The 144,179-nt window shown below is 45.7% G+C and overlaps 1 protein-coding gene and 1 long non-coding RNA gene across 2 annotated transcripts; one reads left to right on the top strand and one right to left on the bottom strand.

Annotated features, from left to right (window-relative positions):
• Positions 1-711: 711 nt before the first annotated feature.
• On the top strand, positions 712-2,318 carry LOC146194889 (uncharacterized). The gene is made up of 3 exons (XR_014705505.1): positions 712-782; positions 1,227-1,291; positions 2,190-2,318. It is a non-coding gene; the product is annotated as an uncharacterized LOC146194889 (long non-coding RNA).
• Positions 2,319-63,204: 60,886 nt separating this feature from the next.
• On the bottom strand, positions 63,205-128,417 carry LOC146194888 (signal peptide peptidase-like 2A). The gene is made up of 15 exons (XM_084596659.1): positions 128,355-128,417; positions 127,730-127,861; positions 125,659-125,838; positions 124,570-124,650; positions 121,335-121,486; positions 118,611-118,706; positions 115,326-115,498; positions 114,146-114,242; positions 112,675-112,873; positions 78,524-78,598; positions 73,524-73,680; positions 70,602-70,679; positions 68,343-68,497; positions 66,687-66,882; positions 63,205-64,623 (listed from the first exon to the last, which is right to left on the bottom strand). The coding sequence occupies exons 1-15, from the start codon at positions 128,415-128,417 to the stop codon at positions 64,241-64,243; spliced, it is 2,217 nt and encodes a 738-aa protein (XP_084452785.1). The 3' UTR covers positions 63,205-64,240.
• Between the last annotated feature and the right edge of the window lie 15,762 nt (positions 128,418-144,179).

The raw sequence follows: 144,179 nt of genomic DNA, 5'->3' as shown, positions 1-144,179 counted from the left end.
GAGCCGGCGACACTAGCGACCAGCTATCGGCCTATCGCTAGAAACAGCGACGAGAAGCGGCAGACATTTTACAAACAAAACATAAAACAAGTTTCACGCCACATACGGCAAGTTATTCCTCCTCACTTCTTTCAGCTGGCGCATGCGCAGAAGCGACGGAGCATTCCAATAAAGAAGGTTTGGTGTGAGCCCACTACCCAATTCTAGCTCACTTTATCGCTGGGGCCGTATTACACACCGCTCTCAAACGGATCGCTTTCAAAATCGCTCTCAAAGGCCTATGTCCTATTGGTCAGTTCTGACCGGTCAGTTCTGCGTCACCGGTGGGCGTCATCAGACGTCATGAACACGAAAGAAATGATGACGTTGGGCACTTCAATATGGCCGCCAATTGAGAGCGTTTTTTTTACCTGAACTTGCAGAGAGCCGGCTCCGTGAACTGCGCATGCGCGCCCAGGACCAAAGTTTAAAGGAGGATATGTTGCTCTTCTGGACGGATGTGACGTCAAATAGCTTTTAGTGCTTGTTTTTTCTAGAAATAAGCCTCAAACCCACCCAGATGTTCACTGAGCCGCCCAAAGTATGGCCCAAACAAGGAAGGCTGGCGCGCTTCTCAGACAACGAGCATTTGCGCTTTGCGAGCCCTAGGCACCCTAGGTTGTCTTTCATGCGTCGGTCTGCTGCAGTTTGCGGGCCATCATCTCGGTGAAATGCGGATTCAGTTCGTGGATTATAGCCTTAAATTCAAGGGCGCAGCCCTCGGTGCAGTCCTACTGACTGCGGTGTGTCGTACATACATGCCCGCGAACTCTAAGTAAAGTATTTGTCGTCTTTCTGCCATCGCCTTCCTTGCAGCTTTTTTAACGAGTTTTTGCACGGCAGCGCAAGCATGCGTTATCCTCAATTATTGACGCGGCGTAATCGCGCTATCGCGTGACAGTCTCCAGAAGAAGGCGTGAGGAGACGACGAGACTGCGTAATGGCGTCCACGATCTCGTTTCATTGCACTTGGAACAACTTCCATACCTGCGGCTGTGCACCGATCGGTCGCCGGTTGCTGTTGTCTTCCGGATGCACTGGAGTATTGGGACATATGAGGCGACTAAAAGATAACGTAAAACTATTTCTGAGTTCGCTTATATTTGTTTGGGCAGTACAAGGCATTTTTGCGTGCGCCAGCGTGAACGCGCTGGTTTATAATTAGGGTTTTATTGCCTTCCTCGCAGCTTCAACCGATGGAGCGGCTCGGCCCATAGAAAATGTCGGGCTTCTTTCGGAAAACTGTTGGAAGGTAAGTGGCACTCATCTGTACAGACCATACGTGTTAGTGCTGCAATACATGAGTAATATCTGCGGACTGCTAAAAGGGGGTTGCTGGCCAGCTGAGATAGTTTAAACGTAAGTAGGCTCTGTGCGGACTGAGCCTCGAAGTGCAACAAGCCTACTGCACAGCATGAAATGGCTACAAAAGTATGGTTATATACATGACCGAATTCATGTGCTTATTTTCTCAGACCTTCCACTGTCAAGTACTCACACTTATTTCGGTGTATGCAGCAATGAGGGTGACTTCATTACTCCTCAGCTAGCATAGGTTCATGCCTGTGACAATACGTGTCCTTTTACTGCCGAAATAACTGCATTGGTGGAACTCACTGAGCTTGTTTATATAGATTTAACACTTTGGATGCATGTTGCTACCGCAGAGTTCCCTAATATATATATCTTTTGCCTGCTCCAACATAAATAGTTGGCAGTGCTTGGCTTCAAGCTGCTGCCAAGGCCATTGACAGCTTATTTGAAAAGAGAGCAATAATTAATCTGAGCTGGCATGTTTTGTGGGAGAGTGAGGCACCATTGCGAGTACCTCGTAATCCTGTCAAAGTGCTTGGCAGTTGCTGCTATAAGCACTCTCCATTGCAGTTCCATGCAAGCCGCAGCATATTGGGCACTTACTGCTCAAGTGATTTAACTTAGATTCTCTTTGTTGCTATTTCAGTGCTTTGTAAGTGTGCTAAATATTTGTATTTGTGCTATCATTGACAGCCAGTCTCGTTGCTACCTTTTTCCTTCTGCAGCAGGCACTCTCACTTGCTTTACTCGAACCAAATTCTATTGTGAGTGAGTTTGCTGAATTTATGCAAACTAAATGTAATTGCAGTATTACTCTCATTTATTTACATCTGCAGAGGCAAGGAATTCTTGGTGGCGACGAACGAGTTCCCTCCGCCAGTTCGATTACACCGCCACCTCAGTAGTTCAGTGAGCTGCGACTGGTGTGACCAAATGGATACTATCACTGCTTCCACGGGTTTAGAGCGTGCTCCCAGTTAAGTTTAAAACACCTTGCTTGCAATGTATTTAATCTTGTGTAATATTGTCACTCTTGCTGATATGCTATTATTTGAAAATCATTCTGGGTGGTTTGGAACACATGATTTGCAATGGGGGGAGGTGGGAAGCACAAATGTGTGACTGCAATTTTTTGCCAGTCTAGCTTCTAGCCTTGCGAATTAATGTAACAGATTAATACCTGAACACGCCGGACATTTATTGGAGAGTTTGTCATATAGAAGAAAACTTGATCCGGTGTGGAGGTAACACAGCTGTGGTTCGCCAAGAAAATGTTATCCATGTGTGATGGTGTCTAAAACATGGCATTGTCTTAGGTAACTTGGCATGGAATCGGCCACTTCTTGTACTCTCTTGACAGCATCTGTTGTACTATGTGCTAGGTGATATGCCTTCAGGGATAAGAGTAGATGGAGAATACCTCAGTAATCTGCAATTTGCTGATGACATTGCCCTGAAGCAGTCACAGCAGCAGCTGAAGCAGTCAGGATGACGGGCAGTAATGTGAGCAGGTTGTACGTGATGCTGGTCATGGAGGAAGTAAAAAAGCCTTAGAAGCAATGTAAAGGGTTCCGGAAATCGGCTGGTATGGATAGGCAGCTGCAGATCTTTGAAGAGTGGTAGGGAGATTGTGCTAGAAAAACTGCTTGCTTTGTGTGTGTAGTGCCTCACGACCTCAAGCGTATTAAAATCTTGGAAGGATCCTAACAGTACCCTAATCTATAAGAAAGGGGCTGTCAAGCACTTGCAAACTTAAACTGATCGGGTTACTGTCCATTGCCTACAAGATAATAGAATTGGGAAAATCTTGGAATTTCTATCAGCTGAAAGAGCAGCTGGCTTTTGTAAGGGCTGCCATGTTTTTTAATGTGTCTGCCCTGCCGCTGTTGTGTGCTGGATTGTAGCCTACATCCACATCGGATAGGAGGCTGTGCAAGCAAACTGCTCTTTACAGAAGGGACATAATTTGAACTGCCCATATCATACAATGCAGCAGCAGTAGTGAAAAGTGCTTCACAAGAAGTGACTTATTGTAGAATGGTTGCTTTATTGCGGTAGCGTAAAAGGCGTCACCCTTGAGAAAAATCACAACCATACCTTTGGCAGGTGACATGGCCATGCACTGATTGGTTGTCTGGTTCTGCGATGTCATGAAGCCACATGATATGGCCGAACTGGCTGGAGCTCATATTGTGGAAAAGCGCAAAAGAGACAAAGACTCGAGAAAAGAGAGGACGACGCTATCTGGAGCTGCTAACTCAGGCAGCTCCTTTGAGGTGAGAGGGTGAGGTGGAATAGAACCCTCTGAGACCCTTGGATCCAGTATCGGACATGCTACTCCACATTCATACAGCTTGGTTAAAACAGAGCTTTATACCCATGTTGGGTGGTCTTAGGCACAATGTGGTAGATTATGGTTGTATGCTGATGATTATGTGTGAGATAATACCGGCACAAATTAAGGGATTAGGGCTTATACCTTTCAGGACTGCTTTAAGCCAATCGTTCATATATGAATGATGGTTCTCACACACTGGCAGATGTAAATTTTCGTGTTTGGAACGTGTAGCCCCATTTAGGCAGATAGTACGACAAAAGTAATTATAGTAACTAGTTCACAGGGATGGAAAGGCACAGAATCTGTCACTTGTTTCTGTGGGCACCTGAACTGTGCCATAAGTGAAGGGAGGAGGGAGTCAAAGTGGAAAGACAGCAATGGGTGCCATAGTGGAGGTCTACAGAGTAATTTTGACCACCTAGGAATCTTTAATGCGCGCTGTCATCACATAGCACACGGGTGCCACTTCGTTTGCATAGAAAGCAGCCACCAGCGGTCGGGTTCGGACATGGGTACTCCGGCACAGTAATCTAGCATCTTAACCACTGCACTACCGCAGTGGGGCTATTGTGACAACCATAGTTTCTGTTTGTGTGCAGCTTGTTTATTTTTTATTTTATTTTTTGTTCTTTCTGTCACAGTGTGACATTTAAAAAATTATTCGAAATAAAGAGGTCTTTGGCGCCATTCACACGATTCTGCTGCTTCTACTATAGTTTTCTTTTTATGAGAGCAGTAGCGAAGTCTCTTGAAGACAATTTTACTAGCTCTCAGTTCAGCTCAGATGATGAATCAGTCAAATGTCAGCCTCGGACTTCAGCTAGTGGCCAAGAAAAGCTTAGTTTCAATCTCTAATCACTCTTGGTCAGTTACACGTGCTCATTTTGTGTTCCCACTGTTCTGTTTTCATTCGCTGGGTTTCAGCAGCAATGAAAGCTTGGTACTGCTTGATATGGCTTCTCCAGAACTTCAAGTGTGGAACTTCTTCAAGCAAATTGAGTGGAGTTTGAACACCGAGCTCCTATTGCAGATTTTCAAATTTGATGGCAAACTCTCCCACCTTGTGGAAAACATATCACCAAATAATCCAGTCATAAATCCTGAAAGGTTTGGAAATGCCAATGCTATAAACTGTAAAATGAGTAGAGGAAGGACGAGCTTAAAAATGGGTGTTTTCAGCAACTTAGCTATATTTCTGAGAGTACAGCACACCTTCAAAATGAACTTCAGAACGTAAATTATTACTTCCTTGGCAGTTGGGCTTCGCTGCATTTTGTTAGTGTGATTTGGAGAATAGGTACATGAGACTCTCAACAACTGCTGCAGGAAATCAAGAATGACCACTGCTTCCGAACAGCACTACGAAAAAAAGAAATCTGCCGATAGGTGCACCATATCTTTACTAGTAATAAAAGAGGCAGTGTAGCATATTTTTAGTATTCTGAATTATTTTTCTTGCTGTCTTATTTTAATATTCATGCCCCCTTTCTTTCACTTTTTGGATTTTTTCTGCAAATTTTGGAGACAAAGTTTTTTATGTTATCTATAAAGCCAAAACAAAAACATGGGCATTTATTTGTTTGAGCATCTAAATACCTGCATTTTAGTATTATCTAATAGCAAGATTGTGTAAATATTTCATTTAATAAACAAATTACATGGTGCTGAAGGAGTTGAGGCAAAAAAAAGCTTCATTTGCAAGCTGTAGTTTAAGAAATGAGCATTTTTCTGCCTTTTGTATATCCTCAAGATTTTATTACAATTTCTTGTTTTTATATTCATGTTTGACAATACTTTGTGAATATTTTACCCAGTGCTGAGAATTTATCTTGAGTATTATGCTTATATTCATAATATTCATGTGTTTAGAGGGCATTTAAATAGCTGTATTTTAATTGGCTCATGTGCGTCATGTACAAAAAGTGTGATCAGAAATTGTCATCAAGAAACGTCCTTCATACTGGAACTTGCGTGTGAAGAGCTCTGGCAGGTGCGTGCTCTCTTGCCGCGTTGCAGAGAGGAGGAAAGGAGGCATCCTGGCTGTGCAAACCGCCGCGGAGAGGTGACAAAGAGGGTAATGGCAACCCCATGCATACTCGGGCCACTTATGCGCTTATTCACAGGACCTCGGAGGATGGGCGTGTGGTATTCGATCTGTCATTTGACGTAACTAGAAGGCTGCATTCCCTGCACCGTACCTATTAGTCACATATTCTAATTCTGGTGCCGGGTTGTGTTCGCCTTAGCGATCTTAGAGCTCTTAAGCACTTCCTACATTTTTTTTGTAGGTTGCAGCAAAGTTCTTTAAACACTTCATTTATAAAATAGCAAGGTGCATGTATGCGATCAGGGATCCACAAGGGAAGCTGCAGACGGGAGCTGTTGACGCTACCATGCTATACTCTTAAAGACAGATCTCAAGTGTCTCCTAAATTTTTATAACAAAACGAACATCCGCACAGTGTTTGCTGGAGATGCTTACGACCCTGCTGTCCTGTCCGAAGACAAGGGTACATGCATTACTGCCCGCCATATGCAAGGCCAGCCACAATTAAACATTCGTTACCAGAGTAACATGATTGCCTGGCTTTTTTGTGTGTTCACTTCCTTAGCATACTGTAGCATAGTCATAGCAGTGTGCACCTTTCCAATAAGTGGTGATGGGGTGTCACCATATTACCTGCTGGACTGCTTTGTGCATTTGGTGCTAGCACCGTGGAAGCAGAGCCGGTTTGCAGCAGTCCAGAGAGGAGGAGCGAACAATATGGTGGCACCGAGTAAATCTTAATGAAAAGGTGTATGTAGACTGCTTGTTCCTGCAAGATACGAGTTAAACCGCTCTCATACGAACAATTTCAATCCTCATTGAACTGGATCTACATTCAACTCATTGTAGATCGAGGTTGTCACACGGCAACTGTCAAGTGCAGTTGAGCTCGAGTCTGCTTGACTCAAGGTTGCTTCCTCAATCGCTCTCGAGATTTCAAGCACACTCAAAAGCGTTCATTGACACCCTCGTCATCAACGAGCTCTAAAACTTGAAAAACGAATACATGCAATAGAACTGCACATAATAACACATAAATGTATTAAAAGGCATGATAGAACATTCGTAGAACGGCTAATTTATAATATTGACATCGTACTCTACTGCCAGTGGAAGCTAAGGTGGCGTTCTCTTCGACTGCGTCAGCGTGGAAACTGTGGAGCGGAAGAGAAACTGCACTGTAGCACTTGACCGCTGGGAAGATAGGTTAGGTGACCTGAGGCGCCAAAAGCGGAATGCTGCTGTGCACACTGAAATCGTGCAATCATTACCCCAATCTTAAATTTTCTTTTGAGACTCATTGCGACTGACGCAGACGACGGACCACGTAGGAAATTTCTCAATGCTGACTGAAAACGCCCGTGTAGCACCGGATCCTTCTTGAAAGCCTGTATGCAGATTGAGTTCAATGACGATCGGAAGTGTTTGTGTGACAGAGGGATTAGTGTAGCGCAGCTAAAGCTTTGTGTTAGCTGGTGTGCACAAGTTGGGTGGCCAAGCTGTGTTAAATGGTATTACAATGCATATTTAGAAAACAAAACAGGGCACCACAAACGGTTTATTCAACTCCTCAGATTATTTGGCATTACACACATTGTCTTGAAAGCAGTCCACAATATGGCCAGCACAACTTATGTCCTTGCTTATTTCAGATTGTTCATTTAAGAGAGCTAATATATTCAAGGGCTACTGACCAGGCTGACATTTTAACCAAGCCCGATAAGGCGTTGGACATGGTCTCTGCGAAATACTGCAGTGATGCACACACTGGAAAGCAACAAAATGCAAACCAAAGCTCTCGTGGTCCTTTTAAAACAGCCAAACCTCCTCATCCTTTGCGCTGGCCATCGAACTTTGTCGATGAGGTACCAACAGATACTGCATCCATTGGTTTCTCTATGACTGATGGGCGAGGGGTGTCACTTGGTCTGCTGATGTCACGCACTTTTTTGCCTTGCATTTCGTTTTCACTCATGCATACACTCACACAAGAAAGAATGCTTTTAGTTTCTTGCCCTTGTGTATGCATGCTTCAGCGTGTTCTGTGCACTGTGCTATTCATACACCAACGGCTGGACTCAAGTGGCAGCGGCGCACACTTTCATAGAGCCTGCGCATTCGCCGCAGATATAATGGCAGCTCTTCTTCCCCGTGAAGTTAGTGCAGGATTTACCCAACCCTGGCCACTCGCTTCTGTGGCGGCGCCCGGTGCGCACCTGCGTTCGCGCCTTCAAGCGTTCAAGTGTTCAGTTTACGGAGTGAGCGAAATACTTAGAGAAATTATGTAGTCTCAATTTTGTGTGCGCAAAAGCGGTGCAGTGTAGGCTCAGGCAACAGTATTATTTAGCACATTTTGATCGTAGTAATACTTACTTTGTCTTATTTCTTACAGTGCGCAATATGTGCTAATTACCATCTGAATACAACAGTGATTTGGGTTATCAGTCTACAGTAAGGCAAGTAGCAGCATACTATTGTAAGGTCAGTCTCATTATGCTTCACAAAACCTGATTTTTTTCTTCCTGCTGTAACTTTGTTTCCTTCATGATATGAGGGGAACTGTCAAAAATGCATTGACATGGCTACAGAAGCACAGAATTTATCACATGAACGTTTTTGGCCTCTCGGGCCTGTTCTGCCAGGCCTGTTACAATTAGTGGCCGAGCAAGGAGGAGTACCTGTTTTGCCTACATGCATTATTTCAAATGATATGCCAGTGTGGCGGCATCTTTTCGCTTTTGTGCAGATTTCTGCCTGTTTCTGCACATGTACCAAAATTTCGGGCGCCTTCACGTGTCTGCAAGTGAAGGCGCCTGTTGACCTGTTTTAAGTTGTTAGTGCAAATTAAAAAAAAAAGGTAACCTGCTCTTATTGCACTTTTTGTGCACTTTGAACAGCGCATTCACTGTAACTGCTTTTCCTGTTCTGAGGCGTGCGCAACATCACCTCGAAATAACAGGAGACATTCATCACCATCCTCATATAAGGATAGTAGGAAAGCCTTCCGACCCTTGTCTTTGCCTGCCCCCTATGTTGCTAAACTCTGCGGCTAGTTTGTAACGAAGCTAACTTCATGACAATAGTTTAGCTTTTCGGCCGCAGTGTGATTTTAGTATTTCCTTCGGTCCGGACCCATGCGTATGTTTTCTGCCACGCATTTGAACTTTATTTCCTCTTAACGACGTGCCCACGCCTGCAAGTTTGAAAAACTTGCGGTGTTTCCTTTCATCAATTTCCGAGTGATGGAGAACTCTGTTCCAATAATTAAGCTATATTTTATGCGCGTTTTTCTCTGGTTTTGGCTCTTCGGCAAGATGCTGATACACAGCCAGAGCCTGTAAGAATGGCTCACGGCCGGCACACCTATCATCTATAACTCTCAGTACAGCGGCAAAAATCACTGCAGGTCGCTCTGAACGCTCATGTTTATGACATCTCGTTGGCAAGAATCACAACCGGGTGAAAGTGCAGGCTTGCAGCCGCAGGCTTGGCCAGCCTCCGCTTTTTTTTTCCAGCTTGTTGCACACCAAAGGACGGCATCACTGAGTAGACGCGTCAATGCCACACAGTGCCACGATTTCGCAGCTGTAGCAGACAGGAAGCACCCTCCATGCGTAGGTCGTAAAGAGCGCACCGTCGCCACTCGAATCCAGCCATGAATACAGAAAACACAGAACATCCATGCATGCACAGGCTTGGTTTCCTAAGAAAGGCCAGAGGCCCCGCACCTATGCTTCGGCCACCCATTCAGCTCAGCCCCTCCCCCTCCTCCTCGTTATTGGCATTGTAGCTGGATGAGCCAAAGCTCACTTCTCAACCTTCAGACAAAGGTCACTGGTGGTGCTGGTAGCAGAAAGCAAGAAAAAAAAAGCTGCGGCGGTAGCGTTATGATGGAAGGCAAAAAGCAAGGCACCCGTGTTTGTGCAGTGTCAGTGCACCTTAAAGAAAGAACTCCAGGTGGTCGGAATTATCGGGGCCCTTCACTATGGCGTCTCTCATACCTGAGTCTCTTTTGGACGTCAAACCCCACAAACCAACCAGCAAGAAAAAAAAAGAATGCCTGTAAAAGTCGGGGCCATAATGACTGCATTTGATGCGTTCTTGTAGCTGTTTTTACCCAGCACAGGGCAGCGTTTTCATCTTGTTGACCGAACCAACATGGCGGGCATAGTTTCTCAAAGCACTAAGAGATGGCGCTCCACATTTCGCGTATTTAGGGAGCTTACATGTACCAGCCCTACGCGTATTGTCTCTTGTGGAGGCTAGTCAACCAGGGAGGAGGGAGAGACCCTTTGGTGATGGAAGGGAAGCAGAGAAACATACCGGCTTTGATGGTTGTAGCTCTGTTATTAACGAGTCTGCTGCAAAAGTATTTTTGGCCATCGCGCATTCTGAAGGCGCTCCCTCATAGACAGCAGGTTTGAACACATTTTCGAATCTAGGGTGGTTTATAAACAAGTTCAGTTTATGGAATCGCACCTGAAAACGAAAGGAATGATTGAAGCAGGAGAAATGATAGCACCTTAAAATAGAAACAAAAGGTGGATGGGTTTTAAGATGCTTTGCAGCTGTTTTCCACTTGCCCAAAGGCAGTGCAGAGTTTTGGCCGGTGTGCAATGAGCAGTTGGGCGCATGGTTTTGCTGATGGCATGGCAGCTGCGTGCTGGTTGGTGACATTTTATACACAAGGTCTTGTAGACTTTGTGTCTAGTTGGAAAAAAAGAGGATTGTAGCAAATGAGCATTTATGCTGAAATAATTTTGTGAGTAGCTTCAAAGAGCAGCCTTTTTTAAAAAATGGCTGCTTTCCATGAAAACATGGCATTAGATTTTTGCTTTTCTAGATGGGGTTTTAAATTTTGTTTTGATGGTTTCTTGCAATCTTTTGCTTGTTCTTCACAACAAATGTATTTACTTCATAGCTTGCAATAAAATGCTTCCATTGCGAATAAGCATTCCTTGTGTGTCGTGCTCTTTGGTCTCATTATTTTCAACTGTAGTAGCCATGACAATCGGAAAACATTTGGGAGAACAGCATTGCATCATGTCTACATTATATTCCTGTAGAAAAAGAGAACGGGCATTGCAGTTGATGTCGATGAGACTGAAATCGACATTTGTTTCAGCTAAACTGTTTCCTCGATTCCGAATCTGGTTTGGGCTATTGCATGTCTAAGGCCACAGCCAAATATTGCCCACTGCCTCAATAACAGCACATGATCAAGGACCTAAAGCAACTACAAGATGAAAGTTTATTTTTCAACCCTTTGTGATGAGAGCAACTTTACAACAGGTAGAGGTACTGACATGGCACACAGGGATCGGGAATGCCAAAACCTAATGCGGTCTATGAAAGACGGCAAGCATGGAAAAGAGCTAATTAATTTTGACTGCTTGGTGTCCTTTTTATATGCACTGACATTGCATAGCCCACAGGTGTCTTTACATATTGCCTCTGCCAAAATGTAGCCATGTATTTAATCTTAAAACCTTAGGATAAGCAGTCGAATGCATAGCCACAAAGTCACTGCTACACACAGGTAGGAAGGTTTTGGACGTAGGAAGGGAGTAATGGTTTTAAGCCAGGTAGTCACTCTGAATCTGAACCATGAGAAACATTTCCCCAAGAGCAAAAAGAGGTGAATGTAAATTTGGAAGGTGCTGTACATATAATGTAATAAAAGGCAGCTTGCTATCATGTGATCATTTGAAAGGCTGAAAAGTGGATAATAAAACATTAGTTTAATATACCTAAGCAAAGGACTGCAGCTGGTTATAGAAAGTACAATAATTTGGAAAACCTTCACAAACACAGATGTGGATTAAAGCACAGTTTCAAGGTAATCATAACAAGGAAGTAGTAATCAGCTATTATTGAAATGAGCAGGCCCTATTTGCCCTGGGCAGGTGGCGTCCTTGGTCCAAAAAGGTGAGGGCATAAGCAGGTCCTCATCTGATGGTTTCTGTGGGTGGTACTTCTATGCTGCCGCAACACCATACCATATGACGCAGAGTGCTGGGCATCTTGCAGCAGAGTACCTGCAGTTGAGATTGCAGCACATGGTGCACATCTTTGAGTATGAAGATGCAGAAAACTGAAAAGAAGCATTAGAGTGGGACATGTAATCCAGGAAATAGGGCTTTTCAGCTAATTGATTAGGTTTCGAGGGAGTGAAACAAGCAAGGGATACCAGACATTGGGATGAAGAGATAATGTCAGCAAATGAGCCAAGGTTGGCGGCTGCAGCTAACGCATGAAGCAGCGATGATTGCAGACCATTAATTCCCTTCAGCATACCTAGTGCAGGCAGTGATGATGATGAATCAAAACTCTGTTACCAATTTATGAAATAACTATAGATATGTAACTGCACTGTGGGAAGCCCACTTAGCCACTTGATTTTTCTTCCAAGTTTTTTGTTATGAATGGACAGAGTGAAAATGCGCAAAGGAAATAAATGCCAGACTAGGAATAAGTGTAGTCCTTCATTGAATGGCTCTAGTGTCGCATTGCTGAACTGTGGTTTAAAAGTTACTTGTGGCGAGATAAATGAGTCATACAGCCTCTGGGAGGCTTGCAGAGAGAGCTGAACTGAGAAGAGAGAACTCGAGAGAACAGCAGAGACTTGTGCGAGCACCGTACAACCAGCCGGTTCAAATGGCGCGCCGTTGCAACGGTTGAGTGACAGCGCTGCAGGTGGCGAAAATGTCCAATACCAACAAAAATTATTCAGTAAAAGGAAACCTTTAGATCATTAAAATTCGCACTTGTAGTTTATGCGTCACCACCTCCTTTGTTTAACTGAAACTGTATAGTTTCATTTGCAACAATTCCAGATACGATGGTGTGTGCGTCATTATCATCATCATCGCCCCCTCCGCTAAATTATTTGAGTGGAAATCAGTTAATATATTGATTTGTGGAACATTAACGTACTCGAGTGCCATGTTGGTAAGCATGGTGCCTGCGCTAGAACCGCGATTCTTCCGCGAATCGCTGTGTGAAATTAGCTGGGAACGATTTGTTTCGGGACGTTTAACTGTGTATAACTTGCCCAACATTGCAGCAAGGTTACTTTCTTGCTGCACTTGAGGTTGTCTGAGCGAAGTTCTGAGCTTGCCTGCGCAGAACTAAATAAAGCGCTCCGTTGATAGTGTTTAGGCATTGTGACTACAGAGACATCGAAGGCTTACGTCTTTGGCAGAAGTGCTTTGAATTAATTTTTAGTGTGACTGTGAGGCATGTAGCTTTCCCTAGCAGTCGTAAGATCATCGAGGCAAACGTCAGTTTTGCACTTGCATCGGACGCGCCTTTTCAGCACATGCTGCATGTATGCGCCTGTTTTTGCTTTTATGTATGATGACTGTGGTAATGGTTTGCAGACTAACTTAATACAGAACTGTGTTTCATTGTGTGTTGACCGCTTCTTAATAGTGTGTAATCTTGATTTACTAGAAATTAAGCTTAGTTTTTTTTTTGGCAATTGATAAGGGCCCGTCAGTCCCGAGACGAGTGGTACGCTGTACAGCAAAGTAAATGTACTTCATTACCGAACGGGGTCACGTACTCGTTAGCTATGATTTTTATTTTTATAACTGTAGTGCACAACGTAGATGTAATGTGGGATCGCTTGGTTCTTTCCTAGTGTATTCTTGTAAAACAAATAAACTGGTCAGAACAGCATAGAGATGTGGCTTTAGGGAATGCATCGAAACAGGCTTGCCAAATGGCTTGCCTCTGTTTTCATTCTTGCTCAGATCCAAAGGCAGTACATTTCATTTATCAACTTAATTTTTTTGTAAGTTCAGTGTTTGACTTTACAGTAGTTGTCTGCATGTTAGGTAATCTGCCCAAGTATAGATGACTTGCAGCACTGTCACATTGTTGGTGGACCAGAGCCATGAACGAACCCTGTTTGCCTGCCTAGCCTGCTACTAGCTACCTGCCCCATGGAAGATACCTATACCTGATTTACTATCATGGAGTATGTGCGACAGCCACCTGATAGCTCGCAGCTGCAGCCATGTTTTTATGTTATACACCTGTGCACTGCAGTGTAACGCTCTATCACGCATTTTAAAAAGGACAGTATTTAATGGCTACATTTTCAACTACAATAATCTGTCACGGTTCCATCCACCAAGGCTGCACGACATTCATAGGTGCCCTAGTGAGGCTCAGAGGAGTTTTGAAAATTCTTGTGCAGTATTGTTGAATTATTACTTACAAAATATTGTCCAGTGAACCAGTTTTAACTGTGAATGTATTTATTTTTTCTAAATTACTACCCACGCAATGTTGTTATTACGGCGTTGTGAATGCACAAGATTGTTAGTCTGCTAGAGTTTCCAGTTTGTACAACCCATAGCCATTTAAACAAGCATTGCAATGGTGGCACTGTATGGCAGCACTTATCTGCGAGATGGCTGATGCATTGTGAGGGCACCAGACATTCCCCTCATCATCTGCGGCGACTGTCATCGATACTACGAAATCACAGTGGTTGCCAGTGTTCACGTGCGAACTGCTCGGGGTCGCAGTCGTCAACAATTTCAAGCCATTACAAAAAGTGTTAATTGCATTGATTACATCTTTGCATGACAGCCGATGTAACCAGCATGAACTATGTTACTACAGGTACCATATGCCGTTACTTGCTGTACTGTACGACAGCGCAAAGCACATGTGTGATTAGTGGGGTAAATAAAATAAATAAATACTGTCTCCACTGGGAATCAAACCTCCATCCCTTGTATTCCTCACATACTGTACTTTGTTTATGGCAACAGAACATGAGTCAGCACAGATGCATTCTTGCAGTGGAATTATCTAGGCATAGCACTGCTAATTTTTGTTCTAATGTGGCACCTTTTATGGAGTTCCCAGATTTTTTTTTGCATCGTTAATATAATAAACACATAAAAACCTTGCAGCACTATGAGAATTTGCCCGGAGCATTCAACTCGTGCTACAGTATGTGCAGTAAAGCTACCTTTGTCTTTGTGTGCAAAATGAAATTTTTTACGAAAGATTTACATTTTGCATGTTGATTTGATCAGAATATATTGGTTTTGAACATGATTGGAAGAGGCTTTTCAATACCCGAGCTGTTTCATGTGCATGGTTGTTAACTACCATATTGAACTTTGTAGTCAAGTACAATATGTGCATAGTGCCTTTATGCATACAATATATGCATAGAGGCAGGTAGAGTGATTGTTTAGGTGTACTGTAATTATCAGGCTGTGCTAGTATCGTTACAGCTATGATATAAAAATTCGCATCAGGTTTGTAGAACTTGTATTGTGAACAGTGGTTATATGTCTGTGTATTTTATTTTAGCATAGCAGTGATATTGGTGCAAGTTCTGTCAAGTTTGGTTTTGTTTTGATTTTAACTTTGCTTATTGCCAGTTGTGGACAGCCTTATCACACAGCGCTATTCAGGTTCTACTAGTGTCGAAGATCATTGATTTCACTTTCTTTAATAGACACTGAGGGTCCACTGACACATACGCTACCAAATTTTTTTGTTTCAACTGCTTCAATTGTTTTCCTTCCCAGTGGTGTTGTACATTTTCACAAAAATTTGCTTTCAAAGTGAAGTTGTCGACTTTCTTCCAAGTTGTGTGATATGCTGTGAAAAATGGCATGCGTGTCATGAAACTTGTTCCAGATTTTTTGATCGCATTCTGCATGTACGAGTTTTTTCAACCTTCTATGAATGCTTTGTCTCAAAAATATTAAGTATTCAGGCTAACGTAGGATTAGGTTGCATTCTGTGTTCTGTTGTTCCGGGTAGCAGCTCAGCAGTCAGATTCTTTTACTGGACTTGCCTGAGAGTACGAGTTGTGTGAAGCCTGCACACAGACCCATATCATGCCATTTGATGCAATTTTTACGCTCGACCGCCATCAGTTCAGAAAAGGACTGTATTGGGTTACTACGACAAACATTACCCCAGCTTGTTTTAGGCGGAAAAAAAAAGTTTGTGCCATGGTCGCCATCTTGCATGTTCTCATACACTTTAATTTCAAATTTGTAAAATTTGCTGTTCTCATCGTTGTTGTTCCAACAATATCCCATGTTTTCCAGAAGTAAAGGAACCCAAGAAAATTGTTTGGAGATTAGAGAATGAGCCATGCCAGAATAAAATTCTCAAGTTTAGAAAATTTGCTTTTTGCAGCATTTACAGCTGTAAAATACAGTAAGGTGGTTCTAGTAAATGTATGACCTGTATTAAGAAAAAAGTACCACTCGGTGGCATTTATTTTGGGAAGTTAATTCACAGCACTCAGTTCCTTGCTCGCATACAGCCGCCCAAACCTTCAACTAGACTGCACAACGGCCACTTTCAACAGTGATGCTGTTTAAGCTGGAGGTTGTTTCATCTATTGTGTGCAGCTTAATATGTTCGCAGTAATGTCACCATGACTGGATGTGACATCATCATGACGTCACATCCAGTCATGTCTAATAACCAGAACTGAGATCACCACATGACATCATGTGCGGTCATGACCGATGACTTCACCGTGCGATTCACGCATATATGAAGCTAACCTTGCCAGGCATCCAATCCAGGCATCCGTGCTGCGCCTTTCATTTGTCGCTTCCTCAAACGCCGTACCACACCGCAATCAGCGGTGTTTTAAATTGGTTTACAGGAAAGAAAAGGCATAATATCTGTTACACTTGTCCGCTGACAACAGATAGCCACGATGAGTCTCGAAGTATAATCACGGATAACTTGAGGCAAACAGAAACAGCATCATTGTGTCATCAGTCTTGTACACGACTGTAATCTGCCTTAATTTTTTTCTGTACCCCTGCGCCTTGGCACGGATCGACCTTGCAGAGAGGTAAAAATAAGGCAAGGCCTTGGTGAGCCTCTGGTTAGACTTAATCTTTTCGCAAGTTAGCTCTTTTTCAATGTGCAGAAGAGAAAAGGCGGCCATCGTGCACATTAGTAAAGAGTTCGGCAGCTGTACATGCACTCTCCTAATCACTAATCCCTTGCTTTGTACAATCTTTGCCAACAGTAACCAGGCTGCATGTTTAGCTTTTCGCTTGTATCCTAAGGTCAACATGAATTTCTAGAGGATCACAACTTGTTGAGAAGTGAGGACTGCAGCTTGCCTTTACTACTTTGCACAGATTTACAGTTTCAGAAGTGGTACGAATTATCTGCTACTTGGCTGAAAAGCGGAGCGCGCAGCCTGGCTATTTTTGGCAATGGTGGTACTTCCATTATCTTATACATACTCTTTAGCATAGAGTCATGAACTACCACATTATGAGAAAGACTGCCTGACACAAATATAAAGCCTCCCTTAACCTAGCCGTACGAAGTGCCTTTGTGGCCTACGGGTAGCATGTCTGACTTGAAATGCAAGAGTCCTGGAGGGTTCGATTCATTTCACCTACCCATCTGATTCGAGAAGCTTGAGTTGGCAGCTCCTGCCAAATCTGCCATATCATATGATCAAGTGACTTTGCACAACCCTGCCACCAATCAATTCCCGGCTATCACCCACAATTTTTCATTCACAACCCTGATACCAAATTTTATGGTGAATGGCAGCCTTTAACGCTGTCATATCAACATGTAACCAAAATTTGGTTTCCTTCAAGTGGTGGCTTTAGACAGCTTGTGTTGTTCGTCCCTTTGAGACCTTGATTGGCAGGTGGCAAAGTAGAGACAAGAGGGATGATGAAGAGAAGGTAGGAGGCACAGGGTGGAGAACGGGTACAATGTGTCGCAGTGTGATTTGTAGATTAGGTGGCACAACCTGCTTGCATGGTCGTAACCCATCAGCAGCATTGAGAACAGCAAAGCTAACTCCTAGCTCATACTCCCCTGCACAGATCGTGTTCATTGTCTATACTTTTTCTTGAACAAGTTTTTCTGAATATCTCTTAGGAGGTCACTGTTAAGATTTTTCCACGGCCCCTGAAGGCTAGGTATTGCTGCAAAGCACCTTCTCCAGAAAACGGAAACATAGAATGACCAGCTTGTTCAGCTTGTTTCTGCAATGGGCACAAAACTGGACTTCATTCCACTCGTGAAATATGGAGGAGTCTCTATGACCGGTTATCATTGTACAGTAGAACCCTGCTATAGTAAAGTGAAACTGAAGTCCCATCATGCTTTTGGTAAAACTAGGTTATAATAAACAACGTCTGGCCATGGCGTCGACTTATCACGAAATGGCATTGCTGCACACGCATTACATAGAATCGCGAGGAAATTTTTTCTTAAAAAAATAAATAAGTAGTGCTTTTTTTATGGTTTTACCGCTAGGCTCATCAGCACTGAGAAGAAGCCGACTTAAGGGCCTTGGAGCCGTGAGGGAAAGCATGCAGCGTGTAGGGGGAAAAATGTAAAGCTGACTACAAACACAAAGAGAAAACGGCCGGTCACTTAAAAATAAAGTAAAAGTGCAGCAAGAAAAAGGGAAGCGAAGAAACGGCCGAACATTCACACAACACTGTTCAGCACGAAGGAGTAGTGGCAAGAATTGGAGGCGTGGCTTGTGTGGTTTTGCAGTGCTGGACTGTCGCGCATTTTTCATCTATTGCCTCTTAAAAGATGGAAACAGTGGAAGATGATACCGCGCTCGCGCAATGCTTTGGTTCTCAGCTGAAATCAAGCTCGGCTGTATTTGTATCCATGTTGCATTCATGCTCCTACAAGCTGTAAAAAAAAAAAAAAGAGGAAATGGCACAGAGATGATAAGAGAGATGGAAGGCATTTTAGAGCGTTCTTTTCTTAAAGCAACAAGATGTGCTTAGTAAGCAGACTTTAATTACGAGATAGTATCTTCAGGACCATGTCATCACTAACAACTGATATAGTAAGATTTTGGCCGGTCCGGGTGTGACTTTAATATGATGGGGTTCTACTGTACTTATCAGTTCGCAAAGAGCACTTCCTGGCAGAAGGGCAGCTCAACGCTGTTAATGTGGAAAAGCACTCACCACTCTGCTTGTGCTCAAAATGAAACCGACATCTGAATTTGATTATGCTTCCTGCAGGAACGACCTTCAGGCTGCATCTCAAGTGAGCATGCGGGGTATCTTGATGCTTATTTTTATTTTTTGTAACCGCAACCTCGAGCAGACTAATTCGCCAAAGCTGGCAGCACTGGTTATGCATACGTTTGCCGCTGGCGCAAGCCTGCACTGCAGTGAAGTGCAGGCACAGAGCAACGCTAGAGAAGAGCATGGGCGTGCAAATTGCGAAACTTTTCTGCCCGAGTTAAGAAGAATTCCATTTAAGCTTCCGAGAAAAAAGAAAAAAAAATGCTACAGTGGCCCTGCGCAATATAATACCAGCTAGTACCACATCACTACTCTCTACAGCGACTTTCTGTTAGCTAGTGCCAAGTTATTGTATATCTGGCAGAACCACATGGAATGGTTTGTGGGGTTTAATGTCCCAAAGCGACTCGGGCTATGAGAGACGCTGTAGTGGAGGACTCCGTAAATTTCGACCATTTGATTGATTGAAAACATCTTTATTTCTTCAGTATTCTCAGAACATGTGGGTGGGCCGCCTAGTCCGGTAGTCCATTGGCTGCTGCTGCTGCGCTGGCCCTCCCCACCAGCCAGTGCTGACGGTCAGGATCATCGCTGAGCAGAATAGCCTCCCACTGCTCCTCCGAGGGGTTGGGAATGGGGTCAACTAAGGGATTAAATTGGCATGCCCACACCATATGGTAGAGGTTAGCTACCTCTCCACAGTGTGGGCACTGCGGAGAGTATAGTGTAGGGTACCACAGGTGTAATTTAGCTGGTGTTGGGTATGTGTTGGTTTGTAATCTCCTAAGGATGTTCTCTTCTAACTTATTGAGGGATTTGTGTGGTGTTGGGTACTCCTTTCTGGCTGTTCTGTATGGCGCGAGATTGTCAGCATACACTGCTAAACCTATCAGGTCACGGCACACTTGGGGTTCTTTAACGTACACTGACATTCCACAGCACACGGTCGCCTTGCCTTTCGCCTCCATTCGAAAAGCGGTCGCCGAGGCCAGGATTTGATCCCGCATCCTTAGGAAGCGCCCTAACCACTGCGCCACCCCGGCGGGGTAACACATGAATGTGTCATGACAAACACAAAATAACATAAAAGGAACAGCCAAGATCGCAATGAGCGACTGCAGGTGACAAATGCATCGGTCCCTGGTACTCGTGCTTTTTTAACATCACACTATGCAGCACTGAATGCTCACACGAGCTAAAAGTAAAAACTCTAGGGGCACTTTGGACCACTAAAGAGCAATGAGGTGAAAGCCTTTATTGCACGGTGGTCTGATGCCCTCCACTATGGCACCTCCTTCCTTGTTTTCCTTATGGCTCGATTCAGGTGTTCGCGGAGAAGTGCGAGATACTACGCCTTTTCTTTCCTGTAAACCAATTTGAAATGCTGCTGATGTTTGCTGCACTGCGTCTGCTTTTGTATGCTGTGTCATGTGGCGTTTGAGCAAACGCCAAATGAACGGCGCTGCGCTGACGACTGGATCGGGTTAACCTTCACATGTGCTCGAGTCGCCTGGTAACTTCATGACATCATTGTAATCTCTGTCATTATCATCACTGTCACTATCATTATCAATCAGTATCATCATTAAGTTCTTCACTGACAGATTTAAAGGTAAACAGCACAACCATACAACTGCTCGCAAGACTCCAATGACAGCTCTCGCATGTTGGAATGGGGACGGAGGAAAGCAGTGGCAATGTGAGTGGCAAGTATATATTTCCTGGGGCGGCTGTGCTGGGCAGAATGAGCGGGAACATACGTGAAGACACAGGTGCCTTCACGGCCAGTCAAGCTCAAGCAGTGGTGGCATGACTTCACAATTTCCCAGGCGAGGTGTCTCTGGCCACCCTCCTCACACCTCTCATAACCATGTTGCGCGAACTGCAGCGAGAGATGGTGGAGGCTGCTGCCACAGTTGCCCTATCAGTGCAATTGCAAAATGTTTTTTCCCAAGTTTATGACTACGAGAAATGGGGGTTTGCTGTAAACATTCCCACGGTGATTTCACTTATATGTACTCCTTATTTTGGTTTCCACTCTTCTTCACGAAAAAATTTCACAGAACCAAGAAATAAAACTGCAGACCTGTCTTAGTTAGGTTATAACTGGGTTTAAATGTATTCAATGAGGTAATCACCGATAGATTAAGAGGAAACCTAGACTTTAGTGAACAAAAAGGCCAGGCTGGATTTCAGGCACACCACTTGACCACAGCCGATGTTCACGGCATCAATCAGATGAAAGAGGAACCACAGAATATACCGTATTTACAGGTAAACAATTCCGTAATGAATATATGATGCGAGGGAAGAGTTTGTGTCGAGAATATAAAGAAAACAATTCTGTCACGATTCCAACACAAGCTCATGATTATAACATGAAATCGTAACATTAAGGGCAACCATAGCTGGGGATGTGACAATAAAGGAGACTGCATTTAAAAATCCAAAAGAAAAGTATCCGAGTGGTTTATTCACTGTCACTACTCAGCTCCTTATCGCTGTTCATGAACATGCCCCCACTCGTTTCCCCCCTCTTGATTAGACACGATTGACATGCTTTCTTCTCTCGCTTAGAATCCCCCAACGCTCCCTGCATGTTTTGCCCATTGGCCATGATCTAATGATATTAAACAGGAGAGTTCGAACCCTCAATAACTACACCTTTTTATTATTTTCTTTTTCACTTCCACCTTCTGTCTTTCTGCATGGTTACCTTTTTTTAACCTTGCCTCATTTTACAGCCTCGAAGTTGCCAGAAATTTGCCTTCTCCTCGCAACTGGCTTGCCTGGTGGTAAAGCTATCTTGATGACCAGCAAAAAAAGAAAAGTGTTAAATTCAGATATTGCTTCTGAACATAGCATGAAGTGCTGTTTCAGTGATGCAATTTCTAAAAAAGTAACTCGTGCTATAATCATACAAATACAGTACGCAACCCCTACATACAACCTGCTTATATTACAAGCATTTGATTCAGTCTAAGCATCAATCATGCATGGATTACATAACCATGGCATAGGAAAGGCATATGTAGAAACGCTGTTAATAGTGTATGAAAACCGCACAGCAGCCACAAGTCTTCTGCAGAAAAAGCTAACCCTGATCAGGAATGGTGGTAGTTCCCCCCACCCCCCATGGTTCATCCCTGTGTTTTGTGTACCCCTAATCCCACGAATTTAGCGGTGAGGGGGAGGGCAGAAGAGTTCAGGATTTCGTTACAGAATAGGTATTCAGCTCTAACCGAGGATGGCGACATTACCCTAGAAGCAAGGAAAAATAATTTCAGAGATATCATTACTGAGTGCGCGGCAGAAGTAGGCGGTAGGATAGTTAGAGAGGATACCGGTAAGCTGTCTAAGGAGACGAAAGATTTGATTAAGAAACGCCAGAGTATGAAAGCTTCCAATCCAACAGACCAGATCGAAATGGCTGAGATATCAAGCTAATCAATAAGCGCAAGGTGGCCGATATAAGGAAGTATAACATGGAGAAAATTAAGCATGCTGTAAAGAATGGAGGAAGCCTTGCAACAGTGGAAAAGAAATTAGGCATAGGCAAAAATTCGATGTATGCGCTAAGGGACAAGGCGGGCAACGTCATATGGACAAGATAGTCAAAGTAGCCGAGGCGTTCCATACCGATCCCTACAGTAGCCAAAGTAGTCGGGACCGTAATGAGATTGGCGGCAGGGGAAAACAGTCAAACGTTCCACCAGTGACGAAGGACGAGGTGAAGAAAGCAATAGAAACTATGCAAAGGGAGAAAGCAGCTGGAGAGGATCAAATAACTATAGATTTGTTGGAGACGGGCGGGATATCGTGCTAGAAAAACTGGCTACCCTGTATACGCAGTGCCTGGTGTCATCGACAGTACCGGAACTATGGAAGAACGCAAACATTATCCTCATTCATAAGAAAGGGGATGCTAAGAACCTTAAAAATTACAGAGCAATCAGCTTACTGTCTGTTACGTATAAGGTGTTTACTAAGGTAATCGCTAATACAATCAGGGCAACCTTAGACTGCAATCAAGCAAAGGATCAAGCAGGGCTTCGGAAACGGTACTCTGCTATCGATCATATCCATACCATCAATCAGGTGATAGAAAAATGCTCGGAATATAACCAGCCCTTATACATAGCATTCATTGATTACGAAAAAGCATTTGACTCAGTTGAAACCTCGGCGGTGATGCAGGCATTGCGAAATCAGGGGGTAGACGAGCCGTACGTTGAAGTGCTGGAAGATATATATAGTGGCTGCAGAGCAACCATAGTTCTGCATAAAGAAAGTAACAAAATTCCGATAAAGAAAGGTGTTAGGCAAGGAGACACAATCTCCCCAGTACTATTCACAGCTTGCTTAGAGGAAGTATTCAGAGACTTGGAATGGGAGCAGTGAGGGATAAGGGTAGATGGAGAATACCTCAGTAATCTGCGATTTGCTGATGACATTGCCTTGCTAAGCAACTCGGGGGATGAACTGCAAATAATGATTGATGACCTAGACAGCAAAAGTAGAAAGGTAGGCTTGAAAATCAATATGCAGAAGACTAAGGTAATGTTCAACAGCCTCAGAAAGGAACAGCAGTTTACATTAGGTAGCGAAGTACTGGAAGTAGTAGGCAAATATGTCTACTTAGGACAGGTAGTACCCGCAGATCCAGACCATGAAATGGAAATAACAAGAAGAACAAGATTGGGATGAAGCGCATTTGGCAAGCACTCGCAGATTATGACTAGCAGCTTACCGGTATCGCTCAAGAGGAAAGTATACAACAGTTGCATCTTACCTGTACTCACCTATGGGGCTGAAACGTGGAGGCTAACCAAGAGAGTTCTACTTAAGTTGAGGACAACCCAGAGGCTATGGAACGAAAAATGGTAGAGGTAGCATTAAGAGACAGGAAGCGTGCACAGTGGGTCAGAGAAATAACTCAAGTTACCGACATTCTAGTGGAAATTAAGAAGAAGAAATGGACATGGGCCGGACATGTAGTGCGAAGAGAGGATAACCGATGGTCGCTGAGGGTAACAAACTAGATTCCAAGGGAAGGAAAGCGTAGCAGGGGGCGGCAGAAAGTTAGATGGGCGGATTAAGAAGTTCGCAGGGGTGAAGCGGATGCAACTAGCACAGAACCGGGTTAAGTGGAGAAATATGGGAGAGGCCTTCGCCCTGCAATGGGTATAGTCAGGCTGATGATGATGAATCCCACAGACTTTCGGTAGAAGCAATGTTAGGTAACCCAAGGGCCGCCTTATACGCCAGCCTAATCATAGCGTCCACCTTGTTTTCCTCCGTCACATCCATATTCATACAAGGCGTCGCATAAACTGTTCTACTGATCACGAATGCCTGTACCAAATGACTTGACTCCTTTTCCTGCAATCCTCTCTTTAGATTGGCGATTCTTTCAGTGAGCCTCATAGCGGCGTTTACCGTATTCTTTAGCTTTCCTAAGGCCTCCTTATTTTTCCTGTTAGTCTGCAAATACATGTCCTGTTGTAGCGTATCCTCCTCCTCCAATTTTCTGTCTCTACCCCTGGTGACACAGAGTAACATCGTACCAAGTGGTGACACACAAGCGATCTGTATCTGAAGAATGGTGGCAGCTTAGATGGAGAAATGTTCATATCAGGCCGCACAACAAAAAACACTGAAATTGTGTGATTCAGCAACTTCAGCTACAGATTTTTTTTATCGCACTAGCAGCAAAGAAGCCAGAAGAGTCTGTCAGAAGAAGCTCTGATTTCAGCTTTTAGCGATTCAGGTACTACAACCACCTGTAATGCCAACTAGTGGCCAAAGTTGCACATGTTTTCCGTACCCACTTGCTTTTGAGTATGTACACATGATCGCTGCATGTTCTCAGTTTTATCTCTGTTTAGGAGGGTTTCCACAATCGTTAGCAACGATCTGCTGACACTGGCACACAAGCGTGTAGTTTTCACGTAGATAGGAACCTAGTGTATACTTGAGTGAAGGCTCTCCGGCTTGATACGAACTATTTGTAAAAATAAAAATAAATATGATTGTACAGGGATTTTGGGGAAACCAACAGGTTGCTTGTTTTGACGGATGTTTGGAAGAAATGACTAAGTGAAATGCTCAAGTTCATAGGCCTCTTGTTTGTCCAACACGGGCACTGTGAAACTTCACTGGCTGAAGCTGCACTGGAATGAGGACAACATCTACAGTGGTTTGCCTCCACCAGGAACAATGCTGTGAATCTGCTTCATAGCAGTGCTGGTGCTCCTCAAAGTGGCAGTCCTGTACAATGTAGACCAGCTGCCACAAGTAATGCACCGGTACATCAATCAAGTGCGAAGCCCTCACAGCCACATTAGGCAGGATTTGCATGTAGCTTCCCGAGAAGAGTTCAATAAACAGATATTTAACCTTCGTGGCACACCAGCTCAAATTTTGTCACCCTCTGCAAAATGTGCCAACCATAAACCTCAAAAAGTTGACAAATGCACGAAATGAGTTGTGCTATGAGCAAAAGAAGACCGGGCTTAAAAATAATGTTTCTAGCAATTTGGCAAAGTTACGAGAATGGCAAGCCTTCACAATGAACCACATAACACATTGGTTCCTGGCATTTGGCTTCACTGCATTTTATTTGTGTAGTCGGGAGAATAGGAATTTCCAACTCGCAACAACCACCCCATCTTGATACATCAAGGCAACTGCTGCAGACATACAACAGATCCGAAGGCATGTCGCCTAGCACACATTACAATAGATGCTGTCAAGAGAGTGCTAGAAGTGGCCAATTCCATGCCAAGTTACTTAAGACAATGCCATGTTTCGGACATCATCACATACAGAGAACTTTTGCTCAGACAACCACAGCTGTGTTACCCCCGCAAGGGTCAGGTGTTGTTGTATATGACAAACTCCTTAATCCATGCCAGGCCTGTTCACATATCAATCTGTTGCTTTAATTCTAAAGGCTGAAAACTAGAGAGGCAAAAAATTGCATTCACACATCTGTGCTTCTCCACCTCCCGCCACTGCAAATCATGCGTCCAAAATCACTCTGAATGCTTTCCAAGTAATAACATATCAGCAAATGCAAGGGTGACAATATTCCACAACAAAATTAAATAGCTTGCAAGCAAGATATTTTAAACTTAACTAGGAGCACGCTCTAAACCAGTAGAAGGAGTGAGAGCGTCCATTTGGTCACACCAGTTACAGCTCACTGCACTACTGAGGTAGCGGCGGAATCCAACTGGTGGAGGAAACTCGTACGTCGGCCCCGAGTATTCCTTGCCTCTGTAAATGTAAATAAATGAGAGTAATACAGCAATTACATTTAGTTTGCATAAATTCAGCAAACTCACTCACAGTAGAATTTGATTTGAGTAAAGCAAGTGAGAGTGCCTGCCGCAGAAGGAAAAAGGCAGTAACGAGACTGGCAGTCAATGCTAGCACAAATACAAATATTTAGCACACTTGCAAAACACTGAAATAGCAAACAATGAGACTAAGTTAAATCACGTGTGCAGTAAGTGCGGAATATGCTGCGGCTTGCATGGAATTGTAATGAAGAGTGCTTATAGCAGCAACTGCCAAGCTCTTTGACAGGATTACGAGGTACAGTCTTTGTCAAAAGTGTAGAGCCCAGGGGATCTGCTTCTGGGCCAGTTCCTGCGGCTTGTAATGAATTTCCGGTATTTCAACTTTGTTGATGGCAAGAAGATTTTTTGTCCTACCCCCTTCAGTGGGAAAGGCCTCAACTAATTCTACATCAGTGCCACTATTCGGCTCAGAAGCGGACCCCCCGGGATCTACACTTTTGACAAAGGCTGTACATGCAACGGTGCCTCACTCCCCTCAACAAAACGTACCACCTCAGGTTAATCATTGCTTTGTTTTCAAATAAGTTGTCAATGGCCTTGACAGCAGCTTGAAGCCAAGCACTGCCCACTATTTATGGAGGCATTGTTTCTGCTATCATTCCCAGTTTTCTCAAAGTGATGACGCTGTTGGAGCAGGCAAAAGATATATATTAGGGAACTCTGCGGTAGCGACATGCATCTGAAGTGTTAAATCTATATAAATAAGCTCAGTGAGTTCTACCAATTCAGTTATTTTCGTAATAAAAGGGCAGATACTCTCATGGGCAAGAACCTATGATAGCCGAAGAGTCACCCTCATTGCTGCATGCACCGATGTGAGTGCTCGAGTATATGCTCACACGTGTAACGTGTGAGCATATAAGCACAATAAATTTGTGCGGGTATACGCCCGTATCTTGTAGCAATTTTATGCTGAGCAGTAGGCTCGTTTCACTCTGGGGCTCATTTCGCACTGGGCCAGTTTACATTTATACTATCTCTCAGCTAGCCAGCAACTCCCCTTCTTTAGCACTTCGTCGACACTGTAAAGAAGCTGACCTCTTGCACTGCAGCACCACGTATGGGCCGCATAAATAAATACCTTACGACAGTTTTTTGACAGAAGCACGACCGTTTCTATGGGCCCAGCCACTCTATCTGCTGAAGCTGCGAGGAAGGCAATAAAACCTCCTGATCATAAACCAGCGCGTTCACGCTGGCGCACACCAAAATGCCTGCTACTGCCCAAACAAACTAGGCCACAAGCGAAGAATCTTGAAAAAAAAAAAAAAAAAGCAAATTACAAACTTCCGTGACTCTCGACTCAAATAGTTTCACATCATCTGTAAGTCGCCGCGTACGTCCCAATACCCCAGTGCACCCCGAACACAACAGTAACCGGCGACCGATAGGTGCACAGCAGCAGGTATGCAACGGTTGTTTCAAGCGCGAAGAAACGGGATCGACGCCATTATGCAGTCTCCACATGCCTTCGCCCGGAGACTGTCGCGTGATTACGCCGCGTCAGTAATTGTGACTACCGCATAGCTGCACTGCCGTGTAAAAACTCGTTAAAAAAGCTGCAAGACTGTAGCAGAACGCCGACAAATGCTTTACCTAGAGCTCGCGGGCATGTACGAAACACCATCATTCGCGTACGGCTCACCGTAGTCGGAGGCTGCAGACAGGCCAGGGACAGGACCGAAGGCTACGCTGTTGAATTTAGGGCAACAATCCACAAACTGAATCAGATTTTCACCGAATTTGCATCTATCGGAACGATGCCCCGCAAACTACAACAAGCCGACGCATGAAAAGCGACCTAGGTACCGTTGTCAGGCTCGCAAGGCGCGAGCACCCGTTGCCCGAAAAGCGCGCCAGCTTTTGCTCGGGTACAGTGTACTTGCGGTGGCTCGAAACGGGGTAATTGGCATCTGGGTTTGAGGCTTATTTCCAGAAAAAAAGCAAATACTAAAAGTTGTTTGACGTCACATCCGTCGAGAGAATCAACGCATCCTCCTTTCCACTTTGGTTCTGGGCGCGCATGCGCAGTTCACGGAGCCGGCTCTCTGCAAGTTAGGTGTTTTTTTGAGAGCGACAGAAGCAGTCTCAAACGTTTGAAAGTGAAAATGGCGGCCGCGTAAATTGCGATGTGCCGCTTTGAGGCATTGTATCGGCGATCCACAGCGAAGAATGAAGCACGAGGACGCGTTTGACTTGCCGGACAAGTTGCTCCGGCTCTGTTCAACTCGGGAACAAGCAGAAAGTGTAGTGACTGCGCGACGATTGCCGACGAACATCGATGAACGGCGGCTTGCGGGCGAGTGCGTCGTCACCGCGGCGGCAAGCGCACCGCATTTTTTGCTACCGGAGGCTTCCAACCACGATTATACCGTGCTTCAAACGTACGTAGGGAATGTAAGATCGTTTGCATCACGCAGTGCGTCGGTAGCGGAAGCCATCGGGCGGAACGATGATTGCCGTCAAGGATACGGAAACAAGTCGCTAGGCAAGGGGTTCTACGCACGTTGTGAACATCACAATAGTGAATAGATTTTGTTATTGACTGCGTGTGTTTGCCGAAGAGTTCTGAAGATCACAGTAAACTTGTATTGTGCCTGCTTTATCTCAGATCTGCGAAGCGAACACGCGCATTTCGTGACCCTGGCTGCCCCGCCGGACCAACGCCTCCTCCACGGCGCGTTCGTCTAGCGTTTGGGAATGCGCCGTAAAAACGCCTGCTTCTTTTCATTTCATCCTTCTATCAATTATATATGCGCGAATCAAAAGCGTCCAAAATAAAGTTGTAAGTTCAGTGCAGTTGCGTGTGTCCCTAGTCTTGTCCTTGTCTGCCAGCGCTGCGACACCATAATGTTTGATAGCGGTACTCCTGTGCACCGAAAGGTGATCGAAGGTCTGCTGAACACCTGCGTCTTTTTCCTGATTAAGCTCTAAAAACCCGTGTTGGTCATCGAACGATCTTGATTATATGCACTGATGTGTGCAATACCACTTGTTGTAAGTCGGCTTCTCTGCAAGGCTTTTTTTCCAACCAAAAGGTCTCGTTCCCACTCTTGCATTGTTTCTTAACAGTTGTCTTCAAAATGACCTAGCGAGAGCTGTCGAAAGGGTTCTGTGTACCTGCCCTTTATATGTAAAGCACAGGATGAAGGGACTATTGATTGTCCAGCGCGCCTTGCTCCTCGATGACTGGTTTCGGGCCATTTGTCACGCTCCCTGCCTGCGACACATTCGCGGTTTGAAAGTGAATGCGCCGTATAAACGCCTGCTTCTTTTCATTTCTGCAAAGACCGGGAGTCTTTTCTGAGGACAAGACTTTTTTTTTTTTTTTTTGAAAACAAGCTTTGCAGGGAGAGACTGACTTAGATTTCGGCTTCGGCAAGAGATACATTTCCTGAATATGCTGAGATGGGCTATAGGCCAAAGAATGCATGTTGCAGTGAAATTTTGTGCATGGCAAAAGCAATAGGAGACAAATATTTATAGTGTTTAAATTTATTTGCTGCCTAAGAAATCGGGGTGCTTCTGTTATGCAGGTAATCATCACTACCAAGTTACAAGGCTGTCCTTACAATGATGCTTGCCTAAACAGCATTGGCACACGTTGTAAGCATTCCTGCGAATGTTTACGATTCTGGCTGTGGGCTACTTAGTATCGATCTTCAATTGAGTGCTAAAGCATGCTCAAAAGCTGTTGAGATTAGCAAAAGATGGGCCTAAGTGGATGTCATATTTTGGTTACCCATGAGACGGCAACTACCCACTGAAGTCATGGCCGATTACACCAGCGCCAAGCCATCCCAGTCCCAGCTCGCTGTCTCTTCTCTGCTACCGTCTTGTAGCCTGGTACAGTTGGCTGTGGTCACTGTGGTGTAAACATGCTTAAACTGAAAAGTGCAGTATTACAGCAAGGCAGTAAATGCTCATGATGCTGATTGTAATCAGAAAATACTACCAACAAAGATGTTTTTTTCTTACTGCCACTTATATTCAGTAGAAACACTTATTTCTTGGCAGCAGCATTTCACTTGATTGCTTTTACTGCAAAAGAGGCAGCATATAGAGAAGCACATGTACCTTGATATACATTGATCATACAACATTGACATGTACATTCGAGAATAAATTACTAGGCCCAAAGAAGCCATTCCATTGCATATTGAAGCTACCTATACAAATAGGTACTGTATGCATGGTGGAGTATACAAAATGCTTATATATCAGATATAACAAAGCTGTAGCTGCTGCTCTGCTGTAGCAGCTGCTAGGAGAATAGTGCATTTTACTTGGCTTCAGTGCCCAGAATGACTGCTGAATGACAAAAATCTTAGTGACAATAAAATAACTGCAATCATAACAAATGCATTGCTGGGGCTATGTGTGAATAAAGGTTATTTTACACTAATAAAACGTGCAACACTGTCAAGAAGAATGCTAAACAGCTTGAAGACAGTAGAGGAAGCTAAACTATAAGCATCCAATAAATGATTACGCCATAAAGTGTGATATACACATTTTGCACAGCTACTTTTGTCATTGGCATTTATTTTCTAAGTCTTTTCAACAAATAACCAAAAAAATTCATCTTCTGTTCTAACTGATATTTTATTAGGAAAGGCTTGTACATAATTCACACAATATTGAAAGAGAATGCGTAATGTGTGTAAAATGAACATATTTTGAAACACTAAAGACTCTTTGATGGATATAAAGGCACTTGAAAGCTAGTTGTCATAGTGCGATCGCAGAAATTGAGCCGATTTCGAGCTCGCTCGCGGCATCACATGCATGATACGCTTGCTTTTCCTGCCGACAGAGTGGACACCGTCTAGCACGAACAGAAACTATGACACCGTCAGAGAGGCCTTGCAACAATGTGCGACCAACACCATCACTCTTACCGCTGCGCGAAATGCAACATACTAGACATCCCTGCTCAGGCCTACCTTTATCGCCTCTAAACTGAGGTCTGGTAGAACAAACTCGTTCTCGCCTCGGTGACAATTAAAAAAAAACAAAAGAGTGCTTTCTTTCTCTTGAACAAACCAAAACGGAGCGTAAACGTCGGTTTCTGTACCTCACACAGAACATCAGCAACTGAACATGAACGCAATGGAGCAGCAGTAGCATCAATCGCAATATGCAGAACCGAGCCCAATGTGCCTGAAGTCAACTGGTTGCGAAGCACAGCAGCGAGTCACTGTGGCTTGCACGACAAGTCAGTGGTGCACGGTCGTGCGTCGGATCTCGTTTCCCGCACTGCAGTCGCGAGCTCTTGCATAGCGGCTGACACCTACTTTACTGATACTGTCAGCTTCCATCTATCGGCAGAAGTAATAGTGTAGCCTTCATTTTCCTCTTGTATTTTCCAAAGAAACAACACTAGATCACATGGCTACCGCTCGTCGCTCTTGTCATCGCTGGTAAGCACTGATGAAAAACACTCTTCAGCGAGCTATTTTCGTGACAAACACTTTCACCAAGCTGTTCACTGCAGGTTCGTAGCCTTTACTGCTTTCAGTCAGATTTTTCCGGCAACTAACAACATCCGCAGAGGACCTCGATTTTAAACTACGCGTAAAAAGCAGCAACTAGACGGGAAAATCAGCTGTTTCTTTGCAGGCCGCCATGTTCACGCCTCGCTGTCGTTAGCTGACCCTCGCGGCGAAAATCGTTACCTAGGCGCACATTTAATCGTAATACTGAAAATGCTTCTATTTTTAGTTGCCGTATTATAGCTTCGAACAATGTTTCTTAGGTAAATAGAACATTTATACTTTTATTCGTTGCGTTTTCACGAAAAATGTTTGCACACGGCCCCTTTATTAGGCACTATACCTTTATCGTGCAAATAAAAGTTTCCGGGGTGGGGCTTTGCTATTAAACCCCCTAGCCTGCTTGTAATTGGCTAAAGCCTTGATGTCGTCACACTTCACATGTCTGAGCCTCGTCATTTTGACGTCACGCTCTCAAACTTGAGAGCGATTTTGAGAGCGGTGCGTAATACTACAGTGAACTAGAATATTGGCTAGTTCACTGTAGTAATACGGCCCCTGGGGCCCGATCCTCGATATTCGCCTTTTCGGCCATGTTGTGACGTACCCGTGACGTGAAAATTGAGGCGGTGCTAAAGCGCGTGAACACAGGAATTGATGACGAAATTTAAAAAACAAGGAAAAAAGTTACAAAAAATAACGCCGTCGTCTGCTACTTGGCGCCGATTACAAAAAAGCCAACGCTGCGATGCCGAGAAGCTGAAGGGTCGGCGAGAACCGTGTTTACGCTGCATATACGCGTCGCGCGGCAGGGCAAGGCTGAGGAGATAGTGAGATACTTACATATACGTTGCGGCTGTACTATACTATTAGTTACGGTCGTTGCGACCACAGTGCATCTTAGTACACGTACGCTGTCGGACGTCCAGCAGCAGTATAGGCTGAGCGAACGGCGGTACTCGACGCAAACCCCACAAACAGCCGGTCGTCAAGTGTGAGCGATGCCTTACTTGAGATGAGTGCATGTGGCTAGCTGTGCGTAAGTTTCATTTATGGACTTAGTCGCGCAGAGAAATCGGCGAGTATCAGGATCGAGCTTTGCACATTCACTTCTCAGCTAGTGGGTATAAAGAATTTGTTTACGAATACTGAGAATTGGAAGTGCCCAGCAGATTTTCGGGCTGCAGTTGCCACTAGAGAAGAGACACACCTGTTCGACGACAATGCTGACCTTCTCAAGGTATCACTGCCGTTGGAAACTGCCTGCGGCAGCCCACCGCTTCCATCATATGTTAGCAAGTCTGCTACGGCTACGTGTCGGCTTCAGTGACGTAGCGTGCGGATGTCGGCCCGGTGGAGCGGCGTAGCGAAAACACGCATAGTGAAGAGCTCGATTAGGCCATATATCTGGCGATCTTAGCCTGCGCTGACGTCGGACCACATTTAGCGCGTTAATTACATCGAAATGCGATCGTCATGGCTGGGCAACGCACATACTGCGGATCAGAGAGCCGAGCGTTTGTAATCATTATTGAGCCATCGCGGCTGAGACGTTTTCACGCTGCCGCACAGGAAACGTTACCGCGAATTTCGTCACAAAAATAAGCAGAGAAGATTTTCTGGCAGCAATCAAAATGAAATAAAAAGTGTAGCCAGATGCCCACTGGCAACAACAGGTTAGCTTTCACGCTGATGGCATTTAATGTGCCCTGAATTAGACATAGCACGCTGTATGCACATTTCACCGCATGCAGAGTGTAGCACTCTGTTGTGGCAGATGTATTACCTCGTTAAAATAAAAAAAATATTCTCCTTGGTTTCTGAGCATGTTGCATAAAAACATTTTATAAAAGTAGCAACACTGTTCGTCTGATGCAGGTACACATCACACCACAATGTCACAAGTGAAACAAAATTTGTCAGGTACAGCCTAGTTCCTTTGCTACTGTTTACCAGTTTTGCACTTGCAATAGCATCTGGCACTTTCTTTCAGTGCAGCAAGATTCTTCAGAGGAGAGAAAAGGGTGAAGAGGTCGGCTAGAGAAATGCCTTCACATATACTATTTGACGCTCAGGAAGTGAAGGAACAGGCATGAATAGTGAATATGATATGATGCCTAATTACAATGAGCTAAGTATGAAAACCATTTTCTTGAAGCAATTGTCATTGAATGTAGCATTCATGCACACATTAACCAGTGCACATGCTACACAAAGCCCGAACCTGTCTCTGAGTGAAGCAAGGGAGCCAAAGGGGAAAACAAGCGTGACTTTAAGGACACCGTAAGTAAAAAGTAACAGCAACAAAAAAGAAAAACAGAAGCATGCACGGGGACAATATTAGACAAAAAGAGGCATGAATTGCAAGGCTAATGTGGCCTGCAGTACATTATTTTTAGGAGAGACAGCAACGCAATCGGGTGGTGTTCTGGATTTTTTGGCAAAGGTTCATTAATGCCAGGTGATAATACTGTATGATTTGTATTGGCTTTGCCATCTCCTGTGTGCTCTTCCAGCAATGCATAATGTCCAACGTGCAACTGTCTAACATCCACTCTCTACACTCTGACTCAAAAACATGCTCAAATGAACCTCACCTGAATACGGGCATAAATATGGGAATAAAGCATGGAATTTACTTTTTCGATATTCTGATTGCATATCATTGGAAAACTAAATGTGATGGCTTGTTTAAATGAGCGTATGATTTGCAGCTAGTGTGTCTTGTATGCATGGTTTTTCCAACAGGTTGCAGTATAGCTTCTGTCCTTTATTTTGGCAAAACATGCACACTTTAAGAGACCTGCTACTCACGTAACACATTCCCTGTAGCTTTAAACAGCTCGTCGTTGACTAACAATTGGTGTATCATTTGCTTTCGGTACTTTTTGGCATTTTTTTTACATGCACCTGACATGAAGCCTTGCTTATAAGAAAACTGAAAATTACAATATACAAAACAATACAAAATTTATTTACAGCACTCAACACTCTACAATACACAGCCTAAAATGAAAGGCTGTCACACATTCAAGTAATTACAGTATTGTTGTACAGCTCATCGCCATATCTGAAAGGTGGCACGGCCTTGGAGACCAAAGAAGAGAAATTAGTTATACAAAGCAAGGGAACACAAGATAGGGTCAAAAACCCATTCTCCAAGTGTTTGGCCTAAGATAACCCCAGCACCAGCAAAGCAAGCACCCACTGTTTTACCAATGAGTACCCAACCCCACTGAGGATTGGTCCCCAAATGCTCAAACCACTAGGCTGCAACTACAGTCAAGGGATGCTATGCGTTCCGCAGTATTACCAGTATCAAAGATCATGGAACTCAACGTCATTTAAATGGTAGTCGGCACCTGGGACAGAGCAAGTATTCCCTGATTCTATTATGGACAGGGCAAAGGTAGTTATAGTGTGTGTAAGAATGATTTTATCTGTGCATAAATGCCTGCCACACCTAGAATGTTCCCTTTATGCAGTCTACCAAAAAGCAGAAATGTTTGTCTCAGGAAGACAAGCCTTAAGCATTATTTCAGCAAGTCACTCAATGTGACGGCTATCAGGCAAACCAGCACAGCACTTGAAAACTTCATGCTCTAAAAACAATTGTGGGGACACGCAAGCTCAGCATTTACCGCTATGACACAACAGCTCTTATGGCTCCTGTCTGCAGACTCTCATTCGTGTGAATCGACTTTGCTACTGCTAACACCTAGTATTTATTCTATGATACATATCAGTAGCGTATACCTGTAAGTTATCCAATTATGTGGAAGACCACCTGTCTAGATACCTATAAAGCCCACTCTAACCAAGCTGTACGGATGCGGTTCCATGGCCTAAGGGTTGCCTGTCTTATTACCCAAAGATCCTGCAAGGTTTATCACCTCACACATTCATCTCAAAGGTGAAGCCAGAGACATCACATTGAGTACTCGGCCATGTCACCTGTCTTAAATGTGCCCAAGATTTTCCACTCACAACGTCGCATTTTGTGTAGAAAAGAGGCTTTAACGTTGCTGCATCAAAAAAAAAGCAAGAAGCCAATAGCTGAACATCTACGCTACATTAGGCTCTGCTGGCTCGCAAGACATTTGACCACAGTGCCAACAGCCAAGTTATAGATGCAGCTGTGGCAGAGGCTGTACCACAGAAACAACAGATGAATGTGGTCAAGATAAAATGAAATCGCTTTGTTCACAAATTCTTCAATACATCATGAAAAAGAATGGCTCACTTATGGATAGTATGACGTCTACTGTGTTCAATAGGATTGTACCTTCAGGAAGTTATCTTTTGAATGCAATCTTAAGAATATATTGTGGTGTTCAATTTAGGCTGTACACATAGCAGACGTGCAAAATATGGAACACATTCTGAGGGTTAAATGTAAAGAGGATTGCTGAAGCTGATATAATAGGAAAGCATAGGGATACTAGATAACGCAGAAAACACATGTGACAATAGGATAGGTGTAAGTGAAACTAGTGCAGCTGTCACTTATGAGAGCAAAAAGTTATACAACTCAGTACTAGCACAATGGTACAAAATGTTGAAAAGTGATGATGAAACACAAGTTTCCTTGAAAGTGCTTCTACATAAATGAAATGAAAGTGATTGGCGTAAAATTTATGCCCCTTCCTTAAAATTCTCAATTTAAAGCTCACAAAAAACAATGAAGATAAGGCTACAAAAGCAACTAACAGAAAAAAATAATGAAGCAGTTATACACAGCTGCAAACATTTGATAGACATCTCGAGTGATGAAGCCATGCTCCAGTGGCTTGGAGCATGAATACGTGAGCTTTACCAACCCTCTTTTAACATATGTGAGTGCCGGAGGGCATGTGGCAGCAGCAAGAATGTGTCAAGAAGCAACTGGCCCCGATAGCAGCCTCATAATAGGGGTATGGAAGGTCTACACACAACGCTATCATAGAGGGAGATATTTTATGGAACAAGATATGTAGCAATGCACAAAAGGAGCAAAGCATTTTGTAGAGCTGCAGTCAAAAATTTATGAAGGACAATCTTATCAAAAAGTTTTCATTTCATTCCTACGCTTGTGCATCATTATTGTGACTATGGGTTATATAGTGAAATATGAAATGTCAAGCAATTTATCTCGTACACAAATGAATGCATTCTTTCCCCTGCGAAGCCACCTTCAAGAACTTTTGCCAGTGGGTGCACATGCACATCAATATCACCTAGTTACAAAACAGAGAAGTCAATAGTTGCCTTTGTGAAAAAACTGAAGAATACAAAAATGTTCAGTGATAGCCGAGCCACACAAATGATGCAGAGGTTAAACAGGTTATCTGGGATCTTGATTACCATTACTACAAAGCATCAGTAATTGCAGTGCAAAATGAAACTGGCAAATTTTGCAAAAGTGGAATCTAAAATTGCCAAATTGGGTTGACAAGTTGGCGGGGGCCTCATTTTCCGTGCATACAACAATGAAAGACAATGACCGCCAAATAGATGCACAAATTATCCTTGGGAAAACTAGTTGATTGCTGTTCATCTACATTCAGCATATGAAGAAAGCAATAGAAAGCAAGCATAAAGGCAACCAAATACAAAGAAGCACAGCTCGCTTCACTCTGCGGTTTGTGGAAAAACACAGTGGGCACCTCACGTTTCACCCTAGTAGCACACAAGATAGGTGTAACGAAATGGACTCTGCTATGGTAAACGACTGCAGACACATCCACCAGGGTGCACGTATGTTAAATATTCTCACTGAAGTAGTACATCGCAGACTGCCTGCTTGCCACTAACGCCAAAGTGAATTGTGAACTATTGGTGCACGCACGTCCTACTCAGAATGGCACTTCTGGAGGTAGAAGGAGAACGTTTTTGTACCTTCCTGTGTTTCATTGACATGAAGCACTTAATAAAATACACACTGAGTTTAAGCAGAACACAAAAAAGCAAAGCATACAACAAAGAATGACAGCTCTCAGCAAGGGCCACAGCACTTGTAGAAGAATACATTCAGTATGTCTACAGATGGTAGACAAAAAATTATAGCACCAAGGAAAGGTTTGGTTTGGTTTGTGGGGTTTAACGTCCCAAAGCGACTCAGACTATGAGAGACGCCGTAGTGGAGGGCTCCGGAAATTTCGACCACCTGGGGTTCTAACATCGCACTAATGTGCACTAACATCGCACAGCACACGGGCGCCTTGCTTTTCGCCTCCATCGAAAAGCGGCCGCCGAGGCCGGGATTCGATCCCGCGTCTTTGGGAACAATAGTCGAGCGCCGTAACCACTGCGCCACCCCAAAGCTGAACTTGGTTCTTGCACATACTATCAACAAAATGTACACCAAAGAGATGGTTATATCTCAAAACCACAGAAAAAATTAAGACTTGGACGGCTTTTCAGCAGTATGCTATCGAACATGAAGCAGTAAGAATGTGCACATTGATCACTTGTGGCATATATCAAAATCATGACAGCGAGTGAAAATCTCAAGTGCAGGTGATCAAGTTGTTCCTGTCCGAGCTATTATAAATGTTGCATGTCCTCTTCCTTGTACTTGTTGATGTTCCTGCTGCGATTACCATTTGCAGGTGGCGTCAATGTCATGTGATCTGCACACACTACAAGCTGTAACGATCTTCAAAAAGAGCTGTTCATCTGCATAGCACTTCACATCTGATGTGGCCGCCTAGGGACAAGGCGTGGCCTCCCAGATTATACAAGCCTAGCAGAGAGGTTAATGATGTTGAATATGGCCCCAGGACTTCTCACCACATGATGACACAGATCGGAAGTGCTGCAACGGCTGCACAAGGTCCACACGATCACCTGGAAATGTTTAGTGCCTAAATTATATGCAAATAAAATATCAAACACGCATGGCACAGGAACATTCAAAATCATCAATGCTGCAAGCTAAGCTGCGGTAAAGTGTAATCTATGAATGCAAGAAACGGTCAGTGCAAAACCTAAACCTAAGTGAACCATTTCCGAAACAGGTAAAGTGGTGGCGGAAATTGTATTGTGACGGCTAACTTTTTCTTTCTTTTTTTTTGCAATTGGAACGACTTATATCAGGCGATTTCACTTGTTTTTCCTTTTTCGGTCGTCGAAACCATTAACCAAGAAATCTTGACAACTACGAGCACACTCAGTTCTTTTTTTTTAAAGTTCGTGCAGTGTAGAGAAGTTGAAGAAAATTATAATGCTTCGCAGAAATAGGCAGCTAAAAGCAACGCAAAATGCTGATTAAAAATATCGAATTCGCCGCATGCGTCCTGTGAGTATTCCTTTAATCTTCAGTCATTTCCCGCCTGCGTACAACTTGAATGCGAATGACGCTGTATGAACAGTCACCTTCACAGGTTTTCCTATTGCACTTACCTCTATGATGCTCGATGTGCTGCACCACTTCCAGCAGATTGACTGCGTTGCCTTGCTGGTCGACACCCATCGAGAAGCCCGACACATTCCGGGAGCTTGTCGCTCGGCCGAACGAATACATTTCGTGCCATCCAACGTCAGAGGCGTTCACCACTGGCGATCACACCCGAAACACCAGTAGCTCAACAGTTCAACATTCCGAGCGCAGGGCAATTCTCGCCTCGGAGCTTGCAAAGCCGCCTCACTACACTCCTCACCAGATGACTGATCTGACTGTACTGACGAGCTATCTTTCAAGACAATTTGACAGCATTGCTGTGCTGCAGCAAATCCTCGATCACTACTTGCAGACGACGGACGGCACGAAGACCACTCATAAGCGTACAAGTTCTTTCTTTCCTCCATGTAAGCTATAGTGAACTAGAATATATATTCTAGTTCACTATAATGTAAGCGTACCTCCCTTCATGCCTCCCTCCATGGCCGCCGCCATTGCTGGGTTATCATAACCGCGCAGACCAATGATTTCTTACCATGGGAAGAAAGGGTTTGAAATAAGAAAGCAGTTAGCGCCGTCACGCGGCCGCACGCTTCTGCCCCCATTAGAGATTGTCTCAAGCGTCCTTTATTTCATACGCGCTCATAATTTGCCTTTCTATTGCGTTTAAAAAGCCATGCAAGGTGTATATAAAGTTATCCTTTTACTTTTAACAACAAGCTAAGAAACTACGGTAGGCTAACGGCTGCATAAATCAGCTTGCCTGTCGCCATAGTCTCATTAGCATAATTCGGGCGCCTCGCCACTCGGCGAAATTATGGCGGCCAAACGTCAGCATTTTCGGTAATGGCGGCACATCAGTTACGTCATGACGCGTCAATTTGACGTAATCTAAATATGCTTGCGTATCACGTGGTTCACGTGACATAGCTCCAGCCAATCAAATTTGAGCATCGGCTCCTTCCCAGTATGCCATTATTTTCATCACATTGGTTAATCGAGCGTAAGTGTTCTCCAAACCACCATCAGTAACTTTGCTTCCACTCCAAAATCATTCGTATTTGTCATCCAGGCAACAAGGATAGCTCCGGTTGAAATCAATTTTCACGGCTACGTCATTTTGACGTAACCGCTAAAAGTGTTTGCCTCAACTGATGGTTTCGCGCCACAAGTTTGAAGCACGTGACTCTTTTCAGAGCCAATCAGAAAGACAATATGGCGCCGCCAGGGGAAGGCGAATATCGAGGATCGGGCCCCGGGTCTCGGCATCTTACCGGTAAGAAGCCAGACAATCCTGTTGCCAAGAGCCTTGCCACGGAAGCAAGATCGAAGCGGCAGCAGCGCGACTATGATTGCGGCCGATAGCTTACGCTCATGAAACAGTTGAAAAAAAAAATTGCGCCTATTGTGTTTCCAATGCGCCGAACCAGACCGCATATTCGCCGTGAAATCGAGCTAGAGGTGGCGCCACCGTCACTCCGATAGTGGGGATCGGCAGCCGGCGGCGCTCGCAGAAACGCACGCCGCGTATGTCTGCTTCAGAGTTTATGGCAGGTTTCTTGGCCAGGAAAACCTGCCTTATGGAATGCATTAGCGATTTACTGTTTAGAGTGTTCCAATATTGCAGACAGAAATTCGCCAATCAGCAAAAAAAGAATATGCGCGGATTTTAGGCAAACAGGGCACGCACCGTCTTTTAGATTTACTGCCATAGCTTTGCACGCTTTTTGCGTTGTACTACGCTCACAGGCCTGATACTTGGGCCTGAACATGACATATCTTATCGCCTTTTCAACAGCGTGCGCGTGTCTTATACGAGTGAGACAGGCAAATTTCATGTCAAGCCCACGGAGGTACAAGGTTCGTGTTCTTACCTGCAGTACTGTAGAAACAATCGAGGAAGCGTGGTTCATTATATTGTATTTCATTCCAGGAATGAGCAAGTTCAATATAGCAATGACAGCGTACTGCTAGGCGGGTTGCCGTAGATTGAGTAGACATCAACTCTGGCTAGACAACCAGGCATATTCTAGTTCACTATAACCTGGCACAAGTATTCCCAAAAATGAGATTACGCCGGGACTGTACAGGAAACCTCGCCGCACAGGAAAGCTGAATGCTCAAGTGTAAGGAAATGAGTGGATTCATTTTGCCGAGCCCATAACCAGACGGTTGCTGCTTGAGGCAGATAATCTGATGTTGCACTTTGAAATGACTCTAAATAATTTTCTGAAACCGAGAGAAGTATAAGCAATTTATGATGTGGTGTGTTTGTCTCGAAATCGGCACGCATTTTATCAAGCCGGCGCGGCGCGAGGCCCGTGCGGCGCCTCATGGAAGTCTCCACAAAGTTCGAGAAAAGCCTCCTTCCCCGCGCGAGAGAGCGCGCAGCTTTGTACGCGTCGCCGTCACCCTCTTTCTCATCACCCGGCGATTACGGTGATTCATCAGTCTGGAATAGCTCTCCAGTATTTTCTACGGGTCCTAGCCAATGACGACGCGCGGCCCGACGGGAGGAAAAGAGAGCGCTCTAACCAGCGAAGCCAAGTGTGTGTGCGCGCTAACCTTAGCGCGCCTTAACAGACAGACGCGGCGCGCCCTGTTTATTGAGGCCGCGCCGCTTGTGTAGTCAGTAAGTCAGTCAGTGGTTGCGGCGTGTGCGCAAGTGCGAAGACTGGACTCCTAGGGATCACCCGCTGCTGGCAAGCCCACGGACCTGCGAGGGAGCGGCGCTCGTGTTGCATGGCGGCCACCTCGTGCCTCTCGAGGCGTCGGACTGCAACAGCGCCCGGTGAACAATTTGGTGTTTGTTTATGTGACTCTGTCGTGCTTGATCTGTGTTGTAAAGCCTCTGTGTTATTGAATACCTCTGAAGTTGCATGCTTAGCGTTTGTATTCTGTGAACCTCTCGTCTGTGCATTTCAAGTGTTCTTGTGTATTGCTTTGTATCGTCTCTTGATGTGCATAAATTGTGTTTTGTTTGTACTTCTGACTCCGAACCTATGGACGGTGAAACGGCAACACAGTATGTTGCGCGAATGAGTTATTATTTTGACTGCTGGACGGAACTCTCAAATATTAAACTAGAGTATGGCGCACTTCGCAAACTCCTAATTAAGGAACAATTCCTGAGCAGCTGTCATCCTGGTCTGTCGCTTTATTTAAAAGAAAGAAAAGCGCGGACATTGGACGAAACGATGGATCTCGCAGACCAATATTTGGAAGCCCAGGGAGGCGAAAATTTGAGCAAGATTGTAAGTTATGAAACCCCTCGAAAGCCCGAATTCCTGCAGACACAACCTATCATAATGTCACCCCCGAGGTGCGATCTCTGCGGACAACTAGGCCATTATGCACCTAACAGCCGCAAACTCGCAACCAACAATCTATCCGCGTGTTGGAAATGCAGGCAGAAGGCCACAAAGCGATGTCGTGTCCTGACGCTGACAAGGCAGCTCCCCAGGCGGCATGCGCGAGGGTGCTGTCAGAGTCGGAATGCCGCCTGGAGGAAGAAGATGCCGATGGCTTTGTTGAGCTGAAGAACGGCAAGGAAGTCCGCGTGGTGCACGGTCTAGAGGAGGAGGAAGCAGACAGAGTTGTTAATCGGAAGAAGGACGAGAAAATCCGGGTGGTGAACGCCGTAATACATGCGCAACCTGGATCTGCGATGAATCGGATGCCGGTTTCGAGGGGAAGGATAGGAGAAAAATCAGTTTCGGTGTTACGAGATACAGGCAGGAGTGCCGTAATCGTTAGACGAAGTTTGTTTTAGGAGAATGATCTGACTGGTGAGAAATGCCCTGTGAGGCTAATTGACGGCTCAATTCAGTTGCTACCTGAGGCAAAATTTGAAGTGCAGACGCAATATTATTCTGGAAAATTGACAGCCCTTTGCATTTAACTCCCTATCTACGATTTGGTGTTGGGCAATATCAAGGGCGCAACATTTCCCGAGGATCCTGATCGAAGTTCCGCGCCTGTGCGCTGCAGTGAACCTAAAAAGAAAAACGGAAGGCGAAGCAAGCAAGGCCATGAGAAGCCGGAGGAAAAGCCTCGAGAAAAGAATAAAGAAAAGGAAACACCTCAAGAGGAAACTGAAAAGAAAGATACGACACAGGAAATAAAGTCAGGAATACCTAGGCTGTCATTGATGCAGGCAGCCCAATGTTTTTCCTGATTACGGGGGCATTACTTGGAATATTTAACCTTCAGCGGAAGGAATACCGCTGCCTAGGAAAGAGCACTACTACAGTGGTTCTTTTTGTTGGTCTATGCGCGTTGGCGCAGATTCCCGTGTATCCATCAGCGTTACTGGTTGTAGGGGCATTTATCGGCACACATTGGTTGTTTGATTTGAAAGGTGACTATCAGTCATGCCTTAAGGAATTTGCAGTAGCCCGATCTGGGAACATGGAAGCACCTTAAATGCGAGAGCCTAGAGCGAAGGCAGAATCCCTGGCGGACAGAAGCGTTTCATACACTGATAGCAAGTCGGAATTACGCTCGGAAATTTAGGTTTGTGCACTTCGCATTAGAAAAGCTGTGTGTTGATGATTCATATGTGTATCCGAATACAGTGTGTTGCTATGTTTGTGAACATCAGGTAGTGATGTGTGAAAACATTTCTCAACACAGTCTGAGAAACTTGTAAGACTTCTGATGTGTGCATTGTAATTTGTGATTGCAGTTTGTGAAATTCGTGCAATGTCTGTGTGTGACGTGGACATTTGCCCAATGTAGTTTGTGAACTCATGCATGTGCGCGCGATGTTCGTGGTCGTTGTGAATATTGTAGGACAATATTCTTTAAGGGAGGGGCAGTGTCACGAAATCGGCGCACATTTTATCAAGTCGGCGCGGCGCGAGGCCCGTGCGGCGCCTCATGGAAGTCTCCACAAAGTTCGAGAAAAGCCTCCTTCTCCGTGCGAGAGAGCGCATAGCTTTGTACGCGTCGCCGTCACCCTCTCATCACCCGGCGATGACGGTGATTCATCTGTCTGGAATAAGCCAGAGCTCTCCAGAATTTTCTACGGGTCCTAACCAATGACGACGCGCGGCTCGATGGGAGGAAAAGGGAGCGCTCTAACCAGCGAAGCTAAGTGTGTGCGCGCTAGCCTTAGAGCGCCTTAACAGACAGACGCGGCGCGCCCTATTGAGGCCGCGCCGCTTGTGTAGTCAGTCAGTCAGTCAGTGGTTGCGGCGTGTTCGCAAGTGCTTCGACTGGACTCCCGGGGATCACCCGCTGCTGACAAGCCCACGGACCTGCGAGGGAGCGGCGCTCGTCTTGTATGGCGGCCACATCGTGACTCTCGAGGCGTCGGACTGCAACAGTGCCCGGTGAACAATTTCATCTTTGTTTATGTGACTCTCTCGTGTTTGATCTGTGTTGAAAGCCTCCGTGTTATTGAATACCTGTGTAATTGCATGCTTAGCGTTTGTATTCTGTGAACCTCTCGTCTGTGCATTTCAAGTGTTCTTGTGTATCCCTTTGTATCGTCTCTTGCTGTGCATAAATTGTGTTTTGTTTGTTACTTCTGACTCCAGCCCTTACTCTGGCTTGAGCCGGCGACCGCTGGGCACCAAACGGCCACCCCCTTCTGTCACTAGGTAGTTGAATAGAGGGTTTACAAAAGTACGTCTGGCAAACCGTGAGCGGCACTCTGATCGCGCTGGCCGCCATATTTTGTTCGCTCCATCCGTTCGCTTCGTGTCCGTCCGTCAGCGCTCGCCGTTCTGTTCGCGCTTTTCACGTTTTAACTTAGTGTGCTGTGCTTGGACCTCTGTTCGGTCCCTGGCGGTTTCTGTTAGAAACGCCTAGAAGCGTAGTTTGACAGCCGAGACGTGACGGGGCCCACCGGTCGCGCTGCCGAGCGCAGTTACAAATTGCGCACGAGTCGTGCATGCCGCCCCCCCCCCCTCGGCAATCCGCAGCGTCATCCCTATCCAGGTACAGTATCCACAGTTCTGTAATGTGGATTTTTTTTTGTCTGTGCGCCTTTGCTGTTTACTTAAATGCCTATGAGAGATCATCGCGAGTTTGCTTGGTTTGCGCAATCACCGTCGCTCATCCCACTTGAAGATACTTGGTTGGTGAAATGAGCGAGGATGCATTTTATTTTATGATAAAAGGATCATGCGTAATTTGACGTAAGTTGGACTGGCGCTTAGCACTTTCCTTCCCATGCCGTCGACGCAGTAGTTGGCATTAGTCTCGGAAATAATCTGGGGCTGCGTAAAAAAAAAAGTGCCATGGTAATTTGTGCTTCCAGTGATTGAACACTGATTGGTGTTCGATAGGCGATGACGAGTTAATAAAATCTTTGTAATTGATTGGTCAATTGATGAAATAAAGAAATGAAAAAAAGGAAAAAAAAGGGAAAGTAAGAGTTTAAAGGTGTCAGAATGAAAAACCAGTGCTTGGTGATGCTAAGGAAGAAAATTTAGAATGTGTAATTGATTAATTGAAATAATTGAAGAATGTGTTCAAAAGGGTCAAATTGCTCAGAATAGAAAGCCGATTGTTGCTGACGCATGCGTATTGGTGAATAAAAATATGAAACGTCAAATAAATTAACAATAAGTAAAGAAATGATAGAAATATAACATAACATACATAACATAGAAATATAACACACATAACAGCATATAACATACTACACTTGTGTGTAGTATGTTACTTTTGATGGATTCATATAATGCAGTGTATTCCTTTCGCCCCTCCTGCTAGGGCCCAGTTAGAGCCTGCAGTATTTGGTAAACAAAATAAATAAATAAATAAATAAAAGAGCTAAAATATAACACTCGAAAAAAAACATCGTGCGTGGGTGTGTATGAGAGAGACACTATCGCGTTATGCCTTTAACGGCGGAGCTAAGTGACCCCCTAATTTTTCTATAACGATATGATATAATATAAATCTGATTTTATGAACACAGCCAGTTGCACAAACCACAAACACTTCGCAGTAATGTGAGTTGACTTTTCAAATTTCTTTTCGTTTCAGCCGAGTTCTTCCTCCCCCGAGTTCCTCGAAGCTTCCAATGTCAGCGCTTTCATATGAGATTACGGCTTCAAATGTTTACTTTTTGACAGAGGGAATAAACAAGAAATGTACATATTAAAAAATTCCAGTGAATTGCAGGTAGCTGTGAATTAGCGAACCATCGGGTGACTCGAAAAAATACACAAAAGGGAAGCGCACGCTTCGTTATTTTATCGGCAGCGCTGGCAGGTATAAAACCTGAGCTGCGCGCTCTGGACGTAGACCGGTCGAAACGGGCTGTACGTGAGCATGTTGCAACACACTAGTGGGATGTCATCTTTTCCTGCTTTTCTAGACGCCGCGGGTTTGGCAGCCGCTTGCTTTTGCAGCGTGAAACACGCACCTCGGGCGCACTAGACAACCGTATTGAACTCTGCACCAAGCACTACCATTTCGTACGACTGTAAAAAGTAGCTTCGGTAATCATGCCCGTGTCTTAAATCAAATACACAATGGTAAATGTAACCTACGTACAAAATGTTTCAAAGAACGTATTTGCACAATAGCATTCGTTACACATGCATTGCTCCTTCTCCCGTGTCCTCCATCGCAGCATAAGTTTATCCTTCAAGTTCACAAGGCTCCATAGCGCGCAAAACAATTAACCTTGCTGTTTTAGGTGATAGCGCATTCTGTGAGCTGGCTCCCAGTCAGAGGGACGTGCAGTAATCCTTTACATGATGCAAGTGACCCTTGTAAAGCCGATTAGGACTGCCAACAAACGGTCGCATACACGCGTATACCTTGATTCCGTGCGCGTCTATGACGGTGCGCTGGCTGCAGAAGAGCACGCAACAACATGCTGGCATCATTCCGAATAGAGCTTAGAGCTAACAGCGACTGCTGTGATGTTAAAAAATGAAACAATCGCTTGTGAGCATTCCAATGCACCTTTCGGTGCATGCACGGGTTCTACGAAGGCGCACGTTGACAGCGTACTCGATGGGAGGCGCGGGCGGAATGAGCAAAACATGGTCGCCGCGCAGAGTTTCTGTGTCTTTCACTAGATGGCGCTAACTTTTGTAAAGCCTCTATTCCGGCTGAGCTTGCCACGCAAGTCGAGGGCATCTCCTTTGCGGCCGGGACAGCCACCCCCACTCATTCTAAGGGTGTCTGGGAGTGTGCGCACCGTTAAGGGCGCATCGTTAATAATACCTTCTAATTATTAACGCGTGGCAGTGTTGTTTATAAATGGTAAATTAGTAATGTATTTTTTTTCCAATGACAATTAATTTTACCATGTGACAGAACTTTTACACCCTTGACAAAATATAGGACTATCAGCTATTAATTTTCAGTAACGCTAAAGTGCACGCTACGCTGCGAAGACACCGTAAAAGCTGCGCTTGGTCGCTGTCATGTTCTGCCAATTTGAAGAAGGCCGAAGATTTATCATTGTAATTATTGTTGAGCAGGGACTTGGGGCGGTTCTGTCGTTTACTTCTAAAACAGCTGCCGGATGAAAAACTATCCTGAAAGAAATGGAGTTCATCTTATCATGTGACTAGAAATATTTATTCCCGAATTAAACACCGATGATTAAGCCCGTATGAAGCTATTTTACTCCCCTTGTCAGAAACAACCACTTTGTTCGAAAGGTAGCACAGATGAAAAGAGGTTTTAATTATTTTAATGGGCTACCAGTGTACATTGATCTATGTGTATGTATTATGAAATATTTAGTTAACAGGTGCTGCAAAGATTTGTTTCTCAAACCTTTGAGCATTTCTGTAAAGCGAAATGGGCTCATTACCACAGTTACGGATGCGCAGAATCCTTCAACGGAAAAAGAAAGAAAAAAATGAAATGCATATATGGGTTTAACGCGCCATGCGACATCGGCTATAGGACGGATAATGTAGGGGCGGGCCTCGGTATCGTTGACCACGTGGGATTGTTTAAGGTGCAGGCAAATCCCACAACCGAGGACCGCCTTTCAAAGCGGCCGGGATCAAACACCCCGTTCTCGAAATCAGCAGTCGAGCTCCCTACCTAAGACACCGCAAAAGAGGTTTAACAGAAAAAAAAAGTAATAAAAATATTAAGTACTGAGACAACTCTGCAGTGGATAAAGAAGGCACATAGTGGCTCGTTCAAACAGGATTTTGCTATGCAGCAGTCTGCGGTCGCATGTTTCAGTAGTGGCGGTATTCCAAACAGAAACAGGAATATACGATTTTTTGAGCGTTTGAGTTAAGCTGTAATGACGGCAGCAACCTGTTTCGCTTTGACACTGCACCTAACGGTAGCAGAGCTTCGTTTGAGAGACCGCTGAGAGACCGAGGACCGCGACTGATCATGTCCTTTCCAGCAGGACACACTCGATATGAACAAGTTTTTTTTTTATAATGGAGGGCATTGAGTTTGTTCATATTTCTTTTGCAAGAGGCAGATAGGTGAGCAAAGGTGCACAAGAAATGCGAAACAAACAAAAGTCACTCTTGTACACTGCGGGCTGACAGGCGACGCGAACGCGCATGCACACTCACGGCCGGTCTCGGGGGAGAGAGCGAGAAGATAAGCGCGCTCCCTCTCGAGACCGGCCGTGAAACACTGGGTAGGGTTCGCCGCTATTCCACTAGGTGGCGACTATGCTCGATCTCGAGGCCAAAATCGCCGCTGTGGATGTGGAGAATTCGGTTATGCAGGACTACCATCGACGTTCGTTACCACCGGTGCAAACTACACGTCGTGCGTTTTACTCTCAGTCACCACGTTACCCAGCTTCACGTATCATCGCGGGTCTGTTGATGTCGGGCTTTTAAGAGATCGCACGTATACAAACAGGAGGATCGGCCAAGAATTGGGGTGCAGTGTCTTTTTCATGCTTATATTTATGTGGCCAAAAACAGGATGGTTGCAGGAAGAAAACGTTTAGGGTGAGCCTCTCCTCTCTTCTTCGTCGAGCAAACTGAGAAAGGGGACGCTGGGGGCGGCGTCGCCGCGAAGCCAGACGAAGTAAAGAGCTGCCATGCATGTTGGAATGCCGCGCCACGAACTACAGCACACTAGGAAATAAAAACTGCTTTGCAGCCTCTACTGCTGTGCACTTTGTACTTGACGGATGTGAGGTATGTGCGCCGCTGACATGAACAAAAATACTCGGTAATTCCGCAAAAATTTCTCTGTTAGCTTCGCAGTGACCACACTAAGCGAGATGACCTTTCTTTAGGCTACTTAAGGTCTAAGCGAACGTATATTCGTGGTCAGTGAATATCACATGCTACGTACGCTGCCGAAACAAGCGCACAGAAACCGACGGGTAGACACAGCAGCCGCAACCGCCAAGTGCGAACCGTGGGACCACCTTTGTAGACAGAGCTAGAAAGGGCCTTAGCCGCGACGTGATTCACGATTATATATCCCCCTCCAAACTTATGCTGTCGCGCCCCGTTAATATGGCCGACCCGAATTATGGACAGTTTTTCTGGGGATGAAACATTTTCAATGTATTTATGCCTCGTTAATATGGAAACTCGCTGTCTAGACAATGGACAGGGGAAGAAAGCACACAGCCCACTTGAGCCCATGTATTTTTGTCTCGTTAATATGGACAGCGCTTGAAAAAAAGCAGAGGAGTACGAACGCAAATGAAAGAAGGGCGCGCCGCCCGCGAACCTACGCGATAGCCGATACGGCCGGATGCTTGAACGAGTCCTGTGGGGTTGGAAAGAACCAAAGCGGGCGCGTCGCCGTTTTAGGGAGGGGGAGGGGGGAGCGCAGGAGCAAACAGAGGGCCAGCTAAGTAAGAAAGACCCCGACAGGAGGGAGCCGAGCCGGGAGATTTCTAGGTGCAGTGGAAGCGCCGCAAAGAGAGGCCGCAGTCGGGAAAACAGCAGCAGGTGGTTGCAATAAATTCTACTGGACGTGAACATAGAGGCCGGTAAAGGCATAAGAAAGAAATGACAGGAAGAAAGACAAGCGCCTAACGTGGCGGCAGAAACTGAAGTTTTTCTTTCCCAAAGCACAATGTGTGTTCCACGAAGCCTTTAACGCTTTTCGGTCAGAGTTAAGACTCACTCACGAAGTAGAGCGACAAAAAAAAAATGCGACGAGCGCGCAGCTGAGACCGGGAGTCCCGTCCTGGACGCGCTTCCCTTTCATGCTCCTGGTTTTCGTCACTATTGCGCTGCCGAACTGCCACATTTTGCGCCGTCGGCTTCGCTTTGAGTCAACGATGCGGCCTTGACAAGGCCTGAGCTCTTCGTAGTCGGCTAGCCGTCGTTTGCTTCAGCTTGCAGTGTTTCTTTCATAGGAACACATACAAACGGCGCCAGAAGGGGCTGTTCGATAGCCCTCTGCATAGCAGCCTGCCAACTTGACTCCCTCGCTTCCTTGCTTTGGCTTTCACTTTATTTTCACCACACGTATACAGAAGGTTTAAAAAGCTACACGTGGCGAGGAAAGCGAGAAAAAAGCTGGTGCGGTGCAGCTTGACTGGCCCCGCCTCTCCTTAAAGTTGGCAAGCAGGACAGCAAAAACAGCTCAAGAACATAGAAGGTAAAAGGAACACAAAGAGTAAAGGGAAAAAAAGAAAGGTTAACCAGGCAACAACAAAAAAGTGCAAAGAATCAGGAGCCTGTAACATTCAACTTTAGTCTAACTTTTGGCATGGCGGGAGTTAAACGCAAAAGAACGGAGCTGAACGTTGCCGCAAAGAGGGCAAAAGCCATTTCAGTCAATCTAGGCCGTGAGGGACTGGGCCCAAGTTAAACTAGGCCTCAGCCTCGACAGGTCGACGGTAGCATCGATATTAAAAGACTCCGACAAATGGCTCAACGTCGGCATCGCAGTGTCAGCCACAGTCCGAAAGCACCCAGCACAGTTCGAAGAGATGGAGTCAGCCTTATTGATGTGGTTTGGGAATGTGCGCGCAAATGGTTGTTATGACCTTGCATCGTTCGCACTGGCGCGCTCTATTGTTCGCCTGTGGGCATGGATATGTGCTGCTGGTGCAAGAGCGCTAAGTGAGCCTGTTTCCATGAATCCTTTTGTGTAAGCCTGTTTTGCTTTCTGGAGACCCTGCAAATGCCAAAATGGCCCTGTCAGGGGAACGTCTAGAAAAATACAAAGAAATGTCCCCCTGCGGGAAATAGCCGGAAGTGCTTTCGTTCAATTGTTCACCCTTTCCGTCGAGAAGCGCTATCGTCCAGTGAGGAATGCCTACTGTCCAAAGGAGACGACAGAGTGACACGTCCACTGACGTACATGACAAGAAAGGAGCAAGGTGATTACGGCCATTAGAGGATTTCCCGGGAATGCAGGAAAGATTTGCAATTGCTGGAAAGGGACAATGCTGGGAGCAGTATGCGGCGCGCACGTGCACTTGGGTTTCTGAGAAGGAAATCCACTTGCCGGAACCAGCCTATCGAATCTTTGCTGAAGAATAGAAATGTACATACCTCCTCGCCGTTCCCAAGCTCTTCCCGCCAACAAGTGACCACGCCCAACGAAACAGTGCCGGACCAGTCATCAGACCATCAGTGCAGTGATGTGTTCAATTGGATGCCGATATCTGAGGGGCGTGCCCTGGAACTGGTTGGTCAGCATCTTCAGAGAGGGGCTGGACATAGGGGGTTTTAAGGACATTGCAGAGCACGAAATGACGCTCTGAGCCCTGGGTAAACGGCTCATCCAGACGCTTCTCGCTATGAACTCTTTACGCTTGCCATTTTGTTAATATACCCTTCTTTTTCGTGTAAATAATCATGTAAATATGTTTTCTCAAAGTGCCATTAAACCTGCTTGTATATATTTTACCAACTTCGAAGATTCAATCCTTCATCAACCCCGAGTCTCCGCACGCTACCAAGTGAAGGCCGGGTCGACTTAGTTCCAGCGTCATGACAACTGGTGGCAGCGGTAGGATCTGAATCTACAAGCCACAACATCTGGTGATTGGAGGTGGATTTGAAGCTACAAGCCACAACATCTTGTGATCGGAGGTGGCATCTCAAGCAACAAGCAGGAGCAGCAATCGGCCAACAAGAGAGAAGCTCGGAACATCGATCGCATGTGTGGGTGAGTGCTTGGCTTTTCTTCTGATGTGGACCAGGTTCTAGAACAGGGTTAGATTTCAGAACTGGTAAAAAGAGTGTGGAAACACCTTTAGGTTTGGTAGTTTGCACAGTTGTTTTGGAAGTAGCCGACACTCGGAGCGATCATGGACCTACAAAAGCTGCAGAAACCGGAACCGTTGCTATTGTGTGAGGAATTGGGAATTGATACAAGTGGTTTCGCACGAAAACCCTTGATTATAAAGGCAATCACTGATTTGGGAACCGATGATGAGAAGCTCAGTGAAGCATGGAACCTTATCGGACAAAAAAGGAGGAGCAGCTCAGACAGCAGAAAGAGCGGGAAAAAGAGGAAAAGAGGCGTGAGCGTGAACTTGAGAGGGAAAAACGGGAAAAGGAGCGTGAACTTGAGAGGGAAAATGAGGAAAAGAAGCGTGAAATTGAAAGAGAAGCAAAAAGGCTGGAGCTAGAAATTGAGCTCCGGAAATTAGAACTAGAGTTGAACAAGAGGTCGGGCAATTGTCCCCAGCTAGCGGTACCTCTTCTCAACAAGGAGGCAGATTTCAAGATGTCAAAGTACATGCAGCCATATGTGATATCAGGGGATATCGGTCTGTATGTGGCTAACTTTGAGCGAACCTGTCCTTCCAGCGAGACACTTGGTCTCAGAGATTATTGACGGTTCTGCCCTGCGAGGCAGCGCAGGTTGTCGCGCGGCTAAGCAAGGAGGATGCGGACAACTACGAGAAGGTCAAGGCTTGCCTTCTGAGAAAGTATAGGCTTAGCGCCGAGGCGTTCAGACAACGTTTTCGGAACGCTACTAAGTACAGGGACGAGAGTTACCCTGAATTCCTATACAATTTAAGAGTCAATTTGGGCGAGTGGTTAGAGAGCACTGATTCCTACAGTGATAGGGACGCTGTAGTCGAGCGAATTCTTTGGAGCAGTTTTACAACTGCCTCCCAGAAAAAGAAATTGGTTACAGGACCGAGGCGACATTAAGTCGGCAACTGAAGCTGCCGAACTCCTTGAGGAGTATGCTTCGCGCCGACAATTCAGCAACCCAGCAGTGGATAGGCCCCGCAATCCCAAGTTGAGTGTGAATAACCGTCAGGAAAGGCACTTTGCTAGAGTTGGAAACGAAGAAAGGAAGGCTTCTTCAGGAAAATTCTCTAGAAAGGACGGCTGTGAGAAAAGTGGGGAAGTGACCAACGCGCAGAACACAAAGAATAAGCTTGAGGCTAGGAAGCCGCTCACATGCTTTAGGTGTAATGAGCAGGGTCACATTGCCGCCAACTGCCGGAAAGAAAAGATTGCTTTCTCGTATGTCAGGGACTGCGATGAAAATATGCAGCTTTTGGAACCCTACCTGCATGACCTAGTAGTCAACGGGAAGCCTTGCAAGGTACCGCGCGATTCGGCCGCAACGATGGATGTTGTCCATCCGGCGTATGTGTCGCCTTCCGACTATACAGGACAGTGTGCATGGATCCGCCAGGTAGTGGAGGAACAGAGTGTGTGCTTGCCAATCGCGAACGTGGTCATCGAGGGCCCTTTCGGCAAGTTAACAACCGAGGCTGCCGTTTCAGGAAAGCTTCCTAAGTGCTATCCGTATTTGTTCTTCAACAAATCGGACATGCTACTGCGAAAGAGGGGCATCCTTTTCGGAGACAGAGTTGTGCAAGCCTTAACACGTGCAAAGGCGCGAGAACTAGCTACACTGCTCATTCCAGAAAAATCCACAGCGGAGGAAACGGCAGTTAAAACAGTGGTCGATGCGGAAGATAGCAGGTCAGAAAGCTTTGAGAGCGAGGCATTTCAGATAAGTCAACTTGAAAGTGAGCTTGATGAGACGCGGAATGAGGACGTTCTTGAGAGTAACCTCTTGCCGCCAGTGTCTAGTAATCTCACGAGACTTTTAAGTGGAACCCGAGAGGACTTAGCTATGGAGCAAGCCAATGATCCCAAGATACAGGAGATAAGGGAGCGCCACCGCGCCACTAAGACAGCAAAGAATATTTCTTTCGAGATGAGAAAGGGAGTGCTGTATCGCTTATTCAAAGATAAGCGCGGAGTAGAGCGGAACCAATTAGTCGTTCCCCAAAAGTACCGCGAATACTTACTGCGACTTTCCCATAGCAGCTCGTGGTCATGTCACCTTGGAATAAGGAAAACAAAGCAGAGTCTGTTGCAAGAATACTATTGGCCTGGATGTTTTAAGGACACAGAAAATTTTGTACGGTCATGCGACACGTGCCAGCGGGTTGGAAAGGCGCAAGATAAGTGGAAAGCTCCGATGGTGTTAGTACCAATCATTACCGAGCCGTTTCACCGGTTAGTAATAGATGTAGTTGGGCCACTTCCTGTGACAGAGTCAGGGTGCCGTTATATCCTCACTATGTTATGCCCAGCCACAAAGTTTCCAGAAGCTGTACCGCTGCGCGAGGTGACGTCCGAGAGTGTAGTGGATTCGCTGCTGTCAGTTTTTGCACGAGTTGGATTCCCTTCCCAGGTCCAAAGTGATCAGGGTAGCGTTTTCACAAGTGTCCTCACCACCTGATTTCTCGAGCGATGCGGCATTAAGGTAGTGCATAGCTCGATCCACCATGCGCAGAGCAACAGCGTAGAAAGAAGGCATTCTGTTCTCAAACGAGTCCTGAGGGGACTGTGCTATGAAAACAAGCGCGAATGGGATACCTGCCTGCCTGCAGCACTTTTCGCTTTGCGGTCAGTGCCGCACGAATCCACTGGATTCACCCCAGCCGAGTTGGTGTACGGAAGGTCACTGCGCTCACCTTTGCGAATGGTGCGCGAAGCCTGGAAGGGGCGCGGAGAAGACCCAACAGTAGTAGAATTCATTCTGAACCTCTCTTGAATCGCTTACATAAAACTAAGGAACTCGTTGAGGCCAGCATGAAGTCAGCCCAGGCTCGTTCCAAAGTGTACTATGATAAGTCAGCCCGTCAAAGGACGTTTAGTATCGGGGACCAGGTGATGTTGCTGAGAGGTTCAAGGCAGGATAAGCTCGAAGTACAGTGGGAAGGACCTGCTGAAGTCGTTGCAAAGCTTTCTAACACTAACTACGCAGTGAAAATCCCCGGTAGGCGTAAAGAAGTGCGCATTTATCATTGCAATCTTATGAAGCCTTATGTGCAGAGGGAAGCCGTGGTAAATCTAACGTTAAACCTTCCCGAGGAGATGGGGACAACTTGATTTGCCTCAGCGGAAAAGGAAGCAACGCTCAGGACCTTCTCAAAAAGACGGAGCAGAGAGGAGAACTAAAGAAATCCCAGCTGTCCGATCTGGGCGAGATAATAACAGAGTTTGAGGCCTGCTTCGTGGACAGGCCAGGCAGGACTGATTTGGCTGAGCACGATATTGAGCTGACTTCAGACGTGCCAGTGCGATCAAGGTGTTACCGATTTTCTCCAAGGCAAAAAGAAATTCTGGATAGGCAAATAACTCGCATGCTGGAATTGGGAGTAATAAAACCCTCGGAAAGCGATTATGCTTCGCCTATGATCTTAATAGAAGCTCCAGGTAAAGACCCTAGGAATGTGGTAGACTACCGAAAGCTAAATTCTCTCACCAGGGATCACGTGTATCCTATTCCGAATATTGAGGAGAGAGTAGAACAGGTCAGTAGAGCGGCATATGTGACTACGCTGAACCTTACTCGAGGATACTGGCAAGTACCGCTCACTGAACGCGCCAGCAGATACGCGGCTTTCATCACTCCGACGGGCAGCTACCAGCCATAAATGATGAGTTTCGGGCTCAAAAATGCTCCATTTTGTTTTTCCCGACTCATGGATAGAGTTTTAAAGGGGTGTGAAACATTCGCGGTGCCTTATTTAGATGACATTGCGGTTTTTTCCGACTCATGGGCGGACCATATGGTACATCTAAGAGCTGTACTGAGCCTTTTGCGTCAAGCTGGACTAACCGTAAAGGCCGAGAAATGTTGCCTGGCAAGGGCGACCGTGGACTACTTGGGTCACAATGTAGGTCAAGGTTTCAGGAAACCCAGCGAGATTAAGATTTCTGCGGTAGTAGACTACCCGCGGCCGAGCACGAAGACGGAAATTCGAGCATTCCTGGGTCTGACTGGATACTACAATCACAACATCCCTTACTATTCAGCTTTGGCCAGCCCTCTGACCGACGCTCTCCGCAAGACAGAACCGACAAATGTAGTCTGGGACGAACAAAAGGAAGCCTCCTTCGTAAACCTGAAGGCTGTCCTGATTAGCCGTCCGGTATTGCGAGCTCCAGGCTATGACCGGGAATTCACGGTCCAGTGTGATACCAGTGATCGAGGGCTAGGGGCTGTTCTCTGCCAGAGAGATGACGACGGTAATGAGCACCCCGTGCTCTACCTGAGCAGAAAACTGAGTTCTAGAGAGAGGGCTTATTGCGCGTCAGAGAAAGAGTGCGCTTGCATTGTATGGGCCATTCAAAAATTGCAGTGCTATCTTGGAGGGGCCAAATTCACTGTAGAGACGGACCATTGTCCCCTGGATTGGCTGCAAACTGCGACATCGAAGAACAGTCGCCTTCTGAGGTGGAGCTTGATTTTATAGCAGTACAATTTTGAAATAAGATACAAAAGGGGAAGTTAAATGGGAATGCGGACGCGCTTAGCCGCTGTTTCTAAGCGGTCCGAGGTGTTCCTCACCATTTTTCCAAATTGATACTCAGGTTCTTTTTTTTTGTGCGCTTGTACATGTGTGACTATGTAAGGCAGCACGTTTGGTTTTCTAGGCATACGTAGGTCCTGAACGTCTTGAGTGTGGGCTTTTCTCGGACAACGATGGCAGTTTTCTTTTCACCTGGTCTCTTCAGACGGGAGCCGAGTGCTTGCTTAGACATGTGGTTGAGTTTCAGAGACAGCTCAAGCAATTTAGCCTACGACAATTAAGACAACGCGACAAGCAACAGCGAGCTTCAAGCATTCATGTGCAGGCCATTAAGTCGTCTCTTCATGCAGCAGCTGCGACTGCTGTCCTCCGTGACTCTTCTGGCGGGGGAGGAGGCTGTTATGACCTTGCATCGTTCGCACTGGCGCGCTCTATTGTTCGCCTGTGGGCATGGATATGTGCTGCTGGTGCAAGAGCGCTAAGTGAGCCTGTTTCCATGAATCCTTTTGTGTAAGCCTGTTTTGCTTTGTGGAGACCCTGCAAATGCCAAAATGGCCCTGTCAGGGGAACGTCTAGAAAAATACAAAGAAATGTCCCCCTGCGGGAAATAGCCGGAAGTGCTTTCGTTCAATTGTTCACCCTTCCCATCGAGAGGCGCTATCGTCCAGTGAGGAATGCCTACTGTCCAAAGGAGACGACAGAGTGACACGTCCACTGACGTACAGGACAAGAAAGGAGCAAGGTGATTACGGCCATTAGAGGATTTCCCGGGAATGCAGGAAAGATTTGCAATTGCTGGAAAGGGACAATGCTGGGAGCCGTATGTGGCGCGCACGTGCACTTGGGTTTCTGAGAAGTAAATCCACTTGCCGGAACCAGCCTATCGATTCTTGGCTGAAGAATAGAAATGTACCTCCTCGCCGTTCCCAAGCTTTTCCCGCCAACAAGTGACCAGGCCCAACGAAACAATGCCGGGCCAGTCAGTGCTTCAGACCATCAGTGCAGTGATGTGTTCGATTGGATGCCGATATCTGAGGGGCGTGCCCTGGATTTGGTTGGTCAGCATCTTCAGAGAGGGGCTGGACATAGGGGGTTTTAAGGACGCTGCAGAGCACGAAATGTCGCTCTGAGCCCTGGGTAAACGGCTCATCCAGTCGCTTCTCGCTATGAATCCTTAACGCTTGCCATTTTGCTGATGTACCCTTCTTTTTCATGTAAATAATCATGTAAATAAGTTTTTTCAAAGTGCCAATAAACCTGCTTGTATATATTTTACCAACTTCGAAGATTCAATCCTTCATCAACCCCGAGTCTGCACGCTACCAAGTGAAGGCCGGGTCGACTTAGTCCCAGCGTCACGACATGGTGCTGTAGTGAGCGACAAAATGCTTCAAGAGAAGGCTCGCTGCCTCGGCAACATTATGGGTACATACCGTTCCTTCTCCTTCGTCTTGATAGACTTTAGCTATGATGACTTACGGACTATTTTGTTCAGTAAAACAAGGTGATGTTTACTGAGAAAAAATATTCTGCACTCTGTCTAGGCGTGACTGACTTCAGCTACTCAAGAGGATGGCTGACAAGGTTTAAGAACCGACATGGCATTTCGAGTCGACGGATTCATGGAGAAGGGGGCAGCATCGACAGCTCGGCTGTTTCCTCGTCTCAAGAAAATCTCAAACAGCTACTTAGCGGCTATCTCCTAGACGATATCTACAACTTTGACGAAACCGGCTTCTTCTATAAGCTCGGTCCATCCGCAACTCTTGCTCGCGGCCCTGCAACAGGAAAAAAGCGCAGTAAGGAGCGAATTACGGTAGGCCTCATGTGCAATGCGAGTGGGACGGACAATGTGAAGCCAATCGTAGTGGCAAAATCAAAAAGACCCGATGCTTTGGAAAAACATTCTCCCCATCTATATACTGTACATATGAAGCAAATAGAAAATCATGGATGACTTCAAATATTCTTAGAGGGTTTCTGCAAAAATTTGACCAAAAACTAAAGCTAAGCGGTCGCAAAGTGGTTCTTCTCGTTGATAATGCCGGCTGCCACACTATCTCCCCTGAAGAGTTCAAAAATATCAACCTCATCTTTCTCCCACCAAACATGACTGCTAAGATTCAGCCACTTGATGCCGGCATAATTAGAGCAACAAAAGCACACTACCGAGCTGCCTTGGTCCGACACTACCTTCGGTGTGCCGAGAGGCAGGAGCCGCAAACAGTAGATCTTCACTGATGCTTGAGGCAGCTTAAGCTTGCGTGGGATGCCGTAAGTGAAACGACCATCACTAACTGCTGGCGCCACACTGGTATTTTACCGCATCAGGAGTCGGACCCAGAAAGTTGTAGTTTGGATGATGACATTCCCCTGGCAAGGCTTCGAGAATCACTAAAAGAGGCAGGTGCAGCTGACGCAGAGAGCGCCGCAGAACAACTCCTTGCCGCGGATGACGAAGGGGACGTGGAGGAGCAGCTCAGTGACGAGGTCATTTTGGAAGTGGCGGCGAGTATAGAATCGGACACTGATTCATCAGCCAGTGAAGAGTTGGTGCTCGAGAGTACGACCAACATAAAGCCTACCATTACGCGTGTCATAGTGCGCGAGTCGCTTCAGACTGCACTGCAATTTTTTCAGGACAACGATGACAAAGATAATGCACTCAAAATTGCCGGTGTTCTGTCTAATTTTGAGTCCAGTGCACACCGGTATGCACAAAAGCAGTCATTAATTACACTTTTTTTTCTCAATAAAATATTTTTAGTTTTTATTCATGACTCGTTATTATGGATAATTCGCTTTATGGACAGTCTTGGTCGGAAACCAAAGTGTCCATATTAACGAGGCACGATATTTCATAATTGCTTCAAGGCCGGCATTTGGAATGGACTTCATGAATGTGGTGCAGTTGTCAACACCGGGGAGTACATGCATGCTGAAAACTCCGAGTACTTTCTTCGCAGCCGAGACCTCGCAGAGGAACTAAAGCTGTGCTTAAAGAAGGTGCCGAACATGTGACCTTGCTACCTTTGTCCAGTCTTCCTGCCTGTCAAAACCTAGACAGCCGCATATATAGTATGTCCTAGAAGGGCTTGTCCAGATCCGGTTTTAAGGAAAAATGTTGCCGCGAAAGGGATAGCACAGTTCATAATGGGAGCACCAACATTGCTGAAACAAACTTCAGGAACCAGTAGAAGCATCTGGCGAAAGGGGCAGTTAGTTATCGCCGACACGGAACAGATTAACGGCATTCGCGAAGCCGTTTCTGAGAAAGATATGTAGGCTGGACCACGAGGCAAATCTCTTGCACCTGAACACCTATAAGTAAGTCTAGCCGTCTCAGACGCGCGAACTAGTGAAACCTTTATCCATTACATGAATACCTTGCCACAGCACACAGGGTTCACCTGATGTCTGTCAAGGGCAATATTTTTGTCCACTGTACAAAATTTTCATGAAGAAAAAGCAGAATAATGCATGAATATATGCATGAAATCCTAATGATAACATTATCCAGCCTCCCAACATTCTGTAAGAAGAACCTGTGGTATTGGTCATGGAAAAAAACACTGTACGCTTCAATTATTCCTGCATAGGAGCAGACTAAGGGTATGTATGTAGGTATGGTTGGTAGGTTGGTTGGTTATGTATGTATGTATGTATGTATGTATGTATGTATGTATGTATGTATGTATGTATGTATGTATGTATGTATGTATGTATGTATGTATGTATGTATGTATGTATGTATGTATGTATGTACGTACGTACGTACGTACGTACGTACGTACGTATGTATGTATGTATGTATGTATGTATGTATGTATGTATGTATGTATGTATGTATGCATGTATGTATGTATGTATGTATGTATGTATGTATGTATGTATGTATGTATGCATGCATGCATGCATGCATGCATGCATGCATGTATGTATGTATGTATGTATGTATGTATGTATGTATGTATGTATGTATGTATGTATGTATGTATGTATGTATGTATGTATGTGTATGTATGTATGTATGTATGTATGTATGTATGTATGTATGTATGTATGTATGTATGTATGTATGTATGTATGTATGTATGTATGTATGTATGTATGTATGTATGTATGTATGTATGTATGTATGTATGTATGCACGTATGTATGTATGTTTGTTTTGGTTTTGGGGGGTTTTACGTCCCAAAGCGACTCAGGCTATGAGAGATGCCGTAGTGCAAGACTCCGGAAATTTCGACCGCCTGGGGTTCTTTACCGTGCACAGACATCGCACAGCACACGGGCACCTTGCACATGCGGAGAGTTGAAATTTCTTAGGACATACCGTCTGCAACGGAGGCGTGATGAAAGATCGTGTCAGAAAACGGCAACCGTTGTTCGCACCATCGTCGAACATGAGAACGTCAGACGGTGACACATTAAAAAAACATCTCTCCAAGTCGCGGCTACAGCTATAATATGTGGTCTTATGCAATTATACAGTCCGATGAACAATCGGTGCCCGGCCATGTCAACCACCACATGCAGGTGATTTTTCGCTCACAACGCCGACGCCCGATTTTTTTTTAGGGGCGAGCCATCAACGTTGTCACTTTAATAAGTTCTATCACTGCAGGACAAAGGCCTATTCATTCATACTCCCCTCGCTAACCGTGTCCTCCCCAGCTGTATCCACTCGAACCGCGCAAACATCGCCTGATTTCTTCCACCCGCTTAACTCTTGCCGCCCCCTTTAGATTTTCATTTTCGTAGAATCCAGTTGTCACCCTCAGCGACCGTCGACTAAATTCCATTGGCATTAAATGACCTGCCCATAGTTACTTTTTTTTAGAATGTCATTAACACGCGTTCATTACCTGACGCACTATGTACGCTTTTGCTCTCAGCGTTACACCTATCGTTTTACATGCGATGGTGCTAAAGGTCCCATTACTAAGAAATTCAGGCTTCGGCATCAGCGTCGCCATTGACCGAAACATCACGGGCATAGATAGCACTAGCAGATGGTATACATGGCAGCTGCAATGGTCGGACACAGATTATCCGACTTAAAGATCACGTATCTGAAAGTTGGGAGGAGCTGCCAACTCGGGTTATTCATTTAAGGTGTAATTTGGAATAATAATTAACCTTAATGTGCGTCGAGATGTTGAGACAGGCACGCTACACAGGTCGCGCTGGTACTATTATACAGCTTCGTTAAAGCGGGGCTTTAAATGTAGGGTAGTAACCCACGCTATCGCGTCATAACCGTAAAGGTAAAGCTTGTCTCCCATAATTATTTGCGTACGTATCAGCGCTGTCCTTTCAACTACTCATTAACCTCTAAGTTTATATAAATATAGCGTATAGTACGTCATTCTTATACAGTTTATATTGAAGTGTATTGACAAAGTTCGGGATGTAATGAGCATTGACTGAATGCGTCTTGAAGCAGATGCTACTCTTGGCGAATAAAAAGTTATCTTTATGGTGAGGTCGAAACTATACTACAGATAACGACAATGTGCGCGCCAGCAAGCATAAAATAAGAATGTAGAAGTCTATTCTGTTGTGCAGCCTCTTTCATCTAGAGATACAGATGAGCACATTGTATTTTATCTTTGTTTTTACTCATGGCAGTCACCATTTTCGCGCAAGAACATTGGTCATTTCCACAGGGCATTTTTATCGTCATTCTGGCTGGCCGACGCTAGTGTTACCAGACCGCTACACTGAGAACATTAAGAAGTACGGCACTAAACCTGAAACTGTAATTGGGTGAATTCCTTCTCGCATATCAAAAGGAAACAGACAGCGGCGGATATAGCTCAGTGTTTACATGAAGGCCCTCAGAAACAACCTCGAATTTTGTAGAGACTAATATGCGTGGTCAAGCGCGGGTTCTACAGCACTCGGATCGCGTCTCGCGTGGGAAATAAGGTGATGGCTAAAAAGGAACACTGCCCTTAAGGGTTTAATCGGTGATATTAGTCTGTTTACATTCTGCATACCATTCTTAGTTGCGTCTAATTGCGTAGTGATCGAATTAAATGCTACTAGAGACTTGGGTTTGCTCGTCTCGTTCCCACCTGTGAATTGGACGTTTAGCCCACAGGGAAACCTACACAAGTCCCACCTGGTTCGTAAATGTCTGGACCGCAATGCAAACAAACTGTATGGGCACCGAATTGCATGCACCTACAACCACATATAGTTGCAGCGGTGGCGTAGCGGTAGAACATCCGCCTCGCATGCAAGAGGACCGGGGTTCAAATCCCGGTGCCGCACAATTCTCCACCGGATTTGAAAAAAAAAAATCCGCGTGTCGATGGAACTGCATAAACAGGTCTGGGGTGCGACCTGATGCCGGTGAACACCTCCTCCAGCGCACTCACTCACCAGAACAGGAGTTGGCCACCCTTGTGCAGTAATTGGCCGCAATCTCACATGATAAGCTCCACAAAACTCCGGCCCTATCGGGTTAAGTGGAGAAATATGGGAGAGGCCTTCGCCCTGCAGGGGGTATAGTCAGGCTGCTGATGATGATGACAACCACATATGACCTCCTTTAATGCAATGCCATAAATTTATTTCATCATCTTCGAGAGCACAGACATGCATATGAGTATCAAACCATGGAACACAAATCGAATTAATTGGTTTGTCGAAATCAAATAATGCAGCGCACGCGTATTTCAACATGCTGAATACTTTTAAACAGCATGTGAAGAAACTTCAAAGCTAAATTCAGAGTTTCAATCAGCAAAGTAGGGGGTAAAAATTATCGTCGAAAACATTTTAATTTCGTCCCAGTCTGGAAGAGCCCAGTTACTGGCTCAAAAGACATGGTCACATCTTTGATCAATACAAAAAGAACTCCAAATCAAAACTAAGAATCATAACGTATCCTCGGTGAAAAATTAAAAAATATAACCTTTATAGGCCCTTACTTATTCACCTCCAGCTGACGAGGTGTTCATTAGTTACAGCAACCAAAAACAACATCTAGGAGCAGGACAAGCACGAATAATTCCAATTATATATATTATCATTGCTTGAAGCTGCTTTTGTGAGGACTTGTACGTGCTGCGCTCGAGAATAAAAGTAGTTTTGAGTGAGCCCTTCTCCCTCCTTAACTTTCGCTTTATGCCTCGCGTACTGGTATCTCGCAACCAGCCAAACACATTGAATGCTGTAGACCAGCAGACAGCACTTTCATCATTATATCATCATCCGCAACAAATTCTGAGCATTTTAAAAGCTACGGTTACGCTAATGAAGCGTGAGCGACTTCTCTTTAGGGAAGCAAACGTTTTCTTCCTACGACCTTTTGGCCCCTTGTCAGCGACCAGACTTGAATTAGTGTCTTCGAATGCTGCTTATAAGTGACTCGTTGATAATCGTGCTGCAGAAAAGCTTTCAGAGCCCAATTTTCACAAATATATACACATATATACACTGAGGCAGCTGCACAGCCCTTTTTATCTCCGGCTGACAGTCAGGCCTGGAGCGGGACTGCGCATCTCAGGCGGGGAAGGGGCTCGTTGCGTGCCGTCCTCCACACAGGCCCGTGTCAACCCCGTTCTTCCTCTGTTGGGACAGCACGAAGCCTGACAGGTGCTCCTCTAAAGTGAGGCATCCCACGCGCCACGGAAGACGCTTGCACGTCGCCGCGACCACGTCCGGACACTCCTCGAAGGAGGCGATTGCTCCGCCAGGCTCAGTTACCGCCGGTGCGGATCGAGTAAGCTGCAGCGTGGACGTATTGGCGGCGAAAGGAGGACTGCCGGCAGCGTGTTTGTACATCGCCATGTTGTCCTGGTCGGCAGGGCCTCCATCGCCGCCCTTCAGAGAGTCCCCGTCATGTGGCGGCAGGCTCATGTCCCTGGAGGAGCTAGGCTCGTCCCCTGAGAAGCCAAGAAAACAAGGCACCGTCGTGTACAGATGGGTCAAGCGAGGTAGGTCCAGGAGCAGCACTTGTGATATGAGCCATTCCCCGTACTTGTGCGAAGAATCCGAAAACAACTGCAGCCAATTTGATTAAGCTGGCTGAAAGCAAAGTATGCGTGCTACCACGTCGCATTTCACCTTGCTCTTGCTTAGAGGCTAGGGCTTTAAGGTAGGCTTCAGGCAGATATACTTGAGATCGCTGACAAGGGACCTTATTTTTAGAACACTTATTTTAGGACCGCTTAACGCACCTTAAGAGGGCAATGCGACAGCGGGTTTTTGGGTCTATTGGGTGGGGATGGAATTTGATAAATACGGTGGCGTGTAAGGCACGAAGTGGGAGAGCGGCAGTTGACCACGGGGTGTCATCGTTTGCGGCGGTAGCGTAGTGCTCTCGAGCAATGGCCAGCGAAGCGGATCTATTCTTTGCGCAGCGTCATCAAAATCTAGTCCGGCGCAGTTGCGGGCACATTTTATTTCAGGGCCAGAACCCATTGCCTTCGCTCCGCCTCTCCTCTCCTTATGTGGCAAAGTTAGTAGTAACCTGATGCACAAAGCCCAGCTTATGGGCTCACTGTGGCATCATACGCATTAAAAATATCGCTCAGAGAAGTTACGCTACACATTAATCTCACCCAGAATTCGAGTCGCTGATTGATCCCTATGCGCTGATTGGTCCCTATGCGGAAGGCATGCGCGCCGCCACTATACACCTCTAGCTGTCTGAAGGCACGCTGCGGAAGAAATCATGGTAGCAGCATGGCCTCCGAGATTACAAAAGGCACGCCCGGAGGTGATCTCGGAGGCCATGGGTAGCAGATACCAGATCGCGCTGTGCTCTAACCCTGTCATTTGTGCATCGATGGATATTTTCGCGCGAGTCCCGACATTTTATTCAAAATGATGCTAACCCGCCTTTCAAAATACCGACGTCATGAGTTTGAATCGACGCCAATAAATGAGTCGTCTGCAACCCCCAAATACGTCAACATAGCAAAGAATAGCTGGAGAGCAAATGATGGCTTAGTGTCCCATTCAGCTGATCAGCTTGATGTTATCGTTTTAGAGTTATCGTTGTTCTTGTTTTTTGCCATCGCGACGTTTACTTTCAGGGTTTTCCGGTACAGGCTAGTTGAAATTTTGTTTCAAAAGAGGCTTGGAAATTATCACAAGGCCGTCGCTTTTGCATGCTCGCAGTTAGTTAAATTTGCGCGCTTCTAGACCGCAAGCGTCGGCAGTAAATCATCCCTATTTGGCCATGTGGGGTACGTGGCAGCAACAGTATGCTTAATGGGTGGACACCGTGCCATCGCCAGTGGGCTGATCTCATTTCACGTCCTGAATTTTCGTGTTGGAACCATTCATCATTGTGAAAGGCAAATAAATGTTTCTACATAGCCTAAGTGAGGATAAGTACAACGGCAAATTAAATGCCTCTACTAACCTAAATGAGGATAACTACAAAAGAAGGCTGTATTCATAGAATCATAGTGACTCCGTGCAGCAGTCTAAAAAGCAACATGCTAGCACTTAGGCCACAGTAATCCAGTGGTGCAGTTTAATAGTCGGAATCTTCAGAAAATGCGTTTCACCTAATCGTTAAGCCAGGGCCCAAATGGCAGGAGCGAAAAGAAAAATGAACACGACCAAATTATCTGAGTTTAGCTGATTATCAGCAGAAATGGCATCTAGAATTTGTGCCCACCAAATACATATTCTCAAGACAATGAAGAACTGCGCTAAGTGCAAGGGTTCGTCTGCTTAACGCTAACCTAAGCGAGCATCTGGCGCGATCAGGTGAAACCAAGCTCTGCGCGTCGTATGTCAGTTTTTTGTTACAAATACAGTCATGCTATAGGGACAGTCCCAGCAGCCGATAGCAATACAGAGGTGGAGAAGTGGGCAGAGGTTCTCGGATACATAGGTTTTTTTTTGTTTGTTTGTTTTTCCATCACAAGGTGTAAGCAAATGCGTTTCTTCCAACCTATGAAATCATTCGTACGCGACCCAATGGTTCCACCTTGGTCCTCCGGCGCCTTGGATTTGCGCCTGGGCCTCTGATGACCCCTGGCGTCCAGGTCGGCTCCGTCAGCATTGTCCGGGTCCAGAGCGGTGTCTGACTTCGCACCCTTGACGTCGCGTCCATCTGAGTTCAGCTGCGGCGTGGCAGACTTGGGGTCGCTGCTTGCCTCAGCCTTGCTGTTGCCCTCTGGCAACTGCACGTGAGCCGGCGGCAACGCGTTAAGCAGAAACTTGCGCAGATTCTATTCTGAAGTTGAGCATGCGTATTTATATACAAGGTGTCCAAGGATTTAAAGATATCATTTTCACCTAAGATTATTCAGAGTCACCTGGCCTACTCTGTGGTATATATTTAGTTAGTGAATCTTAAAGCGGAAATACTAATAGGCTAACATTTTTAATTAATGACTTGACGAACAAAATGCCAGTTTAAATACTGTACGCTTTGGCAGAAAACGACTGGTTATGTTATTTGCATCATGAGCATGCGTATTTACATACAAGGTGTCCAAGGATTTAAAGATATGATTTTCACCTAAGATTATTACAGAATCACCTGGCCTACTCTGTGGTATATATTTAGTTAGCGAAACTTAGACAAATACAAGATGTTTAAGTTATTAAACCGTTGTCTCGTGTGATGTTTCTTCCGCATCGTGCACGTCGACAGATGCGTGCCTGTCTCTGCGGACTCCCAAGGAGTCTTGCTAGGATGCTGATAAAAAGGTAAGGCGGAAATACTAATAGGCTAACTTTTTAATTAATGACTTGATGAACAAAATGTCAGTTTAAATACTGTACGCTTTGGCAGAAAACGACTGGTTACGTTATTTGCATCAACGTAGCATTTGAGGAAAATGCTTTTCAACTGACTGAAGCACTACCACGCGCCATAAGAAAGCCTCCTTGTGACTACAGTGCGTCTTCAAAGTTCCAAGAAGAGCCCCAGATAACCAAATCCGCTTCTCTATGCAGCGCTCTCGCTGATGAAGCTTTGTGGGCGCATTTGACGAGCGATATAGGCTAGCGGCTGGTCACGAGATATCTTTCTCTGATATCCAATAAATAAAGCTGCGTAAATCACAGGTTGAGTAAATCAACGCAGGCAGCCTCACTTTAGACAATCTCCAACATTTACTTGAACATTTCATTTCTCAACTAAGTATAGAAAACGTTAGGTAGATAATATTTACTAATTATCTTTGGATAATGGAAAAAAAATGTGTGAACTAGAATTCGGTTCATTTCACTGTGCTCGGCCCATTTTTGCTTTTCAAAATCTATTATATTTACCTGGGACACCAGGTATATATCAGAAACTAGCAATCTTTCAGCATGTGCTCCACAGTATCACGAACCCTTCCATCGTCGGGTGTCAGTCGAAATTCTATGGGTGTGCGTCAGAATACCGGCAATAAAAGCAGGGCGTATGTGAATGCAGACCATGTACCACGCGGAGCCTTCCCCAGAAACCAAGAAATTTTACGCACTGAAGCTGCTGACAGTGAGGCCCGATGAGCATGGGAAGAAAATAACACGCCTCTACTCTCCCAAATCAACCAGCGTAATTTCACGTCGAGTCTCCGAAGTCTGTCACTGGGGTAGTGCCAGACCAAGGATAGGAGGAGTCGATGTGGCTCCCGTCATTGCCTACCCTCACTCCGTTCCAGATGGCGAACAGGTGTCCCTTGAACCAAGCCGTGGACAAGGTTGGAATGAGCGTGAAGGGCACCAGATAGAGAAGCGCTGGCTGCGCGCTGCGCATCAGCTCCAAGGCGATGAAGGTTGCCACCATGCCAAGGCCGTAAGCTGGAAACGCGTTTGGCAGGCCGTTACTACCTCGCACCAGTTTTAAGCAGCAATGCTGCACTGGGTACGAGCGTCGACACAATGTCCAGACATAGTGCAGTTGATGAGCGCGTACGATTAGCACTCCGGTGTTGCGCCTACATCATTTGGCACATGTAGCTCTTTCTTCTTATACTCTGTAAACACCGCAAAAGGTTTTGGCACATGTAGCTCTTTCTTCTTATACTCTGTAAACACCGCAAAAGGCCAACTCTGCAGTTGTAGATGAGTATGGTAAATGCGGTGTTATCGGTCAGTTTTCGCGAGGCTTTTTCGCAACCGCTCAAAAGAAGCGCCGCCTCATACTGTTTTACCAAGATACTCTGTTGGGCGAGTTGGTAAACATTCATTGTTAATAAACACAGCGCGAACAGGAAGACACAAGACAAGATAAAAGGACGCTACAGGACAAGCTCTGACTCACAACTCAACCTCAGCCTTTAATCCAAGGCCCAGACAAAAACAAATGTGACGAAATCGAAGTGCGATTTTCTCGCCCTGAAGATTGTCCAGCTGTTGATAAAAAACCGCACGTCGTTTGAGGATTTCATGTCCTCGAAACTGACCATGAGGCAGTTGTTGTTTGTGGGCCTCCCACCAACTCTCATTGAGTACCTCGGTACAGAAGACAAGATCAACAATTTCATTACACATGGGCCAACTTTCCTTCACGATGATGCGCTTGGTGGTTTGGTTGGTTGGTTTGTTGGGTTTAACGTCCCAAAGCGACTCAGGCTATGAGAGACGCCGTAGTGGAGGACTCCGGAAATTTTGACCACCTGGGGGTCTTTAACGTGCACTGACATCGCACAGCACACGGGCTCCTTGCTTTTCGCCTCCACCGAAAAGTGGCCGCCGAGACCGGGATTCGATCCCGCGTCCTTGGGAACAGTAGGCGAGCGCCGTAACCACTGCGCCACCCCGGCGGGTGATGTGCTTGATGGTTTTGCTTTGTTCTCACATGCATCTACAAACCCCGAAAGGCTGATGCAGGTAGCAGAGGCTGCGGTCAAGCAATTCAGAGAGCACAGTCGTCCTCCACACCTTCTGGTGCTTGCTGTTCATGTTAGAATTGCTGTGAACGTTGGAAGCTTCGTGGACGTTTCTGATACCTTGGTGCTATTGGCCTACTCGTATGAGCTGTCTTCGGTGGACTGCATTGTTGACTACCCAACTGCGAGCTCTTTCACGGAGAAGCTGTTTCAAATTTCGGAAAAATTGTTTGAAAGGCCAGAACAGAAGCGAGCACTGGTAGCCTGTAAGCTTCGTTTTCGTCACATTTCTTTTTGCTTGGGCCTTGGATTTAAGGCTGACGCTGAGTTGTGAGTCAGCTTCCTTTTATCTTGTCTTGTGTCTTCCTGTTCGCGCCGTTTTTATTAACAATGGCTCACAATGTGCCATCACGCACATTTCAATCTGATCATCAGCTCCATTCAAGTGGTTATCAAAGCTCTAGAAATGACCAGTACGTGTTCTCAAATGTGTCGCAGTTTTGGAAGGCTGCTGCTTAACTGGTGCGATTTAATTCGTGCATGTGTCGCTGCCAACAGCGCTTTGCTTAAGACCCGTGTTACTTTCTGTGACACTACCTTGATATCGCATAGCCGAGCACTTATTATTTTCAAGGCGAGTTTCGCTCAGGCGCACTCTTTCGGGCACACGGACGCACTTGCTGGCATCACTTACGGCTTTTTATCCTAACTCGACGAGAGAAAGCCGGTGGCGTAGGGATAACGTTTCTGACCCGCGAAGAACAGGCATGGAGTTTAAATTCTACTGCTCAACAACACAATGTACTTCTAAGCCTTAATAATTTCACTGACTTCTAATGCCGGAACTCAGCCAGTACATTCTCGTCCTTTCGAATAGCTTGCGAACTGGTACTAAGATGAAATATGCACGCCGTAGTTTTCTTTCCCGTTTGTTTTGAGCAGTTTTAATTTAAATATCAGCCAACTGGACCAATAGTTTGCTGTACAGCGACACCGGGATTTTCGCAGAAAGAAACCAATAACGCTATAGTTGCTAAAACGGATCCCGTGGGAGTGGTTCATGCTATACTTACAAACGCAGGCTATATAATAGTAAAATCTTCTTCCCAGCGCCAGAAGGTCGAATGCATGGCAGTACGATACCAGGAGACCTACAAGAATGCAAGGTCAGCACAAATACCATGAAAGAAAAGCCGTCTTCAAGAAAACATGAAATTTAACTACTTTTTACTATTTCTTCTGGGTTCTATAGTTTAACAAAAACGGCAAGAATAGAATGCATATGCAGACGCATTGTTGTTTATTCAACCAATCAGGACGCAAGGTCGAACTTATAATCAGAAACAATACTATAGGAATTAAAGTGAGACGCTTCGAATACAATACTGTCTTCACAGTGCTCGCCAATACAACACGCCGTATTAGTCTACGTAAAGGCTTGGCGTACCTAAATCTGAGTCTTCATTCACCAACTTGCCTCTTTTCAACGTTCTCTCAGAAAAGCCACAACTAGATTCAACCGTTGGCCCAGCTTCCTGGAGCCAGAAGTTTCGTTTATTTGTTTTGCTGTGATGCACACCGCCAAATGAACTTGTCCGTGAGAAGCGTGCATGCTTTCCTGTATCAAACCTGTCATCTACAAAAGTACCCGCCTAACCGCGGCTGCAATGCAGCAGTTGCGCAGCTTCAACGTAAGCGATGCGAATTGCGTACGCCTTAAACTTAGAAGATGCCCTGCAATGGGGAAATATCCGGGGCGTGCGAAAGTTCGAAATTTTGTATTAGCTACTCGCTTCCCTCTATCGATTTCCCCTGAAGTAATCGATACAGTGGATGTTTAAAATATCAATTAATAAAATAATTTTTTACAGTTCCCAAATTCCGAGTTTGTGTCGCTATCTCACGTGACCTCGAGTCATCTGATCGGTCAAAACGCCAGAACCAGGTGTTGCCACTATGGAACCGGAAGAGGTGGCAACACCCGTTTCCGGCGTTTTGACCAATCAGATGACTCGAGGTCGCGTGAGATAGCGACACTCCGACACAAACGCAGAATACGGGCTATGGTTGTAATAACACTTGCCATAACTGACATGAAGCTGGAATAGTATCTTAGTAGCTTCATCATTGACTGACTAGCACAGATTTTGGCAAAGCATTAAACGACTTTAATTAGTTTGGGTTTTGGGGGGAAAGCGAGGCGCAGCGTATGTCTTATTCCTCGACAGGCATCTACATTTAAGACGAACAGCAGGAAATTGGAGGTTCCTATATTACCGATTCGAGTCCATATCTCAAAAGGTAAACTTGTCTAGCACATGGTTGCTAAATTAGAAGCGAAATAATGTGACCCCCCCTCCCCCCCCTCCCCCCCCCCCTACGCTGCACAAAAACCGGTTGCTTAAGATTTTGATACGAAGTAAGGCGCATCATTTTTCCAACACGTTTTTCTCAAAACTAGGGCAAGGCGACGGCAAGAAGTTTTGATCGCAAAGAGCTGCATACTTTTTGTCGTAAACTGAGTCCCACACTGAATCCTCGCAGCTTCTCTGCTTGATAGGTCGGAACGAGGCAACAGCGCAGAGACGCCGTCTATTGTTGTGATTACGCTGACGTGACATTCATAAGCCCTGCTTTCATGCTTGTTTCTTTGGTCATTGCAAGAAACTCTCGTCTCCACATTGAAGTTAGATGTGGCGCTCGATTCTTCGCACGTGTCATCACCAAGATTCCTATGCGTGAGATATGAGGGTAATGGAGTTAGTATATACTGACTGCATTTCTTGTGAGGCAGTGCAGACCAAGGTTGCATTTCTCATCTTTCGGAAGCCGTAGCTTCAGCACCATCACTTACATCATCGGCGATATCGGTTCTCTGTTTAGTAACGATTATTGCGCTCGTAATAGTATTCGCACAGGAAATCAATAATTATTCAAATATTTCCTCCGCGTTCGATTGAGCTCTTTCGCTATCTGGCTAATATTCCACTCAGCTTTAAATTGCGATATTCGCTCAAGATTCTGGCTAGAAAAAAACTTCAACTCATACAAGATTTATTTTTAGTACGCTTTTACGAAGATCTACACCTGTTGGTTTCTCGTTCACTCGTCAGTTATCCGGCTTCGTTGACCATCAAGGTACGCAAATTATGAAGGGTAGGAAGAACATCAGGTAATCAGAATATTGTTGGCCAGGATCATCGACTGGCGACACACAACATTAAAATATTACGCAATGAACAGTATGTTTAAGGAAAGCCTCATCTAGGGTGATCCACTTGTTTGGGAATCTCAGACTCGAGTTGCCTTGCGAAACCCTTAATCTTTGCACACTGTGTTTTCTATGCTTCCGCAGTACGTGCAATTCCCGCCTTATGAGTACGTAAAGACGGATTTGCAGTGATTAGCTGAAGTTGAGAAGGGCAAGATTACAACCGTTTAATTTATGCCCAAAAAGGTACACTCACAAGTGCAGTTTTATATATATATATATATAGAGAGAGAGAGAGACTGCTATTCTACGTTTCAGTTATCAATACAGCGCTTGTAGCTTTGAGCGCCGCAACCGCAAAGAACATTACTTAGTTCACCTCGCACTGTTCGCAGCGAAAAGAGTTCTTGTTGGATCTCCTGACTTTGCTTTGTTCCCGATCGCCACAGCGAAGCCTTATTTTGCTATTTTGCATGCATCATGGTTGTGAAACAAATGCAGGAGACTTTATGGAAAGACAGTACTGGAACAAAGCCACCTGCCATTATTATGAACGATGGTAGCGAGAACTGGACATGTGAAAATCATGTTAGGAGAGGGTCTTGTTTGTTCAGTTGGTTCTGTATATTAAGGGTCATAATGTAACTTCGTGCTCTTTGTTTTGCTACTCACATTTGGCCATGTTCAGGTTACGCTAAGACATTAAACCAGTAGGAAAAGTGGCAAAGGCGCCCCACACTCGGTGTGAATTACCGCGGAGACGTGTGGCGTTGCGATCGCTCACCTGGCGCCAGTATGTCTCCCAGACCCAAAATGGAGAACTTCAGTTGGAAGCAGTTGTAGTACGCGCCGCGATAGATCCTCGGGAACTTTATGACCATGGGCAGCACCTCCTTGACACTGCCTCCTTTGGCCACCTCAACCATCACGCTTTCGCGGTTCTGTTCAGTGTGTATGTGAACGTAAAGAGAATTATTGCCAAAGGTGACGCTCAATATTTGTATGGATGAAGGCAGCATCATAAAATCTTTTCTTAATGAATTCACCTCTGTTACCACATTTGTACCAATTAATAACTAACTATACCTTCTCGCAAGAGCACTTAAGAACGCATATCCACCAGACAATCTGGCTGCCAACTGACAATGTTCCCCTGAATATGAGAACGGCATGTAGCAAAACTGCTGCTTCGGGTAACCAAGTAGTGACTGTTAAAATTGGCAACCACATGGTTGTGGGTCAAGAAGACAGAGTTCTTGCTGTAAAACAGATTTGCGCTTTCCGTACTGTATTATATCAGGCCACGGCCGGTCTCGAGGGAGAGAGCGCTTCTCTTCTTACGGCCTCTCCAATGGGGTCTGTTTCTACCGCCCGCCGCGCCTCGGTGGGGTCGCCACCGCCCCACTGCTGCTCCTTCGCTACAGCCGTTCACGCGCAAGGGGAACGCGCGCTCACTTTTAGCTTCGCCCGCGTCAGTTGCAACCGGCAGGTCCTGACATTTCGCCCCTTATGGTTTATACAAAATCCGTAATCAACATCGAATATTTATCGTGTACGAGGAATAAAATACAGTCAACAATCCGCTCACGCGCGCGCTCCTTCGTCAGTGCGGCCTTGCACGGTCGAATGAAGCTTCGGGAACACTTCAACCTTTTTTAGCCCTAAGTTTTGTACGAAACTAAATTTACCAGGCTATGCGATGTGCCTTTGAATGTTTTAAGCAGGTGCAGCGCGACCTGACCTGAGTGCTTGGCGAACTGTTGGGTGGAGATTCTGTCAACCACTACCGTTTTCGTTTAGATCAGAAGAGGCACGGGCAAAAATTCATGGCGCGTCTCAGATTCAGAGTAAAGAACAAAAATTTACTCTTATAGTAAAAATTTTACTTGTCTAGTGGAGTGGGCTGTTCTAGCTTCGTTCAAAACATATCAGTCAGTTGAAAGACCGAAGATGTATATGTAGTCGCGAGACTACATATACATCAAGGAAATCGGCATAAACAGTTAAGTAGAATCGAAAAGAGCGGAAAACAATAATAAAATTGTCCTTCAAAGTTACACATTGCACTATATGTTCATCAATTCATCAAAATGCGACCTGCGTCTAGAAAATTCAGTCTCAAAATCTTCCTGCACGGCTTGTGCACATAAGGAGTTGGCCTCTCGGTCTTCTCTGTCACTTTCCTGGTATAATTAATTGAGAAGAAGAATTCTGAGAAATGTTTCAAATATAAAAAAGCGGACCTAATAACATAGCTGTTGTCAATTCCTTTCGGGCAACTCAGTGCTGAAATTCTGAAATGCTGACTGAATCAAAATCTTAAGTACTTCGAAAACATTTGTGTGTATAGTAGGTGCACAGCAGCGTTTTCTAAAAAAAGAAAAAGCTTGTCCAATAGGGCAACAAGCTCTGGTTTCGGATAATGCAGTCCACTAGAATATTGTCCTCGTAGAATATTGTCCTACATGGGGCTGCTTCTTTCGCTAGTTTCAAGAAGAATAGAGCAAGCGTCACACCCGAAGTTGATTAACTAAACGATATATCCAGCGGCGTAAGGTAAACCGGAATATGTGACAGTGGGAAATGGGATGGTAGGAGATGTCATGACTTCCTTCAGTGCCTTGATTTTGCTCTCAGATGAAACGTCTGTCTTGACAATGTAGTCATGTGCCGCTAGCTGTTACGGCCCTCGCACCTAGCATATGTCATTCCCTTCCGCACATTAACCTTACTTTCCCGAACAGAGCCTCAATGGACCGCTATACAGGGCTTGAAATGAGTCTTCAGTGAGAGTGTCCTTCTTTAACGCTTTAAAGTTTCTTGCATACTTTCGATATAGCAGGTGAACTCATTTGTAAGTCATTGCATCGAGTATCACCTTCATCATTTATTGGCCTCTTTTTACCATTTCGAGCACAAGTGGTGTCATGAATATCAAACCATTTTTAGTGTGTTCATAACAAGCTTAATATCACGTAAGAATTTCATTAAAACAATGTTTATTTTCAAAATTACAATAATGTGTATAATACCACACATTGGCTTATATATGAATTGTAATAACATTTAAAACTCAACCCTACAACGTTTACTTTGACTGTTATATCATGAAAGCATTTTGCAATTTACATTACATTTTTATGAAATTATTTTCATCTTCAGTGTTACATGAATGGTTTCGCATCTAGCGCGAAATACGGTTTTTTTGTAGCAGAAGAGTTGCTGTTATGCTAGCCTTGAAGAAGCTTCGATGTCATCACTTCTCATTCAGTTTTTTTTTTTTTTGTTCCTTTTCTTGTACAGGCTTGGGAAAAATTCGGACTAAAATGGACAAAAGTAGCTACCATGCCGCAATGTATGCCATGCTTGTCGAACGTTTGCTGAACGACAGTGCTTTTTTTATCCGTTCACGTGTGTAGTACGTTGACTACATGCCGCTGCATCATCTACGTTCTGTGTTCTTTAATTTCGGGGCTGCACTAACCACGAAACTCGCGAGCGACAGCGCGAAACCAGGCAAAAGCCACCCGCCGCAGCTGAAGCAGACGCGGAGCGAACAGTGAGCAGGTCGCGCCCCTTGCGGTGGTGGAGAGCGCAACTCAAGGAGAAACATTCCCATTGTTCCCGCGGCGATTGAGAAGGCCGTTAAGAAAGAGCGCGCGCTCTCCCCCGAGACCGGCCGTGATAAGGCTTGATACGACCTACATAATGGCGCGCGCTTCCAGATTGTTATAGCTCCGAGTGCTCCGGACCTCATAGCATGCATCACTTATAATAATTCGAGCGATTATTACATCTAATATATCGATAGGGAGAAACATACGGAGAAATGCCTCTCAGTTTACTATCATGTATATGTGGAGATATCAGCATCTTACATCTTATGCGCTGCTACTACATATAGAGGGTCTTATTAAGGCTTTTGGTTTGTTTGTTTTTTTCGGATTTAAAACGCAAAATTTAAGCGGCTCTATTGTTTGAGCTCGAATTCGGCTACAATATAAATTCTGAATGAGTAAACCATATGCGGGTCGTTTTTATCACTAGAAATAACCCTTTATTACCCCCGGCGCCCTTTTTAGGACAAATGTTTTATTTCTGACGCTTCATTTATGCCATAGCAATAGAGACCTCAACACGAAAAGAAAAAAACGTGGCTTCGAGGATTACAAGTGACATCACAGGCTGGAACTGACAATATGGATTTCAGACACCTTTATTGTATCGGTGCCTCACCTCGCACAATTGGGGAAAATCTAATCAAACCTAAATGGCCTCTAGATTTGGGCATAGACAGACACGTTGGCGTCCGCAAATCCAGTAAAAAAAAATTATAAAACAGAATTGGCTGATTTAAAGGCACAAGCTGCTTCTGATGTTACCGCATTGCTAGCACATTGTGGATAAGCGTCCCTGTGATTATTTTTTTATGAACAACAAGATGTGGCAGGTTTCTCTCGAAATCGTCTTCCGTGACAGACACTAATTTTGCTCCTTATTTGATATAAACATTTTGTCGCGTTCATATCATCCCTTTGTGTTAGCGTGACTGAGCTTGACTGCCTGTCTGATTGATTTTACATCGCGCAAATATTTATTAAACATTACGTCGGACATTTGGAGCAATGGAAACATTTAGAGAGGGATTCCATTATCAATAGGTGAACTTGGTAAACCGGGGACCAACAAGGCGTCCTGCGAACACCTGTATTAAAGCATCGAGATTTCAGCACTCACTTTTCGTAACGTCATCACATCGAGACATGCCATTCCATGCACAAAATTTACAATAGTTCAAAGGCATAAACAGTTGTTGGAAGACAGCGATCTGAAATAAGTACAACGTCATGAGCTGCTTTCTGTAATAAGAAACAATGCTTTTTGAAGCCATATTTCCGGTTAAACATTCAACCTTACCAGATTTTCAGGATATTCGATTGGAATGTAAGAAAGTGATAAAACAGGGTTTAACCAGGAAACGAAGACTTGTTATAGAGTAGCTAGAGTAAGCGATTTCACTGCACTTTCTCTGCCACTGGCGAAAATTTTGACACCACAAGAGTGCTACCACCTCGGTTGATACTGCTCATGGATGGGTGCATTCAGCATCTATTCTGATATAAAACTTGCATCACATATTCTTTTTTGAATCTAAAGTTAGTTGGTATGAGAGCAATCATCTCCTCGCGCGAAATAACCAATTCTATCCCATTTCAAACATAAAATGCAAACTCAGAGAGGGGAAAGACGACCTGGCGGGTGTGCTCATCTTTATCGAGCGTTTGGCAGCGTCCGGGCAAAGCTACTCACCAAGCGTCAAACACGAATTTCTATCTAAGCGTGCATTGACCCCTAAAACTGATACTGATTTTATTAAAAATTATTAAACTTTATGGCTAGCCTGTGTGGCTCACTTATACAATCACTGAAGCACCAGATCGAGCAAACGGTTATGGCTGTCCGCGTGTCATTGGGTGCAGTGTGTTTGCAAGGAACAAAACCATCCAGGGCAGTGGAGTAGCCAGAAATAAATGTTTTTCGGGGCTGTTATATGCAGCCCGAAGAAAAATAATGGGAAGCAAATGACTGAAAGACGTGGGAGAGGCAGACGCGGCGCTCAGAAAAATTCAAAGAGGGGGGAGAAGGGGGTATGAAGCCGAAACACAGCCCTTGGAAACGCCCCTGACCCAGCGCCACTACAGAACATGTGTGTCCAGAAGTGTTTCAAACAATGTGCACTACAGAACGAACACGGCACAATGGGATACGTCGATTGTAACTTACCGCGCGTAACAACGGAGTTATGAACACGAAGAAGACGTCGTAGACGAGCAGAAGTGTCAACAGGAGCGACAGGAGCTGCAACAACAAGTGAAATGGAAGAGATTAATTGGAAAATCTGAAATATTCTGGTTACAAACACGGAACAGTGTATTCACAGAGCAAGGCCAGTACACAAACCAAGGAATGCGTCATCAGCTGTCTAATAACAAAGAGCTAGCACCGCCTGTTCAGACTGATCATTCGGGAAAAGGGCCGTCGAGCCACGAATAGGGCAAAAACAATCGTTCGCAGTGCGCATACTTCGAAATAAAGGACCTCTGAAAGGGTTTCATATTGTCACAGAAGCCAGTGAAACTGGTTCAGCAGGTTTACTAGGACTAAGTAAAAGCGCCGGCAATGTCAGGCACGGAACCGACTGGCGGGGCGAGCACCGAGAGCGAAGAAGACGAGCGCGTGCCAGTCTCCCGAGCTCGCCACATGGCGGCGCCAGTACGATAACATTGCGGCATTGCCCCTCCCGGTGGAAAAGGCATCGTCCCGATGCCGAGTGGTTTTGAAAACGCGACGTGAAAACGCATCCACACTGAGTAGGTTTCGCCGCTGAGCCGCAAGGTGGCGACTCTGCTCGATCTCGAGGCCAATAGGAAGCAATACTTTTCTAAACATGAGCTGTAAATATTACATGTATATTCGTGCTTTGCCAAGGTAAACCGCCGCTGATTATTTAATTTTTTTATTTTTTTTTCACCGTAAGTTTTGTTCTTTTCCGAGTAGCTAGATGAGCAGCTTAGGAATTACAACTTAGGGATAGTTGTAATTTTGTTTTCGGAAATAATGTGTTGCTTCACTGCTGATTTTGCTTGGGCCTTTTAATTTGGCTGTTTTTCTTCTGTGAGCAAAAAAAAAAATCTCCTCAGCTGCAGAAGACAATTTAATTCCATAATTGATTAGCATGCACTCAAGCATTGAATAATTTGAAAATTACTGCCATTTGTTTGTTTGTTTTTTTGTTTTTTTTTTCAGTTCTTCAGGGGCTTTATTAAATTATTCAGGAATATTCGGGAATAGAGATGCTTGCAGGCTGTGCTTAAATAAAATTCTATAGCTGTGCTCATTTCGCATACACGTTCGATGCTAGCTAGACATCCTGTGAACACTTCAAAATGTCTGCCCCTGAACACAGATGCATATATATTATATTGTTACGTGGAAGATCTACAGTCTGAAAGCTCTCCGCACAGCTAACGTTGATGAGGGCACTGATTTCACGACACTCAGCGTCGTCGTCTTCTCGGAGTCTGTTGCACTTCTTTATCCTCATCACAAACAGCGAATACAGCTAAGTAACACTACCCCCCCGCGGGAAAAGCACAGTCCCGGTGCGGTCTATGTTAGCGAAATAGAACGTTGATAATAGAACGTTGAACTACTTCAGAATGCAAGGCCGTCACCAGGGTTCTTCAATAGTTTAACTTTACCATCTGAAACATTTGCCATGTCAAGCTTTTACATAGTGAACAACATGTTCCTCAACCGGCGCCCAAAAGATCAGATCCGCGATTAGGCGTACACTGTACGCTGTGTTCGGTGACATTCCATTGATCTCGTGAAGCTTTATGACGTGACAGAAAAGTCCATGCGTGCATGCATGTGATTAAATGCAAGTCTATGCTCAGAACTGGCCGTTGCGTGATATCAGACTCCTCACATAAGGCAGTGGCCCCTTAATCGTTATATGTCGTCGCTCTTATGGCTGTGCTGGCGCGATATGGGCACAGCCTCACCTTATGACTACTTTTCTTGAAACGGTTTTTGGCACAGGTATTGCAAGGCACAATCAGAAAAATGGTCCGGAAGCCGCATTCAGAGCGACCGCCCACGATCCTTCTATCAATTACCATTCGCAGTTGCGCCGTAAATAACGTGCCAAAGCTGACGTTAGTGGTGTTTTTTGTTTTTTTCAAGAAGCTCGCAAACGGCAGCGTTGTGCTTTTAGCTAATTTTGGCACACAAAACAACTCTTCCTAGTACAATTTGTACCCGCTTTTGTAATGAGGTACAAAACAGTTACTTTGTCGCCGGCTCATCATACAACGTCAGGCAGAATTTGCACCAAAAGACAAAGCAAGAAGCCCACATCACGCGCGCAGTCAAGGGTTCAAGCACGCATCTCATCCGCTGACCTGACGTGCTGACATGTAAGCGGGTGGGCGCGCCATCTAGCGGAGGCATCACCAGACGGTTTCAACGCTCCCCATAGGCACCGCTTGGCGGTAATTACACTTCAGTATTCTAGCCACTGTAACCATGGCGCCAATTAAGAGGGGACACGGCTCATTGCTGTCCAAGAATCGAATTTTTTATTTCTTCATTTTTGCGGTCCTGAGACATTTCCACAACTATCTGCAAATTTGGTTGAAAAATACCACCTATTTTGCACATTACAGCGTTCCAAAGCTGAATGCTTGGCCCTTTAAATTGAGGTCAAATCGCGCTGAGTTTTGATCGGCCGCAGACCGAAAAATACCTGCTCCACTGGCATCATTCTAGTCTCGTTCGAAAGATTGTGATTCAGGCTATTCCCATATCACGATTGGCATCCATGAGCAAACACCCGAAGCGGAAAACAGAGGGACAAAATTATGCGAAATGCGCTGCTATTGGGCTCCGAAAGCATGTGACCCAAATGACCAATTTTGGTTGGCTGCCAGCGTCGACTGCTTGCGGCCTGGCACTATTTTGAAAAGGTCGCATAGTTAGGCCTAGCTGATTTAGCGATGCCCTGGCGTCATGACCACAGCGTAAAACGCGGAAAATGTAGGTTCGAGCTTCATACTGGCCTAAAAAGCAAAGAAAGGTAGAGATAAGAGGCGCGCTGGCAATGCGGCAACGAGTCATCCTGTTATGCACAATCAATGACGAAGCACCGACGCTCCGCAGTGGGCTGATAAAGGCGTAGCCGGTGGTGCTCAGCATGACAGATAGAGCGATTTCCTCGAGGCGATTCCTGCCTCGTACGAGCATCTTAATCATCATGACGATGCAGATGAAAAAATTATACCTAAATATAGTGCCTAGAATATACTGGCTAGTGTGACAAGTGCCCCCACTTCCCTCTTGGCGAGGATGGTTCCGTTTACAATGAAAGCCAATCGGTAGCGGCAGAGGGCGCTGCTTGTCGGGAGGGTGCCACGGTTTTCTCGCTTCAGAAGACTGCAATCTGTTCGTCTTGTCAGAATAACAGTTTGAGGGGCGAGTTGGTGCTTCATAGTACCCATAACTGCGGCGCAACATACACAAATACGTGAATAGAAACACGTGAATAGTGTGCCTGTGTTGTGTTTCTATTTTGTGTACGTTGTGCCGCAGTTCTGGCTACTATGTTGGTGTTGTGCGTGCGTGTTAAACCTGCTTTGCGCGTCCTTTGCATTCACCAATGTGCAGCTGTTTATTTCCGGTGTAGGTGCTTGCACACGCGAGTCGTTCTACACTTCTAGCTGCTCTTTTTTGCGTTTTGTGCGTGCATTCTGTGCCCACTTTTATCTCTTCTTTTTTCACTGGTGAAGAGAGTTCCTGATTGTTGTTTCCCCAGTGCCTGCACAGGAAAATTCCAAAGATAAAGCGGCAGTGCACAGAGTGCTTTGTGGGCAAACGGGGCTAGAACAAGAAGCGTATTTTCATGTTTACTGCGCCATCTGATGCCAAGTACGCATTTTGCAGAATGGGAACGAAACATCGATAGAGAAGGTACACGCCAACTGCTTTAGTTTGTGAGAAACATTTTTAGAGCATGCATTCACAAGGGTGAAAAGTTGGGCGAGTCGGTAACGGTGCTCCATGACATGAGTGTGCGGAGTGAAAGGATGAAGGACAAGAAAATATACACAATCAGGCACTACACACAGCACCTGCGTTGTGTACCTTTTCTGTATCTGTCCTCTTGCGCAACACTCTCATGTCATGGATGCAGTTATATATTGTGCTTATGTTTCACCGTAAGTGGCATTACCAACGAGCTACCCCGCAATGAACCGGCCTCGTCTCGTGCCTATTGTGAATCTGAGGGAAAAAAAACTTTGTCATCCTTTTCATTCAAAAGATGGTGACTTTGGCAAAGCCTGGTGTGGAGGCCATGATGTACCTTAAACCATGGCGCTGTAAGTAAATCAAACATTATGGTGTTGCAGCACTGGCAGACAAGGACAAAGGACTAGGGACACACACAACTGCGCTGACCCTAGTCATTTGTCCTTGTTGCTGCGACACCATAATGTTTGATAACCACCACCAACTAGCCCAGCAGTATACCCTACATATGTAAGTAAATGTTCCTCGTTTGTGCTCTGCTGTTCGTGCAATTCTGCCACATTACATGTACATAAAAGGAGTGTTACACGACTTTTTTTCCTGTGTTGTTCACATATACAATATATAAATAAAACTGGGCATACTTGTTTACTTGTCAGCAAGTGCACAGAAAGAACTCATGCCAATACAGCTGAAGCATTTCACTTTGTTCCAAAAGTTACAAATAGTGTGAGCACTGTGTGGTGCTTTATCTTCCACATGGCTGAACGTGCTGCTTCATCTTCATCCTGCTCTCTCTTATAAATACCCACCATCATCGTGGAGTGTGGTTGGCTGCAGTATGCGACCAGTAAAACCTGATCTCCCAAGTCCGACCTTCGCGTTACCTTACACGTGGTGGAGGTGCGCCTTGATTTCTGGCCGCCGTTTGACCCCGACAACCATCGTCATCACCCAAGAGGGCCACTCCGCTGTTCTGGCTTCTACCAACTCGACCCCAGCTCCCCTTGCTACTTGGACTGTCAGTAGCCGTCAGCGCGACCCGCAGATGTTCGCTGGTCTCCGCGGCAGCAATGCTGATGACTGGCTCGACAGCTACGACCGGGTCAGTGCTTTCAACCGATGGGATGATTCTCTTAAACTAATTAATGTGTCCTTTTATCTGACGGATGTGGCCAAAACATGGTTCCTAAACCATGAATCGACGATTCCAGACTGGGCTACCTTTAAGCAAAAGTTACGCCAGATTTTCTGCGCTCCTACTGTTAGCACGGAGTCCGCCAAGAAGAAACTAGAAGCCCGACTTCAGCGGTCTAATGAGACCTATACCTCTTATATAGAAGATGTTCTTGCACTTTGCCGGCGCATAAATGACACCACGCCAGAGGCCGAGCGGGTTCGGCACGCCCTTAAAGGTATTGGGCCACTCGCCTTTAACGCCCTGGCCGTGCAGAACCCTACCACTATCGACGTCATCATATCGACTTGTCAACGCCTTGACGAACTACAGTCAATACGCCTGCAGCCTGATCCCACTTCCTTTGGTTTCACTGCAGACCTCCGTGCGCTTATTCGCGGATTAATTCGTGAAGAGCTCTCAGCTCAAGGTAATTTGTACCGCCCTGCATCTGAACCACATCCTTCAAGTGCCGGCCTCCGTAGCTTTGTCAAAGAAGAGCTGGCCTCAATGACCTCTTCCCCTCCAACACCGGTCGCTCCTACCATCTGTCATGTGTCAATGTACGCCCAGGTCACGTCCTTGCCGCCTGCAGTTGGAGCGCCTATGCCACCGGCGCCTACCACTGCTCATGTCACCACGTTGGCACCACCTGCCGCGTCACCGACATACTACCCCACCTGGCACCCAGCCCGCCCTGTTTGTTATTACTGCGGGTACCGAGGCCATATTTCTCGTTTCTGTCGTCGCAGGCTCCAAAATGAACGCCGCAGCTACGACTCATTTGAAGCAGACTACCCTCCTCGCTTCTCCAGCTCTCACCACCATTCATTCCCTGATTATCCCCGACGTTCATCACCCCCGTCAGAAAGTCCCAGTCTGCCTGGTGGTTACAGGCCTTCAAGACGCCGTTCTCCTTCGCCTTTTCGCCGCTCAACCTCGCCTCTCCGCCAAGCTTCTCTGATGACCCCCCGCCTATCGGAAAACTGACCACTGCAGTTTTAGGAGGGAAAACTACACTCTTCGGCCATCCCAAAAATCCTCCGGAACGTCCCTGGAATATTATTTTAGTTTGGGTTGAAGGTTTATCTGTTGAGGCTTTAGTTGACACGGGCGCCGCTGTTTCTGTGATACACACTGACTTGTGCTCCCGTTTGCGAAAAGTGAAAACGCCTTACGATGGACCTGAACTCTGCGGAGCTAATGGTGCAATAATTCGGCCTTTTGCTACATGTACTGTGCGAGTTTTTGTTGGCGGTGTCCGCCACCATGTACAATTCGCCGTGTTGTCACCGTGCGCTCTCCCAATTATTTTAAGCTGGGATTTTCTGTCTGCCGCATCAGCCAGCATTTCGTGTCGTGACAGGGTCATTTACATGAACGAGAGCGATCCGTCTTCTGAATTTCCCGAGCCCCGTCATCGCCTGCTTGCCGCTACTGACTCAGTGTTGCCCCCTCGATGAGAACAACTTGTCGCGCTTACTTCAACTGACATTGATGGCGGAGATGTGCTAATCGTGCCCTCTGATCGCCATCTGACCCGTGGAATTGCGTTACCACCAAGTCTTGTTCGGTTTGAGCATGGCACAGCGCTTGTCGCTGCTTCGAACACTTCCCCAGAGCCCATTGTGCTGACTAAAGGGACATGTTTTCCTTGTGCCCTGGACATTCACCCGGTGTCCCTCACCACCCTTACCACCCCCTCTTCCTCACCAGCAGCTTCTTCCGATGCCTCTCTCTGTGTTATCTTTGGCACCATCAATCCTGACCTTCCTGCGACTCACCGCCAAGCTTTGCAGGAATTACTTCGAAAACACCAAGTCTCCTTTGATGTCACTTCTCCGACCTTGGGCCAAACTTCTTCTGCACAGCACCGCATTATTACAGAAGGTACTTCTATTGTTAGCCGCCGCCCTTACCGTGTTTCCTTATCAGAACGTAAAATCATAGAAGATAATGTGAATGATATGCTCCGACGAGACATTATTCGGCCCTTAGCTAGCCCCTGGTCTTCTCCGGTCGTCTTGGTAAAAAAAAAGGATGGGTCCGTGCGTTTTTGCATTGATTACCGCGCACTTAACAAAGTAACTCGCAAAGATGTTTACCCAATGCCACGAATTGACAACTCCCTCGACTGTCTTCAGGGCGCCGAATATTTCTCCACTTTGGATTTGCGTTCCGGTTACTGGCAGATTCCGATGCACGAAGCCGACAAAGAAAAAACCGCATTCGCTACTCCCGGTGGGCTTTACGAATTCAATGTCATGCCTTTTGGACTTTGTAATGCCCCCGCTACGTTTGAGCGCATGATTGACACTGTTCTTAGAGGACTTAAGTGGAAAACATGCTTGTGCTACCTGGACGACAGTTATTTTTTCTGCGACTTTTTCTGATCATTTATGCCGTATTAATATGCCTGGCATCCGCCGGTCTCCAGCTGAACACAAAAAAGTGTAATTTCGCCAAGAAAGAAATCAAGATCCTGGGCCACCTCGTCAGCCGCGATGGCATTCGACCCGACCCTGACAAGCTTGCTGCAGTTTTGAACTTTGCACGCCCTCAGCGGACTAAGGATCTACGCAGTTTTCTTGGCCTATCTTCATACTTTCGCCGTTTCATTCGCAATTTCGCTACCATTGCTGTCACCGCTCCACCACCTTCTTACCGACCGTACTACTTTCAATTGGTCCGAAGAATGCGAAAAAGCTTTTCAAACCCTGAAGAATGCCCTCACTTCGGACCCTGTTGTCGCTCACTTCGATGACACTGCTGCCTCCATTCTCCACACCGATGCCAGCAGCCTCGGTATCGTCGCCGTACTTCTGCAACGTGATACTGCTTCTCGGGAAAAGGTAATTGCTTTTGCCAGTCAAACTCTAACACCAGCGGAACGCAACTACACCATCACTGAGCAAGAGTGCCTCGCTGTCGTTTGGGCAGTTCAGAAATTCTGCCCCTACCTCTACGGCCGTCATTTCATGATCGTTACCGATCACCACGCTCTGTGTTGGTTATCAACCCTCAAAAATTTGACTAGACGCCTGGGCCGTTGGATTCTGCATTTGCAGGAATACAGTTGAACCTCGCTACAACGAAACTGACTCGGCGCGCGAAAAATTTCGTTAAAGCGAAATTTCGTTGAGGCGAAAACAGCCCAAAAACACTGTGAGGTTGGACCACATAGTGCCAAAACATCATTTATTTCCAAAGAAGTCGGTAAGCTTCTTCTGCTTCTTTTTTTTGCCACGAGTGCAGTGGTGCGACTTTCGCACTCGGTGAACAGTTGCATCGCGACGTCGTCATCGTGAGCACCGAAAAACCTGCGGATCACATCAAAAGCATCCATCACTTTTATTGCAGGTGGTGGCGCTAAAACCTCCAGCATACAGGCATAGCCAAGCGCCTTTTGCTGCAGCATGTTTCCGCTGACCGGCATCTTCTTTGCGCGCACGTCGAGGAACCACGTGTAGAGAGCCTTCTCAAGGTCCTCGTGAGCCGCTTGCGTCAGCTTTTTCCGCTTCGCGGATGTCCCCGAAGAAAGAGCTTGCGCTATCGCGTCTTTCGACTTCAAGATCGTTGACAGCGTGCTCTGTGAGATGCCGAAGTCCGCTGCAACATCTCCCTTTTTCCTGCCGCTGGATGCCGCGCTGATAATCCGTGCCTTCTCTTCAAGCGAGAGGAACTTCCGCTTTCTAGATGAAGTCGCCATGCTCGCATTCATACAGCGCACTAGCAGCACAAGCACGAGTGAAAAAAACTAGGGCAAACGCGCTGCTGTTGCCAGGCTGCTGCGTCCTTTGGCAACGGATTGGTTGCGGCTCTGGATTGGAAGAAAACGGGAGCTTGCCCCCGCGCCTTGTCGCAAGGCAGCCAGCCCGATTGTCATCAACACCAAGCTATGGCGGTGATCATGTGCGTTTCAGTGAGTGGATTAGTTGGGTCCAGCGAATGTTTAGCGAAACAAAGCAGCGTGGGCCTATGGAAGTACATAGATGGGCGGCGATATGCTTGTTTTATTGTAAGATATATTTTTAAATCGAGCTTCGCATAGCAAAAATTTCGTTGAAGCGGAAACGCGCCCCAAAAATGATTCGTTGTGATGAGAAATTTGTTCCATTACTTTGTATAGCAAGCTGACGGGGAATTGGAAATATTTCGTTGAAGCGAAAATTTCGTTGAAGCGACGTTCGTTGTAGCGGGGTTCGACTGTACCACTTCGATGTCACATACAAATTTGGTCGCAAACATCGAGATGGTGATGCTCTTTTCCGTTGCCCGCTCCCAGAATCACCGCCTAGTGCTTCTTCGCGCCTTCCTGCGTGCACCCTCGACGTCCCAATGTCGTCCAGAGCTCCAAACATCACCTGTGCTGCTCCTGCCGCTGCTCCATATCGCTATGCCATTATTTCACACCAGCGAGCAGATCCCTACTGCCTTTCCCTAATCGACCTTCTCACCGGTGCTTCTCACCCTCCTACCGCTAGGATGCGCAGGCAACTCCAAAAGTTCAAACTTGACAACGGCGTGCTCTCCCGTTATATTTATTGCTCTGAAGGCACCCGTTGGGTCCCCGCTATTCCGAGAGCGCTTCGCACCCGTATCCTGGCGGCTCTCCACGATGATGCTACAGCCGGTCACTTAGGCTTTCATAAAACTTACCACCGCGTGAAAACCCGTTTCTTCTGGCCAGGCCTCGCCTCAAGCATGGCAAAATATGTCGCCTCTTGTCTGCCATGCCAGCGCTACAAACGGCAGACTTTTCCTCCGGCTGGCCTACTACAGCCGCTACCTTGCCCTGCTACTCCTTTCGCCGTCGTTGGCATAGACTTATACGGGCCACTTCCATTGTCCGCACGACGTAATCGCTGGATCGTCACCGCCGTCGACTACCTAACACGCTACGCTGAGACCGCTGCCCTGCCTAATGGCTCAGCACATGAGGTCGCGACCTTCTTTTTGGAATCGCTCGTACTGCACCATGGGGCCCCTCAAGTGCTTCTCAGCAACTGTGGTCGGACATTTCTGTCGACGATTGTAGCCGAAGTTCTTGAGGCCTCAACCACACATCACAAATTGACCTCCAGCTATCACCCACAGACCAATGGGTTGACTGAGCGGTTTCTACCACATGCTTTCTGACATGTTGTCTATGTACGTCGACCAGGACCACCGAAACTGGGACGTAATTCTTCCTTTTGTTACTTTCGCCTACAATACGGCTGTGCAGCGGACCACAGGTTACACCCCGTTTTTCCTCGTTTACGGCCGTTCTCCTGCTACCTCATTCTCTCTTCCTGACCAGGTCCTTTCCCAAGTGGCCAAATCTCGCCGGCTTGCTCGCGTCAACACGGAAGCTAGCCTGGAAGACCGCAAGTGCCGCTATGGTTCCGTCCCGGCGACGAGGTGTTACTTTGGTCCCCATTACGCACTCCTGGCCTATGTGACAAATTCCAGCACCGTTACATTGGTCCTTACACAGTTCTTGCAAAAGCCTCCTCGGTCAACTATCGCGTCTCCCCTGTTTACCCTCCTCCGGACAGTCGTTACCGTGGTACTGAAGTTGTCCACGTTTCACGCATGAAGCCTTTTATTCGGCGCAATCCTGCCGACTAATTGCGGCCAGGCTGGCCGCTTCAACTGCGCGGGCAAAATAGTGTGAGCACTGTGTGGCGTTTCATCTTCCACATGGCTGAACGTGCTGCTTCGTCTTCATCCTGCTCTCTCTTGTAAATACCCATCGTCATCGTGGAGTGTGGTTGGCTGCAGTGTGCGACCAATAAAACCTGATACCCCAAGTCCGACCTTCGCATTACCTTACAATATATTTCATATCAATAAGAGCCTATGCTTTAAGGGGGGGACATGGCTCTTTGCGGCCGAAAATCGGTCTACAAATTTGATTTTCTTATTTCTTCATATTCGCGATCCTGAGACATTTCCCGTATCAACAACCTTAGATATGCGGATGATACCACTTTAATGGCAGAAAGTGAAGTGGAACTCAAGAGACTTCTGATCCGCGTACAAGAAGAGAGTGAGAAGTTTGGGCTTAAACTGAACATTAAAAAGACAAAGATCATGGCGTCTTGCCCTATTAAGTCCTGGAGCATCAATGGACAAGAAGTGGAAGCTGTGACAGATTTTCTGTTCTTGGGCTCCAAGATTACCTCGGAAGGAGACTGCAGCCATGAAATTAGGAGACGCCTGCTTCTGGGAAAGAGAGCAATGGTTAGCCTTGACCGCCTAGTAAAGAGCAGAGACATTAGTCTGCGAACCAAGATCCGTATAACTCGTGCTATGGTCTTTCCAGTTGTGATGTATGGATGCGAGAGTTGGATTGTGAAAAAGGCTGACCGCCGAAGAATTGACGCGTTTGAATTGTGGTGTTGGCGAAGACTCTTGAGAGTTCCTTGGACTGCCAGAAGATCAAATCAGTCGATATTGTCGACCATAAACCCTGACTGCTCATTGGAAGGTCAAATTTTAAAGTTAAAGCTCAGCTACTTTGGTCATCTGATGAGAAGAGAGGAGTCGCTGGAGAAAGATTTGATGTTGGGAAAGGTTGAGGGTCGCCGGAGAAGGGGTAGGCAGCGAACGCGATGGTTAGATGGCATCCTCGAGGCACTGCAGATGAAGCTATGTGATGTTAAGAAGATAGTGAGAGACCGGAAAGCGTGGCGTGACATGGTCCATAGGGTCACGAAGAGTCGGACACGACTGTACGACTAAACTGAACTGAGACATTTCCGCAACTATCTGCAAATTTCGGTTCAAAAATACCGCCTATTTCGCACATTACAGCATTCCAAAGTTGTGATGTAAATTGAGGTCAAATCACGCTGAGTTTTGATCGGCCGCAGATCGAAAAATACGCTCTCCACCGGCATCATTTTGGTCTTTGTTAGAAATATTGTGATTCAGGCTATTCCCATGTCACGATTGGCGTCCGTGAGCGGACACCTAAAGTGGAAAACATGGGGACAAAATTGTGCGAAACGCACGCTGCTATTGGGTTTCAAAAGCATGTGTCCCAAGTGGCTACTTTTGGTTGGCTGCCACCGTTCACTGCTTGTGGCCTGGCGCCATTTTGAAAAGGCTGCAAGGTTAGGCCTAGCTGGTTTAGGGAAAGTTTCGTCGTCCTGACCACGGCATAAAACACGGAAAATTAAGGTTTCCATGTCATAATGGCCCAAAAAACGAAGAAAGGTAGATATAAGAGGTGTGCCAGTGTGATTAAACGATGCGGCAATGCGGCATCGTGTAATCTGCAATCAGTGACGAAGCACTGACGCTCCGCGATGGGCCGATAAGGGCATAACCGGTGGTGCTCGGCACGACTGACAGGAGAGCGAGCAATTCCTTGAGGCGATTCCTGCCGCATATGAGCATCGTAATCATGATGATGCTGATGAAGAAGTGATACCTGAGCGGTTTTCATGGCCGCGAGAGATCGAGCACTCAGAAAAGCTAGTGGCGCGGCAGCAGCGGCGATCGCGAAACATCATCACACATGGCATGTGGAATCGCAAACCTTGTCAAAATAAATTTCCTTCTGAGTTGCATGGGCAATTATCTCGACGGGAAATAGTGCATTCACATCAAAAACCAGTCAAAACTCATATTATTGAGTTGCTGTTAGCCTTAGTAATTCAAAAATATGTCAAAACAAGGCAAGGAGACACGATCTCCCCAGTACTATTCACAGCTTGCTTAGAAGAAGTATTCAGAGACTTGGAATGGGAGCAGTTAGGGATAAGAGTAGATGGAGAATACCTCAGTAATCTGCGATTTGCTGATGACATCGCCTTGCTAAATAACTCAGGGGATGAACTGCAAATAATGATTGATGACCTAGACAGGAAAAGTAGAAAGGTAGGCTTGAAAATCAATATGCAGAAGACTAAAGTAATGTTCAATAGCCTAGGGAAGGAACAGCAGTTTACATTAGGTAGCGAAGTACTGGAAGTCGTAGGCGAATATTGTCACGTAGTGGTGACAAGGCCGTACACGCCAAAAGAAAACACAGGCGTGATGGTACTGAAATAACTCTTTATTGGGGCTGACTTGCGCCCGCAAAAGAAGTAAGCAACTCGGCGGCGGCGATAGCAACAAACGTGCTCGTCGGTCGTCGGACAAAGAATGCTCGTCACACTTGTCAACGCTCAATTTAAAGGCTGCACAGAACAATCTAGATAATGTCGCAAACAGCTACCAGCACGGGCTGGAACAGTGTGGAAAGACACCCGAGTGGCCGGAACCTTCGAGACAGATTTCGGCGCATCTTTCGCTACAACAAAACGGATAAAGGTGTGACTCGCGACATCGAGCATTAACAAACAAATATTACGGAACTGATACGCGGTCCAGAATCAGAGTGATAAGCCTGTATGCCGGCGGCTGTTAAAAAACAACAAATACTGTTTTGAAGGTTTCGCGGCAATATGTCTACTTAGGACAGCTAATAACCGCAGATCCGGACCATGAAAGGGAAATAGCAAGAAGAATAAGACTGGGATGGAGCAGATTTTGCAAGCACTCCCAGATTATGACTAGCAGCTTACCGGTATCCCTCAAGAGGAAAGTATACAACAGCTGCATCTTACCTGTACTCACCTATGGGGCTGAAACGTGGAAGCCAACAAAGAGGGTTCTACTTTAATTGAGTACAATGCAGAGGGCTATGGAAAGAAAAATGGTAGGGATAACATTAAGAGATAGGAAACATGCTGAGTGGGTCAGAGAAATAACTCAAGTTACTGACATTCTAGTGGAAATCAGGAAGAAGAAGTGGGCGGGGGCAGGACATGTAGCGTGAAGAAAGGATAACCGATGGTCGCTTAGGGTAACAAACTGGATTCCGAGGGAAAGCGTAGCAGGGGGCGGCAGAAAGTTAGGTGGGCAGATGAGGTTAAGAAGTTTGCAGGGGTCAAGTGGATGCAGCTCGCACAGGTCCGGGTTAATTGGAGGAATATGGGAGAGGCCTTCGCCCTGCAGTGGGTATAGTCATACTGAGGATGATGATGATGATTTCAAAAACATTTTTCGCCTGAATAGTTAAGCGGGCGAGCTGGTGATACATTATTCAAAAAACAACACGAACAAACGAACGAAAGGAAGAAACCACAGGAACAAGCGCTGACTCTCGCTTAATCACAGGAAACACGGTTTTTTTCGAACCCTGCTCCACAAGAACTCCATACACACGTCACCTGTTTTGCACCATTCACGGTACATATAAGGATGGTGATGTAGACCTCCGCTGTGCTCAAAGGCAACTCTTAGGCGGTCCTTGAAAAACTGGCCTTGGTGCCACCATTCTGAAGACAGGATTTTACACACTCGGCGTGCAGCGTGTTTCCTGAGATTAAACTTTAGTTGAGAGTCAGCGCTTGTTCCTGTGGTTTCTTCCTTTTGTCCCCATTTGTTTGCGCTGTTCTTTTTTTGGATTTTTTGCCCATTTCGCAAGATTGAATTTTGGACACAGTCACCATTTTGGAAGTGCGATACCTTGGCTTATAAAGCAGCTATCGCTATAATTTTTTTCTTGCGAGAAAGATAAAATCGTAAGTTCTGCAGTAACACTGCTTTTTAACCATTGTTTGTTTGCCAAAATTATCAAAATAAATCATTTGTCCCAGTCTCCAATATGAGCTTTTGCTTTGGCAAGTTTGACAAGCCATAACTATCTTCCAAATCATCCTAGAATGCTCATTTACTGCAGTCCTTCATCTAAGGATTAAAATCGAGATGTGATGTTTACTAAGCATGCTTCCTCCAAACAAAATATCAGTTTTCCCTATTATATTTAAATCTACCAGTATTAGGCAAAAACAGATTGCAGTTTTGGAAAACTTGAGCAAAAAGGCGCAGCAACAATAAACAAGTAAAAATGTATAAAGGTTTTTAACGAAGGCCGCACATGACACCGCAATTTTAAAATAGCATACAGACCAATTTTTCTCTTGCTAATGATGCGCAAGATATTCCTACCTCCACGTGGTTTTTCGCCTAGCACCGCTAAGTAATTTCTTCATCAGTTTCATCAGCCGAGCGGTTATTGTACGGTCACAATCAAGTCTAGGTCACGCGCGGGATTAAAAATCTTGCGCCTTCATTATAACCACTTGCTTCTGCGCTCCATGCCAGTTTTCTCTTTGCTCCTCTTAGAGCGCGATTAATGTTGCTGCATTCTGGTTGCATGATTGCTTCCTTTTCCTGAGCATCTTGTTCTGTGTAAGCCTCCGCTTGTATTTGCATTAAGCTATCCCCTTCAGAGTCAACGGTCAAGCGACACTTTTCTGCAAAAGACATTCCCATGAATGATGTGTGTTTTCCTGAATCAGGTTTCAGTCCACATCTGGAAGAAAGACCCCCCAGTGCACTCTTAGCTCTTCAGCTTTAGGTGTTGTTGTAATCTACGCGTTTGCTTTTTGTTTTGTTTTTTCGGGAATACACACTGTAGCATCCGTAGAACTGCATTCAGGAATCAAGCTTCCAAAAGTTACCATTTTTTCTATGTACAAATAGTGGCAAAGTATTTTTTTTTTCGCCTCGATAACGCGCATATGATACAGAGCCAGTAGGTGCGAATTCGGTTAATTTGGTCCAAGTTGCAGTGATGGAAATTGAGTCAAACGGATGCTCTGCACGTCTGCTGCTGCGGGCATGTGTTCTCGCTCGTTTCTTCAGCTGCTGCCGGCTCCTCGGAAGCATTGTCAAACATCCTTGACGGTCCATGGCTGTCGTCTGCACCAGCCGGGATTACCGGCACTACGCTTTTGTTGTTTAGCGGCCGGTTGGTCACAGAGGTTCCTCATCTTCCTTTTTGAGGTCTTCTTAGGCAGAAGATGGTTCGGATGATAGCCGAATACCGTTGGCATGGCTTCGGGCTTAAGCGTGGTCTATCTCTAACGAGCTCGTTGGCGATGCCGTTCACCGTCACTTTGAACATTATCTCAATGTAGCTCTCGTCAAAATGTTTTTCGCAGACAACACACGCTGGAGTCAATTTGTTGTCCCTTCTTTTACTCAGCCGGTTCCCCTCTGCAAGCGGCGCAGGGTCCGATGGCACACCGAACATAGAAACCTAGTTCTGATTCGAGCGGCAGCCACTCCGACAGAGCGGCACGAAACATGTCTTTCCCTGCCCTGATGCTTTATTTTTAGCATCATTAGTCGTTGCAAATTTAATTCCCTCTGATGAATGCAAGGAACAGAACGACTAAAACAAAAGAAAAGCGTAGACGCGTCAAAAGCGCTTCGAACCGCTGAAGGCACGGCCAGCGCAACTGCGGCAAATCAAGGGTGCGCCGGCGGCCGACGGCGTCGACGGCTCGTCGACGGCACGGATGGATGGATGGAAGGATGGAATATAGGAGCGTCCCCTTTGAAACGCGGTGGTAGCAGTAGCTATCATGATCATTTTTCTCCCTATATCTTAATTATTTATTTGGAATGGGTAACTAAACCATCATTCTATTTGTTGAATTTTTGTTCCTACATTACTAACATTATGTCACTTCTCTGCTTTTAAGCCACCACCTTTACGATGAGCAGCGCCCCTGGCGGCCAAAGTTGGAAGGCATCGCAGGCGCGGCCACCTCCTCCCATTAGGAGACCCCTCCGCACCAAGACCGACTAAAATACAGATGCGCAGATAGCACTGCTCCAGCGCGCACCTTCTAGTTCATAGCCTTCGCCTCTAGGGAACGAACACTACGGGTAGCCTGGCGCTACTGTAAACCGGTCAATAAGAAGGGTCTATTAGTTCTGTCATTTTTCTTCGTCGTTATAGTTTAATTATCTGTCCACGCTGTAATGCGCAAGCACCTATTCTGCGCATGTGCAGAGAGTAACTGCAGTGCCTTCGCACAAAGCGGAATCGCGGTATGTCTTCTGGCGAGAGAAAAACATTATAAAAATGGAAAACTTGGAAGGCAAAGTTGGAAGGCATAGCCGGCGCGGCCACCTTCTCCCATTGGGAGACCTCTCTGCACGGAACACTAGCAAGTATATTCTAGGCACTATAGCCGAAGCCTTCGCAAGTGAGAAACGTTCAATATATGCGCCGCTTCCAGTCCAAGACTCAAAACACACTCTGAAACTTGTAGTCATTGGCTTCAGTTATAGCTGGGGTCTGTTGTGACTTAATGAGAGCTAAAATGCAGCGCGAACAGTCCTCTTACCGAAGATGCGAGAGCGTGGTAGGTTACAGGCGATGTGGCTGGTACCTACCCAGTTTGCAGGGCTCTTGGCGACGTCCGTCGGCATTCATCGCTCGCGGTGCCACCCGGGAAGCGACGGTCGGCACACTAGCCAGTATATTCTAGGCACTGTAACCTAAGCAGTTTTCATGGGTGCAACAGATCGAGTACTCGGAAAAGTTAGTGGTGCGGCGGCAATCTCGAAACAGCGTCACGTGCGGCATGCGGAATAGCAAACCTTGTTGATATAAATCTGCTTCTGAGTTAATGCGTTCACACCAGAAACCAGTCATAACTGATTTTATTGAGTTATACTTCAATAACTCAAAAAAATATGCCAAAAACTTTTTTCGCTGATTTCTCAAGATTGAATTTTGGACACAGTCACCATTTTGGAGGAGCGATATCTCGGCTTCTATAGCAGCTATCACTATACAGTAGACTCCCGTTAACATGAACTCTCGATTTGCTGATGAGATTGCCTTGCTAAGCAACTCGGGGGATGAACTGCAAATAATGATTGATGACCTAGACAGGAAAAGTAGAAAGGTAGGCTTGAAAATCAATATGCAGAAGACTAAGGTAATGTTCAACAGCCTCGGGAAGGAACAGCAGTTTACATTAGGTAGCAAAATACTGGTAGTAGTAGGCGAATATGTCTACTTAGGACAGGTAGTAACCGCAGATCCGGACCACGAAAAGGAAATAACAAGAAGAATACGATTGGGATGGAGCACATTTGGCAAGCACTCGCAGATTATGACTAGCAGCTTACCGGTATCGCTCAAGAGGAAAGTATACAACAGTTCCATCTTGCCTGTACTCACCTATGGGGCTGAAACGTGGAGGCTAACCAAGAGAGTTCTACTTAAGTTGAGGACAACCCAGAGGGCTATGGAACGAAAAATGGTAGGGGTAACATTAAGAGATAGAAAGCGTGCAGAGTGGGTCAGAGAAATAACTCAAGTTACCGACATTCTAGTAGAAATTAAGAAGAAGTAATGGAAATGGGCAGGACATGTAGTGCGAAGAGAGGATAACCGATGGTCGCTGAGGGTAACAAACTGGATTCCAAGGGAAGGAAAGCGTAGCAGGGGGCGGCAGAAAGTTAGGTGGGCGGATGAGATTAAGAAGTTCGCAGGGGTCTAGTGGATGCAGCTAGCACAGAACCGGGTTAAGTGGAGAAATATGGGAGAGGCCTTCGCCCTGCAGTGGGTATAATTAGGCTGAGGCTGATGATGATGATGAACATGAACTCGCTTAAGATGAACCCCTGGTTAAGATGAACTGTGGAGGTCATTTGTTTGGTTTTCCATAGAGTCATTGCAAAAAAAATCTGCTTATGGTGGATTCTTGGAAGGCAGGAGTGCGCCGCCGCTCACGCCACTCGTCCTCCCTCACTCCTCTTCCCCCTCACCTCCACCCATCCCGTGTAGGTTCGCTTCGTGCAGATCCTTTCTACGATATCCGGCAGAGAGAGAGAAAGAGGTTCAGCCCAGCCAGCAAAGCCAGCCCACGGCCGGCCTCTCTACGCGCGCGCGCTCGCTCAGCATTGACTCCGTGTGCGCATTTGTCTGGGTCATTTCATTCATTTGTTTTCATATACGAGGTATATGAACACACTCTGCATCCTCAAACATCAATTTCGGAAGCACTCCTGATTAGACTAACTTCTGATAAGATGAATAATTTTCATGGTCCCTTGGAGTTTGTGTTAAAGGCAGTCTACTGTAGTTTTTTTTTTTTTTTGCCAAAAGGATAAAATCATAATTCTACAATAACACTGCTTTTTAACCACTGTTTGTCAAATTTGCCAGAATAAATCATTTGTCCCAGTCTCCAATATGAGCTTTTGCTTTGGCAAGTTTGACAAGCCACAAGTTTCTTCCAAATCATCCTCATTTATGCTTTACTGCAGTCCTTTGTGATCATGTAAGGATTAAAATCTTCTCAAGATGTGATGTTACTAGCCATGCTTCCACCAAACGAAAGATCAGTTTTCCTTAATATTGTTACTGAGAAGCAGCAGAAGAACAAGAAGAAGAAGCAGAGGAAGCGAGGCGCGCACAGACTGATCCGGGTTTCTGAGCCGTGTGTGTCCGTCCTTCATACGACGTTCATCTGTATTAAAACCATTTCATCCATTACATTTGGTGCTAGGCGCTGGGTAAAAATGTTCTGGATTCGCCGGTACCTCGTCGCAGCCGTCGTGTAGCAGGTTTGCTCAACAGTACCTTTCAGTGGCTACCACCTGCACGACGCAGACTCATGAACAGCGACCTGAAGAGACGACGACCCACCAGCGAGAGCCGTGTACGTTCCACGGTGAGCCCGAAGATGACGTCGAAGAATGGCTCCGACATTATGAAAGATGCAGCAAGTACAACCGCTGGAACTCGATTGCACATCTGTACAATGTTGTTTTCTTCCTCGCCGGCACGGCTCTGACGTGGTTTGACAAGCACAAAGAAATCCTGGCGACCGATTTGTTAAAGAAATTACCAAGTCCTTTGGGGATACCCTTGCGAAGAAGGAACGCGCTGAGCATCAGCTTTCCCAGAGAGCCCAGCTGCCTGGTGAGACATGCACACGTTACATCGAGGAAATATTGAAACTTTGTCACATTGTAAACTGGCAATGTCAGAAGAAGACAAGGTAGGGCACCTTCTCAAGTGTATTGCTGAGGATGTGTACAACTTCCTTATTTCGCGAGACACCCTTGCCACAGTAGCAGATGTCATCAAGCAGTGCCGGGAATTTGAGGCGTTAAAGGCACGTCGGATAGCGCCCAAATTTGGCTGTCTTTTTAATGTGACATCTCTTGCCAGTATCGACATTCCAGAGGCTGAAGACATCGCTTCTATGGTCAGGAGGATTATACGCGAGGAGCTGGATATTCAGCGGCAACGTATAAATTGCGATGCACCTTACCACCCGACATCGAGGTCCGTATCATCATGGGAACAGCGCATGCCATGGGCTGCACAAAATAACAGCGAACCATCTTACAACAACGGCGTGGAGCGGACCCTGCAACTTACATCGCACCCTTGTTTCCAGCAGCGTCCATCCCATCCGGATGAAGTGCCTCGTGGTGCTGCTCATTGTGCTTCTGTCACCCCATCTCGGCCTTCAAGGGATCCTGAAGTGAACTATCAGAGCCGCCAGCCACCCGTATGTTACGGCTGGGGGGCAGCGGACATATCTTCCGCTTTTGCCCACGTCGTCAAATTACCCGACCCCCTGTCCAACGAGCACCGCGCTTCACGAATGGTGCCCAGTGGGAGCAGCAGCCACCCGCTACCTTCTATGGGCCCCGTCCTCTCAACGCCGCACACGGAATGACTCCCCTGTGTCCGATCGCAGCATCATTCCCCAGCTGCAGCGACACCCCCGTTTGCCATCCCCATGTTGTCGCTTTGTTTCTCCACCGCTGGGAAACTAGTTGGTGCGACCGATGGAGGTAAGGTCGCCGGACGGTTAATTTCACGTACACCTCTACCTATCGTCATGCTAAAGAACAAAGTGTCAGTGTGTGTAGACAATGTTAAAACGAATGCTTTGGTTGACACTGGTGCCGCTGTGTCAGTTATGAGCCTTTCATTTAAGAACCGCCTTCGACAGAAAGTTATGTTTGTGTGGGACGAAAACACTACGTTTTGCGGAGTTGGGGGTGAAACTTTAGTTCCGGTTGGCCTGTGCTCAGTTTCATTTGTAATTGGTAACGAGTGCTATAGGACAGAATTCGTTGTATTGAGACGTGCCACGCATGACGTGACCTTGGGTGTTGACTTTTTGCACGAGTGTGGTGCGACTTTAGACTTTAGTGCCGGTAAAATTTGTTTGCAGCCGAACATTATCCCCGCATTAGTAGATAACATGTCTCAGAGTCATCAAGGAGTTCTCACCCTGAAGGAGGATGTGTTGCTGCCTGCGATGATGGCAATGTTTCACCCCGTGAAGTCATCTGAATCCTTCATGGGTAAACATTCAATAGTCGTCGAGCCAAATGTCCCGAATGGAGCGAAAAAATATATTTTGGTGCCACGCTCAGTCGTGGAGGTGGAGGATGGTCGCGCATGCCTCTAGGCTGTGAACAAGTCAGAAGAGCCTGTTCATCTTCCTTCTGGTTTGACAATCACGAGATTTGAGAATTATGTGACTCATACCATTGAAATTATTTCCGATTGCAGAGGAGCCGCCAAAGACAAGTCTGAATATTGTGCTGAAGGGCATGGTCAACAAATCGCTTCCATCTAGTGAACGTCGTATTCTGCAAGACATTTTGACAACTCATGCCCAAGTGTTCGACTTTGCCTCAAACGGATCGGGTAGCCATTTCCCAGCTTCTCGGCTGCAGCACATAATTAACACAGGAAACGCACCCCCTATTCGCCAAAAACCTTACGGAGTCTCCCCGGCAGAGCGCAAGATAATTCAAGAACAGGTGCACGAAATGCTGCAGAAAGGAATCATCCGAGAATCTTTCAGTCCGTGTTGCCGCACCTGTGATCCTAGTGCGAAAAAAAGACAATTCTTGGTGATTTTGTGTAGACCACCGTTGTTTAAATGCGGTAACAAAGAAAGACGTATACCTGTTACCTCGCATTGATGACGCTGTCAATTGTCTGCATTCGGCGTCATATTTCTCCTCTGTTGATTTGCGATCTGGCTATTGGCAAATTCCTCTACATCCATCCGACCGTGAGAAGACTGCTTTTGTAACACCAGATGGTTTATACGAATTTAATGTAATGCCCTTTGGATTACGCAACGCTCCCGCGACGTTCGAGCGATTTATGGACACTATCTTTCGGGGCCTCAAATGGGAAATATTGTCACAGAAGCCAGTAAAACTGAGTGGGCTGATTTACTTTCACCTACGCAAAGGTACCGGCAAAAGAAGGTACAAAACCAAGTGGCGGGCGAGCACCGAGAGCGAAGAAGACGAGCGCGTGCCAGTCTCTCGAGCTCGCCACATGGCAGCGCCAGTAGGATAACATTGAATTGAAAAAAATTTATTTCCAGTAATACACAGGAAATGGGCCTCGGGCGAAAAGCTACAGCGATAGCTTGAGAGATGCCCGAGGCCTAGTAATGGCAGAGCAACAGGACGTGTGACGTTAAGGCGAAGATATACATATATAATATGAAAATTATGAAGCACAGAAAGAGCACATATATACAAATGAAACAGCAAGTTAAGAAACAGCACAGTAAATTAACGACCCACAATAGTGTAACAGTATGCACGCAATATGGCAAAACGTAACGAAAATGAAGTGACTATTCTTGTAATAATGTTTAAGGCAAGGAACGGAAAGTACAGAGAGACAGTGCGGAATTGATAAAATATAGCTTAAAGTCCTTAATTGACGCGGTAAAGATGTTTGGGTTGTGTATGCTATAATGATTTAATATGCATGGTAAAGTAAAACGAAAGCTCTGGTTACCGTATAACGTCCTCGTTCAAGGAACGTCCCATATTTGTTTACTTTTGGTGTGAAAGGGTTTCTCGTAAGACTTAAGTCCAGATATATTCTTCAAGAAGTCAGTTAAGCATTGAGGTGACAATTTAAGGCAGTGAAGTAGACGATACTCAAACATGGCATGCACACGATGAATCCTATATTTCGGAAATAATGTTTCTGTATGGGCAGTGTAGCATGCTCCAGCGATTAGTCTAATTGCCTTCTTTTGGAGACCGAGTATGATGTTTAGATTTGTTTTGGATGTTGTACCCCAAACGAGGTGACAGTAGTTTATGTGAGATTGAATTAAAGCGTGATAAATAAGGAGCTTATGCTTTGGGGAAAATTCGTTGCGCAGTCTGGAGAGGAAACCAGCAGATCTAGTGAGCTTGCTTTCAATATACATTATATGGTCAGACCACCTCATGCGAGAGTCGAATACAACACCGAGTGATTTGAATTTGTCTACAATTTCAATAATGTTATTTTCTAGATGCAGAGTGCTGTTTACTGTAATATCCTGGCTAAGGGGACGAAAAAAGAATGCTTTGGCCTTGTTAGAGTTAACTACCAAACCATTAGCTGTGGACCATTTGTGGAGAGCACAAAGATCCAGATTTGCACTATTGATTAGTTCATCGGCAGAAGATCCCCTAAGAAAAAAACTTGCGTCGTCAGCGTACTGAATACAACTTGTATGATAAGCTATGCTCGGAAGGTCATTAAAGAGGAACGGTCCAAGAAGGCTACCTTGCGGGACACCACATTCAATGAGAAGGGAGCTAGACTTATGATTATCGACCGAAACGACCTGCTGGCGCATGTTTAAATAAGAACGAAAGAGTTGGAGGGAAAGACCACGGACACCATAGCTTTCAAGTTTACAGAGTAGTATTTCATGATTAAGAAGTTCGAAAGCTTTGGTAAAGTCGATGAAAATACCAAGGGTCAAACTTTTAGCTTCGATATTATTTAAAATAATTTCCTTTTGCAAGAGTAAAGCAGATTCCGTGGACTTGCCCTTTCGAAATCCAAACTGACTGGCATTTATTAAGGCATGTTTAGAAAAGAACCCATCGATTCTCTTGAGCATTACTTTTTCAAAAGCCTTTGAAAAAACAGGGAGAATAGAAATTGGCCTATAGTTTGTCATCGTGTTTCTATCGCCTCCTTTGAAAATAACAGTTACGTTTGCATATTTCATTCGTGCAGAAAAAATTCCTGACGTGAGCGACAAGTTAAGGATGTAGCTTAAGCATGGTGCTAAGAGATCCGAAACAAATTTAACTGGTTTAATTTGGAAGCCATCGAAATCGATGCAACTTGTAGCTTTTAGGTTCATTATAACGCTAAAAACTTCCTTGCTGGTCGTTAAATGAAAAGCAAGTCTCTAAACCTCTATTTTGGAGATACCAAAGTGCTTCGACCGCGGAACCACTCGGTCTCAAGCTTGTGAAGAAGTCATTGAATTTTTCTGCCAGCAAAGCGGGAATAGGGCAAGCCATCGATCACAAGCTGACCTAAGTGCGTATTTTTATTCTTGTTTAGAAACGATTCATTTAAAAGTTTCCAGAATGCTTTCGGACCTTCCTTGCTAGTGAGGATACGCGATTGATAGGCATATTTAGATCTTCGCAGTTCGTTGGTTAACTTGTTGCGGTGGTCTTTGAAAGCTGTAAGGTGATCAGGGTTCCGAGTGGACATAAAGCGTTTGAAGAGCCTAGACTTATGATTCATCATTTTGACGTGTGTTGGAGTCACCCGAAGTTTACGGAGTTTCGTGTTTGATTTCTTTGTTTTCCAGGGAAAATACTTATTGTAAATGTCTTTCAAAGTACTTAAAAAGAGCTCATAAGATTCATCAACGGAGGAACAGGCAAAAACACAGTTCCAATCTGCAACGCGTACAGATTCGCGAAATTGACATCAGTTATACATTGATAAGCAAAACTTTTTGGTTGTGCGTAACTTGGTGAGCAGCCATGTGGCACGGATACAAAAATGGCACAGTGGTCACTAAGATCACAAGCAATAGTACCAGCAGAAATGACGGGGGAGACAATGTCTACTATAAAAAGGTCAATTGTACTGATTGACGTCGTTGTTATCCTTGCGGGTGTAGGGATAAGATTTGTAAAACCATTGGAAGCATTTGTGTGATTCAAATGGTGATTTATACTAGAAGGTGCAAGTGTATTAATGTTGAGGTCACCACTAATAATAGTAGAGTATTGGACCTCAGCGGCAAAATCAAGAAATTTGTCGAGATGTGTTAAGAACTTATCTGGGTCACCTGACGGCGGCCTGTAAACGACAGAAACCATTTTGTCCGCAGTATTCAGCGCTAGCATTTCACAGTCAGGAGTCATTATAGAGAACTCAGGTAATACTTCGCTATGAAGGCCACTGTTCTTTGCGTAAATGGCAACACCCCCTCCACATTGCAGCATTGCCCCTCCCGGTAGAAAAGGCATCGTCCCGATGCCGAGTGGCGAGGATTACCGTAGTCGGCGAGGATGCCGCGTTCACACAAAGCAGTTAAAGGAAGCAAAAAAAAAAAAAAAAAAAACACATGTAGCTTGACGTAGTGGGACACTCTTCAAACATAAAATAGCTGACGTAACCAATAAGTATATCCCGGCGTGCAGTTTTAGGAAGCGTAATCAGAAGCCGTGGTTCACCAAAACACTAAAAAGACTCGAAAATAAGAAAAAACGCGCATTTCGTACAGCGAAGCGACAAGGAAGCCCAAATGCGTGGGTAAAATATCATGAAGTTGAACACTTGTACTTGGCCGCGATTGTTAAAGCTAAGCGCTCCTTCTACGAAGTCGACCTACCAAAAATGATAGTCGATAACCCCAAAAAATTTTGGAAACTTATAAACCCAAAAGAAGCGCGCGCTATCACCCTCACCAACAATGCCGGTGTTACAATGACTGATACCGAATGTGCAAACGTGTTTAACACTGCTTTTTCGTCCGTTTTTACTGACGAACCCGAATTGCCCTGTTCTACATTACCACTTGTTATCACCACAGCCATGGAACCCATAACTTTCAACAGTAGCGGAATTTCATGCATAATTGATAAAATAAAGAACTCATCCGCTACCGGCATAGATGATATAAACTCAAAAATTTTAAAGAACGCTAAACTAGCTTGCTCCAGTATCCTTTGTGCACTGTTTACGCAATCATTGTCTGAAGGAGCCATTCCTGACGACTGGAAAGTGGGGAAGGTCGTTCCCATCCACAAAACCGGTACTACTGATTCACCTCTTAATTATCGCCCTATTTCATTAACAAGTGTACCGTGCAAATTAATGGAACATGTCATTTACAGCCAAATCATACAATTCCTAGATTCCAATCACTTCTTCCATCCGTCCCAGCATGGATTTCGGAAAGGATTTTCCTGCGAAACTCAGCTAGCCATTTTTCTTCATGACATTCACGCCAACCTTGACACTAACCTACAAACTGATGCCATATTCCTAGACTTCGCTAAGGCTTTCGATAAAGTACCTCATCAACGCTTGCTTCTCAAACTCTCTCAGCTGAACCTAGATCCAAACATCATCGCGTGGATTAAAGAATTCCTCACGCATCGTTCTCAGTCTGTCTTCATTAATAATCAGCCCTCCCACCCGCTTCCAGTAACCTCCGGCGTCCCGCAGGGTTCCGTTCTCGGTCCTTTGTTATTCCTTATTTACATTAACGACCTACCCCAGCATGTATCTTGTCATATCCGTCTGTTTGCTGATGACTGCGTTATTTATCGTTCAGTCACTAACCCTTCTGACCAAGAATTCCTACAGGCTGACCTAAACCATGTGCAAAACTGGTGTTTGCAGCAGCTGATGACACTCAACCCTAACAAATGTAAGTATATGTCTTTTCACCGCCGCCGAAATCCTTTTGTTTTCCAGTACACAATTTCTAACTCCTCTGTCGACCTCGTCCAGTCGTACAAATACTTAGGTATCACCATTTCTAATTATTTATCCTGGCGTCTGCATGTGACTAACCTGATATCATCAGCTAATAAAACACTTGGCTACTTGAAACGTCACCTGCGGGATGCCCCTCAACATGTAAGACTACAAGCATACATTTCACTCATCAGAACTAAACTGGAATTCGCATCGGCCATCTGGAACCCTCACCAAGCATATCTAATAAACGCCCTCGAAGCTGTGCAGAACAGGGCCACCAGATTCATTCATTCCTCGTATTCATACGACGTCAGCATATCATCTCTAAAATTGCAATCAGGTCTATCTAACCTTTCTGCTCGCCGTCGCACTGCCAGTCTCGTCTTATTTCACAAGTTTTTTTATTCGCCACTCAGACAAGAACCCTACATCTGCGCACCCCCGCCGCGCAGATCCCATCGCATCAGTCACACTCTTCAAGTTTTGCGCCCACGTGCCCGTACCACTGTTTTCTCTAATTCATTTTTTTGCCGAGTAGCAGCTGACTGGAACGGCCTTCCCCACGATATCGCTGCCATCACCTGCCCTGGAACATTCATGACTGCTTTGAACACCTGTACTTCATAAAAACCCACCCCTTATGTAACACCCCGCAAGGGGTCTTTAAGGAAAATAAAGTGATGTGATGTGAAAAGGGCTTCATCCTGGCGACATGTACGACTTATGATTGTGCTTGTTGTCGGGATAAGCGAACAGTTCCTTGCGGGATCACTTCGTGGGTGACGTTGCTGAGTTTGTGTTGTACTTCGTACGGGCCAAATTAGCGGTGCAGAAGCTTCTCAGAGCGATTCTGCTGGCGAACAGGTGTCCACACCCAAACCTGATCGCCAGGGTTGTAAATTACCTCCCTGTGATGAAGGTTATAACGTCAAGCATCTTTAACTTGCTGTATCCGGACTCTCAATCTGGCCAGCTGGCGAGCGGCCTCGGCATGCTGCACAGATTGGTCAGCACCGGCAATCGATGGGTGGGCAACATCTGGCAGTAGCATTGCATCCAGCATGGTGACAGCTTCGCGACCGTACACCAAACAAAACGGTGTGAAGCGGGTCGTTTCCTAGACCTTGGTGTTATTTGCAAATGTTGCATACGGTAGTATCTGGTCCCAGTTCTTAAGGTCTTCGTCGACGTACATAGAAAGCATATCAGTGATGGTCTTATTGAGTCGCTCAGTAAGGCCATTCGTCTGAGGTTGGTAAGCTGTTCTTCTGCGATGACAAGTGCCACTGAGCCGCATCACTTCCTGAGTTAGAGCTGAAGTAAATGCCGGGCAGTTAAAACGATCGCAGGGGCACCGTGACGAAGGACTAGATTAAAGATGAAAAAGTTCGCAATATAAGTGGACGTGCCACTGGGAGGAGATTTCATCTCACAATAGCGGGTTAGATAATCTGTGGCGACTATAATGTACCGTTTGCCCAATGATGACGTAGGAAATGGCCCTAGGAAGTCCATACCGACTTGGTGAAAAGGTACTCGCGGAGGAACAATAGGTGCAGCAGGCCAGCCGTCTTGCCAGGAGGTATCTTCCGACGTTGGCAATCACGGCACGTCCTAACATAGCGCTGCACAATAGCGGCAAGCTTGGGCCAGTAGTACTTTTGTCGTACTCGTGCCAAGGTGCGAGAAAAACCGAGATGTCCGGCAGAAAGCTCGTCGTGGCATGCCTGCAAAATGTCGGTACGGAGTGGCGTTGGGACCACCAGCAGATACTGAACGTCTGTGGAAGCATAGTTTTTCTTGTAGAGGACACCGTCACGCAAGCAGAACGACAACAGGCGAGGCGGTGATGAGGCGGTTCCCTCGAGGTAATCGATGAGGGGCCGCAGTTCGGTGTCGTCTCTCTGCGGTTGAGCGAGATCTAGCGTCGTGAGAGCGCCGAGAAAAACGGAGTCATCTGTTTCAATTGAAGAATACGGGATAGGGTCTCGGGATAGACAGTCAGCATCACTGTATTTCTTGCCGGACTTGTACACAATAGTGATGTCGAACTCCTGTAAGCGGAGACTCCAGCGGGCTAACCGGCCTGAAGGATCTTTAAGGTTCGCTAACCAACAGAGTGAGTGGTGGTCGCTGACCACTCTAAACGGCCAACCATACAAATACGGCCGAAATTTTGTTACCGCGCACACAACTGCAAGGCACTCTTTTTCGGTAGTAGAATAATTCGCTTCGGAACGAGACAGGGTGCGGCTGGCGTAAGCAATCACCCACTCAACGCCTTCTTGCCACTGAACGAGAACTGCACCGAGGCCAACGTTACTGGCGTCGCTATGCAATTCTGTGTCGGCCTCCTCGTCAAAGTGGCTAAGTACGGGCGTTGTTTGAAGGCGCTTGCGAAGCTCCTCGAAGGCCCTTTGCTGCTCGTCGGCCCAGATGAAAGGCTGGTCGTCCTTTGTCAGACGAATCAATGGTTCCGCTATTCGGAAGAAGTCGTGCACAAATCTCCTGTAATATGCACAGAGGTCCAAAAACCGACGCACGGAACTTTTATCAGTGGGGGTCGGGAAAGCAGCTACGGCAGCCGTCTTCTCTGGATCAGGGCTAATTCCCTCAGCACTCACGACGTGACCCAGGAACTTGAGCTGTTTGAATGCAAAGTGGCATTTTTTTGGTTTTAGTGAGAGCCTGGCCCCGCGGATGGCATTTAGCATGGCCGTCAATCGTTTAAGGTGCTCCTCGTAGGTCGCAGAGAAAATGACAACGTCGCCAAGGTAGACGAGGCACGTCTGCCATTTCAGGCCGGCTAGGACAGTGTCCATCATTCTTTGAAAGGTTGCGGGAGCGGAACACAAACCGAAGGGAAGCACCTTAAATTCGTACAGTCCGTCAGGAGTAATGAATGCGGTTTTCTCTCGATCACGTTCATCGACTTCGATCTGCCAGTACCCACTGCGTAGATCGAGCGATGAAAAGTATCGGGCGTGGCGAAGTCGGTCGAACGAGTCATCGATTCGAGGCAATGGATAGACGTCCTTTTTCGTAATTTTGTTAAGCCTCCTATAGTCGACGCAGAATCTGAGTGCTCCGTCCTTTTTAGCGACCAGCACAACTGGTGAGGCCCATGGACTTGTGGACGGCTGGACCACATCATCGCGGAGCATTTCATCAACTTGCGCCCGAATAGCCTCTCGTTCTTTCGGCGATACTCGGTAGGGGTGTTGGCGGATAGGGCGCTCGGTGGGATCAACTATAATTCGATGTTTGGTTACTGACGTCTGTTTCACTTTGGAAGTGACGGCAAAGCAGTCACGGTAAGTGTCTAGAATTGCTTGAGGGCGGCGTTTCTGGGTAAGAGACAAAGCTGGGTTCACGTCAGTTTGAACACTATGTCCAATGCTCTCGGGAGGGTTCTCGTTGGCCAGCGAAAGGGCGCAATGGGCGGATGGCGCACTGACTTCATCAAAATAAGCGATAGCTGTCCCTTGTGGTAAATGGCGGTATTCGGCACTAAAGTTCGTTAAAAGTAGTTCAGTTCGTTTATTTCTCAAGGCAAAGATCCCCCGAGCGACGCAGACTTGTAGGCTCAACAATAAATTCACGTTCGTTTCCGCGAGGCCTTGCAAGGCGGGGGGGTTGTCGCACTGCACTGTAACAAACAAGCTGGTGCGTGGAGGTAGAGTGACATGGTCGTCGCACACTCGGAAAATTGGCCTGTCTGTGTAGTCGTCGCTGTGCTGTCTGTACTCGTCGGAAATTGCGCGGTGAGTGGAGAAAGTCACCATGAAGTCACAGAGGTCGATGACTGCGTCGTTTTCTCTAAGAAAATCAAGGCCGAGAATCAGGTCCTTGGAGCACTCTGCTAGCACAACAAAGCAACACGAGAAAGTTACGTGGTGAATCTCGACGCGAGCGGTGCACACTCCGAGCGGCGTTACCACATGCCCTCCGGCTGTCCTTATCGGGGCTCCGTGCCAAGGAGTGAGGACTTTTCGCAGAATGGTAGCAAGGCCATGACTCATAACGCAAAAATCAGCGCCGGTATCTACAAGGGCAGTCGTGTTGTGGTTATCAACGACGATCGGTATCTCGGCGGAATGCAGCTCACCGTCGACAAAGTGCGACGTGTCAGGGATCGTCGGGCTGACGGGTCGTTCGTTGCGTCGAATTACGGCGTCGAAGGCAAGCTTCTGTGATCGTCGGGATGTCGTCGGACTCGTTGGTGGTGCGGTGCGTCGATTGGGGGCGTCGGAGGAAAGCTTCGGCGATCGTCGAAAAGTGGTCGGATTGTTCGTCGGAGCGAAGGGTCGGAGGTCGGTCTGTGTGATCGAATCGGTGAGCGGAGGATGTTGGTCGTAGTGTCCATCGACGGCGGCCCTACCCCCGAGGGTCGCCGTCTTCAGTTTTCCCGGTGCGGACTTGGGGACTGCCTGAGGAAAGAACGGCGGCTGGTGGGAAAACTGTCTCGGCGGTGGTGACCTGGACTGACGTCGCTGGAGGGACGCAGGTGGGACGTGGTCGCTGAGGTATTGGTCGATGTCCCGAGGTCGTTCGCCATAGCGCGGCCGAGGGGCATCCGGGGAAAATCCGCGCAAGCCCATCCGACGGTACGGGCAGTGGCGCAGAACGTGACCGGCTTCGCCGCAGTGAAAGCACAAAGGCAGATTGTTCGGCGTGCGCCACGCGTGTGCTTTGCGAACGGGTGGTCGCGCTTCAGGCACACCAGTCGAAACTGGATATTGGGGTGGAAGACGAGCGGGAGGAGCAGGGTTGCAGGGTGCCAATGGTTCAGGCGCAGGGGTACGCAACACGTCGCTGTACGCCATGATCTGTGGCGCAGGTGGCTGGGGCGACGGTACTGATGGTACTGCTTGGCGGAGCTCTTCGCGCACAATATCCGAGATGCCCCCAACACGTGGATGTTGTTCGAGAGAGGGCAGCTTTTGCAGCTCTTCGCGTACGATGCTTCGGATAAGTTCGCGAAGGGCTTCCCTGTCGTTTCCGACCATTGGCAAGCGGAAGTCTACGGCAGCGATGTTCGCAGAGCGATCAAAATGTACAAATCGCTGATTCAAGGCACGCTCGATGCTTGTTGCTTCTTTCGTAAAATCAGCAACAGTGCGTGGAGGGTCACGTACAAGGCCAACGAACAGCTGCTCCTTGACGCCTTGCATAAGGTAGCGCACCTTCTTTGCCTCCGACATGGACGGATCCGCCCGGTTGAAAAGGCGAATCATTTCTTCCACAAACATGGCGACGCTTTCATTAGGCCGCTGTGCTCGGGACTGTAGAGCGAGTTCGGCCATCTCTTTTCTTGTATCGTTGCCGAATGTTGCGAGCAGCTGGCGCCGGAAATCCTGCCAGGTGGAAATGGTAGCCTCATGGTTTTCGAACCACATCTTGGCGGCGTCTTCTAGTGCGAAATAAACATTGTGCAATTTTCGCTCCTCGTCCCACGCATTAAACACAGCGACCCGGTCGTAGCTGGTCAGCCAGTCCTCAACGTCTTCGAACTTGTCGCCATGAAACGGCGTGGGCATACGTGGAGTATGGCAGATCAGCTGCTGGGCACTCACGGGAAGCTGAGTGGTGGTCTGAATTGCCGCTGTAGTCATCGTGGTTCGCGGTGGGGAAACAAGAGGACCACACTCGGGTGCTAAGCCTCTCAAGCGACGGCTCGCCTTGTGCACAGGTGTCGTGTCCACGGTGTGTAGATGGGCGTAGGGGGCAGCCAGAGGCTCTTCGTACATGGGATCTACCGAGCACCTCCACCAAAAATGTCACAGAAGCCAGTGAAACTGCTTCAGCAGGCTTACTAGGACTAAGTAAAAGCGCCGGCAATGTCAGGCACGGAACCGACTGGCGGGGCGAGCACCGAGAGCGAAGAAGACGAGCGCGTGCCAGTCTCCCGAGCTCGCCACATGGCGGCGCCAGTACGATAACATTGCGGCAATATGCACACGTCATGTTAAGGAGACCGACGCGTTTGTTCCAATTCAAATTCAAAACTCAGACGCTATAGACCAAATGTTGCCTAGTTCTAGCTGCTAGCCACGAGTTTTTTTATTTAGCAGGGTTGAGAGAGACAGTGCATCAAAATAATTGTAAGATGTCGAGCTGGGCGAACTCGTAAATATTGATATCAGAAGCCGTATTTCATGTGCAAAAAGCGTTCATTCTGTGGATTTTTAATTTGACCATTTCCAAGTCCTGCTTCCCGGAACATTTTATTGGCAAGCAGATACTGTTGCACACATGATTATAGAAATTATTAAAGCCTCTGTTCCATGGCTAAAATTTGCTAATAAAGGTTTTCCTGCTCAGCAAACCAGTGGGCTGGGGTTTTCAAAATATTTGTTACGCCTCTTTGGGCTTTTGCGAAGTTCTTTACAAGAAAATATTGGTATAAATGAGTCTAAGCTTCCGATTCACAGCGAAAATTCCGCTCCTGATGTTTTTCCTGCCCTGGCAATGCGTATTTACGTTGGCTTAGAAAAGCTATGATGCAGGTTGTTGAAAATAAATACCGAAAGCTACATCCCCGGCGAGAGAGAATCTGCGCAGAGAATTATTTCTTTAGCTCAGTTGGAGAAAAGTGTTGAAAAATCACGCTCGAGAATACTTTCCAAGAATTCGTTTAAAAATTCTGCGTTTAGTGCATTGCATTTTTTTTTAGTATGAGAATAATAGTGACATCTAGCCACCACGTGGCAGTTCACCTAAATCTACACAAGTTTGTGGCGGAAAAAACGCGCGACTTTGCCGTGACATATGCGCAGACTGGTAAACGAAGGTTATGACAACACGCCCTAGTATTAGGAGAGATCGTGCTGCAGAAATTGTCAAGCACTCAAGAGCTGTGTTTTAACGTTCAATAATTTCATTGCTGGTTTATAATAAGCGGATGAAAATGAAAAAAAGTAGTGCACGTATTATTTCACGGACAAAAACGTCGTATTGCCCCTCATCATGCTTGAATTTTAATCGGTGTACTATACATCGATGCCTTACCACCCACCCTGATTGGGCGTGCCAATAATCAGTGGTTATAGAATGCCTCATGGTCAGTTATGATCAGTTCTTCACGCGAAATATTTATTTCTTCTTCTCGTTGTGCTGCGGCACAATCACCTTCAACGTGTTTGTTAGCAAAGAAGGCTATACATTCATCGCATTATTATTTGTCGCGGGTCACGTCTTGTCCTGAGTTTCATTTGTTCCATTTATTGTCATCCACCTGCAATAACCTGCACTAACAATAAGATCCCTAAATATAGGTAAAAAGCCTATAAAGTTATGATTGAAATGGAAATGTTCCGATAAAGACGTGCAATTTGAGAAAAAACGTGTTTTATTTATTTATTTATTTATTTATTTATTTATTTATTTATTTATTTATTTATTTATTTATTTATTTATTTATTTATTTATTTATTTATTCATTTATTTATAGGCTGTTAAAAGCGTCCTAACCAACTCGTGAAACGTGACGTAATTGAAAATTCGCATTTTTGCCATATCTAATGGTCGGCCGCCATTGATTGTGGGTACACTGACCTTGAGGTTGGGCAAGTGGAAGCTCTTGAGCATGTTCACGCAGAAGACGATGCCCAACAGGTCCTGCAAGATCCAGCCGAAGGAGTCGTTGCGTCGCGTCAGGAACCAGGCGGCTGCCACGCCCAATCCGAATACCAGCAACGCCACCTGTCTTATCTGCATGCGCGTCTGGCAACAGAACGCCAGCTCTTTGGGCACCCTGCAAAAAGGTCGGGTACATACAAGACGACTGACGACGGGAGAAGGCGGATAGCAAACGCAGTGCTAGCCAGACTAATAAGCAGGTTGAATCTGCTACAGCTCAGTGGTCCATCGTGTGTGGAGTGGTACACCTAGGTGTAACCTGTTCGGGCATATGCTATTCACAAGGCCCCTTCATAGAGTATAGTATGACTCGCGCTGCTCACAAAGTGGTGACGAAACCAGAAGGCCAAGTATTCTTTCACGTTCAGTAGGCTGCGTCCATATGCAAAAATCCTTAATGCCGAGAAGATTGGGAGCCATTCGCGTTGCTTGAGCCTACTAAGCGTGTATGGTGAACAGAGCAAATGCATGGTGATATATGTAACATCAAAGGATGGCGTCAATCGCAATCTAATGATAATCACGCGTACACTGCGTGAACAAACCAAATATATAATATCTGGCCATACCTTAGAGCAGGCCGGGCTTTTTTTTTTCTTCAATTGTGCTCGGTTATTTGCTTAGTTGAAAATGACAGTTCTTTTTTTTTTTTTCAGATGGCTGCAGAAACCCGAACCGTTTTCTGTAAGCAAATTATGGCTAAATAAAAAGTCACTAAAGTCGCTGTATCAATTGAAGACATTTGCTTCCAAATTGTTCGCCACACTACAAAAATGGCACACAAAATTCTAATAGCACGCGTTTTGACATTGCGTGTCTAGAAGCATTGTGGTAGTGGTCAAATTATCACTTTAAATTTCCTTTGTTGCGCTGCTACTTTCTAAACACTGCGCATATTTCTAGCGGTGCAGTTATATGGTTTGAATAACGGCATGAATCAAGCAGCTGCATGTTTGCTCTGGGCTAGCGCCACTACCATCGTTCAAAGTATTCCGGTTACCTTTATTCCGATTAGCTTTTAACCTTCTACTCACGTAGCGAGTTCAGGACTTTGATTCCTTCCGAATATGTTAAACCCCAGACGCACTGTCCTCGAATGATGTGCAGCAGCGTCGCATTCCGCAAAAAGAAACATACGACGGCGAGTTCCAGCCGCCGACTACCGCCTCGGCCTCGGAGCCACCGCCGCCGGTGACGTGGCATGTCACGTCATGCCCCTTTCCATCCACTCGCGACACCTCCTCACAACGGTGCGTCTCTGGATTTTTCGATCATGCCACAGACTACGACGACGGCGGTGATGGCGATGCCACGTTTTCTGCGCCATGGTACCATTCGGCATCGCGCGAAAGCAGAGCACATGAAAATGCGCAAAAGAAGACTTTACTTGGCGGTTCCAATGTTGATTCGGTTGACCACGGGCTCCAGGCAGGAGATCAGGGCGGCCGCCGAAGCCAAAGCGAAGAGCACTACAATAAAGTGAACTGCGGCATCGAAGAAGAAAGAAGCACGCCGATTTTTTGCTGCAGCAATCGTGATGAACAAGCGGTTAACACGCCGTCAAGGTGCCGAGAACAGCGGTATAGTGGGATACAAGTTAAAAATTACAGCAGTTGCTAACTATGGGCAATGGCACATGACGTGTTCATTATTCCGCTGACCAGTAGACGAATCAGATTTGATATTTGACAATACCAAATGAACCAGAGGTATTGAATTCATCACCTTATAATTTTGTCTGATGATTAGTCTTTTATTTAGGCAACTAGAGAAGCTTTAACAGTGCACTACTTTCTGCCACGGAGGAATTGCGTGGGGCGGCTACTGACGACTTGAGCTGTACCCGACTACATAATTTGTTGGAAAATGGTATTTTAGGGGCCAAGTTAAGGAGATTTCAAAATCAACACGCTTGAATCGGGCAAATGTGCATACAAAATTCCTTCACCAATTGACGTTGTTAATCCTTGCGAGGTGTAGATTGTCGGTAAGAATGATCACAAGTACTCACTTTTCTAGGTTGAAAGTTTAGACACCGTATTCACATCCACAACACATTGTACATGTTTACTCCGCCACCACTAGACTGAGTTTTCACTTGCAAGTTACAATTTGGCGGTGTGCGATAATATAGAAGTTATCAAAACCATTCTGAAACCGTCATAACTGCAGTAAAAAGTACATAACACCGGCAGAAGGTCATCTATGCATCTATAATGTTTATTCAATTGCATTTTGACCTCTACTTCCTTTTTCTTGCAGGCAAGCGCAATGTTGTTCTGAAGCCCCTGCCTCGGCCTCGCGTACCTCGCGCCGTCATTTATCTTTTTAATGTTGTAAAAGTAGCATAGACCAGTTTGTTTCCGCAAAATCTGAATTTATGAACAGAGAATAGCCCACAGCGAACAGTAGATAACAAGAAGCACACGAGACGTCCCCAAAAGTTAAATTAGCTAAAATATCGAAGTAGTATTTTGACACGGCGAAGAATAAGAGCACGATAAACCTGTGGTCGCTATAGCCTTTTCCAAATGAAGTGCTGTCTACTCATGTAAACGGGCACTTGCCGAGGTAACGGTAGAAGTAGTACAGCATGAGCAGCATGACGCTCATGTGCATGACGAACATGACGACCAGCTTGGGCGAGAGTGCAACCGCGAACTCTTCCTCCATGTCGTTGACGCTATCCGTGAAGTCGGACCGCTCGACGGGGACGCCCACAGAGACGGCCGAATTCTTCCTGCGAACAACATTACAAAAGGGGCCGACCTTGACTCGCTTCCTCCTCCTCATGGCGAAGGCTTCGTATACGTGCACCCTTGTGTTCTGCCTCGTAGCTTATCCGACAAGCCACCCAATGCTAGGATCCCCACGTCGAGACCAGTCAGCGCATGTGCACTGGCGGTACGGTACACGATATGTGGTATGTATTAAGCTAAATGTCTCATCACCAATCAGAATAAATTCGGAGCGACCACCTATCCCCAACCAATGCAGATGTGGGCTAGGTACGATTAGTAATGCTTAAGTTTAACAAACGCATTAAAATTATGTTTACAAAAGTATGTTCAGCTCTCTGAGGTGTAGCTAAAATAATTATAGGATGCCAATGTCCATTATGCGGCTTGAGTAGCTCAAGGTCGAGGGAGAAGTTCGGAGGATACGGAATGCTTTTCGAGTAAAAGTTGATAAAACGATGACATAGAAAGGGCATTCCGAGTTTGTGATATGTATCCGCATTTTTTAGAAAAGAAAACGCCAAGCTTTTGACCGTTGCATGACTTCAAAGTAGTCCTTTGCCTACAGTTCTCCCGCTGCCTCTTTAGACCTATAATGACATCAAGCTTGTGCACAGGTCGTAATCAGCGGCATGTATGATGTTTCCGGGTGCGTGCCGTAAGTTCAAGTAGCTTCAATTCAGGAAAGGATGGCTGCCATGACACACAGGCAACCAACATAGGAAACCGAGCGGTTCAACGTCCTGACCCCTGAGAAGCTGCAAAATGACATCGAATCAGTAAAATGCCTCAGCCCATGGCGGCAGAAAAAAAAACAAATACTGTTTACATGAGCTGGAAAACGTCCATAGATCCACGCTGCCTTCATTGCGGAACATATGCGGGTGATTGCGCTATAATTTGAAAGGGCTATATCTGGACTACCCAGTAAGATTTTGCAAGGCTTAACAGTGGGTTTCGAATGCATTGCTGCTCCCTCCAACGACATGGTGCATATTTTCGGGACTAAAGCGAGAAATATTTGAAGCCTTTCGTGACCAGAGGCATACCACCAGAGTCACATTTCAGCCTATGGGAAGATGATCCAGGCAACGAAACAATGACCTGCATGTACTACATGACCCGAAGCAGGCGAAAGGTGATGGAGCGCTTGTAGCAATGCACTTCCCAGCATCTTTTGCTTACGCTGAAGGCCAGTCACAGCGTTTGTTTCTCTGAGGTTATAACTGGTGCCATTTCGAGACGAGATCTGCGATTCTTTGAGAGTACGCTCAGCGAGAGGGGTACTAGAATTCGTTTCCCGGTGAAAAGCAGGCATTACGTATTGAGTAGCACAGAATCGTCATGCCACGGTGGTGTTTAATGTGCTTGTGCTGTCGAAGGAAATGGAAGGCAATAATACAAAAAAAAAACTCTTAATCTCATCGTCTTCATTCCATGCATCCCTAAATAGATATGTTTCGAATAACAGCCTTTGTGCGATTTGGCAGTACACCAATAAACCTCAAAACAATTATGCTTCGGATTAAAGACATTATTTCGACACAGTCGCCTTGCATTTATATTTGACATCACCTGAACACAAGTACAGCGCAGCCATGTAAAAAGCGTGGCCTCTGTGAATAGCAGACGGTGTCAAAGGCCCCGTTCACCAGAAAATTCGGAGACGGTGTTGTGAGCGAAAAAAAAAAAGTGAAGCTACGCAGAGGCAGCTATGGCCATTTAGAGATCTGCGAGGGCATAGTTTTCGCGCGAGGACAAGGTCCCGATTCAAGTTCGTGCTCCGCCAAATCATTTGACAGCATCCCGAACCCCCTGCACCTTTCTGAGGGAAATCGAGTGACCGACAAATTTTATACAGATAGTGGTACTAAATCGTCCAACCCGCCCCTGGGCTATATATGTTTATACAAACTGGGGCGAAATATAGGTCGAGCACCGCTGCTACGCGTTCGTTGTTGCTGTGCGACTGTCGTGTAGTCACATTGTTAGGAATGGGTTGATGCCGTTGCCATGATACCGATTTTTGTACCATGGCAATCCCTCGAACTTGAAGAATTGCAACAGTACAGATAACGCTCTGAAAATCAAGGGCATAGCTCTTGCAGGTGGCAGTTGGCCGATGACATGATCGTGCCCTGATTAGTCGTTCATTTGTGTGACGTCATGAGACCAGATGACATGGCCAAAATGCTGGAGCTGCCAACTCGGGTATAGCTCCTGTCAAAAGGGAGAGCCAGACGAAAAGCGAGACATTCGAAACTCTTGAGTCCAGAGTCGAACACACTACTCTTGGGCCACAGAGGCAAATCGTGGGGCTTGGTTAAAGCGGAGCTTTATATAACTCCGGTGGTCTTCCACACAATGTCGCAACGCAAGACAGTGTGCTAATTCGTATGTGCGAGATAATAGAGACGTCAACTAAGGAATTCGTGATAATAAGCGGGCAGCAAACTTCAAATATGTACACGAACAGGGACCTGCAAGAAGAGCCTCAAAAAGAAGCCATTAAAGAGTTTTAGCGTCGCGCGATCCTCGATCCGTTACCGTGATCCGCCACCATTCGTTCCACTGCGCATGTCAGATCATTTTGACGGCGCTAGATTGCGCCATACGCTGTAGGTCGGCACACAGACATTTTTCGTCAAGAGCAATTAGCGATTACGCACTGTAGCGGATCACGCTACGCTGAAACTCTTCATTAACGCTGTCGTCTAATGCCCTTAAATATGGCGCGTAAGGGTTCCTCCAATTCTCGGTACTAAGTGGGCTCGAAGGCTATGTACGCATTGAGTGAACGCACGTTCTTTACAATTCACACAGATAAAGGTCCCAGTTTCACGCCTTTTTGTGTCACGAGAGGCCTGAAGTCTCCGTTTTCGTGTTCACAAACGGAAGCCGACCGCCGGTTGTATAATAACGGTTACCGTCATTCCGATCTGATTTATAACAAACACGTGTAAGACAGAACTATGAAGAGTATATTTAAGCTTATGGTAGATATTCTGCACATAGTGTGACTGTGCCCAACATTGTGTGACCAAGCTAGGATTCCCTTGTTCGGCCATGCTATACCGCGGAATAACCATACACTGCTTGCTGCTTCCCACTCACGGCTTCCTGACGGGTTCGCTGGGCCTCCGCAGGCTTTTGCCGATTTTCTTCGGCTTCGTCCTGCTCCTTACCGCCAGGGGGACTTTGGGCTGGTACCTGCGAGGTTAAGGAGACCAGCTGTAGCCGGCGCGGCGGTCGGATGGCACCGCCGCCCATAACCTGATCGGCTGAACTCGAAGCGATTCGATTTTCAGACGGAAATGCAGATCGTTTTGCCATAAATACCTGATATCTACGGAAAACGTGCTGGGTCTAGTCCTTCAAGGTGATGCGTGGAAGGGAAGAAAGGAAGCGGTGAGCGAAAACTAGCGAAGTGGAACGAACGCCAAAACAGGTAAGCAGCGGAACGTCCCAGCTGCGTTCCGAGGGCCCATCGCCACAAGTAAACTTACAGCAAGACAGGATAGATGGCGATGTCATAGCTGCGAAAGCGAAGGCATTGTACGTTGCTCTGAGCAGCTGGTAACCAACCAGGCAAGTAGGGCAATAGACACAAAAATCATGGGTGAAACAAAAATTAAGCCATCTTCAACAACTCAAACATCTCACGTGCACAAGCTAAAGGACGCATGAGCAAAAATTGCCAAGTAAAAGCCGCCGAATGTAGTGCTCCAATGCCGGCTTAAACACTAACGTGGTTCTGATTACCTTCATGCTTATACGAGAAACTATGATAAATAGAAACTGGAAGCTTAGGGCGAAGTGGGAGATGTTAACTGAAGTCGCAATCTGTTTCACAAACACAAAGTTTAGAGTGATTAACAACACAGCCCTGTTGTACAAAGAAATGACGCTCATAAAACGCTAATTATAGGAACAGAAATCACGAGATCAAGTCACAGTGACGTATGCTAAGGTATCTTACGTATATACTAAGGTCACAGTCACGAATTTTATTGCAGTTGGTCATGCATATACTTTTTTTTTTTCGTATTCTTCCCACTTCGTTCTCAAATGACTAATCTACAAAGATAACACTGCATACCTATATAAGAATTAAATGATTGATACTGTCTCACTCAGGCAAACTGCCGGGGAAAACACTCACTTTCATGGAACCTCTCGCTCCCACCTCTCTCTCGCACACACAAACCCGTAGAAACCAGGCACACACACAAACACATCACGATAAAATACTTTCGTATAGACAATAAAATATGAGGGCCATTCACAAAGTTCGCATTACTGACATGAACCAGAACAGCAGATTGGGCTTTTTGGTGATTCATTATACGTTAACAGCGTGAATAACGTGACACGAACATATGAGAAGAAGATGACACAACGCGAGCACAGCGCTTTGTGTCGTCCTGTTCTCCTGTTTTCTCGTCACATTGTTTGCGCTATTAACCTATACTGATACTGACATAAAGAACACAGATAAGTAAGTGAGATTTCGGTGTTACTTTAATATTTATATGCATATTTTCATACCAAGACCATGAACATGTGCCACTGTTCGACGAGCGACCGCAAATATTCTTTGTTGACCTACTAAGATTTTTAGTTCGGGTAGAACTTGAGCAATCATTTCATTGTCGCCCCGGCATTGTTACTCGCTCGGTCTGTTTTTTTTTTTTTTTTTTGCGGGAGGGAAGAGGAAGAAGCTACTTTGCGCAAAGTCAGCTAAATATGGAGAAAGGGAAAACATTTAGTGTCCTAATGCGATTCAGAGTGCAACCGCAAACTGTGCTGAGTGAAGCGGTGCGTGAGATGCCTTTCGAAAGCGCGGCAAGCTTCATCATGAGCAAACTAATGTGAAGAATGGCGTGCACTGAGCCTGCACTCGCATTATCTAATATATATTCGGTGGTAAACCGACGGTCTGCGAGCTCCTCCCCTGTCGCAGCAATTTGTGGTTCACCATTTGGCTACGGTCAGCCGATCTGTTCTCAGTTGTTACAGACTTCTTTAATTAAAGTCACATGTGTCGTTTGACGACTTTCCTCTAAGCTGGGACATTTTTGTTTTACAACACCAATAGCACGGCATGAATCTTCTTTGATTGGCAACCCCTCAAATAACGAAAGCGGATATCAGAGAGTGCTTCCAATTTCCCAGAGTGCTGTCAAAGAAAGCTACGTGGCATCGACCCAGACATCTATGCAGTTCAACTGAACCCTTAGAAAACGGGTTCTAGGAAGCGAGTTACGCCATGTGCTAGCCACAAGGTACGCACTGAGTGAAATAAAATTGCATCCCTCTGCTGAATCCTGCCGCCCTTTCAACGTTGCCACCTGACGTCATATCGACGATGACGACGACTGCGTGCAATGAACAGCAATGCGTTGTTCTCCCTCGCTGTTGGTTCAGATTGGAAAAGATCCCATCAACGAATGTCCTCGAACTTGCCTGTAGTGAACGCAAGATGGCATTTGCCGGCTGATAAAAATGTTTTCATAACATTCAGCGAAATTTCCCACAACTAACGAACAAAACCGTGTCATTTATTGATTTTGATTGGATCTATAAATATTAATTGCATTAGTTACACGTTTGGCTTTGAAAAGAAAAAGGTGGACAAGTTTGCCCAAGAAACCGCAGGATAAGGTTTCGAGCAGCAATATTTTTTCAAATCCGCGACAGATTGACACATTGCTGCTTTTAATAAGCAGCGGCCCTTTTTAAGCGCCACTGAAAACACAATAAACGGCCGCACTCCGTATAAACCGTCATAGCAACACGCACGAAAGCAGCACCGCTTTGTGCGCTCGTTTCACTCACTGGTGGTACTGGCAGATGCCCGACCAGTAGGCGCCTCCGATGACTGTGCACACAGCCATAAGCCAGATGACCAAGAAGCTCCAGTCGAGGGAAGTGGAGCGCGTGAAGACCTTGGCCACCAGGGTACCGTTGGCTTCTTTCTCTTCGTATTGCTGCGGGGTGCGACAGTAAATCGTAATGCATTGTCAGACTACACACGTGCGCAGTGTTAGATAACAGATTGAACGCTTAGTGCGATCACTACTACTGATCAACTTTTATCCTAGACCTTATCTGATTTGCGTCGCATGAAAAGAATTCAGTTTCTGCCGCAGGTCGCATCTGTGTGTGTCCGTTTGTATCGTGCCTAGACTACCTTATACCTTGCAGTAGAATAACGCGGTAATAAAAGGATACGTGGAATGGTTAATCTTGCCAAACGATAATAAAATACCAGCAGCGCACTTAGCGGAGTAAGAACGAAACATCTTACCACGTAGGTATCATTTTCAGCCAATTTCTCCTTCAAACAAAACTCTAAATTAGCGCAAATTAGCGCACAAAAGCCAATTACGAATAATGCATTCACTTTTGCAGTACAGTTAAACATGACTAATCGGTGCTTATTATCCCTCCCGAATAACACATAAACAGAGTGTGCTATCCAGTCACGCTTATAGAGGGGCTAATTCGTTTCCTTTTACCTCAGATTGTACGTGAAGTATTTCTAATTTCCATACGGCCACACTACGGATGCGAGGAGTGGCTAATTATGATGATTCGCTAGAACTGACAAGGGGCGCTCGCGATGCGCCGGAGGGACTCATTCCGCAACAGCGCTCACTAGCGGTGCAAAATGGCTTAGCATACTATGGCAAAGGTACCGTCTAAAAACAACGGCCCGTGAGAAGAGGCGTTGACAAATGTGAAGATGTTAGACCTATAGATTATGTATTTTGATTAATGATATAGGGTGCGAGGCACTATTTATCAGGTATGGCACTTTGTGTGCGATTCAGTACCCACTTGTTTAGTGTTCCTTCCCGAGCCAGCTCTGCACCCCCCCCCCTCCCTCCGTCCACCCATCCCCTTCCACTTCCTCTCCTCGTAGATAACAAATACGCCACAATAAGCCAGCACAGACTGCGGACACACATTCTCCCTTTACCCATTACCTTATCCATCTACCTCCCCCCCTCCTGCCTATACTTCCTACCCAGAGCACTGTCTCTTCCATTTAGATCCTCTCCCTCTAACAGGTGGATACACCCCCGCATGGCCTATGTACTTGAATACCTTGGGGAGCGGGAGAACCTCTCACGCTCGGGGAACTCGGCCGCGCAGGCAATCGCCACCGGCCAAGAGGCCAGCGTTGTGAGCCTTAGAAATAGTGGGGTCATGAGGGGAACCAGAGACCTATACAATAATGTTGCTCTGTCTCTCTGACCAGCAGCAGCTAAAGCAGTTTTGTTTTAACTGTTTTTCTCTCATAACATCATAGTCGCAAACCGAAACCTCTAGCGCCGGTGCGTCGGTTAAAAGTAATGAACGCCGATCAGGGTAGTCGCAGCAAACGATCTCACAAATAGAAAATTGGAGGATATCAAGGTTCAATTAGGAGGACGACCATCCCAGGCACTGCCACCACATGAACCTGAGTGTTTTAACAAAGCTAGAACTCCAACGACAGCCTATATACAAGCGGCCGCGTGCAGTTGAGTCGTCTGTAGTGCCTTCATGAAAGCTATTTCCAATTCGAAAGCGGCACGAGAATGATCCGCCACTAACCTTAAATAATGATAGCTAGCGAGACTATAGTTATTACCGTAGCCGTGCGCCCATAGCTGACAGTACATTTTCGGGGAAAGTCCGGCTGATGCAACATCCACCATTCCTTGAAATTGCAGCTTGTAGTTGTATGCGATCGATCTGAAGTTTTCCTTGAATACTCAGCACGAGGATTGTTTACCCTATTTTCTTCAAGATCTCTTCCCACCTCTTGCACTATATTACTCTTTGCCGCCTACACGTTCTGCCCAGTTATTTTGCCTTGTAATTTTTATCAGTACTTTCGTCCCATTTTCATGCACTGCGGTGCATCTTGCTAATGTCCCTCTTATGGTCCCTTTGATTCCTTGTGGGTCTGTTACGGTATTATTCATAAAACAAAATCCTGCATCGGCAGGAACCAAAAAGCCGTCCCAGAACAGCATGATGATGCAAAAGAATACAAGGATGAAAACAAAAGAAGCCGAAGGGAAACCACATGTGCGTATATGCGCATCAGTACCTCCACAAAGCGCCCAGGTCACAGCATCAAAATGTATCAGTTCTGGAACACCGATTACTCATTACCTAGCTCATATTCTGCTTCAGAGCCATGGAACACCTGAACATAACATGCAGATCGCACATCATAATCATCAGCTAGAGTATACCCACTGAAGAGTGAAGGGCTATCCCATATTCGTCCAATTAACTCGGTCCTTTGCTAGCCGCATCCACTTGACCCCTGCGAACTTCTTAACCTCATACGCCCATCTAACTTTCTGCCGCCCCCCTGCTAGGCTTTCCTTCCCTAGGAATCCAATTTATTGCCCTAAGCGACCATAGATTGACTCTCTTCGTACTACATCCCCTGACAGTGCCCATTTCGTCTTAGTTTCCACTAGAATGTCATTACCTCGAGTTATTTCTCGGACGTACTCTGCACGCTTCCTATCTCTTAACGTTAAACCTACCATTTTTCGTTCCATAGCCTTCTGCGTTGTCGTAAGCTTAAGTAAAACTTTTTCGTTAGCGATCACGTTTCAGCCCCATAGGTGAGTACAGGTAAGATGCAAAAGCTGCTAGTCATAATCTGTGAGTATACTTGCCAAATGCGCTCCATCCCAATTTTTTTTCTTGTAGTTATTTCTGCTTCACAGTCCGATTCTGCGTTCGCTACCAGTCCTTAGTTGACATATTCGCCCACCCCTTCCAATGCTTCCAACCTATAGTAAACTGTTATTCCTTGCCGAGGCTGTTGAATATTACCCTAGTACTCTGTATTATGATTTTGAGGCCTACCTTTCTACTTTTCCTGTCTAGGTCATCATTCTTTGCAGTTCTCTTAATCGCACAGCTATAAAGTAAAAGTTCTGAGATGTGAACCGCTACGCCAACTTTCTTCCCATTTCTATAAGCCTCCCTCACACAGCACTATAGCCGAAGTTGTAAGAATAGAAAGAGGCATCAAAGAAGAAACCGTACTCACCGCAATCTGGCGACCCGTGGAGTTCTTGATGAAAACGACAATTATGTCCAGCTTCTTTATGGTAGTGGTCGTCTCTTTTATCTGAGAAAAAGCATGGAAACAAAACGGTGCCTAATCGGTCTTCACGACGCATGCGTCGCACACTACCTAAGCCATGCACAGCTGATTAAAGTAATCTGTCCGATGAAATTCGCGATATTAATGTGCGTATGCGTGTACGTGCATGTATGCGTGTGCATGCGTGTGAACTTGGAATAGCTACTTGCAGTTTACATCTTCAAGCGCTCGTGCTTTCTGGGGTGCACTGTAAGCGATCTGTGCGATGTCCGCCACTTGGAACGGTGCTGCTAAAAATGCATCATAAATCCAGTTTACAGCAAATTCCAGTCGGCGAATCTCAGTAAGTTTCCTAGTTCTGCCTTATGCCGAAAAGCTGTTTCAAGAGGGTAATTTGGATCCAGGTCCTGAGTACTGATTCAACCGCGACGAAACTCTCTCTAGACTTCACAGGTGCCTTGTCCGTAAATTCAGAGAGCGCTGGTGGTTGCAGTATAGAATTCACTGTTAATGTCTATACGGCTAAGCGAATAAGCGCCTATATGTGCCTGAGTGACTCGTATGAACATCGATCCTTCCCGTTTTAAAGGTAAATTGTAAATGTGCCTGCATAAAAGCAATCTGAAGAAAAATTTCGAGCGCAAGACGTGATAACGGAATGAAAACAGCTTCAGTTTACAAAAGCAGCTTATTGCGGAAATTGATATACTAGGGGTGAGAGCGGCTATTAATCTGATTGGAAGAGCACTGGTGAAATGCAAGGTAGGTAGATATGTGGTGATTAGGCCCAACAGCGATGTCAAAATATAAACAAGAATATTTAAAACCTCAGCTGTATATTTTCAGCGCATTTCAAACTTTGAACTTCATTTTGCTGCAGGCCTTATCCTGTGCTCGCAGAAATTACGGGCCCTTTAGACAGGGAGATCTCATTTCCAAAACGCAACAACTCGAGGCCCTCTCTTGAACCGTTTCACATCTAACGCAGAACCCTTGCATCAGTCTTTGGCCATGAATAGTACTGCCACTCACCGGTCGCCTCTCGTTGAAGGCCATGACGAGTGCTGCCGCCTTGGCGCTCTTAGCTTTCTGGATGATCTCGTCGTTGGTGGAGTTGTCGCAGCGCTCCGCCAGAACCACCTTGCCTTCGAAAGAGCGCCGCTCGTAGTCGCATTCCGTGTCGTTCAGCACGTTCAGCAGCGGTCGGTACTCCTGCGCAGTCACGGGAGATTATGCTTGAGCCGCTCGTTTTTATGCAGTGCAAGTAACACAATCCTTCCATGGCATACAGAATGTGTCCACACTTCATAAATATTGTGCGTATATGCCTATGAATTCGTCATTCGAAGTCAATGGATGAAGTTGACTCTGGCGAAAACTTTCTGCAGACCAAAGCTGTGTTCATGACTAAATTGTGTAATCCTGCAGATTCGAGAAGGTCCCGAGCTACAAAGAAATGTATTCATTGAGTTTTTGCATAAATCCAAAAGAGATCAGATCCCTTTCCAAAGGGATCTCCAAAAGAGATCCCTCAATCTTGGTCTAATCTTTATTCTTCCTGCAGGGTGACTGTACACAAAAAAAAATAAAATCGTACTGTTACGCTTCGGTTGAAAATGTGAATATTCATAATCTGCTCAGCTCGGTAAAAGACATGCGAGCTTATGGTGCGTCCAGAAAATCTGAGCACGAGAAATTTGCGTTATTACTCACTGAAAGACAAAGTAGACGTAACATCCCAAAGCTATCGCGAAATATTCGCGCATAAATTTCAGATAGGAGACTCCTTCTGTGCATGTGATACAAGCAGCCTAGGGTCGATATAAACGCCTATTCGGCATCGACTCATAAATTAGGCAGTTTGTGAGATATTTCAACTGGGTAAAGAGAGTGGAGAGGCCCGCCGCACATCACACGCGAAGACTGATCGACTGGATAATTCCAGCCGCTCGCATGGTGTGAAGACATCAGTAGACGCGGCCCTAAGAAAGCCCCATTACTAACGCATACTCCACCGCATAATTTGCATTGATACTATACTTTTGTACTGTCGTTTATGGGTATTTAGGAAGTTCTATACCGATGGTAATAACAAGCTTCCAGGGAAGCGCGTAATGGATGTGATAACGCTACGTGTGTCAGAAGGAACCCGTTGTCACCAGCCCACTAGTTATGACCTATGTTGGAAAGCTTCTTTGTTCATGTCATTTCCTACCGACTCAAAAGGAGGAGCCGGAGATGGAGACAGCAGTTGGGAGCAATGTGCTTTGTAAAGCCGTATTTAAAGCCGTATTGCGTAAAAGCGAAATATTTTGTAATTTGCTTCAGAAGCACTGACACTTTCTTTTCATACGTCCTTGCATACAGCCCTCCACTGCATTACTAAACTCCATATGTTGACTCAGTTAAAACCTATAGGTTATACCTAAAGGATCGACATGTTCCTAACCCTCTATTGTTTTCCTCTGTGTTAGTGTAACTGATGCTCCGTGTAACGCAAGAGTTCATTAAAAATGTCTGCCTCACACTCCCTAGCACTCATCTTAGACAGCAGCAAGCTAAGAGGAGTTAAAGCCAGACTAGCGCACTACTTTGCCGGAGTTAGTGAAGGAGAACATCATGCCTACCGCCACAGCAGTCATAGACGCCATGGCTGCGTAGTATTGTGTAGTGTAGCACTCAGCGTCTCAACCATGATTCAGTAATTCGCGCCCACTGACCCTACTTTCCCCATCTGCTCCTACACCAGACCTAATAAAGTAGCACAAGCTTCGTTCATCTGTGCATGAGACATGACTAAGAAATAAAATCCCTATCACCAACGCAAAAGATCCCTTGGGCTTGAAAAATTCTCCAGCTGGAAATTTCATTCGATGGAAAAAAAGCTGAAGAGATGTTTGAGTGCTCGGACTGATGTAATTTCTTGCGAAACCCTGCCGAATAATATCCCGGAAAGTACGCCCAGCATCCATTCAGGGAGAGGCGATCCACTTGCAAAGTGATTTTCACAAGTGGGCTCTTTGTGTTCCGGTGTAGATGCTTACAACCCTCCTAACGCAAAACAGGGCGTCGAAGGAAGAAGGTAGGCGACAGATGCACTCACGGCATCCTCCTCCCTCTTGGCGATGTCCTTGACAGCGGGCACGTAGACGGCGCAGTGCGCCACGGGAGTCGGGGCGTCGGCAGCCTTCACCAGGAGCACCGCATTCACCAGGGGGTTGACGCCATGAGCTGGCTGAAGGGAAGGTGGCGCGACAGTTGCGAGAGTCAATTACGACACACATATAAACGCCATTTTCGTGCAAAACTATAGAGAAAACAAGTTATGTCACCTTCCCGCAGCCGCCCCCACACCATATTTTATGAGTAGTAGTCAGCAGGTTAGACTTAATAAGCCTCTTCACACAGAAGACCTGACGAATTTCGAGGCGCGCAACCTGTGTGTCATGCTATTATTGCAAGAATATTTGGTAACAACAATTTGGTGGAAGCAGTTAAATAAGTGAGCACATATGAGGACAGGCGCGTAGGCTTAGGGAAGAAATACACAGCTACCTGAAGCAGAGTGCTAGGTCCCAACTCACAACCGTAATGCGCTGTTATAATACCGCATCACACACCACATCGGTATCTGAAGCAACGCTGACGAAATAATCCAAACGACATTCGGCGCACCGCAAAGTGCTGCTTATGAGAAGGGCCGCAACTGATGCCGCCGATACACTCACGGTTGCGAAGATAACCACGAGCGCTTGGACGCAGACGGCAGTCAGGATGCTGACGCTTATCATCTTGATCTATGAAGAGCGCTCAAGACCAAGTACTTATGAATAACAGGAAATGATATTTTGTGCCTCAGTTAGAAGTCCCTGCTTCTCTGGTGATGGCGGGCAGAAAACGAACGCGCGCAGCGCGATTGCGACGTCTTTTTCTTCTGCTTTGATCAGTTTTTTTCACCCGCTCTGACGGGCTTTGTAAGGCTTTTAAACGACGCCTTATAATTTTAAATGTAATTTTAAGCCGCAAATTACAATACAAAGATCTAGTAATGCTGGTTAAATCGGTAAAAAAAAAAGTGCGGCAAGTTGTGATCATACCGAAGAGCCACTTCCCCCGCGTTTGAGGAATCACACCTTCTGTGCGTCCATGCAAAAAACGCGATGAATGTGACACAAGAGACTGCGGAATCACCTCCTCTGCGCCAGGGCTACAGCCTCCGTGCAGAGTTAAATTCATAGCCGACCAGAAATTCGAGACAGAAGCCGATGTTCTAGAATGAACATAATCATTTCCCTAGGCTAGTGATTGCTGGATCAAGCCACCAAAACCGTCGACCAGGTTCATGTAGATCGTGCGACGAATCATTCGTTCGCTGTCGTCTGAGGACCGCACTGGTTGACTGTTCTAACCGAGACTGCACACTGAACTGGTGTCAGGCAATCTGTCCTGCGCTCAGTACACGCTTATTGCATTTCTTTCTCCTGCCCTAGTACGCTGCCAGACTGTCCAGGTGTTCGCAGCCTTAATAAGTGGGAGCTGTACGAAATATAATTTTCTTTAGATAACGCGCGAGTACACCGCCTTGTCATTTCCTGGAAGAAACAAATTGCAGGACTGTGCTTAAATCTGCTTGAGAGAGGAAATGCAGAAAGCCCCTCCCCCCTCCCCCCTTTACAGGACTGGCTTCACTAACTGCATCGTCGTTGTCATCCCTACTAGCATCATCGTCACTATCGCCACTATCATTGTTATCAACTAAATGTACAGTCATTGTCATCGCTACTATCAGGATTATATTTTTCACTGAGTTCATCGTCGTTGTCATCACTACTATTTATTATCTTCACGCTAGACAAGGAGAATTGTTCTCAAGACATACGATCGACCACTTGCCCGAACTGTTCTACACCGGCTGAAGAGGTGGATGTCCGCCACCTGCTGTGGACTTGTGCAGGGACGAGGGCGTCAAGGACAGGGATTCTCCATGAAGTGGGACTGTCGACGATGAGGGAGGAGGCTTTCTTAAAGTGGCAAACGGAAAAGAAAACGCTTTACATGATTTTCTATAGTATGCCTTCTGGCAACTTTGCGAAACAAAAACAAAAATAGGTTCGGTTTCTCACGGGCCCGGAGCTGCCAAATGTGATGCCTTTAAACAAGACCAATGTTCGCACTCTCCAATATAGCAACAAAAACTCATGACGCACCTTATCAAAAGCCATATCAATCTGAATAAGGGCTATCCGAGTGACATCGCCTGACACTGTGTCTAACACAGAGCGTGCGATATGGATATGGTTTTTGGAGGTTATAAAGGGGCCACTACAAGGCTGTTTGTTAATCAAAATCTTACCAAACTTATTGCACTTAAATAATCTGTTCGACAGGGCTACCCTGTCCTGGTTATTCGCATTATATCTTGAGCACCTATATGTAACCTTACTATGACATTATTACCCAAGTGACACAACTCAGTCAGAGCAGTATTTGTCATGCATCGACATAGCCGAATAAATCGACTAGACATTACACAAAAAATTTATAAAGGCCTCTTTTTAAGGCTAGGAAATTAAAACAAAGTATTATATGGCAAGCTGCATTCAAGGGTGTTCTTGATACAGGAACATAATCAGTTGTGCCCAATCACAGGATAGATGGGGTATCAATTATTTTCCGTTCCTGATACAAGAGCGGAGCAGAGACGAAAACGCCAGGAAAAGCTGCCGTCTATATTAGGTCCAACGTTCCTCAACACTACTTTCTTTCTTTCTTTATTTGTTTCTTAGAAATTTCACTTGACTTAGAATGTGGTACAACCAGTACAACACTCAACCGGAAGTAACTGCTGTAATCGCAAGCCCAAACAAAACGCCCTAATACTAGTGTTCGTGTACGCTGGTCCCAGAAACAGTTTAATATTGCATGTGTTACAAATATTTTACGTTCATACCATAGAATCCCGATATTAATAGGTGGACATCTTTACGCTCCCCACCCTGCTTGGGGATATGATTATAATTCCAAAATGGAAGATCAAGTTCACACTGCCTTTACAGAAATGGAGTTTACATTGCTAAATCATTCAGGTGTATCAGCACTTCCTACAAATCGAACACTCGCCAGACCCGACGTGGTGGAAAGGCCCTGGTGCACCCCATGTGCAGGCAGCATTAGATGATTGAGGTAGTAAACATGCCCCCATTACAATAGGTTTTAATCCGGGGCACATGAAAACAATCCCAAAGAAAGTTTCAGTAACACATTGTGGTAGTGTATGCAGAATACTACAACTTATGCGGTTAGCCCGGTTTCTCTTGTGGCCACCCTCCAAACCATACCCAAGTATCACACAATTACAGCGACAGCGAACGAAGATTAGCCAACTACCAACCAACACCTTCTATAACTTTGGGCACGCAGAAAACAGGCCGAAATACGGGCTCTGAAGACGTGCAAAGGAGCATGGAGGTGAACTGAGTGACGTCACAGGCACACCGTTATATAAAGCTGCTGGCTCGTTAAAGGCGGAACAACTGGTGCAGCCGTTAGTGCTAAGAAGCGACCTACAGGGCCCTCTGGAGGACTTCACGTAGCACGGTAAACGGACGGCAGATCATCGATCATGCAGAAAGTGTTTGAATCGCATTACAACTCACGCCAGAGGAGTTTGCAGATCAGGCTGCAGCCATTTTGTAGCGAAAGCTACATTGGCCACGAACAAAGAGTTTCGAGTGGCGGGAGGCAGAGCCGTTTCCTAGCAACCACCGCAGCTGGCGGACGTCACGCGCTCGCCGCGCCATCTGGCAATCAAGAAGCAACCAGAAGAAGATATCGTCATTAATGCAACAAAGGCATAACTAGACATAGCGAGTTGCGCATTTTAGTTCTCCTTCTCTAGCGTTAAGATGATAATAGTGATGATGATAGGCTAGTCAGAGGCGCATTTCGGGCGAGCGTGTACTCATCATTGGGCAGGATTATATCGGTCGAGATTAGATTGTACCGGATTGAATTGGACTCGATTAGACTGGTTTGGATTGGACAGGTTTGGTATGGATTGAATAGGATTGGTTGGGTTGTATTTCACTGGAATGAACTGCACTTGATTGGACTGGATTTCATTAGATTATATTGAATTGGATTAGTTTAGACTCGATTTGATTGGATAACACTGGATTGGATGAGATTAGATTGGATTGGAGAGGAGTAGGCAGCCCAGCGCCAGGCACATGCTTTCGCAAAGTATATTCTGGCCTAGCTAAGCTAAGCAACGGCCTATTTTTCTTCCCGAATCATGCCCAGTATCCGGCTCGTCCACTGACAAAGGGCCTGGTTGATAAAATGGAGAGAACGTCTCCATTAACGAAATTGGAATCAGAGGCTGGCTATAGAAGAAGCGAATAGTAACTGCTAGTGGACATGATGATATTCCTTATGAGGCATTCAGGAATTTAGAGAGAGACGCAATTGGCAGCCTGCAGGGCGTGATAAATGAGGTATGGCAATGAGGAGAAATTGCACTCGGCTGGAAACACTCGATGGTAGTCCCAATACCAAAGCCTGGATAATCACGTGCAAGCCTACAATATTTGCGGCCAATCTCTGTAGCACTCCCAATTCGCAAGGTTTATGAAAAGAGGATAGCCACCCACCTGTCATGGTGGCTGTAAAGTAGTAAAAATGCCATCTCTGCACTCCCATGCGTATAAAAGCAGAAGGGGAGCCATATTGAAAAGATAATTTGCCCACAGACAGGGATGAAAATGAAGCAATATTAAAATGTATCTGAAGCAGACTCCATGGAACGATATTTCGGAAGTGCACAGCTGCGTCTGCTTAGAGCAGAAGGTACTATAAAAAGAATGGCCCTCTTTGCATGGACTTCGTTAATGTCCCCAACAATAAATGTGACTAAAGCGAACTTTGAAGCCTTAGCAGGGCAAGAAAGGGCTATCAGGCTGCTCATATGTAAATAAGACCGCATCATTGTGGTCAAGACAAAAAAAGGCACACATAAAGGAGAACCGCCCCCTTTAGTCCAGATACTTAAGCCTGATATGTTTTGGTTAAATGTGAAGATATCAGGCTCCATAAAAATGTAATTGAGATCACAAATTGAACACACGAACATAAATAAATGAGGCATGAGAGTCCTATACGTATCATTTATTTTTAGATATGTAAGCTTTTATTTAAACTTTACCCCTCCTTACAGCCTCTTTATATTAGGGAAGGAGGGTAGAGGCTTAATTCCTTATTGAGCTTCAACACCACTGCATATATATTTAACACCTAGCGTATAGGCTTACACTGGAATAAATAACTCGAAAGGTTTGAATAGGTCGTCGAAAAGCAGATGATAAACTATGCGGTAATGTCGGGGCACGGCGGAGTATGCAAGTTCGAGCTTCCTTTATCTAGAAGAAGGTAAATTGGCGGTACAGCCTATGTAGGAAACTTGTATTTATGTTGTGTTCAAACTGCACGTACGAAACAAAAAAGTATGAGATACCTTTTACTTGAGCAAAACTTGCCGTATCTGCTGGGGCAGACTTGTAGAAGTGACGGAAGTAAAAGTAAAGTCATCAAACCATGAATGCTTAGAAATACATGTAGCCCCTAATGGATGTCCCTTGCATCGTTAGAAACAGGTTAGGCTGATAGCGTACGGTAACCGATAGGCTAAGGACGGCGTTTAACTAATGCAGCTCTGTGCGTTCTAAGAACGTGAGTTAGACCCGTAAAGAGCAAACGGTAAATGGAGCTCAGCTTATACGCGTATAGAGACTGCGGAAGTAACGATTGTAGATGGCACCGAAGATGTGCTGGTGGGAAGCATGTCGGGTCTCGAATAAACAGTCCTACTTCGATCTCAATCGACCCAAATTCACTCAAGCTACCTGCTCACAAACAAGCCTATTTTGAGCAAACCTGAACTGTCAAAGGATGGACGCAAGGAGTAGAAGATTCGTTCTTGAGATACTTTTCCGCTGTTATTAAATGGCCGGTCCTGATATCTGTTTTAACCAAAGTGAATACGTGAAATCTCTGTTTGCTTTCAGCGCGCACATGCCCTGTTGCTGTTGTTTGTCGAGCCTCGGGCACCTTTCAAGCTGCCCCAGTAGCCTTTGCTATCTTTTTGCTGCGGAAGTCTTTGCTGATTCCTCGCTGCCTGTCGCGCGAAGTTTCTGCACAGCCGTCGAATCATATTACCCCTCAGGTTGTACTCACGAACTGATCAGACAGATAATTAGAAAGCATCGCGGTGCTCTCTGAAATTCATGATGGTTTGGCGGGCGCCGTTTGACACATTCCTGCCGGCAACATTGCTGCCGATAACCGTGGCATGAAGGCCGAGAATAAGACGATGAACGAGTCACTCATAGATATTCCCGTTAAACTTGATGCATTCACGCGGCTTGAAAATAGAATTACTTTTGTGGAAGGACGCATCGAACAGCTTGAAAGCGGCATGAATGGCCTTTTACTTAAGAGTGATGACCTTGAGAATACAAGTCGACAGTCAAACCTTGTTTTATATGGCATCGAAGAAGATGGAAATGAAACGCTCGAAAGCCTAGAAAAAGAAATTACCTCGAAAGTCATGAAGGATATCCTAGGAGTTTCTACATCGACTTGGTGCTATAGTCGAGAACAAAACCCGACCCGGTTTTCTTAAGCTGGCCAATTACAGAGACAAAGAAACTAACCTTAAGAATTGCTGTAATTTTAAGGTCTCCAAAATTTCACTGAGTTAAGATTTCTCAGTAAGATTACGTAACATATGGAAGAAACTTTGGGACAGCTGTAAACAAAATCTAGATAGCGGAGAAAAGGTTGTTCTTGTGTACGATAAGATTAAAGTAAACGACAAGCTCTTTTCATGGGATGACACGAAGCTATACAAGGTCGAAATGACAAAAAAACATGGCAGTGCAGCACAACGACGACCTCATGAATCGAAGCCAAGAGGTTAACCATTATCAACATAAATGCGAGGAGTGTTGCATATAAAACTGCCGACCTCGAGGCGCTTATCTTAGAACATGATCCAGACATCGTCACTTGAACAGAAACTTGGTTATGGCCCCATATGTTATCCTCCCATATTTTCCCTCATGATATGCGGTATTGCGCAATGACAAATCGTCACGTGGCGGTGGCGTTGCAATTTTTATTAAGAATTGTATTAATTGTGTTGTTTCTTTGCCTGAAGTGTACGATATTGAAGCAGTTCGGTGCAAGATTGTAACTTACCAGGTCACTCTTTATCTCGGAACAATGTGCCGACCACCTAATGCCAGCACTGATGCTCTGCACTTGCTGAATAATTACATGCAACCTCATTTTCGGGATTGCAAAACAATTATTCTCACCGGTGACTTTAATCTTCCTGGAATGTCGTGGGACTTAGTTTATTGTGACCACGGCGATAAAGCAAACAGTGATGCCCTACTAGACGTAATGTTCAATTTTGGGTTGAAACGGGTTGTTCGTGATTGTACGCGTGTAACTTCCACAAGTAGTAATACTCTTGATTTGGTCTTTTTAAGTGATGTGAAGTAACCGCTGGCATATCCGATCATAAGGCAACCAAATGTTATATTTCACACCTCACACCTCGAGGCTCTGGCAGAAATGTATCTCGGGTATTAGACTGGGGAAACACTGATGACATCAGTACTCTTGACTTTTTACAGTGGTCATACCCTGTTTTTTCTCGACGATTTAGTGGCCCAACAGTGTCTACCAATGATTTATGGCTAACCATTCAGGCTCATGTACAACACTGTTTATTCCGACATATTCGAACAACAACTATGACAGTCAGGAAAAAAACCATGGATATCTCGTGAGATCATTCATGCAAAGCGCCGAATAGCTGAGTTAAGAAAGGCCAATAACAAGACTAAATCTCCCCGTACTACGGACCGCATTCAAGAGCTCTCGCGTACACTTAAAGAAGCAATAAAAAAGGTAAAACCTAAATACTTAAATGTTACCTTGAATAATTTCATCAGGACAGCACCAACAAAATTCTGGAATTACTTGAGCAGACATAGGCGGCAGCATAATAATTTGCTCTCAGGCGACGCGTTAAAACAGGCGAACTCTTTTAGCAAGCACTTCAAATCAGTCTTCACACTTGATAATGGCGTTGTACCACTCTCGAGAACATTTCTACTCGATGAGGAACATAAACTAGATGACATCGTCCTTTCCCAATTTTATTATTGCTCAATATTGACAATAAGAAGTCCTGTGGCCCTGACGACATACCAAACACTTTCCTGAAACGATACGCCAAATGGGCATCCAAATACCCCCCGCCGGGGTGGCGCAGTGGTTACTACGGCGCTCGACTACTGTTCCCAAGGACGCGGGATCGAATCCTGGCCTCGGCGGCCGCTTTTCGGTGGAGGCGAAAAGCAAGGCGCCCGCGTGCTGTGCGATGTCAGTGCACGTTAAAGAACCCCAGGGAGTCGAAATTTCCGGAGTCCTCCATTACGGCGTCTCTCATAGTCTGAGTTGCTTTGGGACGTTAACCCCCACAAACCGAACCTGGGCCTCCAAGTACTTACTGCTTATATACACAAAGTCTTTAGAAACAGGCGAGACACCTATTGTTTCGAAAATTGTAAAAGATATACCTGTCTTCAAATCCGGTGATCCCTCCAGCCCTTCAAACTTTCGCCCAATATTCCTCACTTGCACAGTTTGAGCACGTTATTCTTAAGCACATTGTCACTTTTGTCGAAATACTTCGTATATTAAATCCTAACCAACACGGCTTTAGGAAGGGTTTGTCTACTACCACGCAACTAATATAAATTATTCATGACCTAACATCAACTATCGACAAGCGCGGACAAATTGGCATACTCTTTCTCGGTCTATCTAAACCTTTCGACCGCGTATCTCACCCTAAATTGCAATATAAGCTTGATAACATCCTAGGAAATAATAATATAACAAAGTGGACAAAATCATGCCTATCTGGTCGATGCCAATTTGTCCTGCACAAAGGGCAGTCCTCCAACTACGTCGAAGTTTCCTCTGTCCTCGCACCTCTTCTTTTCCTCTTGTGCTTAAACGATATATCGCATCACATAGATGCCACAGTTCGCATGTTTTCAGATGACTGCGTTATTTACAAATAAATTAGGGACCATAACGACCATATTCTTCTAAACAACGCATTGACTAATATAGGAAACTGGTGCAAAAATTGGCAGATGATCATTATTTGAGAAAAAACCGTATGTATGTCAGTGACGACGAAGAAAAATCTGTGTAATTTCACTTATATAATTAATGACACAGAACTAAAATCACTGGATGAATTCAAATTCCTTGGTATCGTTCTTTCATCTGACCTTAAGCGGAGCAAACAGGTTTCATACAAAACAAATAAAGCTGTCAGTGCACTTTCCTCCCTGAAACGATCAAAGCCCCCTTCACCCCCCCCCCCCACCTCCCACCCCTACAAAATTGCTGGCTTAAACATCTTAGGTTCGATCTATGCTTGAATACAATATTATTTGCTGGTTCCCACACATGAAGCAACTAATCGCCAAACTGGAGGGTGTCCAGAGAAGGGCCACTCAATTTATTCATAATAAGTATCGCAGACGTGAGTCTCCTACGGACCTCCTTAATAAAGCTTGTCTTCCCACCCTAAGTACCCGAGCCCATTTCTTACGCCTTAAGTTCGTCTACCAACTATTGAGTCGAGATCTAAAAGTGGACGTTGATCAGTACCTACATGTCCCCTTCATTACCAAGAAACACGCTTTCAAAACACTCTAAACATTTAACAGATATAAGATTTCATTGTGACACGTTTAGGCACTCCTTCTTTCCACAATCAGTTTGTGAGTGAAACACATTACCAAATGATACAGTTAGCAGCCCGTCACTTTCTGCATTTCTATCGAAACTGAAAACTTATAATACATTTTGATTCTTATCCTGCATATCTCTCTTAAAATTTTCCTGAGTGAATTTTTTACGTTTGAATATCTGTCTTGTGTAATCGTATCATTACACATTATTTTTATACAGCACTCTTTCCTTAATTATATTGCCACACGGACACTATAGATGCTGACCTATTTTGTGGCTGAAGTGACTTGTATTTAGCGTGAAATTCCTGTGCCTGTTTTTAGGGTTCTGTATAGCTCTGTGTTCAGGTTTTCCCATTCCTGTAACAGCCTCTAAAAGAAGCTAACAGTACATTAAAAATAAATAAATAAATACATAAAGAGTCGTTGTGTCCTCTTGTAGCTGACACTTGGTTTGGTTTGGTAAAACTTTATTTCCCACAGTAGTGGTCCTGAAGGACACTCGGCTAGGCGCCAGGTGTAGAGGGCAGCTCCCACTTCGGCACAGAGAGCCCGAAGCTCTCCGCCGCCGCGCGGGCCTCCTGGACAGCCCGAAGCTGATCATGTAGTGAAGCACTTTTTAACACTTTGTCCCAATGTTCCTTGTTCTTGGTGTAGGCGTCGCTCGATGCACAACCACACAGCATGTGGTTTAAGTCTACACGGTCACTGCACCGTTCACACACATGTTGTCCGTAGTAGTCTGGGTCGATGTGCTTCATGCGCCAGGAGTTGGGATATGAGTTCGTTTGGAGCAAGCGTAATGTGACTGATTAGCTGCGGGTTAATTTCTTATCTGGGAGGGGAAATGCTCGTCTGCCTAGATAAAGTGCTTAGTGAGCACGTTGTACGTGAATAATTGATCTCTGTACTCGATATGTGCAGTAGCAGGGGAAACCGGAGGGACGCGATCGATGAGTCCTCGCGCCGCCTCGTGTGCGATCTCATTGAGATTCCGCAGTCCGCCCCCTAAGCTGGCCATGTGTGCCGGGAACCATACAATGGAGTGATCGGTGATGTTACTTCCGCCTAAGATCCATAGCGTCGTCTTGAGTCGTCTTGTCTATCCCGCCCTTGGCGAAAGCTCGAGTGGCTGCTCTAGAGTCGCTGTATACAGTTGTGAAGTCTGAGTGTTTTAGAGCTAGTGCTATCGCTGCTTGTTCAGCTACCTCTGGCTTCTTGGTGTAAAGTGTGAGTGAGTTGCGCGTACGCCCGTACAGTTAGCTCTCCTTAGATAAATGTGTTGATAAAAGCGTTTTCTGCAATATTTAGGCGATTATATTCTTCTTTGAGCACAAACAGTTGTCAGATTTGTATGCATTACGCATGGCACATCCACCGTTTCCTGCTAAACCAGTCTTGGGCACCTGTGCAGTGCTGAAAAGATCTGAGAGCAGTGCTGCTCGATGGCTATAGGCCGCCTGGAATGAAGTTTGCTGTGACGATCGCCTCGCGATAACACATATCCTAGCGAGAACAGCAAATACTTTTAAGGCGTTTTCACACCACCTGCATGAGCTTGCAAGGAAGGAAGGAAGGAGAATAAAATACAACAATGAAAGCAGCAGAACAGGACTAACAGTAAGAAAAAGCGAATATAAACTAAATAAAATGGCCACCTTAACCCTCTACGCCACCCCGATCGAAGGGGGATGTCAACAAGTCCTATTTATCTGTCGGAGCTTTCGCTGAAGCCACATTCAGGCAGGCAACGCTGACATCAGTGCTTAACTTTTCTCTGGAAAGCGTCTCTCAAAGGCACCTTGTTGAAAATGCACCGCATTGAGGTCAATATTTTTATTATTTTTGAGAACATTATTCATCCGCTGGAACATACTCCTCTTGAGAAGCAACGAACATGAACTACTGTCTGTTTGAAAGCAGCGCCGCATTAAGCCGCCTTCGCAATACTTGTTGAAAGTGCTGTGTTCCCTGGAGATATTCAATGTCCACAACGGCCCTGCGAATCGAAGCAATTAGGAGGGATAAACACGGCCAATTAAACATGGAGCCCCGTGGTGCGACCTGCGAATGCCCGGTCCCACATGGCTCCGGGCAGCATGTAAACGCACAGTACTTCCGGGCACCGTCCGATCACGAAGAGATAAAGAGGTAACCTATTTACCGGAGGTCGATACAGAGGGTCTTGCATTGCAGGTGCAATGTGCTTACTGGGACAGGGGTAGATGGGAAAGATAAGTGCCTGAAGAAAGCGACAGCGCACAAATCCGAGAAAGTAGGGCGGTATGTACAGCACGCGTAGTCGCGATTGCCGCCTCGCCTGCATTCTAGAACGGGAACGATCACAAAAATAAATGAGCCTTTGAAACTTTTCCACATTATGTCACTCGAAGTAAATAGTTGTAGAGTCGTTATTATGAACACCCCGCCGTGGTGGTGCAGCGGTTAGGGCGCACGACTACTGCGCCCAAGAATGCGGGATCGAATCCCGGCCGCGGCGGCTGCTTTTCGGTGGAGGCGAAATGCTGGGCTCCCGTGTGCTGTGCGATGAAAGTGCAAGTTAAAGAACCCAAGGTGGTCGAAATTTCCGGAGCCCTCCACTACGGTGTCTCTACTAGCAAGAGTCGCTTTGAGACGTTAAACCCAACCAACTAAACCAAACCATTATTATGAACCCCCATCTTGTTTCCAAGCAGCTCTGTTTTGGAACTATGCCATCATAACTATGTCAAATATATTTTCATATGAGAAAACACGCTCCTGTCCTGCCAAAAAAAAAAAAAGTGGGCCCTGCAAAAACAGCGAACTGCCCATAGGCCTAACATAATGCAAAATTATTGTTTATCTAGCCTGGCTGTTCCAAATAACATGCTGGCTAATAATATAGAAAGCTTCGCGGCCTGAAAATGAGGATGTAATTATCGGAGTACTGCTGTCTTCTTATCCTTTACCCTTGGATTGCGGGTTTTCAGAGCATGTCGCAATTTGACCGGCTCAAGCGACACATGAAAACAGGCCCACTCGAGGCGAGCAGTGCCGCTCTGTTTACGTCGTTGCTATTGTCAGTCAGCCCATCAAACAACGCCACGATAGTTTGCAAGCAGCTATCGACAGACGTCACTTTATTACAATAGACAAGCAGGGAGACTACATTTCCCATTCTATGTAAAAGGTGTGAAAGTGCATGCTTTAACGTAAAAGACGACCTGAAGTAAGACACTCTGATGGGATAGTTGGTTCATTTTAAGCGACCTAGTAAAACTGCACGAAAAACTGGACTGGAGGAACCCACAGGCACAAACGAGGCGCCGACTTCCAATTAAATTTATTCACGAAACATCTGGCTTATGAAGCTTCTCAACAAAACTTGAAAGACACTATCCCGAAAAACGCTTGACATAGTGAGAACAGCACATAATGGCAGAATCAAAAGCGGCTGCGGAAACCGAACATGCCCTTCAAGATACTCAATTTCCTGTCTCGATTGCAATACTGACGGTAAACTGACGCAGTCGTCACTTTTATTTTGGCAACCAGGAAGGCTTCGGTGACCTCCTTTTCAGTCTTGCCCCGTGCTCTACTGGGGAAAGTGATAAATTGCTACCTGTACCGTTGCGCATACAGATATTCCGTTTAAAGGCCCGCTCACTGAAGCACCGGCCTGTTTGGCCGATGTATACCCGACCGCAAGATAAATCTAGTTGGAAGTCTGCACCTTGTTTGTGCCTGTGTGTTCCTCCAGTCCGTTTTTTGCGCGGTTTTACTCGTTTGCTTAAAGATAACCTACCTCTCTCTCTCATCATGAGAGTCTATTGCGCAGGATAATCATTTAACAGTATCGAGAAGAGGAGATAATCACGAGGACGGAGTGATGAAAACGAGATAAGTACGCGGCGCAACCAGGAGGCCTCGACAAAAGCGATGGAAAACAGTGCGACCTTAACCTCCTGCAGTCAGCTGCGGCATGCTAGCACAGCAAGATGCTGCTGCAAATGCTGCAGGCCACATTCGCAGTCAGTATATAAAATACTTACTTACTGTCTAGTTGGTGTCTTTGTTATAACCGCCACCTCGAGGCCTAAACCAGCAGTGCACGACAGGTATATATCGTGCTTTGTGAAACGACATCTTCAAATTTTACTCCTCTCAATGCCGCCACGAGAAGATAAGAAAACAAAAAAGGAAAGTCGAAAGAGTTCTGGTGTGTTCAGTCTTGTGTGTCGTCTCGCTGGAAAGACCGCATGGTATTATGTCATCGTTTCCCGAAAGCAGACGACGCGCCACGGAAGGCGTTATGACGAATTAACCACAGGATTGAACAGGAAGCCACCGCGATTATACTAGTTAACTTGGAGGATTTCCCTTTGAACGACTACTTCTTTCCCGGTAAGAAGCAACTTTCTACATAAAAATTGATTTCAAGTCGCATAGTAGCGTTGTGGTGATGGTTCCGCTTTCAAAGTGTACTTTCGTTTACAGCTGAACCTAACTTACTGTTGTGCTTCTGATATTGTGCACTGCAGTGTTTCTGTTGACTAATGTTTGCATTCGATAAGCTAGCCATGAGACTAATACCCCGGTCAAGCGTGCAAGTTCACTTACGCTTAGTGCACTTCGCAGCTCGAAACAGACTTTACGCTATGCAGTGCTAAACGAAAAAGCGGAGTGCGCTCGCATTAGCACTCGTTGGTACGAAACTAGCAACTGAAAAACATGTTTTAGAAAAGGAATTAGAACCTCCAAGCGTGAAGTACATAGAACTGCTTTTTAAAGTAGTAAAACACTGAAAAAATTCTAAACATTTGACACCGGGCAATGATTCGGATGCGCCCTATATCAACAAACGCCATGAACAATAACAATCGCTCCCTAACTGAAAATGGCGTAGCCGCAGTGGCGCACCACGCTTAATTTGGAAGTTTTGTACGCGGTTACATCATGTTTTTGTTATGTAATATTTTTCCCGCCGCTATTATAAAACAATTCCTCAAATAATATGTACAAAACACGTAATATCAACTTGTATACATATCTTAGTACGTAATACATTTGTGACGAAGAAATTTCTGACGGCGAGGCTACGCACTCGGCCACTCGGCCTTCAAAATGTGTTTTGTGAATGCACTCCGACTTCTGTGCACACTTTGGCAAGTGAACTTATGTTACGCCATTTAGCAGCGGTAGACGGCTCTTTTCGTAAGTGGCACATTTACCATAAGTGCACTTTATTTTGCGCGCTTGAGAGGGGTATAACATTTCAGTGAGCTCTAGCGGCTGACCGTGCTCTGCTCTGTCGATGATCGCACACAAATGGTACATTGGTTTGCAGAGGCAGAACACGATCGGTGTAAATCAGTAAGTACTCTAAACGACTCCTTCATTTGCTTTCTTTGAAACGTGGCTATTGCGTTGTTTCGATTTATCCTACATATTTATTCACTTTTCAAGAAAAGCTATATGCGGACAAACAAATGGAATCAAAAGCTACTAGCAGGAGGTAAAGCATAGGGCTTTGTTGATCAAAGGGAGTGTTGATCAAAGAGAAACTATGTAATCATAGAGTGATTGGATGTTGGCTTCTTTTGCATGTGTCTCATAACGAGCGCCTCCTGCAGTTTTCTTGCATTTGTCTGCTGATATGCGGAGCCGTTATTTCGAGGCATACCCGGCGATTCAAGTGCCCACAGAAGCAGTAAAAATTACATATCATGACTTCCGGAATAAAGGCTTGGTCAGCGTGGCTGCAGGCAACTTTCATACTGGCGCTCAGCTGGATGGAATTTTATCCAGCGAACTCAGTTTGAAGCTAATCACTAAGCAACCTACCTGTATCCGTGAATCGGCGTCCTACGTAGGTGCCTGCTCTTTTTATACTGACAGGTAGAGCATAAGCTGTTGCATATCAGGCAACATAAGACTAACTTGAGTAGCATACTATCTTGAATGAGAAGGCAAGGTTAAAGTTTGCGCACACAAGGCGAAGACTTCAGCGCGAACATCATCATGATATTTCAGTCCGATCAAGATGCGGTGGGGGACCACTGTATTTCGCTGTCTCTTAACAAAGCACCGCAATGTGTTAGTACTACCAAGGACGTGGATGGAACAGCATTGAAAATCGTATAAGTAGGTTTTCAAGTGAATTTATCTTGAAATAATGAAATATATATAATATGAAACCAGTCGAACTAAAAGAGTATCGGGTTAACTTAGAATAAATGTGTGTGCAACGGATCACATGCCTAATGCGTGCGACCGATCACACGCTTAATTTCCCTAGAAGTTTTTTGTTCCTCATTTTTGTGTATATATCTCATTCTGCGACTTATTGGTTAACAATGATGGCAAACGATTTCAGTGATTAAGTTGCTAATGCTTTTTGTAGCACTGCATGTGAACAATTTAGGAGGGTGCAAGTGCGTTGTCGAGCTGTCTCCTAACAAGCTTTTTGTGCATGCTTCCAGCTTTGTATAAAATGCAAAAAAAAAGAAGAAATAAAAATTGAACTTTAAAAAACAACTATCAGTACTGCTCGGTCACCATGTTTCTTTGTAGGGCGCAGTGTTGCCAGATGCGTAAAATATTATGGAATTTCCAATTATTGAGCCATCTCATGCTCGATAGCATGACCAAACTGCAATACTTGGCAATATCAAGTGCCTTGCATAGGTTGGACGATTCGGAGAAGACTTGCAACGGCCTCCTGCT

Source organism: Amblyomma maculatum, chromosome 3 (genome assembly GCF_055883805.1).
Source record: "Amblyomma maculatum isolate TAMU_Amacu chromosome 3, ASM5588380v1, whole genome shotgun sequence".
NCBI lineage: Eukaryota > Metazoa > Arthropoda > Arachnida > Ixodida > Ixodidae > Amblyomma > Amblyomma maculatum.
This window is presented reverse-complemented; position numbering and strand designations above follow the sequence as displayed.

What these genes read in the sequence shown, in the direction of transcription:
- LOC146194888 (XM_084596659.1), bottom strand. Translation starts at nt 128,417, where the DNA reads ATGATAAGCGTCAGCATCCTGACTGCCGTCTGCGTCCAAGCGCTCGTG. An exon ending in GGGAGACATACTGGCGCCAG is followed by an intron (nt 70,680 to 73,523) that starts GTGAGCGATCGC and finishes GCATTCTTGTAG; the next exon opens with GTCTCCTGGTATCGTACTGC. An exon ending in CAAGGCGCCGGAGGACCAAG is followed by an intron (nt 64,624 to 66,686) that starts GTGGAACCATTG and finishes TTGGCTTCTCAG; the next exon opens with GGGACGAGCCTAGCTCCTCC.